The sequence below is a fragment of the Coenobita brevimanus genome, chromosome 47 (genome assembly GCF_032717465.1).
Source record: "Coenobita brevimanus isolate Jiangsu-jjx chromosome 47, ASM3271746v2, whole genome shotgun sequence".
Lineage (NCBI taxonomy): Eukaryota > Metazoa > Arthropoda > Malacostraca > Decapoda > Coenobitidae > Coenobita > Coenobita brevimanus.
This window is the reverse complement of record NC_137000.1, coordinates 9,494,131-9,601,630: the sequence shown is the minus strand read 5'-3', so window position 1 is coordinate 9,601,630 and position 107,500 is coordinate 9,494,131. Positions and strand designations below refer to the sequence as shown.

At 40.8% G+C, this 107,500-nt stretch overlaps 4 protein-coding genes across 5 annotated transcripts in view; 1 reads left to right on the top strand and 3 right to left on the bottom strand.

Annotated features, from left to right (window-relative positions):
- Window positions 1–25,858: 25,858 nt before the first annotated feature.
- LOC145399018 (uncharacterized) lies at window positions 25,859–45,901 on the bottom strand. The gene is given in 11 exon segments (XM_080271746.1): window positions 25,859–26,068; window positions 26,338–26,454; window positions 26,988–27,182; window positions 27,634–27,765; window positions 28,097–28,212; window positions 28,570–29,035; window positions 29,570–29,874; window positions 29,877–30,600; window positions 31,465–31,625; window positions 31,767–32,006; window positions 45,823–45,901. Coding segments are annotated over 11 exon segments (2,745 nt in total).
- Window positions 43,802–48,024, top strand: LOC145399045 (methyltransferase-like 26). The gene is made up of 4 exons (XM_080271778.1): window positions 43,802–43,881; window positions 45,896–46,187; window positions 46,583–46,801; window positions 47,416–48,024. Exons 2-4 carry the CDS (start codon window positions 45,900–45,902, stop codon window positions 47,548–47,550), a joined length of 642 nt encoding a protein of 213 aa, XP_080127904.1. The 5' UTR covers window positions 43,802–43,881; window positions 45,896–45,899; the 3' UTR covers window positions 47,551–48,024.
- A 25,281-nt stretch (window positions 48,025–73,305) lies between these two features.
- On the bottom strand, window positions 73,306–78,991 carry LOC145398935 (SUZ RNA-binding domain-containing). Of its 2 annotated transcripts, XM_080271672.1 has the most exons (6): window positions 78,929–78,991; window positions 78,022–78,095; window positions 77,385–77,538; window positions 75,609–75,707; window positions 74,340–74,419; window positions 73,306–73,728 (listed from the first exon to the last, which is right to left on the bottom strand). In XM_080271672.1, the coding sequence occupies exons 1-6, from the start codon at window positions 78,986–78,988 to the stop codon at window positions 73,602–73,604; spliced, it is 594 nt and encodes a 197-aa protein (XP_080127798.1). In that variant the 5' UTR covers window positions 78,989–78,991; the 3' UTR covers window positions 73,306–73,601. The 2 variants fall into 2 exon arrangements, with proteins under 2 accessions (XP_080127798.1, XP_080127799.1); XM_080271673.1 differs by lacking the exon at window positions 78,022–78,095 and having other exon boundaries at window positions 78,929–78,981.
- Window positions 78,992–88,606: 9,615 nt separating this feature from the next.
- Window positions 88,607–107,500, bottom strand: part of HisT (Histamine transporter) — a 57,031-nt gene continuing 38,137 nt past the window's right edge. The window contains exons 3-10 of the mRNA XM_080271775.1: window positions 105,073–105,297; window positions 104,656–104,797; window positions 97,394–97,478; window positions 96,862–96,973; window positions 95,553–95,656; window positions 93,362–93,472; window positions 92,283–92,435; window positions 88,607–88,751 (exon numbers count right to left, since the gene is read on the bottom strand). Of these exons, the coding sequence (XP_080127901.1) occupies window positions 88,607–88,751; window positions 92,283–92,435; window positions 93,362–93,472; window positions 95,553–95,656; window positions 96,862–96,973; window positions 97,394–97,478; window positions 104,656–104,797; window positions 105,073–105,297 (1,077 nt within the window). The remainder of the gene's footprint in view (window positions 88,752–92,282; window positions 92,436–93,361; window positions 93,473–95,552; window positions 95,657–96,861; window positions 96,974–97,393; window positions 97,479–104,655; window positions 104,798–105,072; window positions 105,298–107,500) is intronic.

Genomic DNA, 107,500 nt, shown 5'->3' with positions numbered 1-107,500 from the left:
GCAAGCCAGCATTTAACTGACTTGACGTATCCGATGTTGGAGATTACCCCGTCCCCCCTCTCTCTCTACTTAGTCACGGCTATCAGTGGCCTCCATCACAAGCCTACTGCCTTCACCACCATTAGCATCAACATTCCCCACCAATACCGCAACCACGACCATCCCATTCATCATAACTATTAAAAAGTCACCACTTTTTTCATCAGGCTCCTGTTAACCGCTATCGTCCATCTGCAACATTCACCACCATTTCTTTCACCATCATCACATTCTTCACAAGCATCATTCACTACCATCTTCTTCATCACCACTAACATTATCACTACTACCACATCCAAAGCCATTACCATCACCACACTCCTTCTAATATTAACACCACCATTACATTACTGCACCACTATCATCAACATCACCATTATCTCATTACCTTCACTCTCACACTACCTTTACCCGTAGCACATCCACCACCATCACCACACTCTTACTAGGCATAACTATCACCACTATCACCACCATAATGGAGACAGTTCCTACCCTTCACTATTGGAGGGTGAAATGTTGATATAAAATCGTCCAGAGGTAACGCCCATCACCCTACACACATTCCCACAAGGCACGGGTTGTGGATTAGTCTCACAGAAATGGGCAATGTTTATTAGTTCCCATTTTCTGTGTTATTTGTTCAGACCCCGAAGTGAAAATAAGGACTGTGGCTTCTATACCTGAAATTCCTAAATGCTACTTAAACGAGGCGCTGTGAGGTGGAATGCACGCTAAAAAAAACGTCTAATCCTCTTCTGAAACCTACTACAAACATCTAATCCTCTTGTGAAACCTATGACGACAGCAACGCGTGCCCGATCTCTCTTCCTCGCTGTTAAATGCGCCTATAACGATGCCTGCAGCCATTTGTGAAACTTATGGTGAAGGTAAATCGTGTCTGGCTTCTCTTGGCTTTGGACAGAATTTCACTTATAGGAGCATCAACAGAAAGGAGGCTTTCAACTGAGCACATCTGGATACTACCTCACCCCCAGCTTTAGAAAAGGTGGTGGTGGTGGTGGTGGTGGTGGTGATGATGATGATGGTCACGTGGTAAAACAATATATAAGTAGCTACCAGATCGCTCTATTACGTGACATCCAGGCTAACCACGTAGATCTGATGCTTACAACTAATAACCCGCCACCAATTCTGGGTCTTGCAATACACCCTCAGCTGCTCAATTTTAGGAACACTGCCGCCGACCTTCATCGTGAGTCATCTTGTGAGTCAGTTTCACATCCAGGGAGAGTTCCGGTCTGAGTCACAGTTAACCCTCTCGTTGCCCTACAATTCCACGCACTCGGGTGGACTATTTGGTGTAGGCAAACAATAAACTATTTCATTCTGCTGAGAGGAATGATCAGGATTAAAAACTGCCTTTGTTTTTAAACAATTTCGCTGCTCTGGGTAGATTTGGCTCAGTAATGTAGCTACCGGTATTGTTTTCTGGTTAACAGTATACGAGTCAATTTACTAAAGGGAGTTTCAGGAACGGGTAGCCTATAGTGGTCAAAGGGGGAACAAATAACACAATACCCGGTACAACATATCAACATCAATCGCAAAAAACTAATACCACAAACAGCTGTACATCAACACTCAGTGCTTCCAAACACCACCGCCATCAACACCATCAAACCTGAAAATTCATCACATTTTCAGGTCATATAAGGACAAAGTACCCGTATTGCAACCCGGAACACCCCCTCCCCTTCCCTCAATCCACTCCCCCCTCACATTCTCCCCCTCTCTGTTCCCCACGTTACTCCTGCCCCTCCCCTACCCCTCTCCCACCCCTTACACCCTCCCTCCCTACTCCAATGTACAAATTACCCCCCTCCCCTCATCACGGATTACCCCCCCTTCCTCGCCGACCTTGGGGCTACGGTTTTTACAATTTACGTGTGTGATAAGGGTGATATTTACGTGACGACCTGCGCTTTGTTTTGCATATTGAACGTTGCAATGAACGGCCTGTGCTGCGGGGAGAGGGAGAGGAAGAGGGAGGGGGAGGGCATCTGGCGCAAGTGGAAGATGAGGTGGGAGGTGGGGGTGGGAGAGGTGGAAAAGTAACCAAACTTAGCCGTGCATCATACCACTATTTACCGCCACAACAGTATCTTTTGTTTCACCACCTGTGCTCTGTAAGTATCTTATCCTCCCTAATCGCCCTATGACTTTACGCCTTGAAAAGGATGGTATGAGAAAAGGGAAGGAGTGAAAAGGGAAAGTGAAGGGGAGACACGAAAGAGGAAAGAGGGATGTGAAGGGCGAGAAGAGAAGGGGGAGGTGATGGGGGAAGGGCTGCGAAGGCCGAAGGAAAGGTGGAGGTGCGGGAGGGAGGGGGAGGTGAATGGAAAGGGGAAGCTGATGAGTAAGGGGACGGTGACGGGAGGGGGTGGAAGGAAGGTAAGGGGGAGGGGGAATGGGAGATGGGACTTGGGAGGAAGTGAAGGCTAAAGAGACTGTGGGAGTGTGGGAGGAAGTGAAGGCTAAAGAGACTGTGGGAGTGTGGGAGGAAGTGAAGGCTAAAGAGACTGTGGGAGGGTGGGAGGAAGTGAAGGCTAAAGAGACTGTGGGAGTGTGGGAGGAAGTGAAGGCTAAAGAGACTGTGGGAGTGTGGGAGGAAGTGAAGGCTAAAGAGACTGTGGGAGTGTGGGAGGAAGTGAAGGCTAAAGAGACTGTGGGAGTGTGGGAGGAAGGGGGAAATGAAAAGTGAGGGAGGGGAAGAAGTGAAGGTGGAAGTGATTGAGGAAGGGGGAACTGAGAGAAAGAGAGAGAGAGAGAGAGAGAGAGGGGGGGGGAGCTAGGGAAAGACTATAGCTGGGTAGAGAAGTGAAAGAAATGGAGGTGAGGGGGACAGGTGGGGGGAGTGGGAAGGATAGAGAAAGGGTAAAGGGATGGTGAAATGGGAAGTAAGGGGGAAGGGTGAAGGGGGAGTGGATGAGACTGGGGTGAATGAGGGAAGTGACGGGTGAAGAGAAGGTGCAGGGAGAGATGGGGAAATCAGCTACACCCTCAAAACAACCAGGCTACCCCGAAAAACAATTACCAGGACGCAAACCGGATATACTATAACCTTGGCTCATTACGGGTTACGAAACAGCTATGGAAAACAACATACCGCTACTCAGTTAAATCTCCAGTCCACAGTGGGGTTTTAAATTCCGTTCCTGAAACTTCTTGCTAATACATACCGTACCAAACTTTACTAACGAGAGCATAAAGAAGGCATTTTTTTAATATGATGATGATGATGACGATGATAATAATTTTTTTTTCCTATGATTCGCGCCAGAATATCCTCAAGCTCCTAACCCTCTGACCACTATAACAGGCTTTCCCTCAGCTGAATAAAATCGTCTGGTGCGGGCCGAAAACGAAACAAACGGGTCCACAGCAACGAGGGGGTTAGCCTAATGGAAGGTTAATCCATCAGGGGTTATTTACTGGTGTGAACAGGATCCGGTAGCTACTTTTAACTTCCAGAGAAACACTCCCATGTAGTATACTGAATATCTTTCTCAAGCGTCCGTTGCTGTTCTCCCGGCCAGTTGTACCGATAAATAAATACCGGTAGTTAAATATATATCGCGGTATAACACATAACCGTAACATCAACACACACACACACACACACACACACACACACACACACACACACACACACACACACCATCAGCAACAAGTTCCACATAATACCTATAATTTACTGACCTGCTCTAAAATCCTTACCGGTAACTTCCCAAGCAAAACTAAATTCTTCCAAGCTTTCTTCCCATCTACCACAAAGTCATAAAAAATAAACTAAATATTACAAGTACCTGTAGCCTAACAGAAATAATTGCCGATAGAAGTAATTACCGATCGTTCTTCGCTAAATTCAAAGCTACCGTAACTTCCCAAACAATATTAAAATCCTTCCATGCTCCCCTCCAAATTTATACAGTAATAAAAAGCCATAAATAAAAGTAATGAACAAATACAAGAAGCTACTTGAACCAGTTTAAAAATCAATTCATTTACTCTAAGCACTAAAATTAATTACTTCCCCCCTAAATAAATAAAAACAAAAAACAAAAACATTAAATAATAATTCCTTTTGCTCTTAAATTCTTTACTTTTCCCAAAATAAAGTGAAACCAGTAAATAATCAATCCTTTTGCCTCGAATTTCTTTTAACGTCCCCTAAATTGTTTAAAATTCTTTCCAAACTTTCGTACCCTCGGCTGCAAAATTCTCGCCCAGGCCGTTACCATGGAAACGGGCGGGAAATGAGTCAGTCTAGGATACATTATGAGCTTCGGGGTGGCCACAAAAAAGGGGGGCAGGATATTCTCTCTCTCTCTCTCTCTCTAGCCGTACGGTATCACATTTACTTCCTTTTACTCTTCTATTTTTCTGCTTCTTCAGACGTACCGTAAGTTCACCTTTAGCGATAAACTCGCTCTTGGTTCTTATTACATACATTCTTTCTTTCTCTCTCTCTCTCTCTCTCTCTCTCTCTCTTCCCTTAATGTTGGGACGCTGTAAATAGCTGATAGCGATCTAGCCTTTTGCAAGAGCGAGGGAAACGACGCTGGTACAGGGAAGGAGAGATGTAGGACGGAGGTGGAGTAGAGAGGTAGGGAGATAGGGGAAGAAAAGAGAGGAAGAAAAGATGGAGGTGAGAGGAGGACGGGAGAGAAGAGGACGGAGGAGGAAATGGAAAGGCAGCATAGAGGAAGGGAAAAATGGAAGACAAATGCGGAAGAGGGAGAGAGGCAGAGAAAAAATGAAAAGGGGAAGTGAGGAAGGGGGGAACGAGAAACAGAAGAGAAAATCTGGGGAGAAGGAAATGGCATGGGCGAGGAAGGCAGGTGAGGTTGGGGAAGGGAAGCGAAGAGGGAAAGTGGAAGGCAGAAGATGGAAAAGACAGGAGAATGCGAGATGGTAATAACGAAGAAGGCTGGGTGAAGAGGCGAGAGAAAAAAGCAAGGCAACTAGAAGGGAAGAAGAGGAGAGGATGCCAGAGGACTGAGGCTGGGGAAAAAGAAAGGAAGAAACAGAGAAAAGTGGAGAGGAGGAGGAAGGGAAGAAGAAAGGGGGGAGAGGAAAGGTCAAGTGGAGATGAAAAAGACGGAAGCGGGTTAAGAATAGGACGGAGAGAGAGAGAGAGAGAGAGAGAGAGAGAGAGAGAGAGAGAGAGAGAGAGAGAGGGGTAAGAGATAGTGACGGGCTTATAGAAGGTACAAAGAGAGAGGAGTAAGCCTATCCCAACATGACACCAGTACAACCTTGTCTAATCTCACTCCTCACTCTACGGCTTTTACTGAGTGAGAGAGAGAGAGAGAGAGAGAGAGAGAGAGAGAGAGAGAGGGGGGGGGGGAAATTAGGGTTTTGCACCAGCCATTTGTAAACAATAATACAGTAGGCCTATTGGCAAACGTACAGAACTCCTTTACAAAGACGATACCATGTGTTCTACGTTTAATAAAACAATCTGGTAGTGAGAACAATGAAATACAAAACTCATCATACTGAATGGGCTAACTGTTTCTAATTCTTTCAGTTGGGGGGGTATTCTAAGTTGAATAAAAATCGTTAGGCGGAAGTCCACACACACACACACACACACACACACACAAACTCAAAGTATCGTACTAAATGAGTCAACAGATATTGGCCAGACCCCTTCACTACGAGGGTCTTCTCCTAAACTGAGTAAAATCGTTTGGAAAGTGAGAAAAATACTATCAAGTCACTGTACCGTACTGAAAGATTTAATACATAGGATTTAACTTATGCTGTGTGTAGCTAGCGAGAATACAGATGTTTGCAAATTGGCCATATATAACTACCCAGGCCATATTTTATCCATTAATATTGGTTTGACAAATGGTGCTGGTTAAACTTCTGGTCACGACTTGAGTGGCTCAGAAGATGGACGCAGCTATACGGGTATGTAGCAGCAGTGGTGGGAGGAGGAGGAAAAGTAGGCTAGTACGGTAGTAGTTGTAGTAAAAGTCGTAGTAATAGTAGAAGTAGTACTAGCAATAGTACGGTAATAGTAGTATGCTACAGATAATGATAATAATAATAATAATTATTATTATTATTATTATTATTATAATTACAAGTATAATTATTCCCGGTACCTGACATCTGGTGAACTGAGAGCTATTAACACCAATATAAAAAAAAATGCCTACATTAAACATATTTATGGCTTTAACACCGCTAGGGATAAACTGAGTATTTAATTAAACCTTATCCACAACGACTTTGGCCAGCTGAGAGAAAAGTAAGCAATAAAACGCTTTACACTAAGCACTCAGAGAGAGAGAGAGAGAGAGAGAGAGAGTAATAATCACATTAAAAGGGAATATAAAAACCATAATGTACAAAACTGGCCAAACATCATTTCGTAAGAGATTTAAACTTGCAACAGAGCAATAAATATAAAGATTGCATCAACTTTTGCAATAACTTACCTTGCACTGTGACCGATGCCCGCTGCACTCGTCTTGCATTTTTTTTTCTTTCCATCACTTTTCATTATTACTTATGCCGATATCTGATTCACTATTCACTATATTAAACTTTCATATATCTTCTTTTACAGTAGCCCACACTTTCATAATCCATTATTTTTTTCACATCATATTTACCTCTGCTCAAATCACACACTTCAAATCGTTCTTAAATCTTTACTTACGGTACTTCTTTCATTCACAGTTTTTCCTAAATTGTTGCCATACACTTTAATCAATTTTCAACTTCTCTTTATTCACATCTTTATATTTCACTTTTCTTTAATGTACAGTTTTCCTAAATTGTTGCCATATAGCTACTTTAATTATTTTCAACTCTTCCTTATTCATATCTTTATATTTACTGGGTAACTTTTCTTTAATGTACATTTTTTTCTGTTGTTAACATCTAAATACTGTATATGGTCTTATGTTACTGATCTTTCCACCAGATTTAGTCACTATGCTAATCACATTTTTTACCACACTTTTCAGTACACTATACAGTTCTAAACTTGTCATCATATTTCACTTTCTAACCACATCTTTCTCTTTCTTCTAAAGTGTTCGCACTTATTTCACTTTTCACTATGGCACCTCAAAATCGTCAGCAACATCCCTCTTTTCAGTTTTTAAATAGCAACATCTTTCTCACTGTTCATTGTACCGGGTATTTAAATACAGCAGCTAATTCGAAACACTTCTCTTTTCAAAGTATTAAATTAGCAACATCGTTCTCACAGTTCAATGTACCAAGCATCTAAATAATTAGAAACACTTCTCTTTCCAAAGTATTTAAATAGCAACATCTTTCTCACTCTTCACTGTACTAGGTATTCAAATAATTAGAAACACTTCTCTTTCCAAAGTATATAAATAGGGTCATTATCTTTTCACAGTATTTTAGCAGGGTATTCAGCATACTGTAATTAATTTTGTCTTCAAACAGCATTTTTTAAATTTTACTGTACATGTACTGTATTTCAACAGTGACATTACTTTTCCTCAAGGTCCTTACTGTTCTTTAGTTCACTAAATTCAATAAATTCCAATAATTATTCATATCCTAATTCTCACACTTCACTAAGTTCTAAGGATTTTCCATGATAATATTTTCAAGTCCAAGTGTATCCGATAACGTTTCCAGTTCCATCCAATTTTTTCTGTGCATATTTTGGTTTCTTGTAATTATTGTCCTTGTCCTGACCATCACACAGTTTTCTGTAATGAAGAATACACAGATATAATATTCATCGGCATTACAAAATCCCAAGGTACTGAAAAAGTCACACACTCAACCTATGATAATGCAGATGAGTAGAGGGCAATAACTGTGAAGGCTCAAATTACTTTGTGATCAGTTTCAAGTACAGGCAAATACTGAACAAGTTAATTATCAAACCATTCACCTGAGCTACTCATGTACAAGCTACCCTAATCCTATGCAGAACTGTATGCAGCAATCTATCACACTGATCTACATTCTGTTGTCCAATAATAGCTAATTAAAGTACAGTACGTCGTAATAAACGACATACTGTTCTTTTTTATTTTTTCAGCTTTTATTTACAGTATTCACAATGTGTTTACTATTACCCCGATAACTTTTTTTTTGTGGGAGGGGGTAGGGCAAGGGTGAGTTAAAGTAAATTAGGCAAGGGTAGTTATATTTGGTTTGGGTCATTGCACCATTCAGAAATAGCAAAACCTGGTAATTCAGTAAGTTCAATCATTATCAAGTCATATTAGTGGTAATCAAATATCCTGTATACATCACCACTTTCACCATTCTTAACGTACTGGGAACCAAATATCCTTTATATAGCATCTTCATTACCACCACCACAAACATTAATCATCATCTTATTATTCAACATCATTTCGTTTATAAAGAATTCAACATGCCTGCATGCGTCGGCCTTGGTCACCTCATCACCATTCCAAACCATATTCCCTTGCATAAATGGATTACGCAGAATCTAGCAGTCCAAAAATCAACTTTGTAGGCAATATGGTGGCTGCTGTATCATAACAACAACTAAATGCCTGGGCCATATTACCACTCAGTTTCTCTTAACCTCATATAGGTCAAAGGTGAAAGCCAGATGTAAATAACTGGTGACTTTAGCCATTACAATTTAAAAACCTGTACCCATAGTTACAAACTATGAATTTCTGCTGTCCATAAGAAGATTGCTTGTTTATACAGTATACTGTATATAAGTTATACTGTTAACTATGTTCACTTGTAAAATTATCAAACAGTTGACCAAAAGTTAATTAAGGTAATAAATCAATGTACTGAATTTGAAAACTGCTAAAACTAGTACAGATGTAAAATTAGGCCTGTGGTATGCACTCCTCAAGTACTACTGCACCAGATAAGTGTACCAGCGTACTCTGAAATACAAGTTTTCTTAAGATACAAACACATGATATTATACAGTCTGTTTCTGCAACTATATAATTTAACTTACCAGTTCAAAATTAGTATTATCTGTCTTAGCCTAAACTACCCAAACGTGCTGTAACCTAAGCATATATTAACCAATCTATTCTAGTGCAGCCATAGGTAACACTAATATTTAATTTAACTATAGACATTAGCTATAATACACCTGGCTGGATTATTTTAACAATACAATCTATTAGCTAACAAAAAACAACATAACTTGATACATGCAAGGATTGCATTACTTTGGTGATTGTAAAGTTGATGGTAGCTTTTCAGAATATGTTCGTTTTATATTAATTCATTTGACTTTTTACTACATGACTTAAATGTTCCTGAGGGGCACTAATGAGGAATACAAACATCTGCCATTAACTCTGTAGTATTTTCATTGTTAACATGGGTACAGGTAGTAGGTGGGGGACCGGAGTTTTACAAAAGTGCATACCTCCACATCATACGTACGTTTTTGATCCTATGAAAGTGCAGGTACTTTCACAGGACAAGATTAGCTAAATTTTTGCATCACAAACTTGTTTTACATGCCTCTCCTGTTACCCAGACATTAACATCTGTAACCCCTGCACACTGCTGGAAGGTGGAAGTATGATTTAAAACAGGATAGCTAATAGGTGATGGCCACTTGGGGGACAGCACCACTAATTATTAGCAAGGTATCTGTTAGGTGCACCCCATTAATCTCTAACATCGGCAAGGTAAGTGAAATGAAGAGCCAATGACAGATTCAGCCACTGCCCTATGTCAATGTTGCTGTCTCTATTTCTGACACACCATGATTTTATATCTTTCGCCATGCCTGACATATATGGAATCTTCAATATTTGGGCACATTTTTCTTACAACAGTGTGTATGGAGAATACAGGATCAATGTGCATCACTAATGCTTACAGCTGCTGACTGCTCACAGAATAATTGTCAAATAAGAAATTCCATGTAATTGTTTAAACATTTCTCAATATGTCTGACAAAAGAACATACAGTATACTGAAGGAATTAAATGACCACTCCATAAGCCATATTATTGCATTTACATGATAAAAGAAGTTTAAACAATGCTTGAAAGTTCCATCAACAGAAAATCTCAACAGTGATCACCAGGATGGAAGGATTAATGAAAAATTAGCACCAGGCCAATATATGGCTACTGTATGGCAATGTAGGAGTAGAGGGAAAATAAAGGCCAAAAGAAACACAGAAATATCAAGGAGAGGTATGACAGAGGAGCAGATGAGGACAGTAAGGAGACAGACTGGAGACAAAATGACCCCTTTTAGTTGCCTCTTACAACAAACAGGGATGCTGGGGAAGTATTCTTCCCCCCTCCTCCCTAGGGAGGAAGAGTTCACCAGGAATTCTTGATTAGTTGCACATGAAAGGACAATTCCAGTTTCTAGGCTATCTTCAAGGACAGAAGCTTGGTCTTCGTAGCAGGTTCAAATCACTGCAATTTGCTAGACCCGTTAAGTAAACGGCAGTGGTCTCGACAATTTCCCTCATTCAATTGGCTACCATTCAGTTCAACAACCACTCTGCTCTTTTGATAATACATCCTCATGCACTTATCAAAAGAGGGCCTGATTCTCAATCTGCATCTTTGTAACACACCCCTGGCAGTGCTCACCATTCACAAGAGCTCTGTGCAAGAACAAGAGCACTCCACAATGCTACAATATCCTGTACAGCAGTGTGGATGTGGTGCCACCCTCTGCAGGTGAACTGAGACTGGGGTTTTACCTCCAGAGCTTGAAATACAATTTCCTTCTTTTTAAATCACTTTAACCCTTACTGTACATCATGCTTTAAGTCACACTAGTATACAGTACTAATATGCTTTGTACTTCATTAATAAAAATTAATAATACAAAAATTTTACCAACTGGATTGCAATCACTGACTGATGACAGGGCTTCCATTATGGCTCTGATTTTGGATGTCCTGACTACCTGTCCCTTTAATTTCGAAGCCCCAGTTTAAAACTTTGGAAGTCATATGTTTTGCATTGTATGGACATCATTTTTACATTTCACACTGAAATCTGCAGTCACGCTAGGCTTGACATCGTTTTAATTACAATAATAAGGTATATACACATGTTTTGTTGTGTACATGTTCTGTCTATTATTTTGTCATATGATATTTAATGCAATAAAAATACTCTGAATTACATTCCTTTTGATTGTGTCATGTCTGTAACTTACAGAAAAGTAAAACATGTCACAGTGTTTTCATTTCAGTGTTTTCATTTCAGTAATGTAATCACAATAGGTGACTGCACATAGCTCTGAACTTCATAACTTATTATTGTAAAATAAGTGATATAAGGCAATTCCATGAGTTCTTCAACAGTAAATCTTATCCACAGGTTGTTAATTACTGTCATTAATCACTAAGGTACACTGCAAAATTAAGATATAATTCTGACAGTAATTTGCAGAAGCAAACTAAGAAAAACACTCACTTGGACATTCAAAAATCCCAAAGTACAGTTTTTGCACACGCACTTTGATCTCTGCCGAAAGGCTGAAAAGAGATGCATGTGCCAAACTCTGTCTGTAAGCTGGTTCAAACTGCCCCAGGTGGTTGTCAATGGATATGTACTGAGCAAAAACTTATAATCAGCTACAGTTACAGTACACGTGGCCTCAATATTATATAAAGGTCATTTTATATACAGCGTGGTACGAACCGCTATATGATTATAGGTGTAAGCTCAGGAATTTGGAACTCACCAGGACTTAGCTGATTATGAAACAGGACTTATGGCTGCATTTTCTGGACATAATATACTGGACGACCGTATGTTCACTAACAGAAGCCCTACTTAAGATGACAGTTGCTGAAGGGTTAACGTCAACGACTTTGGCAAGTGGATATATGAGTGAAATGTAAATTCTGGAACTTAGTTTCCTGGATGCTGTGCAATGCTGGTTTGGGTTCATGCCATGCAGGTGCTGTGCAATGCTGGTTTGGGTTCATGCCTTGCGGGTGCGGTGTACTGCAGGTTTGGGTTCATGCCTTGCAAGTGCGGTGTGATGCAGGTTCGGGTTCATGCCTTGCAGGCCCAGTATGAATGCAGTTTAAATCATGCAATTGTGGTGCGAGTGCTGGTACATGAGTTTAAATTTTGTGAATGCAGTGTGAGTGTAACCGCAGCAGTGTGGGTGTGATGTGAGTGCAGATTCAAAATACTGAAACTGCATAGAGCTCTGCCATCCACTCCTTTGATGCAGTGCAACTATAAGGTAACTACAGCAAATCGCACAGCACACAAACCATTTACTCTATTGTGATCCAGGACACCATTTTCTACATAAAGTAGTAACAATAAAACTACAAGCAAATATGGTGGTCTAGAAAGTTAAAGTATTCCAACAGGATGGAGTCCATAAGGGTCTCCATTTAAGGGTTAGTTGGGGTTTACTGCTCACATAATGCTAATCAAGGAAGAGTAAGGTTAGTAACTGCCACCTTAAATGTCAGAACTGAGTAGCCAAGCCCTGGGTCCCTACGCTTAAAAAAAAAAAAAAAAAAAAAAGCTGAATGAAAAACAATTAACTAAAAGCTGATTGGGCTATGGGTGGGTCTTCATGCCTAACTTCCTCAGTTCGGCCTGTTCCAGCTTTAGTATAAGATTCCATTACCTACATCAGCTTTGGTTTAGGTTAGGTTGGTCTAGTATAAATTATGATTATTTTCTCTGATTTCTAGTCAGTGTTGAGACATGCCATGGTTATCTTTCATATCCCCCCAAAAAATATCCACTACATTTTGGCATAAATGTTTACTGTACTATCAAGTAATTTCCTCGTGCAAACATGTCTTTAAATCATTCATGAGATATGGCTGGTAAAACTATTAGATAAAATGCCTTACACTAGCGGAGAATGTGGGTTTGCACGTGGTGTAGCTGGAATCCTTTTGTTTACCCAGGCAATGTGAAAATTTAAAGTCCCCCTCAACACACGATTTACAGTATTACGTCTTTTTCTGGTGTCTCACTGCATCAGTAGTCTCTGACGTCCATATTTCACAATTCTACATACGCCGACAATGAATAATTTAACAATATCACATATAAGGAAAAAGGAAAGACCCATCCCCCCGTAATCATGATGCAAGCCTAAACGTATCTACGGAATTAATTCCCCTTATATCTTATTTGCAAGTATCCTACTGCATCAGCAGTGTCTCTGATATATCAACATACTAATTTTATACATGCAGACAATGGCTAAGTTCACAAAACCACACAAAGAATGAAAATTTACCTGCTCATCGTCTATCAACCACAAGACCACGAAGTCCACCGGCCCGGCGAGAGTTGGCAACTTATCGTACTCAAATAAATACACATCTGATTACACAATACAATGGTAAACAATTGCTCTTACCCTTATTTAATGACTGAAATATTTTTTATGAGCCACTCTGGCTAAAAGATTACTTTCTCAAGTTCCTGCACTTTTAGGGTGAACATTTTTTTTTTTTTTTAAAGCACGTGGGATGCAGGCCACATGGTGCACCCGAAGCGCTGCTGTTTACCTACGTAATGCTGAGATTTAAAGTTTTGCCCAAACGATTTAAAGGACAATGCTATCTCCACCTACATCTAATTAACAGCTTTCTCAATGAATCACTATAGTCTCTGACATATATTTCACAATTTTATACATGCCGACAATGTATAACTCACTAAATCTCAAAATTTGATATATTCCATTATCGAAGGTCACAAAGATGCAGGCCTCTACGTATCTACGGTGTTAATTCTACTTACGTCTTGTTTGCAGGCATCCCGCTGCATAAGTATAATCTCTGATATTTCAATTTCATAATTTTATCCATACAGACAATGGTTAAACTCACAAAACCTAATCATAAAATGAAAACTTACCACTTTCGTCGTAACCTAACCACACCACCACAACGTAATCCTCCGTTTGGAGTTGGCGTTACGTGGCGTCCTCTTAAATCTACACATCAGATTACATAGTCTTTATAATGGAAAACGACTGCTCTTAACCTTATCTTATGCCTTTCAAAAATTTTATGAGCCATTCTAACTAAAAAGGTACTTTCTTAACCGCTCAGTTACAGCGCTGTAAATACAACATGCAGACTGTTGAGATGCCTGACCGGAGAGCCTAAAATCCTTCCCAACATAAATTCAAAAAGCAACGATTAAGCCACACGCCAGGCTTTTTATAAATGAGACGTATTGCCAAATCATCCACGAATAATAGCCCAGTTTACGCTGGGAATAACAGTTGTAGTTAGAGACTTCATTAACTCTCTTCAGTCGACTGTGTACCCGCCCATATTTGAAGTCTAGTGAAGCATAGCGGCCGAACTGTGATGGAGTGGCTACGTCTGTGCTCTGAATACCAACTACTTCGTTCATGTGTTCTCATATATAGTACACAGGGGGTGGATGAGCACGCTATTTATGGCAGGATCGTGATGTGCGTGGAATATCTTACCTGGGGGAGGCTAATGATACGAATCTGCCTAATATTCCACGGTTGATCGGCCAGTCGTTATCTATAGATCATTTTTCAAGGATTTCTGCGTAATTAATTGGCAACAAGCTTGGTAAATGAGAGTACAGAGGCATTATGAGCACTAGAGCACGTACTGCGTTTGAAAGTATAATAAGTTCCTGGTTTCTCTTCAAGGTTAATGGAAGGAACTAATTACTGTACGTTAGGAGGTACGAAGTCGGTTCTTATGATCATCTCTGCTGCTACGATAATTCCTTGACCATATACACTGTTATGTGACCACTTCCAACAATCGTCATCATCATCATCATCATCATTTTAACCACACAACCACTTGCATACATGAAGTGGTTAGCATCCATTGATATGAGAAAGGAACACAAAACATGTGAACTAACATCAGAGGCCAGCGAAAATGATCACTTCTTTCTCTCAACACTCAAGGCTTAACTACCACAATTCACAGTCATTAAACAACTAATACATCCACCAAAATCTGTCATATTCAGTTAAAATGACCACAACCACAACCACGGTCATCACACTGCACACATCAATTATTTAAACAACCACACCGGCATCCACTCCTAAAACTCCTTACTACCACACAGCAAAACATTCATCATCATCATCATCCAGAAATATATATACAGTCCACCAAAGCAGTTAGATTAAAACCATATCTTGTTACCACCATAACTATCAATATCCCACCTATATGACAACCATCAACATTTATTTACCTTACTACCACAACCATAACCTCTACTACTATCAACGTCAACCACAATTTTCATCATCACAATTCACCGCTACCACAATATCATCACCACCATCGCAACCACCACCACTACCACAACCACATCACAACCACTAACACAACTGCCATTATCACCATCACACCCACTACCACAACCACCATCAAACCCAACACTACTACCACAACCATCACTACACTACCATTACCTCCACTCCAGCATTCCATTTCTACCACAACAACTACCACTACTTCCACCACCAAACTTTCATAGCTACCACAACTATCACCACCGCAACCCCATCGCTACCATGTCCCATCACAACTACCATCATTAATTCTAGAAACCTACCATTACCATACCATCAAAACCCATTCCCTACCAGGATTACAAACAGCTCCTACCACCATAACTACCACAATTACTACCAACCAAATCTACCACCACCACCACAACCACCACCACCATCAACCAAATCTACCACCACCAACACCATTACCAGTACCATCAAAATTTCATCCCTACCACAACTAGTACCCCAGCCACCACCAATTACCACAACTACCGCCATCCCATCCAGTATGCAAGTGGTAGGGATGGTGGGTGATGCTGGTGGTTGTGAGGAGTGGTTGCTGCGCTACTTGAATACCAGATGATTCTCTCTCTCCCTCTCTCTCCAATAAGAGAGAGAGAGAGAGAGAGAGAGAGAGAGAGAGGAATGCATGGTATAGCATTTACATGATGCCATATTTAGATGTTCTGTTTTATTTTTGGCCATGATGCGTTTCTGTTGTTCATATTATAACCCATTCACGGTCGGAATAACTCTAGCACCCTATTCCCACTCTTATGACTCACTCTTGGAAATTACCCCTTCAGCCCGACGATCGTTTAATAACCTAAATAGATCGCTTGCAGGTAGACATTACACTCACACACACACACACACACACGCAAGTCCTCTGCCTCTTTCATGGTGACAGCTTCTAACCACTTCACTGAGAACTGTGTTGGAGAGGGGCCTTCGCGTGGTGGCTCCGATATGTGACCGAGCGGTGGAGTTGCCTGGCTACATATACGTCCCTCAACCCCCTCCCTATCCCATGACAGGAGGATGGTGGACTGAGGAAGAAGGGTAACTTTAGCCTGCAGTCCACTGGGTTCGCGTTCAGATAAGCCAGGGATTATAACTACGTCTGTTCTTATGCCTTTTTTTTTCTTTTGTACTCAAAATAAAACTGCTTGGTGTTAAGGGTATGTGAGTGAGGTGGAGGGGAAGACCGAGGATGAGATGGGAGGCTAAGTGGAGAGGTATACGAGTGACGTGGAGGAGACCGAGGATGAGATGGAAGGATGAGTTGAAGGGAGGACAGTCTGATGGCGGAGCACAGGGTGACGGGGGTGACTCATCTGTGGCCATCCCTTGCAGGACTAATATAGACAGATAGACAGCCAGACAGATACGGATAGATTGCTAGGTAGACTGATAGATAGATAGACAGGACTGAAAGAGTTGATAATAGAGCCGTAACAGTCTATCCTCTGCGCCTCGTCCACTCATATATCCAGCCAATCACCATTCCACATGCGGCAGAGAGAGAGAGAGAGAGAGAGGGAGAGAGAGAGAGCACGTCACCATGCCCTCCACAGCATAACGACACACTTAACGATGAACAGTGAGGAGGGCAGGACATGAACGCTAAACGGGTGCCATTAGCTGTGTGTGTGTGTGTGTGTGTGTGTGTGTGTGTGTGTGTGTGTGTGTGTGAACGGGAGATGTCTAAAATGTCAAGAACGAATGAACTATATTATCTAAGCCGAAGGGTCTAATTATTTACTGTAATCAAAGTATTTGCTAATGATCAGATTATTAATTACAGTGTTAAGCTTATTTATGATCATAGGGTTCAATTCTGGCTAGGTTTTTATTTTTATTTTTTTAAATTCTCCCCCTTCCCCCTTCACACCCTACGTGCTCTTCCGTTTCCTCCACTTCCCTCCCCTACTTCCTCTCCTCCTCCCTGTGTTTTCTCGAGACTAACCCCTCACCTCCGAATCAAGATGGCGGAAACAGAAGGCTGGCACTACTTCATATAACTCTAAAAACATCCGTCGTCTCAGATCCATCCCATTCACCACATCGATGCTCTTTTTCTTCTCCTCCTTTACTTTAACCCCCCCCCATTGACAATTTTATTCACCTCAACAACCTTTTTGAGATCATTAAAAACATCTACTTACCCCGTCTCTACGATGACGATTTTTAAATATCTGTTGTTGATATTCATCACATGTCAATATTCATCACATTATATTCCTGATGGACCCTCTATTGAGTGTTTTCAGCCCATCTTCCTTTATCAAACGAACCTCCATTCAATATGGCGACGTCTTTATGTATTCTAATTGTCCCCACACTGTATTAATCAATTTAGGAATGGTCCATCATGCTGAAGGGAACTAGAAACTTCAGTAACACTTACCGTACACTGAACCTTTATTTCGTAACTCTTGCTACCTCCAGCGGTTTTATTAGTAACGATACCATCCTGATACCCTTTGACCTTAGAACACTATGTCCTCTTACTCCGTCTCTATGAATCATCAAAATATGTAGTTCTCTTTCCATCTCCTCTGACGCCATCTCAATCCCATCACAAGGCTCCTTTTAAGTCTAAATATGCTCTCCATTTTTCTTCCCCTTGCCCACTTCAACATACACTGTTTTTGCGAGGCTGGCGTTTTTCTTTTTCTCTTATTTCTCTAGTTTTTCTCTAACCCCCTGGTGTACATTTAGAAACATTATAGCATCATCAAGTATCCCGTTGCACGTAAGTACCAGCAAATAGAAGATGAAGGGAGTAAATGTCCTTTAAAAGTGTAATGTTTTCTGGGGGTAATGTTTATCAGGGCTACCAATCTCCGTAACCCAGTTTATTTAACATCTACGGCCCTGTTGCAAAACTGAGGCTGTACTTTGAAGTCTACCCTTTTTTGACAACTTCTTATTTTGTAGTAGATGATGACGATGCGTAAAATAAGTGAAACAATTATTTTAAAATGGATAAATATACTCGTACGGTTGGCAGGCCTGGTGAGACGTCACCACCCGGGCTCCTATCACATTTCACCTCCTCTAACAACCCCCTACTACTTATTATTAACGTCGCTTTTCGTTAGTTCAATTTAGAAATATGTCGGTGGGTGAATGTTGCTGTAGGGCGACCGGCAGTGGCACAGTGAGCCTAAGAAACAGTGTAGGCTTATGGAAGTGCCAGTTAGCGGGGGCCAGTGGTTGTGTTTGTGGTGTTGGTATAAATTTATGTTGGTTAAGAAATAAGTGTTTTATTATTTCGCTCTTACACACTGCAAGCTATGACCCGTCGCAAAGTATATGAAGTCTCTCTCTCTCTCTCTCTCTCTGTCAAGGAAGAATGAAGAAATCGGAGGATCATTTCGCTTATGAGCTTAAAAAATATACACATCGTAATACCACATAATTAGGAGTTAAACACATTATTAACAAACTGATACACACAACCTTTATCTTCCCTCTCGCTGCTGTCTCTAATTAGGTTGAATAAAATGATCAGGCCGTAACAATGAATGGAACACGATTTTTTCATGATACTGAAGAGGTTAAATCAGATGTAACTCCTTCCCAATGACAATAAAATCGCCTGGAGGTAGCACGCCTGAAAATGACATGACCATAATCATCCTGTTATTTTCTTTTCCTTTTCAGTTAATACCGTAATGTTTATTCTGCTTGTATATTATTCTGTTTAGTTTTAACCACTATGCATCTTACCACAACACTCACAAGTTGCTCATAAAATTTGTTTGTATTTTATCTTTAGTTTTATGCTCAATTAATTTCACCCCAACACTGATAATAAGATACACTCATAAATTACTTAAGTTTTATTGACCTAACATGATATCAGATGTTCACCTTTATTAGTTATCTTATTCTACGATTATAATATACTGTACGTATACTGTTATCTCTTATCGTAAAGTGGTTAAGTAAGTTGCCATATGACTTATCAGAAATCAACTTATTTCATTTTTCCTGATCCTTTGTCTCATTGGATTTGTAGTATTTATTAACTTTCTTTAAATTCACACACACACACACACACACACACACACACACACACGACGTAAATTAAGTACAAAAAGTATATAATTCCATCGGCGGGCCTAATGCGACGACCACGACATGAGAAACGAGTGGCGTAAAACAAAGGAACAATAGGGTAGCCATTAGTGTGGCCATGTTCCGCGATCACGTCACGCGCCAACACGGAACACCTCTTAGCCGGGAACACCTTAGCCTAAAATGTGCAAGGAACCGACTCTCAAAGTTACTTAATTGCGGAACACCTCTTTACGGAACCTGTATCAGGGAAGAGACAAGGTTTCTTAATTTTACTGCCTTTCCTAACAAGAATTGAGGTTGATATGATGTATAGTTACGTAACACTAAAGTTGCCACCACTCGAGGCGACATTCACACACACACACACACACACACACACACATTTCACTAACATTACAGGCCTAGCTCTACTATAAACATGAGTCATAAAACACACACACACACACACACACACACACACATTTCAATAACATCATAGGCCTAGCTCTAGTATAAACATGAGCCATAAAACACACACACACACACACACACACACACATTTCACCAACACCACAGGCCTACCTCTTGTATAACCATGAACCATAAAACACACACACACATACAATTTCACTAACATCACATGCCTAGTTCTAGTATAAACATGAGCCATAAAACACACACACACACACACACACACACACATTTCACTGACATCACAGGCCAAGCTCTAGTATAGACGAGCCATAATACACACACACACACACACACACACATATTTCACCAACACCACAGGCTTACCGTTAGTACAAGCATATCCCCAAGACCAAACTACACTGATCACATTACTTACAAAATCACAATAAATAAACAATGGCGACTGAGAGACAGACAGCGACAGTAATACAACATCGACTTCACGTATTCTCTACGTCATGATGGAGCGATTAAACGTGTAGAGCTATTTTATCGTTGAATATTTTGCAGAAGTAAATTGAGTATAGAACCATCACAGAACAAAATACTTGTAGTACAAAAAGTCGACCGAAGTAGCTAAAATGGTTAAATCAGCATATAAAAATATTCTGAAAATAATAGTTATATAAGTACAGATATATGTATAGTAACTTAAATACATAAGTACAAAATATACGCAGTAATTTTGCAGAATTTCATTACAAACAGATAACTATAGTTCCTACAGGACCAAATTACACACACACACACACAAATTTCTTCCTTCTGCTATTCCCACTACCATCACCAACCAACATGGCCTCCCGTCACAATGATCTACTCCCACTCCTCTTACTGCTCCCCATCCAAAACTCCCCTCTCCCTCCCTCCAACACTCCTACTCCCCCCTCCCTGACCCACCCTGACAGTTCCCTAATAGATACATTCCTAGGGGGGGCCTGTGTCTACCTGGGGGCGCAGTGGGGGGCTAGGTGGTACTGTCCCTTTGCCCTCAGTACCCATGTGAAAGTGACCAGATTTTTTTCCCCTCCCTTTGTGTTGGCGTGAATTTATGTCGGCGGAAAAAAAAAGGAGGGGGGGAGGGAAGTCAAAATGGATTTGTTTTATCAGCGCTATGATAAAACTTACAACAGATGATGATAATGATGATGACAGTAGTAGTAGTAGTAGCAGCAATAGTAGTAGTCGTAGTAGTAGTAGTAGTAGTAGTCGTAGTAGTAGTAGTAGCAGTAGTAGTAGTCGTAGTAGTAGTAGCCGATGTAATAAAAATAATAATAATAACAATGATGATAATGATGATGATGGGTCGATTATAACAACGTCATTCAATATCTTCCCCTTCACTCAACACATCGCAAACACCCAGGCCAATCAGAACACAGATCCTCTCCTTATATCCTACTTTGGGCATTCTGATTGGCTGGGAGTGCTTCCTGGTGCGGGGGAGCGGGGATACCTGGAGAAGTAAGCCTCTTGAAGCCCATCTCCTAGGTTAATGAAGCCTATGGTTAAATTACACGAGGATATTTACTCAAGCAGTCAGTCATGAAGGAAAATAATAACCAAGAGTGGCCAACAGATCACGTCATGGGATAAAATGCTTTCCCACGCCCACTGAGAAAGTATGAGGTGAACAGAAGAGGGAAGGGATGGGAAGGGAAGGAAGGGACGGGATGGGAAGGGAAGAAGAAAATGCGAAAACAGACGTGTGTCAGAATGTCTATATCTGTGTGGTCTAAGGTACGGCACATATAAGTTGAAAATAATTAGTCCGTCATCAAAATTCAGAGTTTATAACCTATTCGACTGAGGATATACTGATGATATACTGAAGTTCATTGACGCACTTCGTATACCATGGAATTATATACCCGAAACTTCATAACAAATGCAGTAGTTTCCTCCGACTTTTGCTGATGTCATTATCGATGCATCAGCCTAATTTCTCACGTTCATAATCATCAAATTCCTGAAACTAACGAGATCGAAGAAATTTAAGGTTGACAGAAATAAAGTTAGAGATATATTAATATTCCATCTATTGGTAATTTTACCTAAAAATCATAATTTCCCGTTGACTGGAGGTGGAGATTCAGACCCAAAACGTCGAAGATGCAGAGGAAGAAGAAAAAATTATGCTATTTACTTTGATTTTTTCCTACCAAAATTGAATATATCACCGTAGTGCATACCTGTCTTTCTTTTTCAGTGCAAGTGACCACAATGCTAGCATGGCCCAGCCCCCCGCAGTCCCGCCCCTTGGTTATGAAGTAATATTTTGGTCCTAACACCTGAATGGATGAAACTACTACTACTTTCCCGTCATATTTCGAAGAGTCACTGTACTGCGTTACACCTATTATGTTTTCCTTTTCATGTATTTAAGACCACTATGCTGGCCTGCCCCAGCCCCGCCCCGAGGTAAAGAAGCCACATTTCCTGCCCCAACACCCGACACCGCTAATGAAGAGGCACAGAACAGAGACCCGCCCGGAGCTAAGACTGGGCCTGACCAGGAAGCCTTTAAATTTCGCTGCTGTGAATGTGAACAACTTATTTTACACATCTTCGAATTATTTCATTACACTGACAGATATTCTACATGTCGAAGAGTTAAAGAAAACAATACATATATTTTGAGTTTATCCCTTCGCTGGACACACTGCATTAAGGTTAGGAGTTTAGCGCTGAAAAAAATTCCTTGCGGTCTGAAGGTTCTAACAATCATGATTATAACATTTACGGAAATTAAAATTGTAAAATCAACTTGTCAACATTACTCCAAGTATTACAAATTATTTTCATGTACCCTCACGCCATTATGAAAAATAATTTAGTATCAAAGTAAATTTCTTTATCAGTTCTGTAAGGTAGATCGTCTTACACTGAAGCAAATCGGGCATAAAATTAGGACAGGTGCTCATTTGACTAGAGAGGGAAGCCATCTTCAAAATCAGGGGGAACCCTTACTAATTCCTGCGAGAATCATGAAAGCGGGGGAGAGGGACGGGAGAAGAAAAAGGGGAAGGGTGGAGGAAGAAACAAAAGGAAGGAGGAAAAAGTGAAAGGAGGGATGGAGAGAAATGCAGAGGAGAGACAAAAAAAAAGGGAGGGGGGGAAGGCCGCCAGAAGAAAGAGAAGGAAAGAAGGGAAGATGGAAGAGAAGGAATAAAGATAAAAGGAAAGGTGGTTGACGTTAAAACAGAGGGGAGGGGGAGGGAAAGACAGAGGAAAGAGATGGAGGAAGGGAAGGGCAAATGAAAGAGAGAGGGACAGAGCGATGAGGAAGGGAAGAGAAAAATATAATGGAGGTAGAAGAAAGAGGAATATGGGGAAAAGGACCGGATGAAAATAGAAAAACAAGGGGAGTGACGGAATGAGTGGAGGAGCGGGAGGAAAAAAGAACAAAAGGAAGGAAGGAAGGAAGGAAGGAAGGGAGAGAGAGAGAGAGAGAGAGAGAGAGAGAGAGAGGAAGGACTGGTGTAAAGAAAATGGTGTGTCCGGAAGAGAGATAGCTAAAGACGCCGGTGTTTTCCCTCAAGGGTGAAATATCAGGTGACAGCCAGGCCGAGCAGTGCCAGCGGCAGGTAGGAAGGTGGGGAGGGAGGGAACGAGGCAGGTAGGGAAGGAGGGAAGGATAAAGGTAGACTGATAGGTAAGTGGGAAGGTAGTTACGGAGTTAGGTAAGATAGAAGGAAAGTAAAATATTGGGTAGTTGGAAAAGGAAAGAAAGAAGAAAGGATGAATGGAGGCAGGTAAGTACTGTAGGTCGGTTTAATAGATAAGAAGACAGGGAGAAAGTAGAGAACAGGTAGAAGGGAGAGAGGGAGGTCGTCAGGTAGGCTGGAAAGAGTTGAAAAGATTGGTAGGTAAGATGAGTAGGTAAGTAGTAAAGAGGGTGACTAGTAAGCAGAAAGATCCGCTTGTTGGTAGGCCTCATTAACCCCTGCAGGACAATCTCTCTCTCTCTCTCTCTCTCTCTCTCTTGTTGGTAGGTCTCATTAACCCCTGCAGGACAATCTCTCTCTCTCAAGATGAAGAGGAACGAAATACCAAAAAAAAAAAAAAAATCCATATACCACATTACAGGTGTCCTACATCTACCAAGACAAATAAAGCCATTAGTTCGTATCAATTACACGGCGTCATCGTCTTGAAGAGGTTGAATAAGGACCAACTAGCAAAATAATAATCACTTCACAACGATGACGCATTTTCTATTCTTTTAATTCTACTTCCAGACGATTTAATTTGCTTTAGGAGAGGCGTCTCGTAGTGAAGGGGTTAAATAGGGCGAAACAGTGCCTTAATGGGATGCTCAAATAGTCTGCAGGTAACAAGAATACTTATACAAATACAAATACTAATACTACTAACTGTAGCGAATTAATCATCTCAGACATAAGACTGAAAAATCACATATCTTCCCTGCCAACAAACTTCCTCACGATGTTTATTGCAGATCATGGGCCACGTCATGTATATACAGTAAACGTCATTAACACACAAAAATTCCAGATAATTTAACGAGAGAACAGAGAAACTCATGTACGGTAGCAGTAAATTTTAAATCGATGGTCACTTTCCAGAAATACAGTAATGCCTACTCATTTTCATTTTTTTTTTTTTCATGGTTTTGGTCACTGAAGGGTGCTAATGAGGAACAGCATCACCTGCTGTTTGTTTTTGTAGTGTTTTAGTCGGGTTTGGTTAATGTAAACTGGTTGGGCTTCGAATAGATCTTCCTCTCTAGAGTTTAGCTTGAATCTGGGACTGATAGTAAAATAAAAATGATAATAATAATGCCTAAAATAAAATAAAATACCTCACATTAACGTAGGTTTGGTGTAGATTATGTCCGGTTTGCCTGGGTTGGTTGGGTTGCCCTTTTTGTATTTCCAGTGACCTTTTTTCACTGATTTCTCGTGGCTGCTACCGAACACTGTTATGTTTACAACAACCCCTTGAAATTACCGAGGACTTCTACAAAGATTTGCCGTATTTTCTACCTCAATTTTTAGGCCTATTTCAATATATATATATATATATATATATATATATATATATATATATATATATATATATATATATAAAGCCTGCTTTAAGTGAAAAAACATGGCTATGGCTCAGTAGCAACTTTCAATAACAACATACTCCTGCACATTAAATGTAACCACATTACTGTTTCCATAAATAATCTCAGTTCTGACAAACGACAATGAACTTGAACTTCACATAATATACAGGACATCGATTCCATTCCTAAAAAGTGGTCGCCTTAATTGTACCCTAAACGGACGGTAATGTTGTGGTTTAAACTTTTTTTTTTTCCTTCACTTTTCGTGTGAAATGTTCGAAAGTAATTGCACAAATAAGTTTTTAACCAATTTCTGCCTTCTCCAACTGGCTAAACTCCATTGGCAGGCTTGAAATTTCAGGCCAGACTCGATTAGGAAAACAGAAATCAGAACGCCATGGAAAATTATAGTACATACTCCTAACTTAACCATCCCTGCAGAACCTAACCCTCGTGGCGACAAAAGAATTCAGATTTGCCAATTACTTTCTTTTCTGGCGGCTGCATACAGTACCATAAACTATGTACAAAAAACGGTAAGATCTTGTCAAGCAAAATTTGCCTAATCAACCACGTCACCACCAAGGCCAAAGCCCAACTTACCAGTACCTTGAAGAAACGACTTTTGGCTGCACGTGCAAGACAGAAAACATCATCTTCTATTGCTATGGACGGAGGGTTTCAAGGCGAACATCTAACACTGGTAATGGACGGAAAAGTTAGTTGGTATTATTGGAAAATCTGAATAATCGCAAAGCAACGCAACCACAACGGAGCTTGTGATTCTTCTTCTTCCTTGTACAGTTCACATCTGGCAAGGTTGGATGAAACAAAGAAACAGGAACCCCAAATTTTCGTCTTCATTTTTGCTCGTCACTGTGTCAGCTGGATATCCAACTTTGGTATTTCAATGAGGGCAGCCATGACGAGGTAGAAGACGAGGAAAAGGATGGTGAGGAGCGGACATACAAGTCGGCATAGCAAATTTAGCCAGGCGGCGAGGGCTGAGCGCCGAACGTGGAGTTGTTCTTTGTGGCGCCGAGAGTAAGCCCCCACTCGCAGGACGCAAGCTGGGGCACATTTCTGCAAGGGAATGAAGATGTTAGAAGAATAATTATAGAAGTACAGAAAAAAAGACAGGCATAGCACAGATAAAACAACATAAGACAAGATATGTTAATAATTTAAATGAGTTCCTTGTGCTGTCAGGAGTAATCTCCACTCATGGCCCACAAAACAAAGCCCAGGTAGAAAGGGATAATGAAACAGTAGATGCACAATTCCTTAACGAACAATAATACCAGCCAGAGACCCAACGACAAATCTGCAAAGGGAGACGCCCAACTACCTACCTTACACCAGTTAATGAATGCCACGGTGACCACTACCAGGAAGAGGCTAATGATGCAGAACACAAACCACACGTCAACCAGCTTCAAGTAGGCCGTCTGTGGGATGGTGGCACTCATCTGAAATACGTTATCATTAGTGTTGGTGCCATCGTTATTATTCATCACAACCACTGTCCTCGTTAGCAGCCGCAGTTACAGTCATTACCATGGGTCAGCTTCGTCATCTTTATCATCAATATTATCACTGAATTGTCGTCATAATTATCACTCCTATCATTATCAACAACGGTTATTAGCTTCAACTGATTATCTTCATGGCCATTACTGCCATCATTGTCATCTTCATCAGCTGTCGCAATCACCATCATTTTCGTTACTAACATCACCTTCCTCATTATCATCCTCTTTATTCTAACCCTTTTCCTCGTCCCTCCATCCCTTCTCCACTTCTTTCCAATTCTTCTTCCCTTCCCTCTACTCCTTCCACACCACCATTCCTTTTCCCCTTCCATCCATTTCCTCTCCTTTTTCCCCTATTCCTTCTCTCCCTCTCTCTTCATTCTCCCCTCCCTCTCTCCTCCTTTGCATCTTCCTACTCAATTTTCCTCATCCTTCCTTCACTCCTAACTCCTCTCTCTCTCTCTCTTAACCTGCGTAAAGAAAGCGGCCTCCACCAGCAGTGCCGTCAGAGCCACCATGATCCTCTCATTGAAGTCCTCCACGGGGAAGTAAAACACGAGGTACCCGATGATGACGATGATGAAGGTTGGCACGTAGGTGGACGTGATGTAGAAGGTGGACAGGTTCCGGAACGTCATCTCCACCGCCTGCCCGCTGTAGTTGGCCTGAGAGGAAGGGAGGGACACGGAAAATGAGGACAAGAAGTAACGATGGGGTAACCAGCTTAGTATCTCATAAAGAGTCGTTTTCTACTAATACATTTCGTCTGAGTATAGTTTTCTGTGAAAGAAGTTTGACGTAAACTATTTCAATTTTCAGTGATACTGTTACATGACCCAGCAACATAGTCTTGTTCTACAATTGTACATACTAAAATTAAGATTTTTATGAACGAATCAAGAATAAACTAATTTTGTTAAACTTAAGATTTTTGATAATACAGTCATCATGATTAAGAACAGTACTTTCACAGTGTAAGAATTTCTGATTAGGAACAGTCTTTTCACAGTTTAAAATTTCGAAAAAATAATATGTTTCTTCCTTTCAGAGAAACAACAACACTGAAGGTTTTTAATGAAGGAGATGAAAATAAAGGTGTGAGCGTCCATGTCTGACCTCGTTGTAGGGCACCATGACCTCCTTTGCCAGGTAATACTCCAGGAGCTTCCTCTTGCCCAGGTAGGTGACTCCATGACCATCCGGCACCAGACTGATGTACTGCTTTGTTAGTCCCAGGAGCACCACGCCCTGTACACACACGCACATAAATAAAACACCAGGGATTTGTATTACTGTTGGGCAAGGAGAGGCAGGTAAGGGGTTTTGTAGCACCTCTTCTTAAGCTATTTATTCTTCTTAGACCTAGTACCCCTTCACGATTTCCTGTACGCTATGTCCTTTTATTTTGATACCTTACACCGCCACACACCACACACACACAACCACACCTTCTGATCCTTACTACACAGGGACATACGTGTATCGACATATCTACCACCACCTACAAAATTCCAGTATCTATTTCATCAGTAAGTCTAAGTTAAAATTCAGTACAAAAAATAAGACTTAGTGCACCAACCAGCCTGCAAGTCTGCGTGTCGAAGGGGAAGGTGATGAGGTCGAACTGGCAGGAGGTCGTAACAGTCAGCTTCTTGATCAGCACGAAGGGGTTGTGGCGGCCAGCGAACACCTCATCTGGGAGAGGAGAGGGTTACATCATCTGCAAGGAAATCCGTACCTCCTATTTTCATGTGGGAGAGGATAGTCTGATTTGTATGTAGTTTCGTACCCCCTATGTTAACGTGAAGAGTTGTGGTGGGAGTGGGTAGAGGGTTGTACGGTATACTAAGGGTTTTCTATCTTATGTCCCCGGTGAGATCAAATGAGTGGTGCTCCGGATTAACCATCATTTTCTTTATCATCATTTTACTGCTAAAGCAGGGTTAAGGCTGATGATGATGATGATGATGATGATATCCACCTGTTCCCTGCCCAACCCTAGACTCGAGCTTTCATTCCTTCAGACACCAGACTACTTCTTCCACCACCCACCTTCCACCAGGTTCTCGTCGTTGTCCGGGAGTGGCTTCGTCGCCCTCTTGGCCACCAGGAGGGAGCGGCGAACCTGTACATCGCTAGTGGTGAACGCGTCGCCGAAGAACTCCACAGCAGGCATCCAGGGCTTCTGTTCATCGCTAAGGTGGATTGTATTGAGAAACTCCGCGTCGTTCAGGTGGTGGAAGATGACCCGGTTGTCGTTCCATGTGATCCGCACCTCCAGCTCACAGACAAAATTGAAGCCAGTGAGGTCGAAGGCCCTGACAGAGAGCATAACGATGTGGAGGGACACATCGATGGGGCTGGATGGGTCGGCACGGGGTGGGGGGGTCATAGGGTTGTATCCATCAGGCAGCACCAGGAAACTGCAGCTCTTCTCATCTGATCCGTCTGGGCAGTTGACCTCCATGTTGCAGCGCTGGTGCAGCCGGATGCAGGTGCCGTCATCGCAAGAAAACTCCTACAATAACATTCGTAAAAAGGATCTTTAACCAACTTCCAGGATAAACAACTCTCTCTGTGTTACGTACTTACAAACAATTAAAGATTTACAAAGGATTTTAACCAATTTTCAAGCTAAATACGTCTGCATAACAATGAACCCCATCAACCCCGTGACATTTTATACTATATTTTGATCTTGCTCCCTTTTATACTATATTTTGATCTTGCTCCCACAAGACAATTCAATTCAACTTAGGAATACTTTCTAGTGCTGAAAGTTAATGAAGGCTAGATTCAATCCTTCCAATCTGAAAAGTTGTTCCTAAGCTTAAAAGAATTGTTTGAAGGCAGCAGGAATATAATGAAAAATACATTATCGTGTTGAAAGCCTTAACCATTATAACAAATCGTTTGGTCTTCGTATTTTCTGAAGTTCATATTCACTCTAAATTGACTGTAAAGGGTTTCATGACTGTATGAGTGAAGAAAAACATTTATACAAGTAATCCTATAAACATTTAACTTTAAAAAGTGTTCATAATCACAGCACCTGGTCTTTACAGGAGGTCATTCGCAGTGTGACATTGGTTGCACCGCAGACATCGTTGTTAATAATCCACGTGTTGAGGCCGGTGGGGTAGTGGGTGGGGGAGAGCATTGGCAGCGTCGCCGTCACGTAAGGCTTGTCATAACGGATGATGCGCCAGAACCCAAAGTCTCCAGCTTGCGAGTCGTTCCTGCTGGGCGGGTGTTTGGTCAGCAGGGAGTAGTAAACCCCACTAAACCCCACCGTGTTGTTCACTTCCACCAAGAAGTATTTGCGGTCGAACTCTGACTTGGCACACAGGCCACGATCCTGACAAAAGGTAGATCGTTGAAGTGACAGGCGATGCAGCGCTCGACGTTACAGGTGCGAGGTACCCAAGTCCCGTAAGCAGAGGGCACGATATCCCGACTGCCCTTGAAGGTAACGCACACTTCTGGCTCCTCAATGGGGAGGCCGCTATTTTGTGCGAAGTTAGAGAAGTTGAGTGGTGTGTTTGAAGTTATACCATGCCAATACTGCCCAAACGTGTTGCCTCTTAGCCCAAGCCAGAGAGTGTCACCAATACCATCCCCACATCCACCCGCATATGGAGCCGCCTGGATGAAGAGGTTGGCATTTTCTTCCCGGCTGAGAGGCAGCTTGAGTGCCCCACCTAGGATGCGACACAAAAGCTCCCCCTCTTGGAACAACCGCATTTCCGGGAAGATTAGATCAAAAGCCTCTTCCTGGTGGCAAAGTGGCGGCACCTCCATCTCAGACACATCCACGCTGCTCACCTCAAAGTCCCCTGTGATGTTAGAGAAGTCGATGATGGGCGTCGGAAGGGGGTGGGTGTGGGCGCAGGTGGTATAAGTCTTCATGAGGGCGGTGGGGAGGAAGGTGTCATACAGGCGCAGGTCCAGCAGTGTGCCCCTCAGACTCTGGAACTCGTTGAAGCCGCCTGCCAGCGTGTCCTGGTCCTGCCCTACGTACATCACACCGCCCCCCGCCACGCCCAGCAGACCCGTCGGTTCTGAAGAGTCCACCACACCAACCTGAGGGTATGACAATGTCGTCCCTTGGATAGTGCACGAAGACTGAATGATGGTCTCTAAAATTATCATGCATTGTTTGTATTAAGATCGCTGGATGACTTATATAATTATGATGTTTTTACGTTGCGCTTCCCTTTACAGATTATGGTCATTTCTACTTCTCACACCATATTATAACTCTTGCTATTGCCTGGGTTTACAGCAACAACAACACTCACCATCATCATCATCATGACCATTTATCTCACCTGAAGATGAGGTGAGGTGAGGTAGTAACTAAAAACAATGAAAGAAGAAGCAAGAAAGGCTATGGGTCGCCCCGTCCACACTAAGATGGACTGGGTTAGATTACGAAACAACTGAACTGGAAATGACAACCAAAATCAAATGAATCACAATACATTACTGGAAACACCAAGGCTACATCTACCAATCGCTGTTCATGTGAAACTGCAAACTATCCTGATAAGGTATCCTATCACTCTCCGGTTCATAGGAATCACTCTCAGATGAAGCTAATTATCAGGTGTTCAGCCATAGAATACCATGTTACAGATGTTCCGAACCATGTGGGGGTCTAGTAGTGACGGTATTAATACACCCAGGCTCCTACGGCTCACTCAGCTGAATAATGCCATCTGATGTTTGCCGGAACAGAATAATGGAGCTCCCCCGACTGTGTTCTGTCTCCCCAGGCTTATCTGAATACACCTTAATCCTCCAATTCGGCAACAAGGTGGGAGAGAGGGACGTTTGTTTATCTAAGCAGTGAAGCCGCCCAGTCAAATCGGTGCCATACGTGAAGGCATCTCTACCCAGCACCATGCCCCAACCATAAGGAGTTCAACACAGCCAAGTATTCACCTGTATCCTGCCGTCCTGCACGACTTCCGTCTTGCGGGCGCGCAAGTTAAGGGCGACACAGAAAGCTGACCAATGACGCAGCAGCACCCGCACCTTCACGTCCAGAAACCACTTGTTGCCACAGCACGCCAACATCAGCTCCTGTTTCTCGTAGTTCAGACCTTAAGCAGACAGCAGGGTTAATTTGAATAATACGCGCACACACACACACACACACACACACACACACACACACACACACACACACACACACACACACACACACACACACACACACACATCTCTCTGCCATGTATACTCACCAATATACAGCTCGTTATCATGACTCTCTTTGGCGTAGGACAGAACTATAATCTCCTGTCGTGCCTGCAGGAGGTACAGCCTGAAGCAGAGGGTGAGGCGGTCCAGTGAGGGCAGGTCGTGAAGGTAGCGCAGGAAGGTGAAGATGGAGGGTCGACCATCCTCTTGGAAGGTCACTCCTACAGCCGTCCATGATCCTCCATCTCGTGAGGAGTCTGGATCTCTGCCCCTCCAATCTAGGTCTGGAAGATGACGACACAGATAAACAGGCATAGATAAATACACAACTAGATACACAAACTACACAACTAGATACACAAACTACACAACCAGATACACAACTAGATACACAATCTACACAACTAGATGCACAAACTACACAACCAGATACACAACTAGATACACAATCTACACAACTAGATACACAAACTACACAACTAGATACACAACTAGATACACAAACTACACAACCAGATACACAACTAGATACACAAACTACACAACTAGATACACAAACTTGGAACATCCCATTAAAATCAGAGACGGACAGACATAAATCATTGTTCTTAAACCCATGGACAGATAGGCAGACCAAGATATCAACAAAACAAAAGACAGACATTCTTTTAAACTACAGACAGACAGACAGACATGAACAATTTTAGTTCTTTACAAGCATAAACAGAGAGAGACTTACCTCTAGCATGTATGGGCGAGGAGAGCTGGAGGAGACAGAGGGAGAGACAGAGAAGTGATGAAGGACGGAACAAATAACTCACACCACCACCACCACCACTTCTCTCACCACTTCTACCACCACACGTCTCACCTTTCTTGTCACCACCACCAGCCCCACTCTTATTCTCACCACCACTATCACCACTACTAGTACTATTCCTTTCACCACTACTGCCACCATTCTGTATTCTATCACCTCGATCAACGTTCTTCCTTCTTTCACCACCTCTATCACCACTACTTCCTATGTCCCCTTCTCTAACGTCACTACTTTCTCTTACACCATCCCTGTCACCACCATCATCACTACAATTCACACCCTCACTCTCACCACAACTGTTTGCACCATTACCTTCACTACAATCATCACCACTCCTCACTACTCCACCACTGCTACCATACACATTATCACCTTCATCACTCTCACCTACACCACTATCACCATCATAACTACCCTCATCATCATCATCATCATCATCATCATCATCACCACTGCAGTTAAGTATCGGGTCATCATTATTAAAGTACTGATAGTTAAATACACTGTCATTACTATCACCAGAACTATCATCACCGTCATCACACTCATCACTATTAGTATCATTATAAACATTAATACTAATGCTAAAACTAACACAATCATTACTACTAACACCATCACCACTACCACAGTCGTCAACATTGCCATTACTATCACCATCACCACTACCATAATCATCACCACAATCACCATCACCATCATACAAACCTACACCATCACCACCACCATTACTACCACAATCACCGCCACAAAAACCATCACCATCGCCACCACCACCACCACCATAATCATCACCACCATCATCACCATCATACAAACCATCACCACCACCACCACCATTACTACCACAATCACCACCACAAAAACCATCACCACCACCACCACCACCATTACTACCACAATCACCACCACAAAAACCATCACCATCATCCACACCACACTTCCTCCTCCCTCTCCACTTCCTCCTTCTCCTCCTCCTCCTCCTCTCTCCCTCTCCTTCTCTCAACATTTCGTCACTGATTTCCTCCCACTTTTTCCTCTCTTCTCTCCTTCCTCTTCCTTCGTCCAACATTCTGGAAAGAAAAAAAAAACAGTAATCCTAAAATAATGGAAAGCCACTGAAATTTCAACTCTCTCTCTCTCTCTCTCTCTCTCTCTCTCTCCCTCCCTCCCTCAAACCAACCCGGTAGCATTTTTTTATTCAATTCTCCCTATTTCCAGAAGTTCGTGTGTGTGTGTGTGTGTGTGTGTGTGTGTGTGTGTGTGTGTGTGTGTGTGTGTTATTAGGTGCGTCAGAGGCCACAACAACAACATCAACAACAACAACGTGTGTTTTGGTGAAGCACAAAATCGAGGTCTTGAGATTACAGGCAGTCTGGGTGGGTCCCGTTACTCCACACACACACACACACACACACACACACACACACACACACACACACACACACACACACACCACTTAAAACAATGTAAGATTACGTATACATAACATCTTTTCATGATCTCGGTAATATTTAGGACAAACGAGAAGGGCGACATCCACACACACACACACACACACACACACACACACACACACACACACACACACACACACACACACACACGCACACACACACACACACCAAAACAATGTAAGATTACGTATACATAACATCTTTTCATGACCCAAGTAATATTTAGGACACACGAGAAGGGCGACATCAACACACACACACACACACACACACACACACACACACACACACACACACACACACACACACACTACAAGGCCAGTAATAAGAATAAGGCAAAAATACGTCATCGAAGTAAAAGGAACGTGTAGAGAATTTCTTAACCACGTCGTATAGTTGTTCTTGAGTTATGTATGAATGTATGTATGTGTATGTGTGTATGTATGTATGTGTGTGTGTATGTATGTATGTATGAATGTATGTATGTGTGTGTGTATGTATGTATGTGTGTATGTATGTATGTGTGTATGTATGTAAGGTATGTATGTATGTACGGTATGTATGTATGTATGTATGTTTATGTATGTATGTATAAGTACTGTATGTATGTATGTATGTATTATGTATGTATGCTGGGTGTATTATGTATGTATGCTGGGTGTATTATAGTGTCGTTAGGCCCATACAGGATTTGCGTATCGCAACTATAAATGCATGAATGTATGATGTATTTGAACCGGACGGCTTGTGTATAGTGAATAAATGTATAAGAAGCGGATATATAAATGTATGATGCATCTGCAGCCGATGTATGAATGCATGAGTGGATGTATAAATGTATGATGTATGAGGGGATTATTGTGTATTCGGTGTGGGTGTGTGTGGTGGTAATATGTATGAATGTTTAAATGTATGATGTATTAGGAGTGGCTGTATAAATGTATGATGTATGTAGGGTGTATTGTGTGGGTTTGTGTATGGTGGTGGTGGTGTCAACGTCCTCTTGTAAATGTCAGAATTTAGGGATTCATGAACTTTGCTTCCCTACTCTCATCAGAACCCTACCTAGGCCTACTTACACCACTACCCACACACACACACACACACACACACACACACACACACACACACACACACACACACACACTTTAACCTTTACTCTCAGATCCTCATCAACATACATCCACAACCACATCACATGCCCTTACCGTCACCCCCATCCTCACCCTCACCCACACCTCACCCTCACCCTCATCCACAACGCAGCTCCAACATCCACCGGCCCTAATATACACACAACCTCACCCTCAGTACATGTATGCCTCTCTATGCCTATCACCCTTGCACACACCCACACTCACACCACATCTTCACTTTCATTCTAGGCACTTTTTCATGTTTACACTCACCCTAAGAATTATTCACGCACTCTAACTTCCACACACATTGCTGGCCTAGGCATGGTTATTATCCACACCCTCACCCTTTCACCTTCACCCTTATTTTCACCCTTATCCTCCTTTACATCCTCAGTCCTCACACTCACACCTACACCCACACCCTCACATCCGTCTTCCACCAACTTCACAACAGTTACCATCTCCTCTTATCACCACTTCATCAAATATACATTCTTCATCAACCTCTTCAATACAACGACTCTTATAACACTTTCCTAACGTCAATATTTTCCGACACTTCCTTACGTCTTATTTAAGTAACCACATATACGGTATAATATAGAGCGTTACTTGATTACACCTTTCTTCTCACCTCTCTGTCTGTCTATCCAACTATCCGGTATCTATTTGTTTATCAGGTAATCTATTCACCCATCCATCCTTCTGTCAACCTCTAATATCCATTTATATATTCACACATATACCCATCTATCCATCCACCTATTAATCTGTCAAACTTATCCATCCATCCATTTATCCATTCATCCATCAGTCCATCCATCATCCATGTATCCATTCATCATTCCATTCATCCATCCATCCATCTATCAATCCATCCATCATCCATTTATCCATCTATCAATCCGTTCATCCATCCATCCACCCACCCATCTATCTACCATCTATTCATCTATCCATTTATCTACTTTTCTACTCATCTACCGAGCCGCCTACCCCCCCGTGAATAAGATATAAGTACTTGTTATCTGTCTAGGGATCTTTAAACGCCCTGGCATTTCCTTAACTTGTAATTAAGAGTTGCAGGAGCGTGAGGGTGTGTACTAGATAGGTGATAGCATCGGAGGAGGAGGAGGAGGAGGAGGAGGAAGAAGAAGAAGAAGAAGAAGAAGAGGAGGAGGAGGATTAAGAAGAAAGGAGGAGGATTAAGTACCGGGGGAAGAAGAGAAAATGGTAGATAATGACAATGAGGGTGATAAAACAGAAGAAAGGAGGTTTAAAAATGAAGCAGTAAAGAAAACAGAGGAGGTGAAGAAGCACTTAAGTGGAGGAGGAGGAGGAGGAGGAGGAGGAGACTGGAAAGAAAACGGAGTAGGGGAAAGTGCTAAGGGGAATGAAAACGAAAATAGAAGGGATCCCCGACGGAAACTAGAGAGAGAGAGAGAGAGAGAGAACGTGTGTGTGTGTGTGTGTGTGTGTGTGTGTGTGTGTGTGTGTGTGTGTGTGTGTGTGTGTGTGTGTGTGTGTACATCATTCTATCACTCTATCAGTTCACGTGAGACAGAGAGAAAGACACAGAGACAAGCATGTAACATGTTCCAATAAGTGGGTGTACAATTGCCATAATTATAACCCTCCATAACAAGAGGTCACGAGGCAGGGTAAAAGAAGGCAACAGGTCATTTTAACAGCGAAAACTCTAAGGTATTTTAACACCTTATTTCAACAGCGAAGAGAAAACAGTAAGTACAGTATATTAGCCCCGTATTGTAACTGGTAATTGCACCTTATTTTTTCAGTACGGATTAAGATTAGTTAAACCATTCGGAGAGAGTAAAATAGGGCATCGTAGTGAATGGGTTGATATACACTTTGCACCAATAACAAAAGGTACAGGAAAATATCAACGTTACCTATGCAGAAAAACGAGCATATACTAGTAGAGAGAGAGAGAGAGAGAGAGAGAGAGAGAGAGAGAGAGAGAGAGAGAGAGAGAGGTGTTAAAGTGAGTGCCACAATTACGGTCCTCTTTATTACCCCTATTAACCTCTTCAGCAACAACTTTTATATTTATTTACTTATTTGCTTTTTGCCTCCAGACGATTTTTTCACAAACTCCATTATAGATTTTTATTTCTCTGAGTCAAATAAAATCGTCTGGGAGGAGCAAGAATAAAAACAAACCACACCTTATTGAGAAAAGTTGCCGTGCCACAAAGAAACAGTCACGAAGAAGTGCAAGAGGGCCTCCCAACGTGGCGGGAAATTAAAACAGACTGTAATCATGTCATCTATCACCCCTTCCAGGGCGTGAGTCCCCAGGGGCGGGGGCGGGGGCGGGGGGCCGAGGGGGGTAGACACTACACACTATACTCGGTTTGCTTTTATTTAGTGGAACTGGGTCACTCCTTAATTTGAATATTATGTTTTTGGTGGCATAAAATTTGATGAGCCTTATCTATGGGGTGAGGATGAGTCTCCTTGGTTACTAGTCAAATCGACCCTCCAGTTTGACTACACTTAGCTATCAACTGAGCTGAAACGGGTCAGGGATCTTTGTCAGGTAAGGATATAAGGGATATAACAACAATAACATGCAACCAACACCATACAGTTGTATTCTATAACTATTTGGTCCCACTTTTAATGTGTACCTGGCCAAACATCCTAATTAACACAAGCACACACACACACACCGCAGGCAATATTCTCGTAGACTTATTTTCAAGCCCCGATTCATTCACAAATAATATCATCACTGAGTACGTCCATATTTACTTGTATGTTTTTTATGCTATGTTGATCTCAAAAGGACCTTGAGATGACTAAGCCGTGTGGTTGGAGAATGAGACTGACTAGGAGTGTGTGTGTGTGTGTGTGTGTGTGTGTGTGTGTGTGTGTGTGTGTGTGTGTGTGTGTGTGTGTGCCAAAAATTTACACTACAGTTCTTTCATATTTACTTGGCCGAAACTTTCATTCTTTGGCAGTCCACTTCACGTAGCAAAGTGGCAGAAAAAGACAACGGGAAGGCTCTACGTCCATTTCTCAGCACTTCTTCCTGACTGGTACATGATAATCTACCTCAGAACTGAGCATTTAAGATGGAAATATGACAATTTTAGGCCAAGTTTAAGTTAAAAAGAATATTCAGGTAAAAACGTAATCAACATCAACACAGTCTTTGATTTGTCGAGTAATAATAATAATAATAATAACAATAATAATAATAATAATAATAATAATAATAATAATAATCTGCGAATAAGACAAAATCACATGGACAGATGAAAAAAAAAAAAATGGGAGAAATGGAGTTCCCCCGAGCTAAGCCCTGTATTGGACTATATAGCCCCGCTAGGGTTACAGGAGCGAGCTACCACTCCCGGCACGGCAGCCCGGGCGAGGCTCGAACTCGCAATCCCCCGATTACGAGTCCGGCGCGCTACCACTATGCTACCGCGCCCCCCACATGGACAGATGAGGTTAAAAAAAAAAAAAAAAATCTCCATCAGTCTATTCAACATAATTTCTTCCACATTTTCTTCCTGTCAACACCAAGAATATTTATCCAGTTTTGGTAAACCCCAGAGTACACAGAAAAACACGTAATTTCACCATTTTTAGTTACTGAAGAAAAATTATCGACAGTATTCAAAATTTTTCAGAAGCATGCAAGTTGGCTGCTACAATACACACACACACACACACAAACACACACACACACACACACACACACACACACATCGGCTGTACGAGTCACTGCGGCACACAATCAGTTTTGGCAGTGTAATTCTTCCCCCAGAATACGCCTCCCAGTAGTCTACCTTACACCCACTGTACTGCTGAGAGACGCGGGACAAGAGAAACAAGCTTCGTCCATAAATATGATCGGTTTCCAGAGCAGTAAAGTATATGACTCTCTCTCTCTCTCTCTCCCTCTCTCACACACACACGCCTTACCTGTCCGAGTGCCACCTTCCATCTGCCGGCACTGGAATGGAGCTGACAACTTTGGCACTCCCCCTTCTTTCTCCCCTGACACTCCCCTCCCTCCCCCTCTCCCTTTCATTCCCCTTCTTTCCCACTTTTCCTCCCCTACCTCCTCAGTGTTCACCCTCCCTCCCTCCCTCTCTCTCACACACACACTTCCATGTTCCCCTCACCTTTTCACCCACCTCCCTCATTCACATCCCCCCTCTCTCTCATCTTTAAAACCTCCATATCCCTCCCCCTTTCCTTCTCTTCTTCCCTCTTCCACTTTCTTCCCCCCCCTTTCCATTCCCCTCTCCATTACCTTCTCCTCCACCCCCCCCTCCTTCGTCTTTCAATACCCGCCTCATCCCTCTCCCTTTACTTTCCTTCCCTTTTCCCCCACGACCCTCTCTCCTTCCCTCCTCCCCCCCCTCTCACTTTCCACCCACCTTCTCCCCCAGTCTCCCTTAACATCCCATCACCCTTCACCCCTCATATCTCTCTCACTCTCTCTCTCGAATTTACATCCAATGACACATACAGCAATTGAAACAGGAATTACAACAGTAGCTAATGAACACAGTAATGAAAGTATGAATGAAAAGTGGCATCAAGATATCAATTAAAGTCAAAACAGGAGTCAAAATGGAAATGAAGTGTGACTAAAAACGAATGAAAATAATAAGCCACGATTAATAACTATGAACAAAAATAGGAAACAGAATTAAACAGGAATAAAGACTTAAAACAGGCTCTACTGAAACCAAACCAACGTAAGAATTGAAAGAAAGCATCAAATAGGAAACAATTAAAATAAAATAAAAAAAAGTTCCAAAGTACGAGCTCAGAAAAAAAAAAATATTCTCCAAACGATTTTATGTACAAGTGGCGCCTCTCTGTCCTAAAATCAAAATACTTTCATCTAACTTTCTAACGACCAAAAAGTTTATTCTTGCTACCGTCAAGCGATTTTATTCAGTTTGGTCCCTCATCACCTGAAAACAGTGGTGGTAGTAGTCGCTAGTTCGCATCCCCAGCCTCAGCTGAACATGAACCCTGTTGACTGCAGGCTGAGGCTATCCTTCTCCTGTAGCTCACCATCCTTCTTCTTGGGGGGGATGGGGAGGGACTGAGGGACGTGTGCATAACCAAGCAGCATAGCAACTCGGTCCTATCGGTGCCACCACATGAAGGCGTCCCTCTCTAGTAGCCTACAGGGTAATCAATCAACCATTCAGTTATTCAAAATGCCCTGCTTCCACATTTCATACCCCTTCAGTCCGATGACGTATTTTACATTCTTATGCTCTCCACACTATCTTATTCAACAAAGATCTTCGATATGAGATTTTCCCAAGTATGATAGATGTTGTATAGTTGTCTGTCTAGCCTTTCCTCTTCTTGAATCTTAATGAAGTCTGAAGGAACCGTGGTAAATAATAACAGTACCGACGTAACTGCAAATCTTCTTCCAGCATACCTTGCCATTCAGTCTTTTTTTAAAAAGTAGAAAATTTAACACTTTTTTGCAGCCGGAATTCCCAATTATTTGACTGTACAATATTTTTCTCCCTTCCATAACTGGCCCTATAGCCTTGTGTGTTAGGTTGGGGACATATTAGCCAATTTTATGAAGTGACACTGAAAGTCTTACTGGAGATATTTCAAGTAGACTAACATTATTATATACGTTATTTCCATGCACTGTCCTTCGCATAAAAGTAGAGAAGTATTAAGAAGTCTCAAGAAACTTGGTAATCTAAATATCTTTGTTTCTGTACATACCATGCATATCAGTCTTTTGCATAATGTTGGAGAATAAGGGTAAATTTCATGATACTGTAGTGACAACTAGGGTGGCGATATTCCCCCCGCTATGACGGTATACCTCTAGACTTTCAGCCACTTCCTGCCTCCGCCTCAATGCTCACGCTCCATAACACTCCCGCCAGCCCGATGCTCCTTTGCTTGGCCGATTGCTGATCATCCTAATAATGCCATTTCTGCGGAACATAACAAAAAATCCATTACAACCTCCGGTAATCCATGAACAACTATATACCATTCCTACATGTCATCATCCTTATGATTGAGAACAAAGGAGAAAAATGCAAATCAGAAGAGATGTGGCAACGCGTCCCACTGGCCCGTCTCGGCTCCAGCGAAACTCGGCGAGCAGTCATATCATCCGACTTCAGTACGTTAGCCTCTGTCGCCAGCTGCGTAAGTTTTAAATTTATTTTATTTTTGCATTTTACATTCAAAAGAACATATTTTGAACGGTGCATAATTGTGGAAAGAACAACTACCGGTATGAAAAATGTTACGATGATCAAATAATCAAACTTAATTTGCACTCGTCCTCATGCTTTAGGAGATACCTATTTCCTCTTTGAGCAAAACAGGCCACAGAGTTTTGAAATTCATGGCACCCTAATCAGAGAAACTGGGTGTGTGACTGTCTGAAGAAACCCAGCTACTATATTATTCGTAAAGGTTAACGTCCGGCATTAAGGTTGGCAGCTCGGTCACTGGCATTTTTTCTCGTTATATTTTCGATTTGTACATAATCTACACAGCAGGCAGAAGCAAGAAAACAGAATTAAGCTAGTTACATTAAATGATCGACATACATGTCCTCTTCAGCCTAACCCAACTTTCTAACTGTAGCCTACATTCGTATGGAATAAGATCACAGAGCTGGCAGACTCTCTGACCTGAGGAGAAGAATGTGAAGTGTGATGAGTAAGGAATCCCAGATAATTTCTGTTCCGTAGTAGCCGTGAGTCGATCTGCTTGCATCAGTAGTAGTGAGGCTGTCACATCCCTTCAGTTCCGCACTTTTTAGTTGCAGTTTACAAATTTAACTTAAAACACTATGATAATGATAAACTAGCCAGTTAGCAGTTTCTTACAAACCTATCAGTGTGCCGTATGCTTCTCACGTAATATGGCACAACACACACACACCGCAGTTGCAAGATTTCTGTACACTGAGTGCAGGAGTGGTGAGAATACTGTTGCAACTGCCCATAGAGGCATTTAACATTACACATCCATTGTTTTCGCTATTGCTGAGCACCACACATCCACACTGGTCGGCACCCAGTGGTCGCATTATGACCAGTCACGCCACCTCCTTCACTAGGCTACAGTAGCACTATATGTCCACCAGTAAACTGAAAGCTACCACGTTAGGGCTGGGGGGTTCACCTGCTCCTGTTATTGGTGTCCTGGTGTTATCTCCAGAGCCCTTCAGACGCTGCTCTGTAATCCTAGCTGTGATTGAATATGACAGGGCGTGGCCAGCATCAGGTATTTTGCCTGGCTGTGTGTAAAACGTGCCCATTCAGGCCAGACTTGGGAGACAAGTGCCTACAGTCTTTCCGCTGCCCCATAATCTTTGCCTCTCCTGCTGGTGGTGGAGATGCTGATGCTTCCCCCCCCCCTTTTTTTTTTCAATTTTCATAATCTCACACGGGTGACGGGTCTGCAAGTTACGAAGCCTTGTCAACTCTGAATGTTACGCCATTGTATAAATCAATGGCTGAGGTTTTGTCAGTGTCGTCGACTGGTTGCCAATGGCAAGTGGCTTTTTTTAAGAACTTAAACTTGCTGCAGTGATGCGTCTTCCTCCTTATATTAGCTATCACTGGCGCCATAGCCTTCTTCAGTTCTTCTCAACACTGCATCCTCAACACAACTTCCTATGGTTCTCGCCTTTCGGAACTGGGTCACAGTTTCTTGTTTCTACTTTGTTACCGCACACATATTCTCTTAGGACGCGGCTTATTGGAAAAACATAAGTATCTGGCACGGTGATAGTTTGACTGTGCAGGGCCTTCTGCTGAGACTTAGTACATTGAATTCAGTCATCCACGGTAAACGCATGTTCGTTACCAAGGCTATATACTGTATACGAAGCAGCTATAAACGTACCAGCATACTAACATGTTATAACAATGTATATATGATTCATCAACAACTTACTGATTTAGTACCCGGATGACTAACCTTAGTTGGCTGCTTTAGTCTGGACGTAGGAGTGTCAACAAGAAAATACGCCATCTTGCTGAAAGGGGTTACGGAGACGGAGGATTGATTGATTGATTTACTGAGGTGTCACATCTTTTGTGTCTAGTGACGTCGTCTGGAGATACCATGAACAAAACAAAAGTAAACGAGAAATCACCGAAATAAATTTATTACCAAAGATGAGAGAAAAAAAAAAATGTGTCCGGGTCGCTTTAAGTTTCCTGAGGTAAATTTCATTATCACATGATAGATAAAATAAAAATTCCTTTACAAAAAAAAAAAAAAAAGACAACGTGGCAAAAGTAAATCGCGTGTCAACAAATGTCATCAACACGTGTCCTGCTGCTGGGCGTGGTGAGGTATAAACTACACAGGTGAGTCACAGGATACCTCATATGTTCGGCTGCAGACAAAACTACAGTATAATCATTGGGCCGAAACCGGATGATAGGATAGTTGGCAAGAATATAAACTGATAAATTGGAGGGTCTTAACAGGTCGTCGTTTATCTGTGAGTTGAAAAGTGGTGAAACACAAACACTGCATTCCAGAGCTTGCGAGGATAGTTATTTAGGTCGATTCGGTTTCTCGTAAAGTACTGACGTGGCGGATTTGGCAGTGGTGTGCAGTTTATATAAAATGTTATATAACTGTAAATGGTATAGTCACGTAATTTTAATTTACCCATATCAAGATAAGAGACCAACCGGTACGTAGAAGCCATACATGCTAAATGGTAGGGTTTAATTGCTTTTCTGCACATAATCCTGTATAACTTGCTTATGTGATAATGAATATGATACTTTCCAGTATTACATTATTTCTACAGATATCCAGATAAGAATTAGTATTGCAGTAGAGTTTACAGAAGTGTATTTGATGTTACACTGATGAACAAGTTTAATTTTGTAAATCAGTCCATATAAAACAGAGATTATTTTGTGCAGTAGTCTTTATCCAGTTTCTGTGATAATAAATGCTTATTTTTGTGGTTTTATCTTCTTCACACGTGATAACATATGCTTTATTTTGTGGTGTTATCTTCCTCGCACGTGATAACAAATGCTTATTTTTGTGGTTTTATCTTCTTCACACGTGATAACGTATGCTTTATTTTGTGGTGTTATCTTCCTCGCACGCGATAACAAATGCTTATTTTTGTGGTTGTATCTTCCACACACACACACACACACACCTGCATGCAACACTTAGGCTTGGGTTATCCAGTGAGGGATGTTACTTCCAGAGAACCATTTGATTCCTATCTATCTATCTATTGCCAGACGCCTCAATCCCGTTTGGGGTGGCCACAAACAAATTGCCTCCAAGTCGCCCTGTCCCCCGCCATTTCACTGCCCTGCTCCCAACTTACACCCCCCTCTCTCATATACCTCTCCACCCCATACCTCCATCTCATCCTCGGCCTCCCCCTCCCTCTTCCCCCCTCCACCTCACTCACATACACTCTCTTCGTCAGTCTTTCACCCTCCATCCTCTCCACATGGCCAAACCACCTCAGTGTGTTCCTCATAACGCTTCCTATCACATCCACATCCACACCACAACGCTCCTTTATATCCTCATTCGTTAGCCCGTCTCTCCACGTGACTCCACAGGCTCCTCTTAAATAACTCATTTCCACTGCTCTCACTCTTGACTTGTGTCCTTCCAACAATGTCCAAGCTTCACTTCCGTACGTTAGAGTTGGTATCACAATACTGTCATGTAGTAACTTTTTCACTTCCATGCTCACTTCCCTGTTTCTTATCACTGCTTTCAAAGAACCAGCAACTTTTCTTCCCTGCTGTACCCTTTCAAGCACTTCACCCTCCAAACCTCCATTCCTAACCTTAGATATTAATAAAATGGTGGGGAAAAAAAAAAAGTTTTTTATCTACTTTTATAAGTGAAATATTTAGTGTCATCTAAGATTTTTCCACCATTTCATAAATTATTGGGAGCCAATACACAAATGAGAAAGGGGAAGGAAATGGTGTTGTAAATTACCTTATTGCAGACAGCAATTGATTCACTTTTTTTTTTTTTTAATGTAATTTTGATTATGACAGTGTATTTAGGTTAGGTTCAACATATGCTAAGGTTAGGTGTAAAAATTAATGCAAGGATCAGCTCTAAAGGATGCCAAGGTTAATTCAGAAGATGTCAGGGTTAGGTTCACAGAAAGCCAAGCCAAGGTCAGTTTCAAGGATGCCAAAGTTACATCTGAAGGATGCCTTGGTTTGGTCATAAAATTTCCAGGATTAAGTCTGAAGGATGCCAGGGTTAGGTTTGAAAGATACAGCTGCTCACTGTTAGGGTTTGTGAGGTTTGGTTTGATTGTTAAATTTTCTTACAGATTTTCATTTTTTAAGCTGTTTTTTAATCCCAGTTTCCCTGATCCTCCCCAGTTGTGAGGTCATATTTACAGGAAAAGTATTGCTGATCATGTAACCTATATAGGACTTGAACCACTGGCATATATCACAAGTACAAAGCCATATGCAGTAAGTTCTCATTATATTGCCCATATTGACAGGGTTTAATTCCATTAGGTTCACAGTACATCTTAGAAAAATACCTATTAAATTTCCAGTGCTACCTTTAAACCATATTTACCACATTCCCTCAGTTTATAGTACCAGTCATATAGAGAAAATAATGACTATAAAAAACATACCTGACTCGCAGTGAGGCCTGCAGTTGCTTTTACCACAGGCTATATCTCTAAATGCAATACGTTCTTCTTCCAGAGCCATGTCAGGGGATAAACTTGTATTAGAAGCCCCAGAGCTAAACAAGGATCCAATTCTGAAAATACTGCAGGATGTTATTCCAGAGAAGTTTGGAGCAGATGCAACACTACAAGCCTTAGAAATCTCATCGGGCACCGGGCAGCATGTGGCATACTTTGCTAAGGCCTTCCCCAAGATATCCTGGCAGCCATCAGATATTGATGAGAAATATATCGAGAGCATCAAGACGTATATTGCTGATGAGAAGTTAGCCAGTGTTAAGCCACCAGTTCGTATTGATATCACCAAGGTAATACTTTACAATAATTTTTTTTTCTTACAGGCATTATGAATGTGAAATGCTGGCATTCTTATTATTACAGTTGTAGTAATAATTGATCACATAAGCTAAGTTTGGATGCTTTCTGCCAGAAGTACACTAACCCTTTCAACCAGATGACATTTTGTACAGTACAGTATTACAGTACATGTACATGTTTCTGACTACCAGATGATTTTATTCAGCTTAGGGATGATGTTTTAAGTAGAGAGGTTAGATGTCACCATCTTTAACCCTTTCACTGCTAAATAACATTCTAGAGTTTAGTAAAATTGGCTGTTAGCAGCAAGAATAAACTGTAATATACACCATGATATGAAAACAATATTTCAGTTGCTCACATTCTTGACTGTGATCTCTTTCAGCCTGTTAACGAATGGCCAGAAATGTACCCCGATGGCTCCTTTGATCTGATAGTCAACATTAACTTACTACACATCAGCCCATGGGTTTGCACTGAGGGTTTGTTTTCATCAGCATCTAAGTTACTGAAACCTGGCGGCATCATGGTGACATACGGACCCTATGCCATACATGGGGAGATCATGCCAGAAAGTAATGTGGCCTTTAATGCCTCCTTGAAGGTGGGATATCATGATATTGAGATGTTTTAATTTTTGTCCTGTTCATGATGCATTATGGATTGGAACTGATTCTCTTTGATACACTATATTTACTGCCCTGTTGTTATTTTGAACTAGCTTCATATCAGTGTGACACGACTCATCACATTAGCCACTGGTATAATGCCAGAACTCACCAACACATTCCTCAGGTAATCCTTATAATAAGTCGGAAATATTTTAAAATATCACTGATTTCTCATACAGTTGTTACTTTAAATTGAAGAAAACTGGCGGATTAGCTTTATTCTGTATGGAGGATGGGCAGTTATTCTGTAACTTACTGTGGATCTAGCAACTAAAAGAATGCCAAAGACAGAAACTCAAGAGTGAGGATTTACCACATCTGTGAGATAGAGCCAGTCTACCAACTGTTAAGAAAAGGGTACAACCCTTCCCAAATTCGCTTTATACATTTCATTTACCCGGTATTCTTTTCCCTTGACATTCTGTTGTTTCTTGAAAGTTCATACCTCAGTGCCACGTTAATATTCACGTACCCCATCAAATAGTTTTCATGAGTAAATGAGTTATAGGAAACTTAGAGGGTTAATGCATATCATTCTTTCCCACAGAGCCAGAATGAGGAGTGGGGACTGCGAGACATTGATGACTTGGAGAAGGAGGCCAAGAAAAATGGCATGACATTTGATGCCATGTTCCATATGCCAGCCAACAACAAGACCCTTGTGTGGCTCAGGAATGAGTAGCAAATCTTAGACACTTGTTCTCCGTGGTTAAGGAGGCTCCCTAGCAGCTCCTCTTTATCAGTTTATTCCTGCACATGTTATTAATCTCCTGTATGTTATTAATGCATTTTTGTTATTCAGATCCATACAGCAGAACAGTTGGGTGTAGTATGCAAAATAAATTGCTTGAGGAGGAGGTGGTAAAAAGCCTCCTAAACTGCATGAGAATGCCAGTTTCAGTCAGTCAGGAAAAAAAGATACCATAGTATACAGTAAGCTCTTTTTTTTTTTTTTTTTTTTTTTTTTTTTTTTTTTGCTCCTCAAATCTGGTTGATGTCCTGTTTAGTTTCTTATGGTAACCATACAGCTGTATTCAGCTTGGGGAAAGACCCCTTAATACTGAAAGTTTTTACTAATGTAATATTGAACCCCTCCATTATGAAAGGTCTGTCCGAAGCTAAATAAACTCGAGCAGGTGGGAAACAAATTGGGACATCCCAGGCTCACTGGGTAAAATCCACAGCAGATTACATAAAAAAAAAGTTAAAGTTCCATAGCTTCCCATTAGGCTGATTTTCCAGGTTCCTCCAAATTACGTATAAATATTGACCTAGAACAAGGGCTGCCTGTGTAACTTTACCTTCATTCACATACCTGGTATATCGTTACTGTATAAAGAAAACTTGGACTGAATTGCTGTACTCCACTGCATTGCTGGTCAGTTTGTTATTTTTTTTACGGTAATTATTTTTTGCCTGACTGAACATGGCCTTAATTTATTTGGGGGCAGCATTTTTGTATTGCTATTTAAGAGAATGTTTGTGTAGCTAAAATAATGAAAATGAACTTGTCAGTGTCTATATCTGTCTCACATTATGGCTGTCTATGGGCAGGGAAACTGTCTCACATTATGGCTCTCTATGGGCAGGGTAATCATATTGCTATTCATGCATCAACGTACAAGTAAGCTTCATGTGCAAGTGAGGTTATATATTTATAGTGCATATGTTGCACACCTTTTAACTTTTGTATTGCTTTGCACCTGCATGACATGGTAGAATTATTCAGCTGCCACTGCATTATTATGCCAAAGATAAGAGAAAGAGAAAACAGTAATACATTTTAGTGGCCTGTTTCCAGAGTATTAGTTTGGTGGCATTTATTGACTTAACACGTACAATACATTCCTTTTGCGATGTTGTAATATGACAAGTAATTATTAGCGAGCATTTAATATGGTACTCTTGGGAGAGATCTCAAGTTCAAAATACTTCATAAAAGAGTTCCTAAGTTACCATTGTGTTAACAGTTGTATTGTTGCATACTTTCAGCAAGTGCATATGATAAGGGGATAGTTTGTAGGGTGACTTCCAACCCTGTATCCACTTCTCCCCCAGATTATGAAAAGATGCTTTTGTTCTCACAAAGTCATGATTTGTCAATTTAAAACTAATGCATCTGGGTGTGTGGGACCAACTTTAACTATAACATTCCACATAATACAGGTATACAGTAGCAACTAAGCACATTACTGTAGTTGAAATAATCAGTCTTTATCACATTACTAGATGTACTGTATTTACTACCTGAAGTGAATCACTATATAAAATTGGTAGAAGCAAGGATGCAGTATAATAAAAATGTTTGTCTGGAGCAGTTCAAGAAATACTCTATGTCTTATGGTAACATCTTCAACATACTCATAGATTAGTCACTAGTTTTGCTGCCATCTTATATTGTATTAACACATGGAATATGCTGTTATTATACAATAAATCCTCATTATAATTTTTTTTTACTTCCCACAAATTACAGAAAAAATACCATTAAAATTAAAACTCATTTCTTACCTATAAAATAACTATAGTTTATTTTTATCTGATATAACTTTGCCACTCCCACATCATGAATATTAAGCCATGGTTGCATAAAATTTTACCAGGGTGAGTTGCTCCTCAAAATGAGTGCCCTAGGTTACTGGTCATACTTACCCTCCAGTCTGACTACACTTGGCCATCAACTAGGCTGCTGAAAAGGGATTTTGGACCTTTGTCAGATAAGAACAAATGCACTAAGGGGTTACAGATCTTTATTAGATACGAACAAATGCACTAGTTATATGGAAAAGTTATATTAGAACACATGACTTATAATGAGGACTGTCTTTATGATAAAATCTATTCTGGGGTATTCTTAAAATTTCACATCAATTATTCTGGAACTCATGCATGCTTCTAATTAGACCTTTGGCCTGGAAGTTGTATATTAATCTTCTTAGCATAGTAGGTACTTATAATATTAATCTCATCACTACTGTTATGTACTTTGCTCTTCATTTTTACCATCACAAAATTTTATAAGCTAAGGAGAGAGGTTACAAACTGAAGTAGTTTAATGTAGTCATTATTAATCTGTTTACCACCATAGGTCCCTCGAACTTTTAGTAAAAGTTTGGTGGCAGCTTAATCAAAATGAAAAAATGTCAGTGGTTTGAAGAATTTACAGAAATCATTCGTAGATCTCCATAATAAAATAATGAAGAACATTTATGTGGCTTGCAATTAACTGAAACTGATTTTACAACATCTGAGTATGAAAGCCAGCAACTTATAAATAAATAGATAAAATTTTTAGATTAATAGGAGTTAAACCTGTTTTTTTAAATTAATATAGTTACATTGGATGTTGTATTTATTTTATTCTTGTTGTCAGTGGATGATGCTTCTCATCTTATGGGAGACACTGAACTTGAAGGGTTAGATAACGCACTCATTAAGCCCTTGAATGTGAGAGATATTTCATAAGCTGAATACAGTAAAATCCTTTGCATAGTACATAGCAGGAAGAAAGTAAAAAAAAACATTTTTGGACTAAAGGGAATAACTGCCAAGCAAAAGCTGATGACCAGAATAAACATTACCAAACACAGGACTGTCATACTCAAATGTTTTCATCTTATTAAATAAAAATGTTGCTGCACTGATGCTGAATGCTAGAAGCGCCTATAGTATAATATTGACGTATGTTCTTATCACTGGATATTAAATGCAAATGTGATGTGAAAATTTGTTTGTTAGTGGTACTTAAAAAGTAATAACAGTTCCCTGTTACATCTGTATGGAAATATCAGAATGACATAATTGTCAACATGGTTATTTTTCAGTGCAGAATGCGGTGTTTGTGATTTCGTACATTTTCTGCATGCATTCAATAGTACTTACCTACAGTACTGGGTATGTGCACTGCGATCACTGCTTTAATTCATGCTGTGCATAAACATTCTCCAAGATGCTGTAAATATAATCTTATATATTTTAACAAATAAAAAATGTGCACAGCTCTCTTTTAGTTTCTCCTTTTACATCATATTAATGGTAGTGTATTATCATGCCTGGAGGTGCAATTGTCAGAGTGTGGAAGTTGGAATGCACTATAAACTACAGTACAGTATATGTCATGGTTAGTGGCCAGAGTTTTTTCCGTCATTTAAAGGCTACCAGGGGTGTAGGTCAGTCTTCTACTCTTAAATGTTCTTGATTCATGGTAGCCTAGCCTTGAGCCCCTTGAGGGTGGGGGGGGGGGATGGACAAGATAGGATTTACTTTTTATTAATCACAAGCAAAAGTTTGTTTTTGATCCCCTACAGTAATTTTTTTCTTTTATCATAAGCAAGTCTATTCATGATTCTCTGCCTGCTCTTTGTTCTGCCTAACATTTTTCATTCTTTCTTGATGATCAGAGGAAGGAAGGAAGGAATAATGAAGAACTTGCACCAAACCATAATAGAGCTCTATGACACTAAGGCAGATGGGATTGGGGGCAAGAAATAAATGTAAGATGTGAAGAGCAGTAAGAAAAGTTATATTACTGGAAATAAAAACAGTGGGAGATTCACCTAAGAAATCAGTAAGCTGTGGGGGCTGACATAGTGAGGAAAGGAAGGTGAAAGCTGAGAGATGGTGTTGATGATCAGAGATTACTTTCCCTGTTCATACTCGTGTTGGCTGTTTCATGCTGCTATCACTAAAACTTTTCATGTAACTCCTTTCAGCACCACATATGGTTGGGAAGTATAGCCTAACTTTCGCTTGTGATTGTACCATCTGAATACTGGATAATGGGACAGCATTTTTAGGGGGTGGGTGGGAATGTGAGATAGGGAGAGGGTATTCATCATTGTGTTTATGTACTCTTATTACAATTTTACTGTTTGTCCTCTATGATCATCACTTCCTACAACCTCTCCAATTCTCCCATCCTCTCTACGCACCATCTTTTCGTATCTCCTTATACAATTCATCCATCTTAACTGTGGCCTTTTGGTCTTCATCACATATATATATATATATATATATATATATATACACAGGCATACCCCAGTTTAACAATGCAATTGGTTAAGTAAAACCCATCGATAGGTGGGGTATCGTATGTCAAGATAGATTTACCATGTAAAGTATAGGGATGCGTTTTTGAGCCTTGGGTTTCCCCCTAACCAAGTCCTAAACCCACCCAAAAAAATCCAAAAACAAGTTTTTAGCCAACCTAAACCCCCAAATAGCTTTAAAAGAAGCTAAACTAAGCCTAAAAGCAGTTTATAACTTGCCTAAATCCAAAAACAAAATCTAAAAAGCATAAAAAAGGTCTGGAAAAATCAAACTTAGTAAACTGTACCCTAAAATGACAATGTTCACCCCACCTATGAATAAAACACATTAATCTTAGTCTAAAAACAGTTTATAGATCAACCTAAACACAAAATTTAAGTCCACAATATCATCAAAACTGGTTTAAAAAAACAAAACCCATTGTTATGAGGGGGTTTGGCCATCGTTCGGCAGGGTAGGGTGGTATTTCTACCCTCATAACTATGCCGGGGTATCGCATCTAAGGGTATCGTATCTCGGGGCCTCCCTGTATATAAATGTACTGTATATATATATATATATATATATATATATATATATATATATATATATATATATATATATATATATATATATATATATATATATATATATATATATATATATATATATATATATATATATATATATATATATATATATATATATATATATATATATATATATATATATATATATATATATATATATATATATATATATATATATATATATATATATATATATATATATATATATATATATATATATATATATATATATATATATATATATATATATATATTATATATATATATATATATATATATATATATATATATATATATATATATATATCTTTATACATATACAATTATTGCAATCTCCACATTCACTCTTGGCAAGCCTCCCCTGCTGCCTCTATTATCTCAATGTTTAACTCGGTCACACATGCTGATATATCCCTTTTCATTTTCTTCACTTTCATTTCCAGTTAATACACTTACCTCTCTGATCTCCACATTTCATCTCACTGCCTGGAGTAATTTAATCTCCTGCACCCTACCCTCCCCCCACCCCCCAAAAATGGAGAAATGAATTCCCCGAGCTAGGCATCAAAGGCCATATAGCCCCGCTAGGTTACAGGAGGGAGCTACCCCTCCCAGCAACAGTAGCCCCGGGTGAGGCTCGAACTTGTGACCCCCCGGCCACGAGCTCGATGCTCTACCACTGAGCTACCGTGCCCCCTCCCCAAAAATAAATAAATAAATAAATAAATAAATAAATAAATAACCTACTGAATTGCTTTTTCCAAACTTTAAAATTGTACATTTTATTTACACAACCCACCTCATCCTTAGTAACTGAACCCTGACTCTACCTGTGCTTTTCTCTCTCTCTCTCACTGATCTACACACCATATCTTCTTGCTGTAATCCCTATTCATTTTTTTTTTTTCTTGTACAAAACTTCTGCTCATCCTTTACCTAATGAATTTTTAAAGCCAAATTTCATCTGACCATACAGTAATTATGTAAGACTGCTGCTCTGACCTCCTCTCCTTTGTCCTTAAGCACTCCAGTTTTCTCTCAAAATTTTTGCTTCAGTCCTATGGCCACTCTCAGCTGTTTGTTTCATCAACACTGGTTCTTGTTTTTCCTTCCTACCCTGTCTGATATTCTCCCACACTTCAACTCCTCTCACAAATGCACACTTGATTCCCTCCCCCCTTCCTTATCAGACATGCCCAGTCATTGCTTGAATATCTGTAGGCCTCCTCAGTCTTTATACTCATTCATTTCTCATCTTTACATGTTCTCCAACAAACTATATTTTTCTATTTTCATGCTTCCCCTTACAAACTCCTGCAACAAAAGGTTAATGTTGGATCATTATATGCTCCCTTGATATCATTATTACATTCCTCACAAAATCTCCTGCATCCACCTCTTCTGAATGTTATTTTATGGCTCTCTCTCTCTCTCTTGCATTTCTGGTCACCAATTCTACCATCTCCAATCTTTTTAATGTCTTTTTCCACAGCGAAAATTTCCCAAGCACTCTTCCTCATCTGGTCATCTTGTACCAACATGCTGTATATCTGTCAAAATCTCTAGCAATCAACCAACAAAATGCCAAAACCCATCCAAATATTTCCAGTTTATCTCTGAATCCCTACTTTTCCACCTTTGAAGTTCCTGACTGGTGCATTACTGATCATGCTGACAGTCTATTAAACAGTCATTAAAAAAAAAAAAAAAAAAAAAAAAAATGCCCCTGCTTACCACTACTACCATTTTTCTGGTGGCTTCCATGAGGAGGCCTTCCAAAGCTGTGAGTATCCCCTACCCAGGTTAGTAGTCAGAGTTGTTCTTCCTCTTGGAGAGTTACCAAGTCTAACATGCCCTTTCTGCCTAATACAGCTGTAACCTGACTGTGTGGGGGAATGCTGAGTGCTACTCCTTATCCAAGGGAGACCTGAGACTGCATTGCAGGGACATCTACAACTCTGAAATGGGACACCAAATTCCACCAGCATACCATATCAGCTTATTATCTTGTGTTATTTACTATATATTGACACACTGTACTTTCCTGCATTTACAATGACTTCATAGATAGCACACGATAGTAGTAACATAAAATTTTCAGAAATGAATCGGTTAGGGTGAGGTAATCTGGAACTGCAACTGAAGCAAATCCAGGCCTATAAAAGCATCTTTAGTATTCTAAGTTGAGGTGCACCTAACACTCCCCATCAAGCATTCTTTACTTACTCCGACAAGTAGATATGACTGACTGACAGCAAAGGAGGAACAAAGCTAGTTTACCTCATTCATTAAAATTGTCATTTAAATGCTATTTTTGGTATCTCCTGACAATCTGATTCAGCCTATGATATTTTCAAACTGCAGTGGTTACAAGATATGGCCTTAATTAGCTTAGTTCTTGACCAGACATGATTCCTAATTTGAACAGAATTACACGGCACCAGTCAGCTTAAAATGAAAATACAGCAACATTGTGAAATGATGAGCTCTTCACTATATTTGTCATTTATTTTATTCTTGGTACCTCCAAAGGAAGTTATTCAACTCTGAAAAGGCCTCTTATACTTAAGAGGGTAGTGAAAGCTATATCAAACCTCTCCAGATAAAAAATAAAACTCTTCCAAACTGCATAAACTCATCTGGAATAGCCATATTAAACTAGGAAAGACATCATTATACCTAGTTAACCCTTTCTGAATTATGACACTTACCTTGTTTTTCCAAATTACATACTTGTTCAGTCAAGGGGACATTTCAAGGACAAGAGGGTATGTGTACCCTTCATTGCTCCCCCTTTGCTGTAAACTCCTTCCGATGTCATTTGTCCTTCTTGGAAACCACTACACAGGAAAGGCTATTTTGACCTGGCAAGCCATTCAGTATTTGTCACTCCTTTTCTCTCTCTTGTACAGTCTCCTGTTCCTCTTCAGCTGTGATTTTTATCTTCTTTCCCTCATCATCAATATCCAGACCTCTTTTCCCACCTAAAGACAGGGTGAAACTGGGGTCAGAAGCAAGAAAAAGATTTACAGAATGAGAGCTAACTGAAGTTTGCTCAATTAAATGGACCAAACTTTCATTCACTCATAATTTATGTCCCTGGAACCCAAGCCCCATTTCACAGGCACACCTTCCACACATGTGCTTACATCCTTAATTTTCAGTTTTTCCAGACACCTGGGCTTTTTTTTTTCTTAAATATGTTCACTGATACTGCTCCAGTGGGATGGTTTCCAAAGTAGGAGAAAGCAACTCCATTCATTTACTCATATAATAAGTACTGAATTAAATGTTAAGGACTGTCATACACATAAGTGACAATAATCATGTAAAATATATTTTATTAATAAACCATCATATAACTCATAAATATTCATTCCTCAGGCACTGCTAACTTGATCCTTGGATCTTTCCTAATGCTATTTTCAGAGTTTATATAAATTCAGTAGGAAATATAATTGTAAAATTATTCTGTCTATGACGGGAACACACAAATAAAAATTTTTCAAACTTGTAGGTATTATTGAAGATTATCAAAAGAATACACAGAAAATTATTTACATGAATTCTATTGACACTGTGAAGGCTTGGTGGATAAGTCATTTTCTTTACAGCCCTTCCTCTAGTGTGTGTTTTGTCACAGTTCAAGTAATGTAATTTAAATACTTTGTGCATGTTATGGCAAACTTCCTTTGAAGTGCTTAATAAGTTTAAGTAATTTGTGTTGTGCAAAGAAAATGCCACCCCTTGGCCTCCTGTATGCTTACCAGTACCAAACAAAAACTCTCATCTTAAACTATTAATATTCAAACCTAATCCTCAGGTAACTTTATAAAACATCTTCACAGTACAGAATAATGATGATCTTATGATACGTATATCTGGTGGCCTAAATTTTTACCGATACCTTCTGCCATAGTCCAGTATTGTTGCTTTTGTTGCATGTTTATTGGCACACTAACAATTCACTAACAAACCAGTGTTTAAATGAATCATATATAAATTATTTCTTGCTTTTGGTGATTGTCACAATGATATATATATATATACATTTTTAGCTATATTCCACAAAAGGCAATCCCTCCCCTTTTTTTTTACCCACAATCTCCCCCCCCCCACGGAACTCCCCACTTTTCTACTATCCTGGTATACAGCAGCACATAACAGAGAAAAGTCCGGAACACCAATGGCCACTACAGTCTATATTTGTAGTGTACTCTCAACCAAAAAGTCATCACTGCACATTTCACATGAAACAAAATCACACCACTGACAACAGTTATTTCAAAATGCCTTATGCTTTTACCCCATGACAGTAAACTAACTTTCATGACAATGCTACATTTCACTCTGTGACATTTCCTGGACAGTATTATGTCATATGCACAGTAAAATAACTTGGGACACAACAAGCTATCACGGTCATTTGGTACATCAGTTCACTCCTACAAGATACTTTTTTGATCATGTGTACATAAAACCAAAGGAACAAATTCTCACCTGTAATTACTGACCAATGTTCGGACAAAACGCACAAAATACCCTGTACCCATCCACTACATGTAGTGTTAATCTGTTGAAATGTATCATGAAAGAGGCAAAAGGGCCAGAAACGGGAATGGGCGGAGGCAAAATTGCACAGGGTAGCAATAAATTAATTAATTTTTCATATATCGAAATGTCATAAAGTTTTATACTAACTTTTAACTTGATCAGATTAAAAAAAAAGAAAAAGGTAACAGCAAATCCCATTTTAATCCTTTAAAGGTGTGGGGATCCAAGGTTAGGCTACCACAGTCCAGTACCCATTAACATTCTGAACATAACAAGAGTATTTCAGATGCGAGGTGCTCCAGCTCACTGACCCACAAAGACGAGTGAGAGGGAAAAAACCAAAAAAGGCCCCAAATTCCTTTATTTCTCCAGTCTTTATTTCCCTAATCTACTTCTGCAATCTTTCTGAATACAAGAGTCCAGTCTCTCTGAGCATGGGCTCTGTGCAGTCTGAAATTTTATAGATTTATAGAACTTTAGCTCTTTCAGTTTTTCCTTCTTCCATTTTATCCAACTGTTTGTAAAAATTAGTCATGGAGATATTCCATGGAATTCACAAAACTGAATACACATCTGCATGAATACCATGGAGAATACACATATCATTCAAATTTAAAATATTCCACATGTTATCCACTTACAATTAAGACTACAAAATGCCATAAATACTGTCTTGTTTACAATTCACCCTTTCAGTAAAAGTAGCGTATGAGATGTTCCTCCCTCTGACCTACTACTAGAATACTCGTTTCCACCCCTTCAGGCAAAGGATGTAATTTTCACTTTCATCTAGTGACCAAAACACTATTTTATTCAGCTCTGGGAAGACCTTTTATAGTGATGAGATACACAGAGAAAGCATAGAATCCTTTCAGGTACGAGGGTCTCAAGCTGGGTAGTAGTAGCTATAGTCCCAGTTTCATCTGATGTGAACCCAGGGGACTGAATGGTTAAGATGATCACCTGCAGTCCACTTGTCTCCTTTCAGGGGATGTCTGTATGACCAGGCAGTTGAGTGATCTGGTTATACTGGTGCCACCACATAAAGGCATCCCTCTCCAGAACCCTCAAACTTAGTAAAGGTGCATGATGTAGTAAGAACAAAACATAGTTGCTGTCACAGTGAAGGAGTTAACCACACTACAAACAATGACAATTAACTAGTAATAGCAGTTAATATCAATGACTGAAACACTCAGAAGGCTTATACAGAAAGAAGGGGTAAGAGACAATTTCATTTTATCCCCTGCAAGGTGTAGGGGTGCTAGGATAGGCTAGTACAGTCCAGTACAGTACTTTGCAAGGCCATCACTCTGGAACAGGTGTTCTAACCACCAGACCATCTTACATACTGTCATTTCAAAGTCCAACAAGCCTCTTCATCACACTGTTCTCTCTCCTTATACTTTATGGTCTGGGAAATACTTCACAAAAAACATTCTTTGATTCACAGCATTCATCATTTAATCACGGAAAAGATACTGTTCCACTTGCTCCACACCAAATTAAGTTCATGTACACGAGCATTTTCCATGGCTATTTTAAAAAATGGCACAATTAAAAATTGTAATAGCAAGTCTCAAGACCCTCAGACAAACTGACAGAGGGTTTAACTGTCTGCATATATACAAACTACCAGTTAAGCTCTACTCTTATGAAGTATTATACAGTCATCTTCAATCCAGCAAAGTACAGTAGATGCAGTGGTAAAATACTGTAATTATGCAATATACAGGTACAATTAAACTAATCAATATATGCATGTACATATACATACTGCATATGTAAACCTACACTGGTCTCCACATAGAACAAAACTGCAGTAATATAGTCAGTACAAAACTTTAACTAATATTTCACATCCTCTACTCGTGTCTTCTACTAGCACATCTGACTAAGACTTGCTATAGTCCTCTGCTTGAAGATGATCCTCACTGATATGATACACCATGGAAGAAAGTGATGGACATGCCCTACCTGTGAAGCAGATTCCATGAAATATAGTAGTAGGTGGATTTTTGTCTGACTGTTGTAGGGTAAATATAACACTATAACTAAGCAGCACTATATTACTTAATCTTACTAGTAATGATTATTATACTCTAGCTGGATATGGATTGTTTGATTTCAACTAATACAAAATTTTCCTCTTAGATATTACATGTATTGTACAATACTGTACTTGTAAATACAGTACATAACTACTGAACACTGTCATTTACGTATAGCACTTTGAAGTTTAATTAGTTTTACCCCTTTAATGTAACAAGACATTAAGCTTATTATTGCCAACACCAGATCACTTGTTTCCCCTGATTAAATTCTATCTATCTACCTATTTCCTGCTCCAACATCCTGTAGGGTTACAACAAATGGACCTTCAGTTGTATGTCCCCACTGAGTCTATCAGTTTTTCTATCTGCCTGGCTATCTATTATTTACCAACACTGCATTCTGTGTAGGGTGACCTCAACAAATGAACTTCCAGATGACTGTCCTTACTGTCTCTATCAGCTCCTCTATCTGGTTATCTATCTACTGCTGAAAGCTGTAGCCTGAGTACTGGCCTTACATTATATATACTGTACATATATATATATATATCATCCAATCCTATGTTGCCCCATGAGGAGCATAGGAGTCCAGGGCTAGGCAAGTTGCTCCTAACATTTATGATGAAAGTGACCAACCTCACTCATTCCTGAGTGGCATATATATCTATATATAAATAAAAAGGGGGGTCAATCCCTCTTCATTTAAGACTGCTTTTCCCAAGACTCACCACCTGCTCTTCTATACTCTCGCACCTTGTCTTCCATTTCACTTTCAGGAATAATTCATGCAAGAGCCATCAGTAACCCTTTCAATGGGGGGACATATACAGGCAATGTACTTTTTCCATGAAATTTGCCTGCCAAAATGCTATCAGACAAAACAATTTGACTGTTATAACAGCCAAAATGAAAGGTGTCTCCAACTGAACTAAGGCACCTAGAGTCTTTCAATTTGTTTCACTTGCAAGTAGAAAGACTGACTTACTTGTGAATGGATTCTTAACATATGGTGTATCCAAACAAAAAATAAATACAGTAAATAAATAACAGTAAAAAAAATAAATAAATAAATCCCAATTTCCTGCACCACAGATGGCCCATCTGACAGGTATGCCACAGCTATGGGTAAAATAAACAAGTAAATAAAAGAAAATAAAACAACACTCCTCATAGGGCAACACTGGTTTAGATGATGAATGAATGAAAAAGATAAAAAAAAGACCTCCACAGTGTAATCTATATCATGTACTGCTTGCACAACTTCCTGTTATGATCAGTGAGCACTGTATAACATCTCTCTTTACATGTAACGGAGGATACTACTGTTCGCATGTGAGTACAAACAACTCCTTCACTATGAGGACATCAGTTTCTTCCAATCTTGCTAACTGCAGACAATTTCACTCTGAGAAGATGTTTCAAACTTAAAAGGTTAAATGTAGCCATCACTCATCTCTTCATACCAAGAGGGTTTACCGAAGATGAACTGAAGGTAGCAATAATAAGTAAGATATGCAATAAATGTTAACTCTCGCATTATAACCAAGCAAAGTCAGGTTATGGCTGTTTACATGTTAACCCCTTCAAGCCAGTGATATATTTTACATCTTACTCCTGCTATCTCCAGATAAAATTCAGTTTACAAGAAATTTCTAGAACTGGTGTGGTTAGATACACCCTGCACTAACACAGGTCTTTCCTAACTTGAATAAAATCATGACTGTAACCTGAATAAAATACAAATGACATTCTTTTGCTGGGGCTGAAAGGTACTGGTTAAAACACATTATACTCCAGTTATTTTAAAAACTTGGGTCTAACACAGCAACCTCTCCATATTGAATGGCGAGCTGCAATAAGAGATTAACACTAGAAGACGGTGCTGGTCACAAAAGTTATGGAAAGCATGTCAAGCCACATAATTGCCTTATCCTGTCTTTGAGATACCAGAAATATGCTGCAAAATTACAAACTCTTCCAGAGCAAGGTGAACAGCCATAATATAATATTTTTTCATATTGCACCTTGCAGTGGAGGGGCATCTTATAAACACTATACCTCTAATAATGCATACACTGTGAATTAATACTGCACAGTATTACAAACTGAACAGCCATTGACATAAAAGAACCTGTATAGTATAGCATAAAGCAAAGAATTTTACACATCACTGACGAGAACAAATTATAAATAGTAACAGCCAATCCCACTTTATCTCTCACTGTGCATGTGCCCAGGGCTGGACAATCATAAACTAAAATATTTAAGGGTATATGACAGGGCTTCTTCCCTTGACAGCATTACACAACCAAGAAAACCTTCCATTCACCTCATGTGTGTTGTACCTAACCAGGATAGTTACTTCTGACTGACATTTTAACCATCAAATACTATTGTACCTGAAATTTATCAAACAGCCAGGGAACAACGAAGAAGACAGTTCTTTGGGGCCAGGGTGTGTTGCTCAGTGAATAAGTTTTTGGCAATACCCTCAATAAAATGGTACGATGGATAATTTAGGGGTTTACTATGACATACAAAGCAGTCCATATAAAGTGTAATGCTCCTCCTCCACTCTGCTGGGCAATTTCCCCAGTGTTGTAGTGATGGCTCAGTCAGTGTTATTGGCGTTTATCCTGAATCATTTCTTAATTTCCTACTCCCACTGCCACAACCATGCCCACACCAGTAGACTTAGCCATCCCTGCACCACTGAAGGCATGTTTCTGGTGGAGTGTTATTTACAGACTGCACTGTACCTAACCCTTTTGGGCTAGGATGCTTCCCTCAGCCATGAACACCATTTGGACGTGACAAGGAGACAAAGCTTACCAGTCCCAGCTGTCCTTCCACTTCTTCCATTCAATACTGTCTACTATCAGTTATTCTCCAAATGAGTTTATTTAATTTGGCAAAGGTCTTTCACAGTCATAAATATCTTAAGTTATCACCACCATCTTCATCCAATCTCATTTTCCCCCATATGCTATGTTCGGACATGTGGAGAGAATGGAGAATGAAAGACTGACTAAGAGGGTGTACTGTATGTAGGTGAGGTGGAAGGAGGGAGAGGGAGGGGAAGACCGAGGATGAGGTGGAGGGATGAAGTTGAGAGGTATATGAGGGAGGGGTCAGTGAGTTGGGGGGGGGGGTAGTCAAACGGTGGGTGACAGAGTGACTTGGAGGCATTTTGCCTGCGGCCACCCTTTGCGGGATTAGGGCATCGGGCTATAGATAGATAGATAGATAGCTATGAATAAATCCTCTAGTTTGAAAAATCTTTTAGCTAAAAAAAAAAAAAAAAAAAAAAAAAAAAAAAAAAATTTGATGTTCTTGGGATGGAGTGGAAAATTAATATTATACGAGTAATATGATACCCTGCATATGTTCAGTACTATTAAAATGGATAGTAATTATGTACTAATTATTCCAAACATGTATAAATATGCACAGTACATAACAGCAGCAGCAAAAACTTTCATAGCACAACTTCTCACTCATTTATGTCTTGGATGAAAAGTGCCAAGTATAAATGCAGAAAGTCAAAATCATTTCTGTTCTTATACATTATCAAATTTTATGGTTATCCTGCACTGTTTTGTAAGTGTGGATGACAGCAATCCTGAAGAAGCTATCTTATTATCAGCAATACTGTCAAAGCACTTAACATTGGGCATCTGTAAAAATTAAAATTACTGCCACAGTTGCATATCCTAATTGTTACTGTACATTATCTATTCTTCAATACCATGCATACACTTATAGTTCTGTTATCATTTTCTTTTGTTTTGTTTTTACAGGCTCCAACATGTTTGCATGCATTGGCCTTGGTCACCTAATGGGGCTCTCCATGCTGCTCAATCTCTTGCAGATTCCCTGTTTAGTCCCTTATCCCTGAGGTCACACTCAATGACCTCATCTCAGGTGTTTTTCAGTCTACCTCTCACTACCCTATCCCTAACGTTAACACTTCTCACTTTCTGCACCCAACTATCATCCCCCATCCTCTCCACATGCCCAGACCATCTCAATCTACCTCTCCTCATCACAACACCAATACACTCCAGTCCCATCCTACCTCTCAACTCTTCTATTATAAACCTAGTCCCCCCCAGGTCAAGCACTCAGGGATGCACTGCACATCCACCTAATCACTGCCATTTCTGTACATCTGAGCCTGCAAAATATCCTCTTCCTTTACTGCCCAGGTCTCATTACCATACAGCATTACACTCCTAACACATGCTGCATACAAAGATCCCTTTGCATGGAGAAACAGCCCTCTCAGTACCAGGAGAGGCAACAGCTCTTTGAACTTCTTCCAACTTCTAGCCACACAGCTAGCTCCAGCCCCACCTCCAGCACATAACATGTCTCCCAAATAACAAAACTCCTCAACACACTCAAGCGACTCACAGGCAAGATCGATCCTTGCACATCTGACAATCTCTACATCCTTTCCCCAACACGCACACATGAAATCAGCATTATCTCGAAGTCTATGTCTACTACCATTACATCTCTTACGCACCCACTTATCACTGCACAATATGGAACTATTCCCAAGCCCTAGTGGCAAATCGCACATGGTCGCTCTCCCTCTTCTTTGACCATACTGCCACCATCCCTAGATACCATCACTTTTGCTTTATCTGCATTTATTCTTACTCTGTTATGTCCACCAAAATATCAAATCCAATTATCACACCAACTAAAAGGCATTCCAAAGAGAGCAAATTATCACACCTTGATAATACAGTCATTTCAACTCCTTCTTAAGTAGATTTTTGTAAAATCCTCAGCCACTTAATTGACAAATACTGTGTACAGGTACTACAGTATACAGTTTTTGTTAACAATACATTGTAAGTTTTTCCTAGCCTAAACCCAATCATAAATTGCACTAGTATCAACAACAACACATTACCAAAGGACAGAATTCCACCCTTAGATATTTTGGCTCGGCATCTCAGCAACATTAATTAACATCTGTCACGTAGTGTACAACTGAACATGCAATGAAGCTTTGATGTTTTGTCATCACAGCTTGAACAGGAAGTATAAATTATTCATTCTGGACAGGTGGTTGTGTGGCAGCAAAGAAAACAATATGGAAGAGGAAGCCTGTTATTCCTAACATTAATTTCACCGGTAAAAACATCAACAGAGGATATGAGGAGATCCACAGAGTACCATAACACTAATCACACCAAAACTAAAACCAGGAAAATGGACTTTAGAATAATCAATTTTGGACACATGGTGCCTTCAGAGTTACTGGTACTCCATGGAATGCCTATTATTTTCATGATGATGCTCCATGGAGGAACTTCAAAGGCACCATGGGTAAAAATAAAGAACAGACAAATATTTAGTGGCAGGTGAGGGTGCTCACCATCCACTCACTATACGTAGTGCTGCTTTCAGAAGCTTGCCCTTTCCTCTCTTCCTTCTTTCTTTCCTTCCTCCCTCTTCTGTCTTTCTTTCCTTTGTTCTTTTCTCGTCTTTCTGTCTACGTGTGACTCTACACTGAGTGACAAGCCACATGGTTTCCTGTACACCTGGAAGCCATATACAATGCTGGGTGGTAACCATATACCCAAATTATGGCACCTGGTGGTTAGGTGGGTGATTAGGTGATCCAATCGGATTGAGCCAGCGCAGGTTTATATCCAAGGGGGGGTTAGGGTTTTTTGCTCATGCAATGCCAATCAGGGATGAGTGAGGCTGGTCACTCTCATCTTAAATGTCAGGACCAACTTGCCTAGCCCCGGGCTCCTACGCTCCTCATGGGGCAACACCGATTAGATGAATGAATGATATGTATCTGTTATCTAACTTCTATTTTCTTAGTTGGCACATTTGGCGTTATTCCACAGATAGCCTCATATATCCTTGGTGAGAAAGCACAGGAATAAAAAGCTAACTCCTCAGTCTTACTTTCTTTGCTATCATAAATTTTGATTATGAAGTTGTGAAGTCACAGACACTTCACATCACATGGTTGTATTTGATAGTCACTATTTTAACCTTAAAATCGTTCTCATACAACCTGGTGTGCTGTATAATATTACATTATCTGTAGAGTACTGTAAATCTGCTTTGTCCTTTCTGTATGATTAACTCAAGCTGATTCGGAAAGTACATTCTATAATATTAACCCCTATCATGTTACATCCATTACAATTTCATGCATCTAAAGTACTCTGATGCTGATGGTGAAACTGGACTATGGCAGCTACACACAATGAGGCACTTAACACTGTCCTTATAGTCAGCTCACTCAACTCTGACAAAAACCCCTAACCCTTCTCAGGTCAGTTCATGGCCAAGTGAAGTCAGACTAGAGAGATTTTACTAGTAACCATGAAGACTCTTTCCTGCTTCTTAACTAAGGCTCAATGAATGTCATGCAACCACAACTTGTTACAATGTATTCATGTTGAAGGAAGGGGTTAGTTCCCTCAGACAGAAAACAAACTTGACTATGGTCACTACTGTACCAAATAACCCTGCTGTTAATCCCTCTAACCTGATGATGTATTTTCTACTCAATTCTTGCCATTTCTAGCTGATATTACTTGTTTAGTATAGACTTTACAAACTGGAGGAGTTATATGTATATATCCACCAGTAATTTCTACTCTCATAAGAATCCTCTGGAAGCTAGATAAAAATGCCTGGCATATATATATATCAATCATGAGAGTAAATGGGTTAAATAGAGTATCAGAGGAACAGACATACAGCACACACAAAGACAGAACATACGGCAACACCCTCACATGGTGGCATCCCTCCTGCATTCTTCATTAACACAAAGTTTAGTGACACCTACGGGACAAAACCACTGTACCATAAACAGTATTCGGATTAGCATTTGCTAAGAAAAGGGTTTTACACCTTGATGACTAGCTATCACAATGCCTGGTGATACACTTAAAAATCCATGCTGTAAGTAAAATGTAAAAACATTAACTGCCAAATCCCATATTGCCCCCTTCTGAGCACAGGGACCCAAGGCAAGGCCACCGTTAGTCCAGAGCATGTAAGGGTAGGAGACTGACCTATGTCCCTAGTAGCATCTTTGTGAAAAAAAAAACTGGCTACCTCCTAGACTCAAACTATGGCATGTAGGTCACAGTACCTGTATGCTCCAATGTAGCACTCTACCAAATCCACCACTAGGCATCTGAATAAATTGTACCAAGTACCGTATAAAACATGCCTCTTTTCTAATACAATTCATCACCATCATAAATAACATCTTTTTCTTATTATGGATTGGGTAAGGTAGACTAGTCACCAACACACACGTTCTACCTTCGAAAGCTTAGCCTTGGGCTCATTTACCCTGAAACATGTAAGGACCGGCTACATTGCCCAGTTTTATTGTAAACCCCAACTGTCTCTCAGATTTAAACCCTTATGGGCTACCTCCAGTAATGAACATTTAAGTAACCTGCTCTGTGGATCTTAATGTGATCTCTGACAGTAAGTGAAAGCTTCTACATCTGTATTTCCCATACCTGTGTTTTCATTGCACAGAGATATGTTCTGTAGGAATATTTCTTACCCCTCTCTCCTTTTCAAAAAAATTTACTTTTGGTGTTAAAAAAAATAAAATAAAATACTGTAAAATATTAATCATCATCATCATCCAGATCTCCTTTCCCACCCTTGGGCAGGGTGAGGAGTAGCAACGCCCATACAGCCCAAACTTGCCCAGTCCAATGGGCCACGCTTCCATTCACTCACCATTCAAGCCCCCGGAATCCTGGCTCTATCTGAAACACCAAAAACATTCACCACGTTTTGCAGCTTCACATAAACGTATCCGACAGAGTCAATCCAGATGCTGTCACGTTAAAAAGGGGTGCCAAATCCCTGAACATGCACTTCTCCTCATAATATTCATCCAGTCAGCTCGATCTCTTGTCGGTCCCCTAGCCTCACCGACTTCCAAACCTCTCTTCCTCATACTCTCATCCATCGTATCTCTCCACCTCCTCCTTGGCCTACTGCGCCTCCTCCCTCCTTCAAATTTGCTCAGATATATTTTTTCACCACTCTATTGTTATCCATTCTCTCCGCATGACCATACCATCTCAGTACACTCTCTTCGATTCTGGTGTCCACAGACTTCCTCACACCACATCATTCACGAATCACATTATTTCATATCCTATCCACTCTCTGTACTCCACATACATTCCTCAGCAGTCCCATCTCCACTGCTCTCAATCTAAACTTTTCATTTTCATGCCACACCATAGTCTCACACCAGTATGCTAAAGTTGGCACTAACACTCCTTCATGTAAGCCTCATGCAGCTGCAACACTCAAGTCTCTGCTTCTTATCAAGGCCTTCATTGCACCAGCCATTTATATATATCTTATATTCCAAATTTCATAAATATACATTTTTCAAATGAAAACAATGCACTAATTATCATCAGTATTTAAAGTTTGCACTAATTATCATCAGTATTTAAAGTACGTAAAAATATAAAAAATCAGTTACATCATTACAAGAAGTCTAGGAAATAAATACCGTACTTACCAGTGTACTGGTACAGTACTTTATAATAACCACATGCATGTGTTCCACAAAATAACAGAAATGTCAAAAAAGTGTCATAATAACAAATGTGCTAACACCACATTTCTCATCTGCAGTGCAGCTTGCATTATATAAAATCCAGCAATAACTGCTTGTTGTGTTACCCCTCATGTACTTACTGCTCTCTTATCTAAAATGGACAAGGACAGACACAAAATTTTCCTTACATAAGAAGACAATCCACATTATGACTACAGTATATATTTTATGTTTTAATAAAAGTAGAAGCATTCAACCACAGGCAAAAATGCCAAGATACTAAATACTGTACGTAAGAATCTCCACTTGATGCTAAAAATAACAAATACTGTACAGTGGGGGCATCAAACCTGCTTTAATAGTATCAAATAACCCTTCTGTTTGCAAGCCTCACACACATCACAACAAATCCTCTTAAGTTGCACATGGTGAGCTTGGTATAACTGATGCCACTACCTCATTCATACAGGATTACAGAGGGCAATAGTCTAGGAGGCATAGAAGACTTTTTAACACCTTTATCTTAGTGATTTATTATGCATACTACACAATGACATTTTCTTTTAGGTTGTCTAAATATTTCTGGTATCAACACACTTTATATACAAGAAACTGAAAAGGTACAGTAAGTCATGTACAGTATATGCTATGAAGTCTCTTATGGCTCCTAAAATATGACCCGGAAAGAACACAAAAATTGGAAGGGGACTGCGTTACCTATGCAGGCAGAGGAATTGGGAAGCATTGCTGTTGTTGTTACCCCAGTCTCATCTGAATTGTGAACCTGGTGGAACGCAGGCTAAAACTGCCCTCTTGCAGTCCAGAGTCCATGATCCTCTTTTCCAAAGACTGGGAAGGAGTTGGGGGACACTATATTGTACAATGAAGCAGTAAGAGCAACCAGATATATCAGTGCCACCCTGTGAAGGCACCCCTCTCCAACACCATACTAGGGAAGCATTGTGATACGGAATTGGGTAACACTAAAGAAAACTACAGGTATGACTACAACTGAGGTTTATAAATCTTATGTTCACATTGTCAAACCAACTTCTTTCCATGCACTGTACAAATAACTGGCATCTGACTAATGTATGCAGACATTTAACTGCTACACAAAAAAAGCAGGTATACAGAAGGGAGTGCTCAGCTTACGTTAACTCCTTCAACACAGTAAAATCTTCTATTACATTTTTCCTACAACCAAACAAATTTATTTAGTTTCATGGAGATCTTCAACAGTGAGAGAGTTAATGCAGACTACATCTGAGCCCTCTCATTCAAAAAGTATCTCCTAAGCTGAATAAAAAATTCTGAAAGTAACAAGAATAAAATAAAAAGTGCATTACTGGAGTGTAGGGGAAAACTAATATCAACTATGACATGTGTGCCTGTATATACAATAATAATGAAGCAACTTTTAATAACATAATATGAATAGTAATAAAAATATATCTTACCGGTACCTGGCATGAAATAAGGCAGTAACACTGTAGGGGCAATATGTATAACACTTACTACTATTTAATGCTGGGAATCCATGTTATGTCCTTTTTAGTTCACACCTGCTGTTATCAACTCTGAAAAGGAGCTCTTTAACTGAAAGGCTTTAAGGCTCTCTCTCTCTCTGATGCACAAACTATTCTAAGCTGAATATACAGTAATCATCAGAAGACAGCAAGAATAAAATGAAAAAGACGTTCTAGGCTCCACAAGTTACAATGATTTTGGTAACTACTGTACTGAATAAGGCAAAACATTCTGAATTTATAGAATCTGCTTCATTTTTTGAAAATTACCCCTATTATACCTGGTTAAAATATTAACACCTTGAAAGCAAGATTAAAACACAAAATGAACTGGTTATATGTAGTGTCAATGCACTAAAGGTAGTGTTCAAAAACTTGCATATATATATATACCATAATTTACAAAGATATAATGGTATGAAGTTATATTTCTTATAAAATATATTCATAATCTGCCTAACAAGGAACCTCACAGAAACCACTGTCTGGAAGCTTCACAAGAAGAAAATTAAGGTACAACTGGGGACAAACATTCACCTAATATTTCACTTTTTCTGCTTCTCACATACTTCTGGTGGCTAATAGTGCTAAGCTGACAGAGGCTTGGTCTGTGTCTCCATCAACAGATTTATTCTCTGTGATATGAAGATTCATGGACAATAGTGATCCAAATACTCTAAGTGTGAAGCAGATACAATGGAATAATAGGTGAAATTTTGACCCAAACATTAAATATCTATAAAAAGAAAGAAATAAGTCAGTACATAACTAAAACACAGTTAATCAAAATTTAAGATGAGTTACAGGAACTTGGTGACATAAAATACACAGTAATTGTACATGGATATTATTACAAATATACCTATTTTACTGCACACCCAACCCCTTCCATCAGGTGATATACTTCTGGTGTTATTCTTGCTACCTCTAGACAATTTTATTCAGCTTTGGAGAGATCTTGTAGGGGAGTTAATGAAGGCAACATGAAAATCTATCTATCTATTGCCAGACGCCTTAATCCAGTAAGGGGTGGCCACAAACAAATCGCTTCCATGCCACCCGGTCACCCGCCATGTCAATGCCCTGCTCCCAGCTCACATCCCCTTCTCTCATATACCTCTCCACTCCATCCCTCAGTCTCATCCATGGCCTCCCCTTCCCTCTGCCCCCTTCCACCTCACTCACATACACTCTCCTTGTTAGTCTCTCGCTCTCCATCCCCCCCACATGACCAAATCCCCTCATGTATTTCTCCTAACACTTACTACCACATCCACTAACACACAACAATGCTCTTTCACTTCCTCATTTGTAAGTCTTCATCCACTCTCTTTTTACTTTCCCTTACTAATCTTTTCACCATTCTCACCCACTCAACATATAACTCTTCAGTTTCTAAATTTCCTTCACACCCCTGCTTCCCATCTACTCACTATATGCTTTCCTCTTTTGCACCACAGCTTGTCTCACCTCTTCATTCCACCATGCTGTTCTTTGAACTCCCTTTTGTCTTCCCTTTACCCCACACACCACCTCACATGCTGCACAGATTTCTTCTGCGAATATCTTGCACACACCATCCACCTCCCCAATCCACTCCAAATTATATTTGCCCAATCGCTCCTCCACACCTCTCTTTTATTCTGCCTTTTTTCCATCCTCTTGCAAACCTTTCTACCCTCCTTGTACAGACTACTTCCTGTCCTTCCCTCCTCCTCTTCCTCTATTGCATTTGAACCCTGCCTTTCACCACCACCACATGGTGGTCAGAAAGCCCACTCCCCCAACCTCTGTATGCTCTTGCATCCATTACATACCTTCTCATTCTGTCATCCACATACACACAATCAATCATTGCCTTCCGTTCATTCAGTTCACCACCCACATTTTTCATCACTCGCCACGTATACCTGTGGATTATTTTGTGTCTAAAAAGGGCATTGGCTGTCACCGACCCCCTCCCTGCACAATAGTCCACTAGAGCACTGCCACTCTCATCCACTTCTGCAGGCACATCCCACTCACAAACTACTCCATCCACTTCACAGTCCCTGCTTTTAAATTCATATCTCCAATTAAAAACACTCATAATAACCTCTCTACTTTAAAAATAGTCTCAAGCTGAATAAAATCATACGGAAGCATAAAAAATATACAAGAAAAAAAAGAAAAAAGTAATGAAGGGATTAAGACTCTCCACTAGTGGTGGTGCCAGTAAAATTGGGAGATGGGAAACCAATGAAGCCACCACAAAACTGGACACCAACCTCTGATGAACAAAAGGGCTGAAACACTATATGCTAGCCTTGGATAAAACACCGGATGGTAGCCTTGGACAAAACACCAGATGCTAGCCTTGCAAACACCAGATGCTAGCCCTGGAACAAGAACCAGATGCTAGCCTTGGAAACAACACTGGAAACTAGCCTTAGACAAAAAACCATATGCTGGCCTTGGAAACACCAGATGCTAGCCTTGGACAAAACACCAGATGCTAGCCTTGGACAAAACACCAGATGCTAGCCTTGGACAAAACACCAGATGCTAGCCTTGGACAAAACACCAGATGCTAGCCTTGGACAAAACACCAGATGCTAGCCTTGGACAAAACACCAGATGCTAGCCTTGGACAAAACACCAGATGCTAGCCTTGGACAAAACACCAGATGCTAGCCTTGGACAAAACACCAGATGCTAGCCTTGGAAACACCAGATGCTAGCCTTGGAAACACCAGATGCTTGCCTTGGACAAAACACCAGATGCTAGCCTTGGACAAAACACTGGATAATAGTCTTGGAACAAACACCAGATGCTGGCCTTGGACAAATCACTACAGTAGTTGCTAGCCCTAGACAAAACACTGGATACTAGCATTGGACAAAACAATGGGTTGCATTTTTGCTGGCATAGGAGGTTTTATAGCACTTCCTCCTAAGTAATTTATTTTGCATATTCTACCTATCCCCTGGCTAGACACCTTAAATTCTGGATGGGGTGGCTGCAAACAAATTACCTCCATGTCACTCTGTCCTCTAATCAGGCTTCCCTCTCTTCACACACCCTCACTCATTCACTTCTTCACTCCACCTATGCAGCTCATCCAGTCTACCCCTCCCTCTCTCTCCTTTCACCTCACTCACATGCACATTACATCTTAATCTGTTGTATACAGCTTCTTAATAGTAACACAGTTTGCATCCTTAACAAACAAGAGGATATTAACCCTTGAAGACAGGTGATGTCTTCTTTAGTATACCCCTCTCTGCTACCAGATGGCTGTATTAAACTATGGAAAATCCTCTCTAACTGAAGGACTTTACTGACGCCATATTTAATCCCTTCAGTTCAGAAAGTCTCCCCCATGTGAAATACAGTACAATCATTTGACACAAGCTTAGGAAAGCTCTCTCCCAAGTACGATACAATCCTCTGACAAAAGCAAGAACAAAATGAAGAAATCCCCAGGCTCAATGAGTGCAGTAAAATGGAAACAGCCAAACTCAAACTAACCCCATTAACCTGTGGACTGCAGCAATGTGGCCAAGTACTTCAAAAGTACATCATGATCTTGGAATAGGTATGACACACCCACCCATGAAATATTTTTTGCTCAACTCACAATAGACACAGAGCTCTTGTGGTGACAATAGATACGGAGTTCTTGTGGTGGGTGGAAATTTTCCAGTTGGTGAGAAACCAGCAACTACACATGCAGGACTTATTCATGTTAGTCTAATATGCCATAATCTGTGTGTGACATGCTACTTTTGATAATTTATTTCATCTCTGCCTCTCTTCCCTTAGTTGATGTCAATCTTGAAAATGAATTTAGCATCAAAATTAGTTATTCTAAACTGGTCTGAGGATTCCCTGGTTACTAAAGCCATGATAAATAGATCAGGAAGTGCACTAAGTTCATTCATAGCTACAGTTCTCTGTTTCTGAGCTCAACCTTGAGGATGGGGATGAAAGACAACAGACAGCCTACTATCACATAAAAATTGCATGACGCTGTTATGAGAGGTTTCGTGGTGCGATGTTAAAAATCCTACTCACACAAGGTAAGTCACATGCCATGGGTCAAGGTTTAGGGGCCTGAGGCTAGGCCACCAAATTCCAGTGCATTTAAGAGTAGACAACCAGCCTACTTTGAACAGATGACATTAAATGACTGAAAAGCCTCCAGTCCCTTCTTGGGGATTAAGCCTATGGAAGGCCATCACTGACTAGGGCATTCTAACCACTAGACCACCTGGCGTATACTAATTAGAAATTGCTGATGAAGTGCTAAGAAAGCTTCCAATCCAATGAGAATACAACCCTCTGCCAGAAGCCATCCAGCTGACACGACACTGGACACCTGCTTCAGTTTCTGCTACCTGTTTCCGCCACCCCCTCGACCAAACCCCACAGTGCCGTCTGGACCCCGGGGCGCTCGCAACACGCCCACATTGGTCCCCATGTCCTTCTGCAGGTTTAACACACTACCACCTCCAGAGCTCCTGTGGACCAAACTCATATTCATCACTGTCACTCTGGTTATGCACTGTTTGGCAATGAATAACAATTAAGAATGGTAAGTTAATCATAGTACTGTACAGTATATACTGTTGCAATATGAGCTAATCCTGTTTGGTACTGTAATAATTATAAGGAATGTTGTCTACGGTATATATCACTGCACTGAACAAAGCTAATAATTCACATTTACACAACAGGGATAGTTAACAAATTTTTAATCTGTTCACTTCAAAAACATATTTTTTTGTTTCCTCTTATTACCCTCAGATGATAATATTTAGCTCAAGGAAGACCTCTTGAGGAAAAGATGTTAATGGACACAACTTTAATGCTCCATTCTCTCCGCAGGGTTCCTACAAGAGATTAGCTACAGTAGCAAAATATGCTGTGTACCTTAAAAAAAAAAACTATCAACATCTACAGTAACCCGACAGTCTGTCTCACTCCTGCTCTCACATCAAAACTAATACCATGGTGTGCATATCTGTTACAACACTAAAGTTTCCTGTAAGCACTACTGGTACCATTCTTCTTACAGAAAATCTGAGAGGATTTTATACTATGACCAAACAAACAGACAAGTCCTACTCACCCTGACACCATAGGTTCCTCCACTGACTTAGATGCTGAGCCCATGATCCGCAATCTGGCTGCTGCATAGTCTGCCTCACGCTGTAAAATGTTGCTTAATTTCAATACTGCAGGTAAAGAAACATACCAGCATTCATAGGTAATCACATACTGTACTGTTCTGTGCTCCAAAATTAAAGACTAATCAGTCAAGTAACATACACCATTATATATGCAAACAGAATGTTACTCTACATGAAAGTTATGAAACTATCTATCTATCTATTGCCAGATGCCTTAACCCCGTAAGGGGTGGTCACAAACAAACCGCCTCCATGTCACCGTCCCTTGCCATTTCACTGCCCTCCCCCCAACTCACACCCCCCTCTCTCAAGTACCTCTCCACTCCATCCCTCCATCTCATCCTTGGCCTCCCCCTCTCTCTCCTCCCCCACACCTCACTCACATACACTGTCCCCATTAGTCTCTCATTCTCAATCCCCTCCACATGGCCAAACATGAAACATCCATTTATCCATCATCTAATCCTATACCACCCCATGAGAATCGAAGGAGCCCGGGGCTAGGCAAGTTGGTCCTGACATTTAAGATGAGAGTGGCCAGTATCACTCATCGAGGCATATCGTAAGTAATAAACCCCAACCACCCCTTTGATATTAACCTACACAGGCTTAGTCCGATTGGAGAGCCTTAATTACCCACTAAACCACTAGGTGCCATAATTTGGTTATATGATTACCACTGGTTTCCTGGCGTACAGGTAACCAATTAACTTGTCACTCAGTATAGAGTCACCAATAGGCAGAAGGAAGAGGAAAGAGTGAAGGAAAGAAAGACAAAAGAAAGTGTAACGTCACCCATGGGCAAAAGGAAGAGGAAAGAATGAAGGAAAGAAAGACAGATGAGGAAGGAAGGAAGAGAGAAAAGGGCAGACATCCAAAGCAGCACTACATTGAATAAATGGATGGTGAGCACCCCCACCTACCTACCCTCCAAACATGAAACAACTCAAGCAAAACATACTTTTGGTTCACGACTGTAGGGGGGGGGAAAAAAAAAAAAAAAAAAAATCCTTCAGAGCAAGTCTACAGTGAATCACAAGCAACTCTGTGAAGAAAAGGTGTAATATCAACAGCAATTAAATAATGGAACAACTTTAAATGAAGGATGACTATTTCCCCAACAAAACTATCTCAGAAATTAATTCACAATTAGTTTATCACAAGTAAACCATAGTATGAAGAAACTATAAAACTAAATTTAAACATACTTGCTCTAAAGATTTTTGTTGTATGGGTTTAGGCTTTTCTTCAGTGCTGCCAGCATCACCAAGTATTCTTAATCTCGCTTCTGCATATTCTTGCTGCCTCTGTTGATTGCAAGAAACAAACAATGAAAAAAGAATTATTGTTTTTTAATTTTATATCTAACCACATGAATTCAACAATACAACTTTTCATATTTCTCAGCTTTCAGTATGATCCCTTATGCATTTAAGAGTGAGCATATGTACTAAAACAACTAAAATCAAAACCAACAACTGGGCTAGCCACGTGAGACTTTTCAATGTAATCTGGTTTACTGGCAAACAAATGTCTCTAAATATTAACACTATTTCCTGACCCCACTGAACATCAAACCAATGAAACCACCACACAGCTTCTCAAGATGCAGTGATACAGGCTAGTGGTTACCATTATTTCTTTAACCCGTCACGTCCCGAGGTTTTCCGCACCTCCGACATCCCCCAGTCCCGAGGTATTTTCGATTTTTTTTTTTTTTTGGCTAAAACCTTCGCTTTTGGTGAGAAACATCGAAAATTCATAGAGAAATCGCTCACCTGAGGTTTAAAGTGCCCAATCCAGGTAGGAGTTCCTCCTTACCTGAGTGGGTTTTCTAACATGCTGGCACCAAAGAAAACGAGTTCTATGGGAGGGTAACTATTTCATCCACTCATAAACGGTATTTATTTATTTACTTGGTACGAATGTATATGTAGTATGACAGTATATTGGTTTTCAAGCAGTAATAAAGGCATTATAAGCATTGTTTCACTCACTAACTAATCACCATACCTGACCTATTTTTGCCACACTACCTGATCATTATTTCTGGCTGTTTCTTCTTCTAATGCTATGTAAACATTGTCCTCCACATTGTCATCGATTGGGGAATCACTCTGGCCCTGAATAACTTTACTAGCCAGGTCACTGGTAACAGGTCCTTTGCCAAGAAAATGGCGTGAGGGGGGGAGGGGGGAGGTTATGCAGTGTAAGGCATTGTCCCTGCTTGGTATCTTGTACAGGAATAGAGGAAGGTGTCCGGTGTATACATACGAAAAATCACGTGCGAAAATTGAAAATTGTGCAAATTAGGTACATTGCAATTGCACGACGTACTGGTACGTCGCCGGGACTGGCAAATGCAAATCGTGGTGACGTACCCATACGTCGTCGGGACGGGGCGGGTTAAGTATAGCAGGAATTTCCTATGCTGACTGATATAATCTGCTGCACACCAATACAGAAAAAAAATATATATATATATACAGTATATATATCCTTATATACCGGTATATAAAAGAAATCATATCAAAGGATCTAACAGAATTTAAACCCTTGACTATTATGAACTATGTTTCCTAAAGTGAACATAATTGTCTGGCAGTTCTATCTATCTACCTATTGCCAGATGCCTGAATCCCGTAAGGGGTGGACACAAACAAACTGCCCCAGTGTCGCCCTGTCTAGCAGATGCCGGCACATATTCAATCATTTTATTGTTCAACTGGTAAGAAAGAAGTTTCTTAACCTCATAAGCACAATGAATGCCTAAAAAACTGTATGAAAGTGGTTGAGGTTGGACGGCATTAAAAAAAAAAAAAAAAAAAAAAAAAAAAAAAACTACACAAAGAATAAATCTGTGATCATTATATTACAAAATCTACAATTCACTGACACTACTGTAATTAGTCATGCACATGGTCACTTCTTATGGCATTGTTAAAATACCAGTGATTAAAAGTAAAGAACCAAGTGTTAAATACCTGCTCAAGAGATTTAACTGGCTGCTTTTGCCTGTTGATCAACCCATTGGCTGAAGAATCAATTTTCTCCTGAGGTCGTTTTAGTATCATTATTTTGGGCTCAGTTGCAGTGAACGGTGTTCGTGAGTTATCCTCGCATGTTAAAACTGGAGTTCTAGAAAAAAAAAAGTTACAAATGGATGAGAGAGAGAGAGAGAGAGTGAGTGAGTGTGTGTGTGTGTGTGTGTGTGTGTGTGTGTGTGTGTGTGTGTGTGTGTGTGTGTGTGCATGATGACCTGTAGTACTGTACCATACTGAAACAGTAAAACCTTTCTTTTGTTATAAATCTCTAAAATACTGTAATGCATAAAACAGGAACTACACAATAACACAGAAACATAATCTTATAGGGAAAGCTCACCACTGTTAAAAATCTGCAACTTCTGTATCAAATACTACACAGCAATCATATACAGTAATCATCACATACAAAATCAAGTGCTCAGCCAAGAATGTTTATCAGTTTCAGTATTCCACTTGTCACAATTAGTACTGAAATACAAAGCAATTAAAAATACAATGTTGATGAAGTGACTCAAGTTGGTTCATATTTGTATCAACGGACTAAAATAGCCTACAACACAACCACACTACTTACGACTGTACTGCTGGTTGTGACTGGGACTGAGAATTCTTAACTGATAACTTTTCTAAGTGTTTTTCTAATACTGCCTGAAAAGGGAAAATTATGTACCATTAAAATCACCATTGAAAAGTAGAGTACTATAACTAAGTAGTAATAATTTCAAGTGTATAAACAGCCATTAAAAGGGAACTGCATAGCTAAAATTCATATTCTCTTAACTAAATACAACTACACCGATTAGAATGATAAGATTCTGATGATTCATGATTGTCTCTCTTTCTGGTATATATAATGACTTTGCAAAGGAAATGTTTTCAAGATATGAATAATGAAATATCACTACAGCACACATTAAAACTAAAACTACTCAAAAGATGCTGAAAAGCAATAACATGTATCCCTCTGCATCCACAGCTGCCACTTAGTGTAAGATATAACACAATTTGTATAGAGATAAGGAGGCAATAGGTATATACACAGTTATAAGAGAAGCCACCAACTTTTATTCCTCTGATCATGACAGTCTTAGATACACAGCACTATTAGGCTATGTTTGTAAGGCAATGACAGAAGCCATAAAAAATCATGAATAAAAAAAACAAAAAACTGAAAACAATCTAAAGAAGTACCCTATTTATACTAAGGCTATGGGGAAACTTTAGATAAGGAATTTGTACACTTACAGAAAAATTAAGTTGCACTAGTTTTCTCCAATGCTGTTACATAAAATACTACTGATGCCAATCTAAATAAAGGGCCTAAATAAAGTTTATATGAAAAGTAATGTAGTAGTGTTAGTCATAGAAGCTCCAGCTGACTCTGTTACGAGGGATCCCATTCATATATGTCTACTAATTTATGCAAGCCTCATTATCTGATCACTAGACTGTGTCTGCTATAATTTTAAGAGCTAACTTACCGGGTTTTCTTCGATATCTTCCCAGTTGTCGAGAAGGTCATCATCCTGTTCGGCAGCCATTGTTGTTTTGATGGACCAACAGTCATGAAGGTCACGAAGCGCATTCTCATGATACTTTTCATGTCATCAAGTTTCATTTTCATTACAGAAGTTGAAAAGTAACCTATAATGTAAGGAAAGACGCAAATTATTAGGCATTGCTCATAGATCTAAACAGTTTTGGCACATTAAAGTTTCAAGTTTCCTTAATAATCTTTGCTGCTGTATGTGGGTGATATAATGGTCCGGTAATACTGCCTACTGTGCGATATGCTGTGTGTAACAAGATGCAAATAAAAGACAAGAATTTAAGTTCTACCCTCCCACACTTTTCGAAGTGGCAGCTTAGACAGCCTCATCTCCTGAGACAGAGATGGGATGATTTTACCTGAGGGTTCCTCTGTCCTCTGATTCATGTTCTCAAGTCCAGTGAAATGAAAGCCGTTCCCTTGAACCTAATTCCAGGAGCTAGGATTTTAAAACTAGGGTGGGCAACCTTAATTACAATTAGTCTCATAGAGATCTCTTTATGGGGGTCTTGGGATATTGAGTTAGAAGTTTGGCCTGGCCAGGTACATTTCCTGGGTGGCCAGGCCAGCGCCCCCTCTGACCACCCTTCCAGCTATATCACTGAGTCTCCAACCCATGTACCATACAGGTCTAGATAACCCCAAAACCTGACAACAGGCAAGTGTCTGAGACTACTGTCATTGATGCCACGCAACCTATTAGCTCCCAGGGTTCCTGTGTGAGGGATTGTGTTGGAAGGGTATAAGTATACTGTCCTCTGCCCATCGGTTCATAGTCATGAAGCTCATAGGTCCCTACCTCCGGGTTCCCTTCTTCATTAACTTTGAAAATGGCCAGTTCCATCCTATACTGAGAAGACTGGGCACAAATGGGTTAAAGAAACTGATAGAATTGCCACTGCTTAACCCATTGGCTCCCAGGGTTCCTGTGTGAGGGATTGTGCTGGAAGGGTCCTAAGTGTACTGCCCTCCACCAATTGGCCCATAGTCACTGTGCTCATGGGTCCCTACCCCAGGATTCCCTTTTTGATTAACTTCTGAAAATGGCCAGTTACACCCTTTGCTGAGGACACTGGGCCCAGCTGGGTTAATAATGCCCAGTCAGGGCATACTCACATGGTCCTTCACATGTATTCAAGCTCGATCAGGTCAGTTTGGAGCCTCCATGGTTGGGTCTGTATCTGTGGACAGATATTTAGTAGGGTGCTGTAGCCTGTCACTTTCATCTCTTTATCTGTTTGGCCCCTGTTGAAGGTTACTGAGTGATGGTATTTAATGTCTTCACTTGTTGGCTCACAGGGAGAAGCCAGACATGTAGAATGTTGGCTGAAAGCACAACATGGTTGCTATGGTGGTTCCACTAATAGGGTCTTCCTGGAATAAATGTGATGTCTAGGGAAAGGGGAGAGTAAGGTAAAAAGGTACTGGTAGGGGCATACACCATAAGGTACTTGTCTGTGGTGCTCACCTCCTTAACTTATGCCTTTGAGCCCATGGAGCTATTCACCCAGTATGGGATGCAGGGCCACTGCATCATCCAGGTCACTAGTTATTTCCCTTAGGTGGTACCCTAGGTACACATTTTACCTACCTACACACAAAAGGTGGCTAGACACTTCAGTGACGCCCCCTACACAAACCAGAATTTGAGCTGTGGCACTAACAAGCCAGCTCCTACACAGTCCGTGATTCTAACCAATCAACCACCATGGCTTAAAGATGATTTTTTCATTGTGACCACAATCAGCAGTTACACAGTCAGTGAAAACTAACCAATTAGCCACCATGGCATTAAGGTGACATTTTCATTGTGTCCATGGGCAAGAGGGAATAGGATGGTGCTACTGTAACTGCTGAAACTTAACTTACAAATTAACCCCTGATGGTCTGATTCTTTGTAAGGTAGTTTACCTCTCCAGAGTCATTTTTATAACCACTGTAATTTGTATGAGGCTTGCAGCTTTGCTCATGCAGACCTTTACTATACTTCATTTAAAGTCTACAGTTCAGCAAGGCTTAATCACGGTCTAAACTGAGATTTTTGGATCATGTGAAGTGTGAATTCTCAAGGCAGAGCCCTGAACCAGAGGAAAGTACTGTACTCCACTTGGCTTCCAGTTTTGCAGTCTTCTAGACTCCCCATTAAACTGTAACCACAATCAACACCTCAATTCTCATCCATATGGGAATAGCAGTTAGGAAGGATGTGTGTGGAAGGTCTGCTGATAGGATGTCAGCTGTATTTACCTATTTGTAGTATACAGGAATTGAGCTGTGTGTGAGAACTAATTCAGGGGCCTTTCTACGATCTGCTGGATGGTGCATGACACAAGGAAAGCACCCACCAAACATATTCCCTGATTACAACATGCAACCAACTCAAAATCCAGGTCCCTGATTCAATTCTAGGTGCAAACAGGCTGGGGGGGTTTGACTGATAAGTGAATAATTTATCTGGTCCATTTCACCTGGCATGTTGGTGACAGTTCTTCCATTTTCATACATGTTCTCCTTGTTTCTAGATCCTACCTCACTTCATCCTTAGGATGATGATGACAAAGATGATGATAAAGGCTTGGGTCTATAGCAGTTGGAAATAAAACTCATCTTCTTAGACTAACCAACATACCAAAATCTCAGGCTAAACCATGAAACAGGTGAGTAAAACAACTGGCGTACTGTCATTTTTATGACTTCCAACAACCTCACCTGACAACAGACACAGGAGCCAGGAAAGGCTTCATCACACATAAACAATCACCTTGCAATAGACTGAGAAATACTGTACACCATAACTTAGGTTTTCCTCTGGGCAGTAGTCACTTCAGTGTGCCATCAAGTGAATGGCATTAAGTCCTCACATTATGTCTGTGATGTGCTCCAAGATATCACAACATTTTTCACACAGCAGATATTGGAAATTGGAGGAAACTAACACCTTAACTTAATAAGTAGCAATGGAACTTAACCAGCCAGCTTTGGTACTTGGTTTTAAGGAGGGCTCTAAATGACAAGTAGTCTGGGTGAGATCTTCCAGAGGCTATGGAGGAGGAGGTCTCAGCTGGAACTTTAGCATTCAGTTTGTCTGTAATTACTGTCGGGTACTGTGCACGTAGAAGCAAAATAATGTAATAAAAAGGTACCATATAAAGAGGACTTAACTGTACAACATTGTTTTCCTGAATAAAGGGACACCGAGTGCTGCAGAGCCAGGGGAATATAATTAGCTCCATGAATCTAGCAATAAGTTTTTAAATCAATTCTTGCCATCTCCATACGATTTCATTTACTGTGAGAGAGACTTCGAAACAGAAGTGTTTTATATATGATTTTCTTCTGAACAAGAGAGATTAATTTTCTATTCAGTTTTACTCAGAATGGGAGACTCTGAAATGAAGACTTTTATATAGCCTACATAAGTATCTTCACAACTAGAGGTCCTTCTCAAGCTGAATGAAATCACTGAATGGTACAACAGCAACAGTGAGATCAAAATTACATCATTGGATTACAGGGATTAAGAATGTTACAGCAGTTTCATAGCGTCAATAATGGAGAAATACTGAGCCTGACAAGTAAATATTTCACCCCTGAATCCACTGGCATTTTCTTTCCTGAGTTATTTTTGCTATCTCTAGACAATTATATTAAACTTAAAACAGAGGTGGGTAATGATTTCACCCCTGAATCCAGTGACAATTTTTTCCTGAGTTATTCTTGCCATCTCTTGGCAATTTTATTCAACATAAAACAGACCTCTGGTAGTGAAGTGGGTAATGAGGGCTGTATTTAACCCTTCCTGTTCGAAATGTCACTCTTCACCTGAATAAACCATCCGACCACGGTGAGAATAAAGTGAAAAATACAAAGTGGTTGTAATATGATGCTCCTCTTCTACTTTAACAGGTGATTTCTTGGATGTTGTGGAGATGCCTCAGTCCAAGTTATCAATGACTATCCTGCTTCATTTATTAATCTATTACTACTCCCACTCCCATACCCACACCCACACCAGCAGACTAAGCTATCCCCGCAACATACAAGACTCCAGTGGAGCTCTATTTATGGACCTCCCTGCATTGCATGCCACTGAACTGAAGGGGCCAAGGTGTCTTTTAAGCAGCTGTATAACATTATAGAATCGTTTACCACATTATATCTTTACACAGAAACGAATTAATGTAGTCACAGATATGAAAGGCTATAATGGTTAACTATTCTCCTTTTAAAAGATCTTGTCCTAAGAAATATCAAAATAAACTACATCTTAAAACTACCATATGATTAAAAGAAATAAGCTGCTGTAAAAAAACTAGTGTCCTTCATATTTGTCACAATGCTCTGAACACTGTGATAAGTTCTAAATGTAGTCAGTAAATAGTACAGTAATGTTTATGTATTTTTATAGATAATATGGTCTATATTGTCCTTCTCTTCTTATGTAAATAATGAACTGCATGACTGTGTGATTATATTTTCCATCAGTATTATACATACAGTACTGCTTATCAGATTTCTGCATGCATCTTTATTCATACGGAATAGCACGTCACAAAAATACTACTAGAGTATATTAAGTAAATTTTTACTTTAAACAACAAATCTGCTTCAAATATGGACTTACGTAGCATTTCAGAAATCATGCTGGAGATGAGCTGTTCAACTTACAGTATGTAAAGTAACGATGATGCAACGACTTAAGAGTATTTCTCTGCTACAGTGAATCCTTTAATACTACAATAAATCTTTATGTTTTCTTTCATATCTCATTTTCGCTTAGTTAAAAAACTATAACTCATCTCTCTTTCTCTCTCTCGCTTTCTTAGGATGGCATAATCATATGGATTGTATTAATTTACATACCTCATTGTTTCTAATGCATCTTTCTGACTGTCGCTGAATTCTGCTCTTCATTAACTGGATTATCATAATGTTAAGAATATTATTCTGGGACAAAATGTTACTTCAGTTTTTAACTATACTAGAAGTAAATAAAAACATACTGTATTTCTAACATTAAAACAATGAAACATGGTATGCATCTTAATCTGGGACATGAGCTTCCTTTTATAGCTTTAGGTCTACAAGCCAAATGTAGGTTACCATAAACTGATTACTGAAACAAAATCCATTTGCATACACACACACAAACACACACACACACACACACACACACTGCTCACCAGCTCAATGGTAACTCTCTCATTTAGCATCTACTAAGACGGAGGTTCGCACATTGCTCAGGATGCAAAGTCACTGATGAAGCGGGTGGTCACTGCCCTCCTGGAGTAAGAGGATGGGTGTGTGCACATGTGAAGGTCAAGGCTTTGCCCTTAGAGCAGACTATTTGAGCTTTCAGCTCTCTTCCAGGAGAGTAAAATGCTGATGATCACAACAATCACATGATACTGACTGACCTGGTGAATTACACACAAACACACACACACAAACACACATACACAATATGGTCATGAATCTCTATAACATTACTGGTTATACATAAGATTTTCTTTAGCTATAATAATGTAACACTTGCAGTGCATCCTAAAACACAATATAGTTACCGATAGCATCATGTAAAATCTTAGCTGTGCTGTACTGTTCTTAAATATCTCAAAATGCATACTTCATATAAACTATTAAAAATAAAAAAAATCCCATTTTATCCTCTGAGGTGTAGGGGTTCAGGGTTAGGCTAACATAGTCCAATGTACTTAGGAACAGATGACCAACCTACTCCCATTTGGCAGCACAATATGATCAATAAACCTCCAGTTACCTCTTAGGGTTTGAACCTATGCAAAACCATCACTCTGACTGGGATGTTCAAACCACTAAACCACCAGGCACCTCTCACATTTTCAACTATAAAGAAAACAAAAATTTTAAATCAAATCTCCATGGGGAATGTTTACAAAGAGCAACTGCATTTCCCAATCTAAAGAAGCGAACATGCAATGACAGAAGAATACACCTATTCAATACCTATAATGTAATCATGGAAGACATCAACTGTCCTTAACATACATGTTAACTTACATTTACTGTATCATCATGCAATGAATAACATTTCTAAATATATAATGTACTGTACTTCAGATGTATATATTTCACTCTACACTAATGGGTTTTGCACACATCTATAGTGTATCTGATCTGCTTACTACCTTAACACTTTGTACAGATTGGAATTCTGCAATTGCTCACACACACACACACACACACACACACACACACACACACACACACACACACACACACACACACACACCAATAGATACTGTATAATGTATCCACACTAAATGTACTTTCATTCATACATATGACTCCTCACATAGCTGCTTCTCTCTATGTATACAGTACTATACATTACTCCATTATACACACACATACATAAACATTAACAGTCATATGTGTACTTGTTTACATTACCACAAGACTCAGTATCAATGAACATAGGTAGGTAGTTTACAGCTCAATTCTGTCTTGCCATAATCAACTTGAGACCACTCCTTAATCCTCCCGCTTAATTCACTTTACATACAGTATCATACTCAACCTTTGTGCCATGTCATAACCTTAATTCTGTAATGTATTAACAAAAGAATGTTAAAAACTGTCAAATGCACTACATTCCTGTTTACTGTGGTTGTATTTGCAGATGTTTCATAAACAAATGTGAGGCTTGCCTCATTTTACATACAGTCACATACGTGTTACTATTCTAAACATACAGCGTATACTTGTCTCTGATACTGGTCATACATCATTAGAGTATCTTGTACAGAAATTCATCATACTGCCCATGTCTTACTGTGGCTTGACAAAAGAAAGAAATAGCTATAGAGGCATGAAAGAAGCTAGAAGAGATTGGGAGTAATGAAAATACTGTATTATGAAGATTATGGTTTTCCTTTCAAGAGGGAAGATAATGATGACACTAAATTGTAGTACAGTAAGGCATACTGCAGTACAGTACAAGTAAAGTACAGTACTGTATTTCTTATATACCTAATACAACTCAGGAGGATTTTTATACTCCTGGTCCATCTCACACACACACACACACACACACACACACACACACACACACACACACACACACACACACACACAATGTGCACAATACTCACTCTAGACTACACTATTTACATAACTATGCCTGCTATGTGTCACAGCTCTGTATCACCATAAGTGCTTAAAAACTGGAAGTCCAAAGCCAGGCATGCTCCCTGGGACCTCAGCCAAGGGTGCACAGAATCACATCTTGTTTGTCATAAGACCTCATATTCTCGAGAGTTTTGCACGCTTTCTCGTACCTCTTTCCTATGTGATTTACTGCATCTTGATTACACCTCAGTGTTCTCTTTTCAAGATATTAACATCTTTTTACTACTGACAAACATTATCTTTTTATGCTATTAATGCTGCCAAAGATATTCTACTTTTATGCAACTGATTTTTTAATATCACCACAGACTGTACAATATCTATGTACCTGCAGCTTGATGCCACAATCCTAAAGGGGATGGCCATAAACAATCTGCCTCCATGTCAACTGTCCTCAACCACCAGGCTACCCTCCCAACAACTCACACCAATTTCATTCATACTCCTCTCCACCACATACTCTCCCTCCCCCTCCACACAAAACAAGGACTAAGTGGAGAAGTAAATCAGTAAGGATGAAGTGCCAGAAGGCCCATTAAGCTGACGAGAATATGGGGTTTGGTGCTGCCAGGTTAGGACAGCCGTGTTCTGTCCTTTAACATACAGTGTACAGTAACAAGTACTGTGCTTTTATTCCCTTGTCACTGGGAATAATTATATATCTTTTGTGAAGATAAAGTTATTCAAATATATGTAGAGGTATTCCTTATTACAAATCAGGAATGTCTTGGAAATATCACAACCTACATCATACAACTGGTAATGTAACTTTTTGGAAACTGGCAGAGTAACTTTACATAGGCAGCAATGAAACCTCATAAGGTTATTTTTTGTAATTTTCAGTGGCCTTAATAGAAAATATCAGATGTGACTTATAACAAGGACTCACTGTATTAATTACCATAAATACATCTTTAAATACACTACACTTTATCATGTACTAACATTACTGAAAAAAAATTGCAATGTTATTATATCAGACCCTAACCTTTTGTTGCATATAGTTTAATGACACTGAAAATAAATAAAGCCAAACTTAGACATGCAAGAAGCTTTGTAACAGACTGCCAGTGACTTCTTGGATCAACGACAACAGTCAGTATAAGGCAGCTGTTGTTATTGTGGACTGCAGAAACTGGTCATTTCAGCCAAGCACACCAAGAGATCTTCTGTTGAAGTTAATATGTAGGACTGCCTGTGTTAGGAGACTGAGGTGCATGAGGAGGGTGTGTTGTGGCGAGACAGGCTGCAGTACAGTGAGGACATGGTGGATTGTCTGTTACCTTTGTGTTGCTACTGAAACAGGAAAGGATAATGGCTACAATGTAGTCTGGCATGGTGCACTCATGTCCTTCTTGGCAACTGTTACTAATAATGATGAAATACTGACAAACTTTCATGTTAATATTCCATTGTAGTTTTCACAGTGGCATGTGCCTTTTAGCTATCCTTAAATCTTTCACTGTGGTTGGAACATCTGAATATTTTATTCTGACTATCCATCCATCCATCATCCAATCCTATGTTGCCCCATGAGGAGTGTAGGTGCCCAGGGCTAGGCAAGTTGGTCCTGACATTTAAGATGAGCACCAAAGTATCTTGTACATATAACTGAAGGAAATCCATGCAATTAAAAGTAATAAGTGAATCTCTGAGGTCAACTGTATGTTTTATGTACTGGGAAACAAGTGAGATGTGGCAGAGTGTCATCAGCCCGAGAATATAATATATGGGTTTTTGATATCCATAATCTCCTTCATGTGTTTGCAAAGAGGTACGAACAACTTGAGAATGCTAATAAGTAGGTCTCTAAGGTCTGTTACACTGTATCAACAAAGATGTGAAGAGCCAGAGAATATCAATAAATGGGTTTCTGATATCAACTGCATATTTCATGTATCAGCAAAGAGATGTTAAGAGTCCAAGAGGGTCAAGAAGTGGGTCTCTATGCCTCCTATGTGTTTAATGTGTCAACAAAGAGATGTGTTGATGCTGTTGGGCCTGGCAGGTGCAGGTAGTGATGAGTGAAGATAACACTGGGGTCAAGACACCTGAAGCCATTTCTTCTCCAGCTTCACGATCTTGAGGGCAGCATGATGTCATGGCTTCTCCCAAGATGCAGTAAAATCTGCTCAAGACACAATTCTACCCTCTGAATACTATAATTTCCTTAAAATGATCACACTCACATCATGGTAACCTGAGTATAATACTGTAACTTCATGTATTAAAAGAATGTGAGAGAGTTAGTGAGTCTGTTATGCCAACTCCATGTTTTACTTGTTGGCAAAGAGGTGTGCTGTGCTGGAGTGAGTCATAAGAATCTAAAACTGTCCATAAAAGGACCACTGTTGTCCACTCAAACTCATATGTCTACAAAGAGGTGTGCTGTGACTGCTCTGAGCCTGGCATGTGGTGAGTGATAGCAATATTGGGGTTGTCACACCTGTGGCCCTTCCTTTTCCACTTCCACGGGCTTCTTGAGGGCAGCCTGCCGTCGCAGGTTCTCCTTGATGGCCGCTGTCATGATGCAGCCCACCAGCAACACAGACACCAGCAGCAAATTGGCTGCCTGATCTCCATAACTGGGGCACAAGAATAGATAGATTGGGTTATTCATAATTTAACCCCTTTAAATCCAGTGACAGTCATCATCATCATTCCACCTCTTTTTCCCACCCACAGGTGGGGTGAGATAGGGTGAGGGGGGGAAAAAAAAGAAAAAAAAAAAGAGAGAACTAATTAATGCCACGACAAATGATATAGACCACACTATCTATCTATCTATCCATTGCCAGATGCCTCAATCCCGTTTGGGGTGGCCACAAACAAATCGCCTCCAAGTCGCCCAGTCCCCCGCCATTTCTCTGCCCTGCTCCCAACTCACACCCCCCTCTCTCATATAACTCTCCACCCCATCCTTCCATCTCATCCTTGGCCTCCCCCTCCCTCTTCCCCCCTCCACCTCACTCACATACACTCTCTTCGTCAGTCTTTCACCCTCCATCCTCTCCACATGGCCAAACCACCTCAGTGTGTTCCTCATAACGCTTCCTACCACATCCACATCCACACCACAACGCTCCTTTATATCTTCATTCGTCAGCCTGTCTCTCCACGTGACTCCACAGGCTCCTCTTAAATAACTCATTTCCACTGCTCTCACTCTTGACTTGTGTCCTTCCAACAATGTCCAAGCTTCACTTCCGTACGTTAGAGTTGGTATCACAATACTGTCATGTAGTAACTTTTTCACTTCCATGCTCACTTCCCTGTTTCTTATCACTGCTTTCAAAGAACCAGCAACTTTTCTTCCCTGCTGTACCCTTTCAAGCACTTCACCCTCCAAACCTCCATCCTTACTCATCACACTACCCAAGTACTTAAACGTACTCACATTTTCCAATTCCTCACCATCCAACCTCGCTTTACATTCACTAACTTCACCTCTCTCAAAGACCATCACTTTACTCTTCCCTACATTCACCTTTAGATTCCGTTTCTTACACACTCTCTCAAACTCATCCACCAAGCCTTGCAGCTCCCCTTCGTCTTCACTCAACAACACAGTATCATCTGCAAACAACAGTACAGGGAGTTTCCAAACACTATCCTCTCTCACCAGGGCCACTCCAACATCCACTACCCTACCTTGTACCTCTTTTATTACCCCATCCATGTACAGATTGAACAACCATGGAGACATGACACATCCCTGTTTCAAACCAACTTTCAAAGAGAAAAATTCACTTAGTTCACCATCCACACACACTGCAGCCTTCGCACCATCGTACATACTCTTCACAGCATCCAACAACTTCCCATCTACTCCATATATTCTTAACACTTTCCACAATCCTTGTCTATCCACCCTGTCATATGCTTTCTCCAAATCCATGAAAGCCGCATACAACTTCTTTCCCTTCTCTAGAAACTTTTCCACTAAAGCTCTAAGAATGAATATCTGATCTACACAACCTCTTCCCTTCCTAAAGCCTCCCTGTTCTTCTCCAACTAATTTCTCTGTTCTTTCTCTAACTCTGTCTATAAGTATCCTACCATACACTTTTCCTATTATACTAAGAAGACAAATGCCCCTATGATTACCACACACTTCTTTTCCCCTTTTCCTTTGTACAAGGGAATAATTATACCTGACTTCCAATCCTCCGGGACTCTACCTTCCTCCCAGGCCAATCTGCACATCTTCCACATCCATTCTACTACTATCTCTCCACCATGCTTCAGCATTTCACCACACACTCCATCAATTCCTGGGGCTTTCCCCGATTTAACTTTCTTCATTGCTTCCACAACTTCTATCCTACTGATTTCTTCCTGTCTTCTCACCTCCCTCCTTCTCCCAGCCATTCCCCAGCCACTTATACTCGCATTACTTCCATCCTCAACGTTCAACAATTCCTTAAAGTGTTCTCTCCATCTGTTCACTTTTTCTCCCTTCTCCACTAGTAATCTACCATTTTTATCTTTCACTCCCCTGCTAACTTCACTTCCACCCTGTCTTACTCTTTTCACTTCTCTCCAGAACATTTTCTTACAGTCCCTCCACTTTACACTCAAATTCCTTCCAAATTCCTCATCCACTCTCTTCTTACTCTCTCTTACTAATCTTTTCACCTCTCTCTTTCTTTCCACATATAACTCTCTCTTCCGCCTCTCAACTTCTTCCACGCCCCTATTTCTCATCCATTCATTGTATGCTTTCTTCTTTTGTGCCACAGCCTGTTTCACCTCTTCTGTCCACCACGATGTTCCTTGCACCCCCCTCTGTCTTCTCTTCCTTCCACACACATCACATGCTGCACATATTTCTTCTGTAAATATCTTACACACACCTTCCACGTCTCCCATCTGCTCCAGTTCATATTTGCCCAATCGTTCCTCCACTTCTCTCTTATACTCTGCCTTTTTCTCATCCTCTTGTAACCTTTCCACTCTCCTTGCAACTACTCCTTCCTCTCGTCTTTCCCTTCTTCTATTCCTCCATCTTACTTGCATTCTAATTCTGGCCACCACCAAGTAGTGGTCAGAAAGTCCACTCCCCCATCCTCTATACACTCTTGCATCCTTTACACATCTTCGCATCCTTTCATCCACACACACATAATCAATCATTGCCTACCTTTCATTCAGTTCACCACCCACCCTTCTCATCACTTGCCATGTATACCTGTGGATCATTTTATGCTTGAAGAGGGTATTGGCTATCACCAACCCCCTCCCAGCACAAATGTCCACTAACGCACTCCCATTCTCATCTATCTCAGCAGGCACACCCCACTCACCAACTATTCCATCCACCTGCACATTCCCAACTTTACCATTCATATCACCAATCAAAAACACTCTCTCATTCCTTCCAAACTTTTCCATGCACACTTCCACATTTGTCCAGAACTCTTCTCTCACTCTTCTAGAATGATCTTGCGTTGGTGCATACACACACACAATCGCCCACATTTGTATTCCAACTTTCAACTTTACCCACACAATCCTTGACCCAACTGATCCATACTGTCTTATGCTCCTCTTCCATCTTTTACTTACAACTATAAATACTCCTTCCTTTGCCCTCTCATTCTCACCTACTCCTGCACATATACCCCATCCATACTCCCATTCTCTCACACTTTCTCCTCTCCATTTTGTTTCAGTTATTCCACATACATCCACTTTCGCACCCTCAAGCACCTGGACAATCTCTCTCTCTTTCACCTCATCATTCGCTCCTCTTACATTCCATGTACTCATTCCCAAGTCCTTTGTCCGGTCCTGGGTCGTCATCGTTTGGTCAGTCCTTGTCCGAGGCTTCTTGTTTGTTTTTTTAGTTAGTTGTTTTCCGAGGAGGGGCACTAACCCTCCGCCAACCCTTTTAGTCGCCTTTTACGACAAGCAGGGATACTGGGGGAGTATTCTTGAAAACCCCCCTACCCCCAGGGGGTATACACACTTGTATAATAATAGGTTGGTAACTGTATAAATAGTATTTCATTCAGATTGTGAAGACGAAAAAATTAAAAAGATTTAATTTACAGACTGGAAGTACGCCATCAACAACATTGCAATTAAGATGACAAATCCCTCTGCTACAGTACCTGTTAAGAAGCTGTCCATCTGCCATAGTGCAGAAAATGCCAAAGAACTGAGCTGAAGCATTGAGGAGGCCAGAACTGGTACCCTCAGCCTCAGGGTATGTTAGCTCTGCTGCAAACTCAAATCCAACTGGCAGATACCCCGTCATAAAGAACCTGTGTGACAAACAGAGAATTTTACAGATTAAAACTCACAATGTAGTAAATCCCTGTCATGTGTCTGGGATGAGTTTCAAAACATCATCATCAAAACCTCTCGACTTACAGCTGATCAATCACTAAGCTATTGATTACTTTATTATATGATTCATTATAAACCTTATCTGATGTTTAAAACAAATAAAATTTGTACCCTTAACCCTTCAATCATTGACCAGAAGCATGTCTCAGAGATATTTCACCTGTAACAGAATTTTGCCTTAACACATCCCAGCCTTTAACCTCTTTAATCCAGTGACGTGTTTTTTATTCTTGCTCCCACCAGACAACTTTTTTTTTAGCTTGGAGGAAACATCTAGCAGTGAAGGAGTTACTGAATGTTACTCTAACCTTTCAAGTTCAAAAACTTTAGTCTCAGAAAAATAAAATCATCCGAAGGTGGCAAGAACATAATATAAAACACTTCAATGACTATACAGTACATGGGGTTTGATCATACAGTAGTTCTTTCACCTTAACTTGGCTTAGGTTTTCATTACCTTGCAGCTTATTTTGCAAAGTACTGAGGTAGAAACGGCATTACTACAGTTCTGCATTCATGCCATGGCATTTCTTTGTGATCAGCATCATATTCTGGTGTTAATCTACTGTTACAACTCGCCATTCAAGATGGAAAGGTTAGGCCAATTTTGAGTAGTAGTTGCAACCCCACACTCACTTGAATGTGAACTCAGTAGACTACAGGCTAAGTTGCCCTTCAGAAGTCCACCGTCCTCCTTTCATGGGATGGGGAAGTTGGTGAGGGACATTTACATAACCACGCTTTTGAACTGCCTGGTTATATCAGTGTCACCAAATGAAGGCATCCCTCTCCAGCATCCCAAGTTAGAGCAACAGAGTACAGTATACAGAATATAGCTTACCCAAGGAGAGCAGCCATAACAAAGACTGTCCAGAGAGTTTCAAGGTGGAAGATGAAGGTGTAGCCCAACATGAATACCATGGAGAGGAAGTAGATCACCAATGTCACCAGCCTGCATGGTACACAACACACACAGTTCATCACCACACCCTTCACAATAAATGCAAATTATCATCATGACCCTACACACATGGTATATCACCACACCTTCCATATTATGCACCAAATATATCATCATCATCATCATCCTACACACACAGTTTATTACCAAACCTTCCATAATACAGTACTGTATACACAAATTTTATCATTATCATCATGATCTCTTTTTCCAACATTACGAGGGAGTCAGGTCAGGATCGCAAATCAATGAAAGAAAAACATAACTGAGGGAGAACAATCAACAGCATCCCCTGTCAAATGGACCAGACACTAACACACTCACTATTCAAGTTCCCAGGATCCAGGGTGTACCATGCCTAACCATTTGCACATTTTACTATTGTATTTTTATTTACATATACAATTCACATTACAACCAGTTAAGAAAACTGGTCATGAATGCTGCACTTCCTCAACAAAAATGCTTTCACTTAATACATTTTCACTGTACAGCTGTTAATCAACAATGAAACACTTTTCACATATCACAACATTAAGCAGTCAGGATGTATGAGTATAGTGGAAAGTCTGGACTGATACCATAAAGAAGCATTTACCTCAATATATTCCTTATTTCTGGTAAGTTGGCTATAGAGATAATATTCATACTTAAAATACAGTGTGCTGATATCTGTGTACCCTATCATAACTTCATATAAATTCTGACACATACTCATATGTCCAGATGTCAACATGATTTCCTTAATATCTGGAAAGATTAATTTTCTTAAAGGAATTATTGGCACCAGGTGGTTTAGTGGGTAATTATTGTGCTCCAATTGGATTGAGCTAGTGAAGGTTTATATCCAAGGGATGGTTGGGGTTTATTGCTCACGTAATGCCACTCAGGGATGAGTGAGGTTGGTCACTCTCATCTTAAATGTCAGGACCAACTGCCTAGCCCCGGGCACCTACGCTCCTCATGGGGCAATGTAGGACTAGATGATGGATGGATGGATGAAATTATTGTACTGTACTTTTACTTAACATAATATTTTTAGCTTTAGGAATAAATGTACAATATTCAGTTATAATTTACCAGACCTACACTACAGTTTAGAAGCAAAATACAGTACAGTATCTATCTATCTATCTATATACCGTACATTATTATTATTATTATTTTTTTTTTAGCAACTTCAGTTCAACATCCCTGGTACTTAACATTCATCCCCCATCCAATCCCATGTCGCCCCATGAGGAGAATAGCAGCCCAGGACTAGGCAAGTTGATCCTGACATTTAAGATGAGAGTGATCAGCCTCACTAATCCCTGAGTGGCATAACATGAGCACTAAACCCCAACCGCCCCCTCAGATACAAACTTATACAGGTTCAATCCGACTGGAGCACCTTAATTACCCACTAAACCACCAGGTGCCATAATTTGCCATAATTTGGTTATATGGTTACCACTCAGCATAGTACAGAATGGTTTCCTGGTGTACAGGAAACCATCTGGTTCATTACTCAGTGTAGAGTGACCCATAGGCAGAAGGAAGAGGAAAGAATGAAGGAAGGAAAGACAGAAGTGGGAGTGTACAGTCACCCGAAGGCAGGAGGAAGAGGAAAGAATGAAGGAAAGAAAGACAGAAGAGGAAGGCAGGAAGAGAGGCAAGGGCAGACACCCAAAGCAGCACTACACTGAGTGAGTGGATTGTGAGTGTCCCCATCTACCACTGACTCTACTACTTTCTAAATACTTTTCCTAATGAGGGTAATTTTGATAATTCCCAAAATACATCACTCTGGTATTAAAGTATTTCTTTCATCAAAACAGAAACCTAAAACAATTTTATTATGACAATAAACATATTATTGCAAAATGTAAAGGAAAAAAAAAATCTCTATGCATCTATTACCAGATGCCTGAATCCCATAAGTGGTGGCCAGAAACAAATCACTTCCATGTCGCTCAGTCCTCTGCCATTTGGCTGCGTCAACTAATACCCACCTCCCTTATACCGGTATATCTCTCTGCTAGATCTCTCCATCTCATCCTTGGTATCTAGTTAAATCAAGGATACTCACTTGAACTTTGCAGTTTTGTCAAGGATGTAGCCACAAACCACAGATCCCATCATCCCAGAAAGGACAATGAGCAGACCAATCCTCCCAGCATTTGCTGTCTCTCCCTGATAACAAAAGGAGTGAATTATTATATATTAAGTGCTAATATGTGTTATGGGTGTGTCAGAGTTATGTAACATTAACTTACAATACTCTTCTGACCGTGACCTTAACACCTTGTTGGGTAGTAATCCATCCATTCATCATCCATAATAATAATACAGTACTCCCTCAATTATCCAAAGTGGTAGAGCCAAAGGCATGTCTGGATTGTGGATCCATCTGGATAATGGACTTCTCACCTGGCCTTCCTTCATACATACCCTAACTTTGAAAGCCATTGTAAAAGGCAGCTAAAGTTCATTGTACAACACTTATTCCTGGTGTTTTACACTACTCTACCTGGTCAAACACATCTATAAACCACAGCCAAGTACTTACCATAGTCAAGCAGACCCATCAACCACTGACATGCAATCACCAAAGGAGGGCCATACCCTGGGGGGGAGAGTCCGACCAGGCAAAAATATTCATGTGGCCATTGTTTCCACCCGGATGCAAGCATTTGTCCAGATAAAATGGAAAAATGTACAAATAATGGCTCCGAACAACCAGCTCATAGCATCCGGATAATGGATGTCTGGTTAATTGAGGGATTACTTAATAACAATAATAACAATCAAAATCATTAATTATCTATGTACAGTACTGCCAGGCATTTTAATCCTGTAAGGGGTGACAACAAACAAATTGCCTCTAAGTCATCCTGTCCTCTGAAATCTGCCTGCTTTCCCTCCAACTCACCTCCCACACTCTCCAATTTGTACCTCATAACTAAGGCTTACTGAATTTCATGTAACCATGTATCACTATTATGTTCACAGTAGCTCAGTTCCATCAGATGAAAATGACCCCACCACAAATGTAAATTAATCAGACTGACTTTCTAGTTCAGGGAGTGATGCAGGAGAGGTGACAGGACTGTTGATGCTAATATACAGATAGTTTATTTGTGTTCCTCTGAGGGAACTGGGCCACTTTTGCAACTTGAATGCTAACTTGTGGTTGCATGAAATTCGATTAGCCTCACTTATGAGGCAGGAATGGAACTTTCTTGGTTACTAGTGAAATAAACCCTACAATCTAACTACACATGGCCATCAACCAAGTTGGAAGGTGTTAGGGATTTTTGTCAGGTTCGAGGCAATGGGCTATAGTATCATATGATATAATTCACAAAAGACACCTAAACACAGTTTGGTCTACTCACTTCAAAATGGTGTAGGACAACCTGGTTAAGATGGGTGGAGATGGCATAGAAAGCCCCAACATTGATACCATAGGACAGCAGGAGGAGGACATACCCAGGGTTCTTTAATAATCTGCCGGAGAAAATTATCATCATTATCATCATCATTAAGATGAGGGTGAAGAGAAGCATTTAGAATACAGGGCATCAAAAATTCTTGTTAACGAATGCTGCCTGGGTAATTTTCAATACTGTGTCGTGGAATTCTGACCAACCCATAGAAACTATCATAGCTGCCTCGGTTACTTATCAATACCATGGAATTCTGACACTCCCACAGAAACTGACAATGCATGTGTACTGTAAGTGATTTGGGAACCCCTTGAAAGTACTGTATGAACCAGTGTTGTTTGCATAACACCACATTGCCTAATGGTATCATGAATGACAAGGGGAAGTCAACATACCAAAAAGATGAATCAAATGTAACATGAAAATTGTACCTATATACATAAAGACTTATCAAACAGAAAGTAAAGTGTGCATAGAGTACCTGAGAACTCCCTGGAAGTAAGAGCCAGTGTCCTCCTGTACTAGAGCAGCCAAACTAGGGGGCATCGGTGGCTTCTCTCTGAACACTGTGGAAAGGAAGATGCTATTAAATGACATGGGAGAGGCAGAAAGAGAGGAATGGAGAGGTGGATGAGATCTATCTATCTATCTATATATTGCCAGATGCCTTAATTCCATGAGGGGTGGCCTCCATGTTGCCCTGTCTCCTGCCATTTCTCTGCCCTGCTCCCAGCTCACATCTCCCTCTCTCATATACCTCTCCACTCCATCCCTCCATCTCATCCATGGCCTCCCCCTCCCTCTCCTCCCCTCCACCTCACTCACATACACTCTGCTCGTTAGTCTCTCGCTCTCCATCCTCTCCACATGACCAAACCACTTCATGTATTTCTCCTAACACTTACTATCACATCCACATCCACATCTAAACCACAATGCTCCTTCACTTCCTCATTTGTCAGTGTCTCTCTCCATGTAACTCCATGTGCTCCTCTCAAATAACTCATTTCTACTGCCCTCACTCTTGACTTGTGTCCTTCCTAAAAGGTCCAAGCTTCACTTTCATTTGTTAGAGTTCGTATCACAATGCTGTCATGCAGTGACTTTCTTACTTCCATGCTCACTATCCCGCTTCTTATCACTGCTTTCAAAGAACCAACAACCATTCTTCCTTGTTGTACCCCTTCAAGCACTTCACCCTCGAAACTTCCAACCTTATTCATTACACTACCCGAGTACTGTATTTAAAAGCACTCACATTTACCACTTTCTCATCATCCAACCTCACTGTATATTCAGTGGCTTCATTTCTCTTGCAGACCATAACTTTACACATCCCTATATTCACCTTTAGATTCCGTTTCTTACACACTCTCCCAAACTCATTCACCAAGCCTTGCAGTTTCTCTTCATCTTCACTTAATACAGTATCATCTGCAATATATTCATCATTCATTCATTGCCAGACGCCATGTATCCCAACCGGGGTGGCCAAGGGCTTAGAGTTAATTGTTTTACAGGGAGGGGCACTAATCCTCCACCAACCCAACCTGACACGTAGGGATGCCAACAGCATCTGGTGTTCCCAGGCGGTCACCCATTCAAGTACTAACCAGACCCAACGTTGCTTAACTTCGCTGATACTATTAAATAACATGGGAGAGGCAGAGGGAAAGGAATGGAGACATGAAAGACAGGATACTATTAAATAACATGGGGGGAGAGAGAGAGAGAGAGAGAGAGAGAGAGAGAGAGAGAGAGAGAGAGTATAATTAGCCAGAGGGAGGTAACAAAGAGACCTTGTAACAAAAGGCTGCTGAATCTGTTTTAGTTCCCCATAAGGTTATTCTGTTGGGTGAAGAGGGAAAGAAAATGGACTGAGGGGTGCGAGGGTGTGTGAAGAAGGAATGGGAGGGTGAATGAAAAGAAAGGGGAGGAAGGCAAAGGAAAGGAGGAATGAAGAGGAAGAGGGGCTTGGGGGAAGGAAAGATGAGTGAATGGGAAGAGGGAGAAAGAGGAAGAATGGGAGGAAAAAAGAGGGAAGAAGGATGGAAAGGAATGAATGGGGAGAGGTAGAAGGGGAAGGACGGGAGGAAGAAACAGGAAGAAGGGTGAAGGGGAAAGAAGGAAGAGCAGAGAGGAATGCTGGGAGAGAAAGGGGGGGGGAGGGGAAGGAATGAGGACGGAAGAGAGGAATAAAATGGAAGTGAGGGGAAGAAAGAGAGAAGCCAAAGGGTAGAGAGAGGAATGAAGGAAGGGAAGAATGAGGTAGGGAAGAGAAACCATGAAATGGGAGGCGGTGGGGGTTACAGGGCTAAGAAAGGAATGAGAAGGAGGGGAGGAGGTGGAAAGAAAGAAGAGATAGAATGAAGGGATGGCGAGGATTAAAAGAGAGGGCAGGGGAAGAAACGGTGGGGAGAAGTGGAACTATGAGGAGTGATGATTTAGGGTGGGGGAAAAAAAAAAAAAAAAAAAAAAAAAACTGAATGAGAACAGTACAAAAGCGCATAAAAAAAAAAGAGGCATGGCACAAAGAAAACAGTAAAGAAAGCTTAAAAAAAACTAAAACAACGGAAGATAAAATAAATAAGCCAAGGACCAAAAAAATATATAGACAAAGAGGAGTGAAACAATGAAACACGATCAAATCAAACATAATTGAAAGAGCGTGAGAGAGAGGATGTAGAGGAGGATGTATGATAAATGAACATGAATGGAGAGTGACAGTGAAGGATGTAGGCAGAACAAGTGTACATGTAAACAGAACAAGTGTGCATGTAAGGTCAGGAATGTATTGTTCATGTATGTAGGATAAAGGTGTACATGCAAGTGGAACCAGGGTGTTCATATACAGAAAGACAGACAGGGTGTGCTATATAAGAACAATGTGAACATGTAAGGTGAACAATGTATAAATATAAGTAGAACATACGTGTACAGATGCCAAGTGTACACATGTAAGTATGACAAAAGTACACATGTAAGCAGAACAAGGGTACACACACCAAAGAATGAGGGCAGGTATCTACGTAAGACAAGGGTTAAGTAGACAACGATATAAGAGGTGAGGTAACCCTTGTAAATCAGTGACATAGCCTGACCCATCTGTCTTTAAGCTTATTGCAATCACCATACCTTTAGTGCAATCATCATGTCTCCCTGCAATCACCCCCTTCATCCTATTTCATTTTCTCTCCTTCCTCCCTCTCCCCTCTTCCTTTTCTCTTTCTTTACTCGTCTCCCTCCCCTCCTTTCTTCCTTTCCTCCATCCCCTCCCCTCTCATTCTCTCCTTCTCCCTCCTCTCTCCGCTTCCTTTCTTTTTTTCCCCTCTCCTGCCATTCCTTCTTCCTTCTCTCCATCCCCCTCCCCTCCCTTTCCACCTTCCTTCCCTTCCCCCATTCTCCCCTTCCCTCCTCCTCTCCTCTCTCTCTCTCTCTCCCTCATCTGATTTCTCTTCATTACTCCCTCTAACTGCTCTCCTCGCTCCCCTCTTCCCCCTCCTAACTTATTTCCCCCCACCTCATTATCTTCCCCCTCTCCCCCCATGCTGACACATTCTCCCCTCTCTCTATCTCGTTTTCTCTCCCTCCCCTCCCCTCCCCTACTGACACTTTCTCCCCTCCCCATTTTATTTTCTCTCCCTCCTCTCTTCTATTCCTTAACTAATCTCCCCTTCCCTCCCTCCCTCCCATGGCTCCTCTCCTAGCTTATTTCTCCACTCCCCATCAGTCTCCCATATTTCACAATCTTTAAATCCCTCTTCCCTCTCGTTTCCCCATTCACCACCACCACTACCATCATCATCATCACCATCACTATCATCCTTACGCACTTTCCCGCCTTCGCATCATCTTCACCCTCTGTCCAACATACAAGGGGGTGGTAGGATCCAGAAACAAAAACAGAGTAAAAGTAGAAGAACTATCAACAGACTGCCCAGTAATGACGGCACACACACACACACATACACACACACACACACACACACACACACACACACACACACACACACTCCTCATTCAAGACTCCAAGATGTTTCTAATAGCAAGTACAAATCAAATATCTATCTATTTATCCATCTAAATATCTGTATATATGTATGCATGTATGTGTATGTATGTAAGTATGTATTTATGCAAGCAGAGTATGTATGTATGTAACGGAATGTGTGTGTGTGTGTGTGTGTGTGTGTGTGTGTGTGTGTGTGTGTGTGTGTGTGTGTGTGTGTGTGTGTGTGTGTGTGTGTGTGTGTTCATAAATGAGTGTGGGATATAATGTGGTGGTATTTCTGGACACCCACCCACTCCACGACCTAAACCCATTTATCTTAACCCCTTCAGTCTGATGATACGTTTTCTATTTTAATCCTACCGCCTCCAGACGATTTTACTCAGCTCGGGATTGACTTCTCACTATTAGAGGTCAGTTTAAAGCTGAAAAAAATCGTCTGGAAGTAGCAAGAATAAAATACGAAAAGATGTCATCGGAGTGAAAAGATTAACAAATGCTTTTCCTTTTCTTTTTCTATCACTTATTTATTTGCTTTGAATAGTGGAGTGTGGGTGCCGTAGATTTTTCCTCGCCAATGTCACCAGAGAATGGCGGATGGATGAGCGTGTAGTCCATTGAACTAGGAAGACGTTTGGTTAGCTTCCTTTTTCTGCACTTTTTTTTCCCCTAGACCTTATCCCACCCCATCTTTAGGCGGAGACTTGGGTCTGGATGATGATGATGGTAAGTTTGCCGAAATGCATGTTAATTGATATTTTCAGTGAACAGCTCAGTAATCATAGGCCCCTGCCCCCCCCCTCCCCTAAAAAAAAGGACTTGCAGCCATGAGCTAAAGTTCGCCGCCCTTTCTCTGCCAGGTGTGCCAATGGAAGGTGTTTACGTGAACTATTTTTATTGACTGGATATAAGAAGTACACAATAAAAAGTATGGGAAGGATGCTCTCTGCCGTTTGATAAGGAATGAGTAAGTTTGGGCACAGTGAGGGAAGACGAATATCAGCGAATTTTGTTGATGGGTGTTCGGTAAGGAGCTGGAATGCTACAAAGAAAACCTATGCAGGGAATCTAAAGGTAAAAACCTGTAAATAAGAGTAAGCAAGTCAGCAGGAAGGAAGATGGGTTTGGGAGAAAAGTGGGTCACGGTGTGTGTGTGTCGGTGGGTAGAGCTGAGTAGGGTAGGGTGTGTAGGATGTGGGCAGGGTCGGCGGTGCATACACGCTTACAGGCTGTGATGAGCTTTGATGGGAAGGTTCCTGGTCAACGATGCCCCCCCCCCTCTACAGTGCTAGGGTAGGGGTGGAGTAGGGTGGCGGTGAAGTAGGGTATGGGGTGGGAGGGGAGGGCTAGGCTAGGTAGACGAAGGGCTAAGGGGAAACTAGGTAACGGCAGGGAAAACTAGGTGAGAGCTGGGGTATGTACCAGGAGGACAGAGATGAAGTATGGTAAGGTAGGGATAAAGGGTAAAGGAATATTGGGAGGTAGGACAGGGCAGGGTAGGGTAGGGCAAATTAACGTAGGGTAAGGTAGGGACAGAGGGTGGAGGAATGCTGGAGGTGGGGTGGGGTGGGGTGGGGTAAGCTTGAGGCAGGATAGGGGTAACGTTGGGATAGAGGGTAGGGGACTGGTGGTGGTGGTGGTGGTGGGGGGTTGTGGCGGGGTAAGCAGGGCAGCAATAGAGGACAGGAAGGGGTATTATGTCATCACTCTCCCTCACCTCCTGCCAATGTCCCTTTATTGTCAGTGCCTCTGTCTGCTTTGTCTCTGCTATTTCCTCTATCCACTGTCTTGTCTCCACCTGCCAACCTGCTTTCTCCACTCTGTCCCTCTTTGTTTCTGTTTACATCCTCTTCTGTTTCTCTGTCCCCTATTCTATGATCATCTATGTTTTGTCACCTACTAATGTCTGTTTTCCTTTCCTCCGTCTGTCTCTCTCTTACACCACCAATTCTCTGTCCATCGTTCTCCCTGTTTGCTATGTCAATGAAACTCCTTGCTTTCTCTTCGCATTTACTATCTTTGTTCTTCTCAAGCCATATACTTTTCTACTTTCTAGCCTTTTGCTCTACCTGTCACATCTTCATACATGCCTACACTCAAATCTGCCACCGTCTGCATCTCCGTGCGTCTTCCTTCCTCGCCCACTGGCCTTTGAACCACCGCCCCATACTCTCCTCATTGTCTCTAACCCTCAACCCCTTCCCCATACATCTCTGCAAGTTATCCACAGGCACTCCTCCTTACCCATACTGTTTTTCTTTCATCCTTCCTTTCACCCTATTCTTTTACTACCTTTTCTTCATTGTGTCTCTTCTCTTATCCATTATATTTAACCTTCTCACTCCCTTTCACTTCCCTCACCTTCCTTGCTGGTCAATCCACTCCACATTTATTTTTCTCTCAGCTTCTTCCTCTTCCTTTTTTCACCTACGTAATCTACCCCCCCTCCCTCTCTCTCATCGCCCGCCTCATATCTCCTTCTTGTCCTCCCTGAAATATATATCTTCTTCCTAACTCATTCTCTCTCCTCTCTTCCCCCCCTTCCTCCCTCCATCTCTCATCTTCCACCCTTCATACCTCCTCCCCTATCCTCAAATCTTTCTTTATCTTCTGTCCTTACTGCCTCCTCCTCCTCCTCCTCTCTCCTCTTCTTTCTCCCTAACATCTCTCTCTCTCTCTCTCTTACTAAACATCCGACTTAATCTTGTCTCCCTCTTAACCTCCCCCTTATCAACTCACGATTTATCACTCACTATCACATGCCCCCATCAATCACTTAATAGCCTCTCTCTCTCTCTCTCTCTCTCTCTCTCTCTCTCTCTCTCTCTCTCTCTCTCTCTCTCACTGTGTCTTCTGTTTATATATTCTCTCAGCATTATTACTCATTCTTTTCGTCCTTCCTCCTCACATTTCCCTCTTCCCCTTTCAGTCAATCATTCAACAACACCAAACTGAAAAGGTCACTTTTAATTCACTCTTGCTATCTCCTACCGATTTTACTCAGCCTTGGAGACACCTTTCACACTGTAGGAGTTGGACACATGCTGAACAAAATCGTCTGGCGGTAGCAAGAATAAACGAAGAAGAAATGGATGACGAGTTTGGCTAATAAACCCTTTCAGTACAAGAGCTACATAAATACATAAATAAAGATAAAAACCGTTGGGCAGCAGCAGGAATAAACTAAAAATGACACTGTCCCCTCACTCATTTACCCCTAGTCCTCCCTCCCTCGCCCCTGAGTAGCATGTCATTGGGCTGGAGACAAATGGCCTGAGGATGAATCAAGAAACAAGAGGTGCACATGTAGGTCCAGCTGTGTCACCCTCTGTCTACCCTGTTACATAGAGTTAGGGTGTGACAATGGTGAGTGTACTTGTAGACAGAGTACATTTGGTTGTGCATGTGTGGGTGTACGGTTCATGAGTGTTTGTGACTATTATTTTATTATTATTATTATTATTATTATTATTATCATTACTGTTGTTGTTGTTGGTATTAATATTTTGTTTTCTCCACCAGATCATCAGGTACATAAATACACACAACATACATACATACTATACACATACATACATACACACATACTGTACATACAATACACATACATACATACAAACATACCCACATACATACATATATACACACATACTAAACATACAATACACATACATACACACACACATACACAGACATACACACATACATACATACAAATTTACTGTGAGTCTAACCGAAGACGATGCATATGAAGAGGACAGTAGTAAGCGCTGCCATGCCGTAGAACATGATGGAGAGGCCCTTGGTCACCTCAGCGTCAACCTCGGAGTCAGGCACGATGGACGGGGGCACAAGGAAACCCAAAGCCACGCCAAGCTGTACCAAACGACACCACCAAACGTTAGTATCATCAGCATCACTATCGTCATCATCATTATCAGTATTATCATCACTATCATCATCACCATCATCATCATCAGAGGAGGAGGAGGAGGAGGAGTTACTGTTGTTGTCGTCGTGGTCCCATTACTACTACAACTACTATTACAACTATAAATCCACTACCCCATAACTTGCAGAATTAATAAATCAGGAAAATGTGTTAGGATATCTCACAAGGGCACTTAAGGGAACGCGTCTAGGCCACTTACCTGGTTGCCAAAAACACCGATAGCACAGGCGGTGGACACTTGATCTGGACCGAACCACACGGCAGCGAGGCGCGGGGGAATGCCGAGGATGAAGATCTGTGACACAGCTGTAATGCACTGCCCCGAGAACGTGACCCAGAAGCGGCCGGGGTCAATAGAGCCCACCTTGACCCACGAGCCTATCATTGTGCCGCAGGAACCAAGGAGCACGGCTTTTCTTAGACCCTGAGGAGGATATGTGGATTAGAACACATTAGAACACACACACACACACACACACACACACACACACACACACACACACACACACACACACACACACACACATACACAAACACACTCATCATCGTGCCGCAGAAACTAAGGAGCACGGCTATTCTTTGAGCCTGTGGAGAATATGGAGATTAGAACACACACACTTAGGAGAATAAAAGAGTAAGGAAGAGGAAGAATGCAAAGGAATACAAACAGCAACAGACTTTATGGTCCTATCGAGGCTACTTGTTACAGAGTAGATTATGACAAAAAGATCTAACTCTACATGCTGAAGGATGAGGATAATAAAGCAAGATGGACCCCCGCCTCCAAACCTTCCAGGAAAAAAGTAAGAAGGACCACCATGATGCATGGAAAAACTGACAGGGAAATGTCATACGAAAGACTGAAAAGGAAAACTTACATTCTATAATACTTTATTAATGTTATCAGTTTGAATACCCTGAAAGAGAACATAATAAACTGAATAACCAAATAAACAAATAACTACGGCATGACATATGTAGGGGTACACTTAGTTAACGAGGCGACTGTAGACAAAGCGTGGAAACTGCAGAGCACAGTGTGGATGAGAGAGAGAGAGAGAGAGAGAGAGAGAGAGAGAGAGAGAGAGAGAGAGAGAGAGAGAGAGAGAGAGCAATTAGTGAGTTAGCTGTCGGAGTGTGTTGAGGACTGAGGAGAGAGGCATCCAGGCTTCCACTTTAGGCTCGACATTCCCTCATGGTCCATCTCTCTCTCTCTTCTCGTTTACAATTTCCTTCCTCTCCTCTTATGTTGCTTCCTTCTCTCTCTCACTCTCTCTCTCCTCGTTTGCAATTTCCTTTCCTTTCATGTTCTGTTTTCTTTCTCTATTTATATACATCTCTCTCTCTTCTCTCTCTCTCTCTCAACGATTTCATTCATACATTTTTAAAACTTTGCACCGCCAGTAAATCTCTTAAGCCTTCAATATTACACCAACCTGAGAGAGAGAGAGAGAGAGAGAGAGAGTGTGTGTGTGTGTGTGTGAATGTGTGTGTGTGTGTGTGAATGTGTGTGTGTGTGTGTGAATGTGTGTGTGTGTGTGTGTGTGTGTGTGTGTGTGTGTGTGTGTGTGTGTGTGTGTGTGTGTGTGTGTGTGTGTGTGTGTGTGTGTGTGTGTACTCTTCTTTTAACACATATAGCATAAGTCGTATATAACCCCCCCCCCGTGTGTGTACAAGTATATGCTTCGATGTATACATGTTGCCTTCCCCCCTCCCTCCCCCCCTCTCTCTCTCTCCCTCAGGAGGGGGAGTGGAGGGAGGAAGGGGGCTCAGCAGGGGGGGAGGGGCCGGCTATTACTGCACGATGGTGGACAAGAGGGAAGAGGGAGGGGAAGAGAGGGGAGAGGGGAAGAGAGCAGGAGGTAGGAAGGCAGAGAAGAGTGGAAAAGAAGGGAAGAGGGTGGGAGGGGAAAGTGGAAGAGAGGAAAAGAAGAGGGATGAAAGGAGGAAGGGGAAGAGGGGAGAGAAAGGGACAGGAGGACGAGGGGTTGAGGGGAATGGGGGGAGTTACATAAGAAGTGGGGAAGGGAGGAAGGAGGGACTAAGGAGTGGAGAGAGAGAGAGAGAGAGAGAGAGAGAGAGAGAAGACGCGTAAAAAAATAATGGAATTTACATGGGCTGCTTTCAACACTATTCTCTCTCTCTCTCTTTTCTTTGTGCCGTACGGAGAGTGCTAGGCTGAGTAGTATAGCTTTAAATCTTCAAGCTTTCTCCTCTTCTTCCGTCTCTCTCTCTCTCTCATCTTTATTCTTGCTTCTCCTTTTTAAACCTTTCTGTCAATAAGTCAGAATCTCTCTCTCTCTCCTTTCATGCCTACTTCACTCCTGCCTTCAGAGCCTCGCCATCGTCCAGTCTTGCAGCTTTTCATCCTCATGTTTATTTTCCTGCATTCTTTTCAGTGTGTGTGTGTGTGTGTGTGTGTGTGTGTGTGTGTGTGTGTGTGTGTGTGTGTGTGTGTGTGTGTGTGTGTGTGTGTGTGTGTGTGTTTCCTCGTCCCCCTTCCCTTCCTCAACCCCTCTCTCTCCCTCCTCTCTCTCTCTCTCTCATACTTCAAAATCTCTTGGATCTACTCCCCCCCTCTCTCTCTCTCTCTCTCCACGCCCCTTTCCATTCCCTCTCTCACTCTG

Bases quoted from the DNA above. Each gene is read 5' to 3' on its own strand.
- LOC145399045 (XM_080271778.1), top strand. From the start codon at position 45,900: ATGTCAGGGGATAAACTTGTATTAGAAGCCCCAGAGCTAAACAAGGAT. The intron at 46,188-46,582 runs GTAATACTTTAC...GATCTCTTTCAG, and splicing joins TTCGTATTGATATCACCAAG to CCTGTTAACGAATGGCCAGA. The intron at 46,802-47,415 runs GTGGGATATCAT...TCTTTCCCACAG, and splicing joins CCTTTAATGCCTCCTTGAAG to AGCCAGAATGAGGAGTGGGG.
- LOC145398935 (XM_080271672.1), bottom strand. From the start codon at position 78,988: ATGGCTGCCGAACAGGATGATGACCTTCTCGACAACTGGGAAGATATC. The intron at 78,096-78,928 runs GTAAGTTAGCTC...TTCCCTTTTCAG, and splicing joins AAGATATCGAAGAAAACCCG to GCAGTATTAGAAAAACACTT. The intron at 77,539-78,021 runs GTAAGTAGTGTG...TTTTTTTTCTAG, and splicing joins TCACAACCAGCAGTACAGTC to AACTCCAGTTTTAACATGCG.